General features: G+C 37.9%; 4 protein-coding genes and 2 pseudogenes across 5 annotated transcripts; 3 read left to right on the top strand and 3 right to left on the bottom strand.

Moving 5' to 3' along the window:
- The first annotated feature begins 20,575 nt into the window (after positions 1–20,575).
- On the top strand, positions 20,576–39,174 carry LOC143883752 (Ras-related small GTP-binding family protein). The gene is made up of 7 exons (XM_077387071.1): positions 20,576–21,167; positions 25,417–25,508; positions 25,598–25,739; positions 33,072–33,376; positions 35,165–35,218; positions 35,308–35,438; positions 38,705–39,174. Exons 1-7 carry the CDS (start codon positions 21,077–21,079, stop codon positions 38,895–38,897), a joined length of 1,008 nt encoding a protein of 335 aa, XP_077243186.1. The 5' UTR covers positions 20,576–21,076; the 3' UTR covers positions 38,898–39,174.
- Positions 39,175–43,292: 4,118 nt separating this feature from the next.
- On the top strand, positions 43,293–66,783 carry LOC143885488 (ABC transporter A family member 7-like; annotated as a pseudogene). The gene is made up of 17 exons (XR_013253284.1): positions 43,293–43,641; positions 46,196–46,589; positions 46,679–46,776; positions 46,895–47,039; positions 47,117–47,236; positions 47,330–47,436; positions 49,149–49,310; positions 54,503–54,872; positions 54,960–55,043; positions 55,421–55,764; positions 61,773–61,973; positions 62,480–62,589; positions 62,715–62,799; positions 64,144–64,272; positions 64,426–64,531; positions 65,030–65,118; positions 66,356–66,783. The product of XR_013253284.1 is annotated as an ABC transporter A family member 7-like (transcript).
- Positions 66,784–67,766: 983 nt separating this feature from the next.
- LOC143883221 (uncharacterized) lies at positions 67,767–72,264 on the bottom strand. Its single transcript, XM_077386573.1, has 3 exons — positions 72,185–72,264; positions 71,280–71,823; positions 67,767–68,250 (listed from the first exon to the last, which is right to left on the bottom strand). The coding sequence occupies exons 1-3, from the start codon at positions 72,262–72,264 to the stop codon at positions 68,038–68,040; spliced, it is 837 nt and encodes a 278-aa protein (XP_077242688.1). The 3' UTR covers positions 67,767–68,037.
- A 3,867-nt stretch (positions 72,265–76,131) lies between these two features.
- LOC143885489 (ABC transporter A family member 7-like) lies at positions 76,132–113,159 on the bottom strand. Its single transcript, XM_077389698.1, has 18 exons — positions 112,888–113,159; positions 111,238–111,619; positions 110,958–111,037; positions 110,684–110,828; positions 107,370–107,489; positions 107,159–107,283; positions 87,050–87,208; positions 82,248–82,410; positions 82,040–82,165; positions 81,853–81,936; positions 81,365–81,732; positions 79,924–80,124; positions 79,657–79,766; positions 78,717–78,801; positions 77,677–77,805; positions 77,467–77,572; positions 77,149–77,237; positions 76,132–76,572 (listed from the first exon to the last, which is right to left on the bottom strand). Exons 1-18 carry the CDS (start codon positions 112,966–112,968, stop codon positions 76,273–76,275), a joined length of 2,853 nt encoding a protein of 950 aa, XP_077245813.1. The 5' UTR covers positions 112,969–113,159; the 3' UTR covers positions 76,132–76,272.
- A 3,234-nt stretch (positions 113,160–116,393) lies between these two features.
- LOC143885490 (pentatricopeptide repeat-containing protein At1g08070, chloroplastic pseudogene) lies at positions 116,394–119,109 on the bottom strand (annotated as a pseudogene).
- A 6,981-nt stretch (positions 119,110–126,090) lies between these two features.
- Positions 126,091–140,570, top strand: LOC143885491 (ABC transporter A family member 2-like). Its single transcript, XM_077389700.1, has 16 exons — positions 126,091–126,520; positions 131,966–132,197; positions 134,143–134,312; positions 134,474–134,659; positions 134,885–134,980; positions 135,082–135,282; positions 135,491–135,650; positions 135,749–135,978; positions 136,126–136,243; positions 136,334–136,410; positions 136,518–136,607; positions 136,869–137,012; positions 138,275–138,586; positions 138,667–138,747; positions 138,879–139,055; positions 140,083–140,570. The coding sequence occupies exons 1-16, from the start codon at positions 126,152–126,154 to the stop codon at positions 140,350–140,352; spliced, it is 2,913 nt and encodes a 970-aa protein (XP_077245815.1). The 5' UTR covers positions 126,091–126,151; the 3' UTR covers positions 140,353–140,570.
- The last annotated feature ends 3,609 nt before the right edge of the window (positions 140,571–144,179 follow it).

Here is a 144,179-nt window from a genome sequence, read left to right on the forward strand (position 1 = left end):
TCTCTCCCTCTCTCTCATGTTTCTTATGGAGATTGAGTGAGAAATCCTATGGAAAAATTGGCAGATAAAAACAACAAAGGGTCATTTGTGCTCCTGTCTTCCAAATCCAAGAAAAAACAATGTTTCCTGTCCTTCTTTCTACTAGCTCTCCATGAATGAAAATTTTCATTTAGAAGAAGAAACCCAAGATTCTCTTTTAAATATGTAAAATTATGCTTTATAATACGTTTTTGTGATCAAATCAAAGCACATGATTAAATAAAACAAATACGAACAAAACAAAATCAGATATAAATACCTCTATTTGTACATCTTTAGTCCTTCCAGGCCGTATTCGGATTGCAGGAAAATTTTTCTTGAGAAATCATATGGTTATGGCTTATTTAGAGGGACATCATTATAAAATGTAGGTACATCTAAATAAAACTTGAACGCAACCGTTCAAGTTACTATTTTCATATATAATCAACCGATGGAAAATCAGGTTATGGAAAAGTTCTTCTTTTTCGAACTTTTCCAAAAAATTCATGCAATCCAAACAGGACCCTAGCGAAAATGGCAACGCGCGATTCAGGAGGTGAGTTTTCTACACTTCCCATAATGCCTCGTTTTGAATCCAATGGGTGAATACTAACTCTCTCTAAATACCATGGGAGACTAGGATCAACTCCATATATGTATAATAGAATTCAAGGAAATCCTAGAGATCCCATTATGGACTCTTGCTCCTCAAGTAAGTCCATATCCTCTTGCTATGCCTTATTGTGCAAGAGACCTTGTTCGTATGATCAGGCCACAACTGCAACATAGAAGGCGGACAGCGAATGAGATGGCCGATGGCTTGGCGAAGAGTAGTGTTAATCGACCAGCAGTGAGTATCATTATGGGAGAGCTAGTGGTGTGAACTGAAATTTTGGGTATTTTGGGTTTTGGACTTACATGTATGTCTAGGGTTTCTTAGCCCTCTGACTGGGGACATCTTGTCCCTCTCATGTAATGTCTATATATTAATAAAGTTATTGTTATTACCTGTTAAGAAAAAAAATGCTTCTTATGTCGAAATTTTCTCATTAAGCCATAGAATTCACACGTTTTCTAAGTTTGTTGCTACTCTTGGTTTTGGAGAAGTTCCTGTGATAGCTATGAGATGAAGTATGTCTCAGGCCTTACAAGCTATGAGATGAAGCCAAGATTTATTTTTATTTTTTACAATTCGAAGGGACTTTTAATAACCTGAACACAGAAACGAGATTTCCATACTAGTTTCATGTTGATGTATCTCTGAGCATGGTGACATTTGGAAGTTAGAGCAAAATTTTGCTCACGTGTGTGTGCTCTACCCCTAAATTCGAATCTCCATTCTTTAGAAGTGGAGTTAAAGATATTAAATCTTTACTTTGCTGAGATAAGAGAGTTGAGCTTCCTTTGGTGTTGTTTCTCTGGCTTTTTGGATTTTAACAAGATGTTAATATACAGAACCATTCTCACTCTCGGTATTGGAGAACTGTCATTTTTTTGGACTCCATTTCGATTTGGTGAGTGAATCTCTATTTTATCCATTTGCATTGCAATTGTTGTAAAGAAATTTTATGGTATCAAATGGATTCAAACCAAAGAAGACAGATCTTGTGGTCTTGGTTTTGAGGCAAGTGCGACCACTTGAGTTTGACATTTCAATAGTTATTCTTGACTTGAAGAAGTTTGAAAGAATGCCTTTGAAGGAAGCATGGCAGTTATGCAGACTCATTATAAGAATTTTAGTTGCTTATTATTGAAATAAAAGGTTTCCACACATAGGGCAGCACATGTGATGTTCTGTGCTTGTTGGAATTGGATGTGTACTGATGATACCTTGGGGCTCAATTTGTTGAATAATCCAAGACACTCCACAAACATATTTGATCTAGTTTGAGGCTGTTTCCTATTGAAACATGGAATGCTAATGTGCATGTTGGCTTTGGTTCCTTACATCAATCAATGCATGCAATATGTCTGAGGAAAGAAAAGTATGTGCATCTACACTTGGCATCTGATCCCATGCAGAGCATTTTCTGGTTTGTAGTTGAATTTGGATTGTTTAATAGCAGAAATCCCAAAGCATGGCTGAGAATTGGACTTATTTGCTTCAGTCTTAGTTGAAGCTTTGACTTCTACCTGATTTTTGCATGTGATTTTCTCTTTACTGCATCTGGAGGTTTGCTCTGAGTTTTCTTCATAAAAATTAGTTGAAATTTATATCATTGTTTCACTTGGAATGGGTTTTATGAATGTTCGTGCAAGAGCATAACTTTCATTGTGTGAGCCTCATTGCTGTCACATATGAATGTTGGTCTGCTGTTGAGAAACTCTTTGGCCATAAGGTGTCAGTTTTGAGTATAATTCAGGAAGTGAGCAAGTATCAAAAAAACAAGAAAGCAGTGAATGCCTTTACTCAATACAGGATTTTGTTCCCTTAAGGTGACGGTTTTGAGTGTCAACCTTGCTGGCTACAATTCATTATTGTAGCTGATACATTCGTCGCTTTGGCTCACTCTTCTTTGTCATCCTGTATAGTTTCTGATGCAATGAATGGTGGAAGTTTTTTATTTAAGGATTCATAGAAAATTCAATGCCGTCTTCCGGAGTTTGTCAAAATGTACCATGGCAAAGGAAAAGATGCATTTTGGTGAAATAATTGCATTTTGAGTAACAGTAAGTGACTTGAAGAACTATTTCTATCTACGACGCTTCCTGTAAATATTTTGTTGGTCTGCTTCCGTTTTTGCTACAACATCATTCTGCAAATGTTGACTTTCAGCAATCGAAGAACTTGGTTATAGAGCAGAGCTACCATTGACTCCTACTTGTTTCTTGTTCGTGCAAATAGAGAAAAACTATAAAATGAAAACTGCAATTATATGAACTTAGTGAAAGATGGAAATACCAAACAGAGAATAGATAATCCTCAATATCAGTAGAGTTGTTGTACGTCCTCGAACGCTTCGCGTAAGACGTTATTCGGCCCTATTCCGGTGCAAGGATCTGATAACCGAACCGCCTCCAGGAACAACAACTAAGTGTTGGTGTGCACCTACCAAAACTTTGAAGGCAAAGCTTCGAGTCTCTAGTTAAGCAAATCGGGCTCTGCAAAAACACTAAGAGGCTTCTTGTGTAGATCTTAATCTCACACCAAAATATGGGACACACCCTTGGTTGGCTTTCCTTTCACACACCACAACATTGGTGTAAAACCTTTTCCTTCTCTCTTTTCTCTCTAATAGAAAAGATGTACCTTTTCTCTCTTAATAGAAAATAGCTAAGAGTCTCTTCATCTTATGGAATCACCCTTAATGAGAGCACTCAAGGCATTCAACTAAAATGAGAAAACCAGAGAGTCACCATTAATGAAATACAAAGAGTCACCAAGAAAGACCCACTCTTTTGTCCTTTAGTGAATGACTTTTGGAGTACCAAGGAATATGAAAAGCCACCTTAAAGCCTCAACCCAATTATTGAATATTTGAAACTAAATTTGGATTTAAAAATCCAACAATCCCCCACAAGTTTCAAATCATTCACAAACTCAGAGAGCTCTAGTCATATTGTGCATAATGAAAATGTCCGGAGACTTGAATTTCTTAATAAATTATCTGAATTGTAGTGTAAGTACATGGTGGGCTTAGCCTTGAACCAGCACCTTTCTACTTGTCAGTAATCACACATGACTAGATTCATAGTACAAGTGCATAGTGGACCAAGCCTTGAACTATCACACTACTCACAAGCTTGCCTGAAACAAATAGCACACGCAGTGCTCGTCCTGGTTCTACTAGGGCTCTAGGAGTATGCCAGCTCCATAGAAGACACACAGTCTTCACCCTAACATAGGGGTGTCCTTTAGTGTGTTCCTGTCAAACACCCCGTACCCGTAGTACTTCGGACCACATTAAGGCTTAAAAGCCAACATCTTTATCATGACAGGTTTCTGTGTGGGCTCTAGCAATCTTTCAGATTACATAGGAGATGGAAAATCTCAACCCGCACATAGGTGAGCTCCTCAGAGTATCTACAATACTCAGGACTCATTAAGGCACTAAAGCCAACCTCAACTCATTCATTTTTCTGCATGGGCTCTAGCAGTCTTGCATACGTAGACTACATAAGAGGTGATATGCCTCTACCCATACATAGGTGAGTCCCTCATGACATGCACCTGTCATGCATCTCACACACAAAGTGCTTTGGGCTCATTAAGGCTTACAACCATCCTCTACTCAGACAGGTTAAGTGCACTAACACATGAATGGTCTCAAATAATTTATATTAAAGTGCACCAAAACAAATCCATTCATATTTCATTCTTTAAACCATGAACTATATTTGATGGTAGACTAAGCTTTGAACCACGAATATAGTTTAATGGTAGATACAAATACAAATAGATTATCTAGGCATGAGACCCATTTCAACAAGTAAGATACTTTCCTACAACAAATGCATACAGTCCCTTTGCAACACATGCAATTAGACCCTTGTGCAACACATGCACTTAGTCTTTTATGCAACAAATGCAGGCAATCATGAATCAGTCTACTTGTGTTTTATCCTTTGAACCATGAATGACATAATTTGGTAGACAAGTCTTTGAACCATAATGACATTACAATGGTAGATATAAACACAAAAGACCATTCCCAAATGCAAATGACCATAATTCAAATGCAAATTGTTATACCTCAAATGGATATAAGTCCCTACTGGAGGATGTCTGCAGGACCAATTCTCTTTTTAAACCTTTTGTCATAAGATCAGCAACATTCTCTGATGATCGAACATCGGTCACTGCAATGATTCCTCGACTTATCAGATCAGATAGATAGATGTGCTTCAGACGAAGAGTCCTCTTTTTTCCATTGAAGAGTTTATTTTCTGCAACAGTGCTGGCCGGCTTGATTATCACAAAAGATAGTAATTGCCGACAAACGCAATTTCTTCAACGGAAGATCTAGCAGAAGATCTTTGAGCCACTCAGCCTCATCTCCAACACTTTCCAAAGCAAAAAACTCTAACTCCATAGAAGACTTACCTATCATGGTTTGCTTCTTAGATAATCATGAAATCGCAGCACCTCCCAAGGTGAAAATAAAGCCTCCAGTCGATCTAGACTCGTCTAGCTCTGAACACCAGCTGGCATCTGAGAAACATTCAAGAACTGATGGATAACCAGAGAAGAACAAACAATAGTTGAGAGTACCGAGAAGAACAAATAATAGTTGAGAGTACCCTTTAAGTACCTCATCAGTCTTTGGATTGCATTCTAATGTTCCTTACCTGGATTGCTCGTAAACCTACTGAGCATCCCCACTGCAAATGCAATATCTGGCCTAGTGCAACTCATTGCATACATTAGACTACCAATTACCTTTGAGTACTCCAGTTGCCTTACAGTTCTTCCAGTATTGGCATGGAGTTCTGGTTGTAGTCATATGGAACTGATAACTCGGCCAGATCAAAATATCCATATTTCTTTAGCATGCCCTCAATGTAATGAGATTGAGACAAACCAATTCCAGAATTTGTCTTCAGAACTTTGATCCTGAGGTTAGTATTGGCAGCTCCAAGGTCTTTCATACTAAAATGTGATGAAAGAAAACCTTTCACAGAAGCAACAATCTGTATATCTGTGCCAATAATCAACATGTCATCTACGTAGAGACAGATGATTACTGCCTTATCCCATCAACCTTGTTGTATAGGCACTTACCAGAGTTACTGACACCGAATCCATCACTCCTGAGGACTTTGTCAAATTTCTCATGCCATAGCTTTGGAGCTTGTTTTAGACCATAGAGAGATCTAATCAACCTGCACACTTTGCTCTGTTGACCTTCAACACAGAATCCCTCTGGTTGTTGCATGTACAGTTCTTCAGTCAGATCACCATTCATGAATGCCGTTTTCACATCCATCTAATGCACAATCATTCATTCTATCACTGCTAAAGCAATAAGAACACGAACTGTAGTAATCTGACACAATGGTGCATAAGTGTCAAAGAAGTCTATACCTTCTTTCTGAGTGAAGCCTTTAGCCACCAATCATGCTTTATATTTCTCCACAGAACCGTCTGCACGCAACTTCTTCTTGAAGACCCACTTGCAACCAATGGGCTTAGCACCTTCAAGAAGATCTACTAGCTCCCAAGTATTATTCTGGATCAATGAGTCCATCTCATCATTAATAACTTCTTTCCAGAGTAGAGCATCTCTCGTACTCATTGCTTCTTTGAATGCCTGTGGATCTGCTTCAACACTGTATGTCATAAAGTCATCCCCAAAAGACTTAGCTTTCTTGATTCACTTAAAATGAGGCTCATGAGATTCAAGAATGAGGGAATCACATTCTCATCAACTTCCTTAGACAAGGTTGAATCTCCATTGATAACCTCCTGAGAATCTGGTAGGGAGACTAGTTCCTCTGGTGTAGACTCTCCAACATGAGAGTTTTCTCGCAAATCACTGAGTGTAACATTCTTGTCTTTGATGAACTTGTCTTCAAAGAACTCACCATCTCTCGCCTCAATAATCGAGTTAGTCCCAAGATCCAGAAACCTTCGAGCATCACTGTCTTCAGCGAACCTTAAAAATACACACATATTAGCCCTTGGCCCAATCTTTGGTCTCCTGATATCTGGTATTCTGACATATGAAAGTGTAGACACCCCATTTTGACCGAACCCTTTTACGTTTTGTTTTAAATAATTACCCTAATAAAATAATGTTCCGAGGTCCCAAATTGGGCCCTAGGTTAGCTTAGGGTCCCACCGGGCTCCCTGTAAAATTCCGTCAAAATCCGAGCTAATTTGCCCAGCAATCAAGCCTCAGAAAGTGTCGTGGTACAAGTTTAGAAGGGTGGCGATTTAGCCAGAAGCAGGGGTGCACTGGGACCTGGAAAACCAGTTCAAAATTTCCATAATGGGTTGTCCAGGGAGATACAGGGGGTATAAGGATTAGTGTGTAACAAAATTAGTTAGGGGAGTATCTTAGGTGGTTAGGATTTCTTTGATCTTAACCCTTGAATCAAAAGGTGATTTGAAGGGTTAAGATCAAAGGGAGAGAAGATATTTTTTTGCAAATTTTTCCCCCTATTTTCTACTTGGGCCGCCTCTTATAGAATAATGGTTGTCCTAAATTTGCCAAGGGGGCTGTCCTGGAAGATTTGGGGGTACAAATATATCATTTCTCTTTTTCTTCTTGGGCCACCCCTTTGCAGAATAAAGTTGCAAAAAGGAACACTAAAGGAGGCTGTCCTGGAAAAAATGGGGGGGGGGGGTCGGATTTATCACTTCCCTTGCATTACAAAAGCCAATCGAGCTAGGGTTTTGGAAGAGGAAATTTTTCTTAACCAGAGAACAGAGAGAGGAAAAAGAGAGCGACCCCTAAAATTCAAACCCCATCTTCTTCTTCCCTAAAACCCTTACCGCCACCACAGTCACCACTCGACCAAACCCACTTCATTTTCCTCATCCTCTTCTTCACCCAACCACAAGCTCTCCCCACTCTTCTTCCACCATTAAATCCGGCAAACCCCACCGGAATCCGGCCATCCAAATCCACAACCACCACTTCTCCATCTCCACCTCCATTCTCTTCCTTCCCCTTATACCTCTACCATATCCCTACCTCTATTTCTGAATATCAAAACCCATTTCTCTGCAACCAACCCCAACATCCACCACCGACCTCCCCATTGATTCCGGCAAGCTTGCCGGAATCCGATTACCACCATCTCCAACCACCATCAACCATTCACTCCACCATCTAACCCCTGTTATTATAAACTCCTATTGAAACCCATTTCAACCATCATCTCCCCCTCTACAACCACATCCGAATCACCACCAAACCTCCACCGAGCCATTTTCTTCCTCATCTTCTACCTCCAAACCGTCATCTGCTTTACCATTACATCAACCTCTCTAACCTTCCTCCTCCGGCAAGATCTCATTAAATCCGGCAAACCCACCTCTATCTCTCATTTAGGCAAAACCCATTTCCATCAGAAACAGAGAGAGAGAGAGAGAGAGAGAGAGAGAGAGAGAGGGGGGGGGGCAAGTAGAGGAAGAAGAAGAAGAAAAACCCACTCATTCGGCTCGTTTTCTCACCGGAGCTCCGGCCATCTCCCTCATCTTTCTGGCTGACCACCATCTCCTTTATCTTCTTTTATTTTTTTTCTCAAAAACCCACACCCACCATTATCCCCACCATCTTCTTCTCCGGCCTCATTTTCGGTCGGAATCCGGCAAGCCCTCCTCCATTTTACCACCACCCACCGCCTCCATCTTCTTCTCCACCGGAACTTCTCCACCGGAGCTTCTCCACCCCAGCCACCGTCACTAAGCCCATCTACCCCATCTTCTCCATTTCATACCCAAAACCCCTTTCTCTGCAATTTGCCACCGACCAGCCGCCGCCTCTATAAGCCCACCTCAAACCCATCTCTGTTACCCATCAAACCCATCTCACTCAAGCTTCATTTTCTTCCATCAAATTTGACCAGATTCCGGTCATTTTTTCTAGCTACATATTTGACCACTTGATCCGTCCAGATTCATCATCTTCTTCTTCTAAATGTTTGGTTGGTTGCAATAGATCCATAACGAAAATCCATTGGATCTGGTTATTTTGGCCTCCGTCTCTGCAATTTGAACTGCATTAGAAAGAGAGAATTTCAAGGAAGAGAAGAGCTCTAGTTGTCTCTTCCGATCTTAGATTTGAGAAAATTAAGAAATTCTCAAAGCGAACAAAGAGGATCTAATTGCCATCGTATCATTTATAAAGGGATTTAGTACATGTAACATCTTCCTGTCTTTGCTCATTCAACACTGGTATCTCTATCTTTACTTAATCTTTTCCCTGGTTAGATGATTGTCTGGAGCAGAGATTTGGTTTTTGACTTGAAAATTCATGCATATTGAAATTCAAGCTTTTGGTAATATGTTTTTGATGAGAAGTGAAAGTTTCATGGCTTCCACCAGATCCATTCCCCCCACCTGGATACATCCTCATCTACATCAGCCTATTACCCCTGTTCCTTTTAATGCTATTCTTGGTGGTGTGTTTTGTATGTGCATTTCATGATGCCCATCTTGGTTTCCAGGGCCTCAACTTTACTTTTAACTCTAGTGTGGTTTTCATCATATTTCAATCTCTTTAGGTGATAAAAACTGTCTGTAACAGAATCTTGATCTGAATCTGTCATTGATGTGTTTAAATCCCATTTGCTCGGCTGTGTTTTGGTTTATTATTCCTGTGATCATTTGGTAGTACAGTTTGAGTTGAATTTGAGGCAATTATTAAAATGCGGTAGTAACTATACTTATACTTTGATCGTTAATACTAGTGCTACCATGTTCTAGTCATCACAGCTGCTTTCGGTGATATCCTTTCCCTAATTTGTCTGTGGGAATTGTTTTACCTCTATCAAAGGTAGTGGTAGCGTGTTAGTACCGTCGTGCTCAAGTGACACTTGACTAAGTTTGAGTAGCATCCTGGGTCAATTCTGTAAAATCAGCCGTTGTATTCTGCTTTGGTCGATCTTTGTCTTCAAATCAGGAGTTTAGATAGGTATTTGCATTTTAACAGCCCCAGAAAGATGTGGCTATTTTGATTGCCAGTTTTACACCTGCATGCATCACTTTATCCACTTGCTCATTTAATTGAAATCGTGTGTCAGGATAAGAGTATTGATTCCTCTTTGGAAATTCAGGGTATGTTCATTGTGCGCCATATATTTTGATATCAAGGCGTATGTTTATTCATTTGATCCGAAGAATAGATAATAGTTATCAAAACAGAGAAATGCATACTCCAGCTTTCCTAAAAGTAGTGATGCCATGTCTTGACAATTCCGGGTAACCTGCTCTTTTTCTTAAGACAATTATTCCCAGCTTTGGGTTTCGGCTTGATTTATGAATCTTGCTTCGGTTCTCAAGATTTATTCAAGAAGTCTGCCATTTTTTAGGGTTCCTATTGGTTTTGGCGACGATGGAACATTTCTTGAGCCTCTTCCCTTCCTGCCTTAGAGTTTTCACAGGATAAGGGATTCCCTCCTCTTAGAGTGTTTAACTAGTTAGGACCCTTCCTCAGTGACTGATTGTTTAGTAATTCTTCTTATAGGGTTTTTTTTGTCCCTTTTGTTTAGAAGTCTACCCTTAGGGTTAAAAGTTTTTCATCTCTCGTTTGTTTAGGATTTTCCCTCGCAGATTAGATATCATCTCCTTTGGAGATTGATTAGGGCTCGTTAGTTTTGTTTTTCGTCTCTTCGAGATTGTTCTTTTCTTTGGGATTTTAGTCCCCCCTATTTTGATTTCTTTCCCCTTAGGCTTTAGGGATCCCGTTTCCCTCTAAATTACTCTACCGCGATATGGTGGGTAAGGAGGCTCTTCCTTCGGATCCCTTTTAGCTGAAGGGTGTTAACACACTTTTAATCACCAAAAATTTAAAACATCAAAAATATTTAAAAACATCAAATGCCTTAAATCATTTGGAGTGTTAGGTCTTAATGGTAGTTAGGAGAGTTCGTTTCGAACTACGTTGGCTTGATCCTCTTCCACGAGATACGTAGCGCAGCTCGGAATCCATGTCCCAAGTCCAGCCAAACTTTGTAAATAAATATACTTTAACCCTTTTTTCTTTAAAATCGTGTTTTCAAAAAGCTCTTCCTTTAGAGTTAGGAATTTCCAATAGGTAGAGAGTTTCTTTTAGAGTTAGGGGATTTGTCTTTGATTTGTTGTGTGTTTGTTTGTGTTTGTTTTAGAGTTAGGGGTTTGTCCTAAAGTTATAGGAGCACCTCCATCCGGTCAGTTGGCGATCCACATCGCCGATTGATGACTAGAATAAGATGCGTTAGTGATCCCATTGTTTTTCTTAGGAAACGCAGCCTAGTTACACATAAGTTGTAGGAACCACCTGCATTAGCTTAGGGCTAAACCTGCATTTAGTTAGGGCATATAGGGTGTCCTAAAATCTACAATTCACTGGAATTTAAATAATCGTTCAAGAAGCTTTAATAACTAGTCCGGTCTTTTAGATCGAGTCTAAGATAGAGGTCTAGGTGTCTTAGGCATCATAGCTTAGAATAGGCGCGAAGAACTACGTTGCCTTGATTCTCGTGGAGGCGGGGATACGTAGGCTTCTTTGGATGAATACCAGACCATCCGAGGACTCGGGCTAAATCGTTTAGAGTCTTAGGGTTTGTTATGTTGTGTTTTGTTATGTTCTCTTACTTTCTTGTACTGATCCTATACCTTTAGTTGTAGCTTGTATGTGTTTGTCCATCAGAACTTAGACACCAGTTAGGTATGTCACTCATAACCTAGCAATATTTAGGTGGCACCTCTTTCATTTATTTTTTGTGTGCTTATTATTTCTATTCTCAGGAAATGCATGCTTAGATAGACGACTCCTGAGGATTGTTCCCATTTCACATGATTTTTGCCCAAAACTCTTCGAGGTTAATAATAAATGGCATAAGAGACTAAGTGTTCGCACTCGGGCGAATTGGGGGTGCTCTTCAGACCTTCTCCATTCGTCATCAGGCACGAACCTTTTGTATCTCTGGTTATCCATTGCAAACAGAGCATTTGTTTTGGTTCCATGGCGCATCCATAGATGGCGACTCTGAGTTATTTTTAGATATATCTTGGTTTCGAGCCCTGGCTCCGGATAAGGATGTATCTCTTTCTTTTTATATCGCCACTTATGCTATGCTGTGAGGGTGGCAGCAGTTTCGAGGGTTCCTTGGTAGAGCTCTCCTTCACGTTGTGGAGATCTAGAGGATGTAGGGACTCGTTCCCTCACCGTTCTCGGATCGGGGTCCACAGAAAAACACCCCTACACTTTAAGAATATCCAAACTAGGTGGATAACCATACCAAAGTTCATGTGGCGTGATCTTTGTCTTTGTATACGGAACCCTGTTCAGGATAAAATTGGCAGTCAAGAGAGCTTCTCCCCAATAACATAAAGGAAGTCTAGCGATGATAAGCATTGAATTCACCATCTCAGTGAGCGTGCGATTCTTCCTTTCAACAATTCCATTTGATTGAGGTGAGTAAGGGGCAGTGGTTTCTGCCACAATACCATGCTCCTTGAAATATCTCTTTGCCTCATTGGACTGGTATTCACCTCCTCTGTCATTTCTGAGCTTCTTTACAGGTCTACCCTGTTGCTTCTCAACCCTGACTCTGAATTCTACGAACTTCTCAAAAACTTCATCTTTCGACTTCAACAAGTACACTGACAGAAACAAGTCCGATCATCAATGAAGGTGACGAAGTACTTCATACCTCCTTTTGTAGTGAAGCTTCTGAAGTCACACGTATCAGAGTGAATGAAATCAAAACACTCTATACTCCTTGTAACTTTATGAAAGGGCTTTATGATAATTTTGGCTTGTGCACACGCTTCACACTTTACAGGTTTATCACCCCCACATTTGGGTAATAATCCCAAACTCTTCATGTCTTGTAACTTTCTATAGTTAACATGACCAAGTTTATTGTGCCACAACTCAGAAGAATAATCAGAACCAGTAATTTCATTAACAACTGAAGATACAGTGTTCATTTTGTACATTCCATCAGTGTGGTAGGCATTTTCAAAATACACATTATTATAAGAAAGAATAGCCTTACCACTTGAAAATCAAGACACATACCAGCATCACAGAGAAGGCTGCCAGACACCAAATTCTTAGCTATGGATGGAACATGCTTGACATTCTTCAAAGTTAGAGTATTCCCAGACATGAGTGTTAACACAACAGTCCCAGAACCGAGCACATCAGTAGTAGAACGATCCGCCATAGCCACTTTCTCCTTTGAAGCCAAATAATAAGAAATAGTGACTTGTTGGTGCACACATGACAAGTAGCACCAGTGTCGAGCAACCAATCAGTAGCCTCTGAATTGCCCTCCACATGAGACATTACTACTAGAGAATTTGAAATTTCTTCATTTCCAGTGACAACATTAACCGACTCCTTTAGTTCTTTATCCTTTGGTGGCGCCCTACAATCTCTAGCAAAGTGGCCTTGCTTACCACAATTGAAACATTGACCTTTCTTCTTAAATTTCTTTTTCTGCACATTGAGGTTCTTCTTGCTCCACAATTGAAACATGGAATCACCCTTAATGAGAGCACTCAAGGCATTCAACTAAAATGAGAAAACCAAAGAGTCACCATTAATGAAATACAAAGAGTCACCAAGAAAGACCCACTCTTTTATCCTTTAGTGAATGACTTTTGGAGTACCAAGGAATATGAAAAGCCACCTTAAAGCCTCACCCAATTATTGAATATTTGAAACTAAATTGGGATTCAAAAATCCAACAATTCTTTAGTCACTGTCAAGTGTGGTAGCATTGAATTGGACACCACCTATGGACTTTTTAAGGTTAACTCTAGGTTTTCCTTGAATCTCCATAATAACAGGTTCTGAAATGGAAGCTAAATTATTCAGTTTTTAATAGCCGAGTCCTCTTCTTTTGTCTAAAAATTGATTTCTAGTCATGTTAATTGACAACATGTATTAATTGGATGTTGAATTGCCTTTGTCTTCTAATGTGCAAAGCATTGATAGTGCTAGCAAGCAAGGAAAGTTCGCACTTGAATTTGAGAGCAGCAAGTGCAGAGCGAAGCCACCGTCACATGACAACCACACATGAAACAAAAAACCATACATTGAAAATTTATTTTGATGAGAGGACATTCTGCTCATTTGGTTTCATTAAAATCTTCAAGGAGCCAAGCTATATCTGAAATTAGTGTCAGTGGTCCTGACAAGAGTTCAAACAGTTGAAAAGGCAAAAACTGTAGGTTTTAGAGCTCAAATCTCTTATGTTTTCACAGTGTAATAGATGTTTTGAAAAGGTCAGAACAACAAGGTTCATAGTTTTTGGGAGGACAACAGGGGCTGCTATGATGCAGAGATTCAATAGTTACCTAAATTTCTAAATCAAAGAAGCAAGTGGAAACCTGCAACAAAACATATGGGCTGAACAGCTGAACTGAAGTGATTACAAAACTCATTTATTCACTTCCTCATGTTGAAGAAAGTCTGAGCTTGAGGACAAGCTCTTTCTTAAGACGGGGGGGAGTTGATGCAATATTTTCCCATGACACATCAACCTTATATGTTTGGATCGCATTATCGTAGGGCGTCTTGTAGATGCTTGGCGCTTCTTCTTGTAATTAGGCCATTAAGTGATGACTTTAGTAGTCTTTTGTTCATTAGGGGCAATTTAGGAATTGCATGTTGTATTAGGGGCTACCTATACAAAATCTCTTTCCCTCTCATTTGAAAAAGTTTTTGAATTGAAATTTTTGGAAAGATTCTCTTTGTAGAGATATCTGAGATAGAGCCTGGCTCTTCTCCTCATCCTTCATCTTTTCTCTTGGGATTATGGATCTGAAGATTAGTGTGCTAATCTTTTTTCCATATATCTCATCTTTTATCATTTCTTATTGAATGCAAGAATCATCCAACGATTCCACGCTTGATCAAGCTCGTGAGTCCCCTCGCTCGTGGCATAGATCGAGATCTATCATTCTATACAAAAAAATACAAAAAAGAGAAAAAATTCCAAGTCTATCCGATCTTCGAGATCATCGAATAACGCTTCCAGATCCAACTGCGTCAGAACCCTTGCATCACATATCGCTATGAATTTGTACACCAATAACAAAAGACACCTCACATAGTTCTTTCATCTCATAATGAGTAGATAAAATTTGCTTTCTCTCACACAATAGATAAAATATTATTGCTAGCCAAGAGGATTTCATCTAAGGGTGGTTATTCAGTTATAACCGAACTGAAATAACCGAAATTTGATAACCGAAATAATTTCAGTTATCAAATTTCGGTAACCGAAACCGAACCGAAATTTTGAAAAACCGAACCGAAACCGAACCGATTAAAAATTCGGTTATTCGGTTACGGTTATAACTGAATAACCGAATAGTGGGAGAAAGAGAGGGAAAAAGCAAAATCTTGGTTAGATTGGAGGGCTAGGATCATCCAATCGAAATGATTTTTTGAGCACAACCTAATTAAGTTGTGATCAATCAAATGAACGGTTTGATCATCCTACGGAGTGCCCATATATGACCTTTTTTTTAAAAAAAATAATGGTTTTTATCATAATTTCGGTTATTTCGGTTAACCGATTTTATTTTTTTTATTTTTTTTTTAGATAACCGAAACCGAAACCAAGTAACCAAATTTCCAAAAAAAAAAAAAAACCGAAACCGAACCGATCGGTTCGGTTATTCGGTTTTAACCGAATAATTAACACCCCTAATTTCATCAACACAAAGAACTTGGAAAAATAAACCTAGTCTCACTAATCTTAAGATAAATGCACTAATCAATTGTAAATTTTTATAGACAAAATAAGGGTAAATACCTGGTCAAAATTAAAGTACTACTGCCTAGAAGCCTACTTTAAGCTCATAAATGGACTTCTTAAGTTTTTACACCAAGTAGTCTTTACATCTATCTGATGAAACTCCCAATCAAAATGTGCCATCGAAGCTAGGGGTGTAAATGGATATTCGGAAATTCGATTACGGCGGCATCCGAATCCGTTTAAAGTGAATATTATCCGAATCCGTTTCAAGTGGATATTATCCGAATTCGTTTATGAGATATCCGGCTCTTAGCAGATGCGAATCTGGTAAATGGTATATCCGATCCGTTTAACATCCGAATCCAAGAAGTAAATCATTTTTATTTATTATTAATAATATCATTAATATTTATTTTTAGTAATGACCCATTATCTTTTGTTTCTAAAAGAAAAGTGAATTTTCTTTTTAGAAAAAAAAAACAAAACAAAAAGTGTTTTGGGTAGGAAATGAAGTAATCTCTCATTTTAAGGGAATTCTTGGAGTTTGACTTGGCTTCTTTATGAAGCAACAAATGTGGGTTGTAGGATGAAAGAAACAAATGGATGATGGTGATTGAAAGAAGATGGCAAAGCTTCTAGAGAATTCTAAAGCAAAAAGCCCATTTAGGTCATTAATGGTAAATGGACGGCTCAGATCAATTTTCCAACTTAGGGTTATAAAAAAACCCAAAATGCAATTAAAATAGGGGACTTCTAAGGTTTGCAAAGAGAAGCAAGCAAGAGAGAGGAGAAAGGAGGAGGCTGAGACACCATCTTCGGCATTCCTTGGTGCCTCCAACCCCACCAAAATCCACCGACGCCCATCTCCACCTTTTCACAGCCACCTCCATCACCGCTAGTCACCTCCATCTCTAACCCAATCCCCATCTCCATCCCCATTTCTCTTCATCTTCCACAATCAGCACTCCCACTTCTCTTGTTCAAAATAGCCCAAACCCATTCCATCATATAAGGACACTCCAAAGATCAATGACTACTACCAACACCATCATCCATCCCCACCGCCTCTCTCTCTCTCTCTGACTTTGTTTTAAAAGGAAGAAGAGGATCTCATATATTTTAGGGTTTGAGAGTTAATTTTGTGAAGAGAATGTAGAGGTCTAGTTTTAGGGTTTGGAAAATTCATTCGAGGAGTAAGGAGAAAAAAGATAAAGTGCTGCAGTAAAATGTTCGAATTTACCGGATAAACGGATACGGATAATATCCGAATTCGAACAATATCCGGCGGATACGAATTCGGTAACAGATATTAAATATCCGTCAAATCCGAATTCGGATAGTGTATACTGTAATCGAATTCGGATATAGCCATATCCGCTCCGAATTCGATCCGTTTACACCCCTACTCAAAGCCATAATAACCTTAAAAGTCATTTGAAAAGATATGCGTGAAGGTCTCCTTATAATTAATACCTTCTTTGTCCCATTATAATTAATACCTTCTTTTTTATTGAAGCCTTCGACCACAGTCTTGCCTTATATTTCTCTACATCACCTTTTGAATCGCACGTTTTTGTCTCTTTTGTGTAATAAAACGGAAGAAACGTCATAAGTTATGGGATTCTAATATTTGGTTACACAACTTTCCCTAAATAGTTTAACCCTTTCTCAGTCAAACTGGGCGCACCACTTCATTCATTTGCATTGTGAAATAGAACATGAAACCATGAACTTCCAAATAGTGGGAGGGGACATGGATCTCTAACCCTTAGTGGACTAATTTTTACTTGAATGAGGCTCAGCCAATCTTATTGCCTTGTTTGGTTTTTCCGATATCTTTTCCCTTTAAAACCTCTCTTGACTGAGCCTTATATTAGTGAGCTGCTAGCATCCATCGCAAAAGACATTTCACAGATGGGCTGTTGCATGTGAGAGCAGCCACATGGGCTCACTTTTCACCAGATTTTGTCTTCATTCATGCTGCTCTCACATGCAACAACCCATCCACGAAATGCCTTCTGTGATGGACGCTAGCAAATCCCCTAATATTATATAGACTTTTATGAAGCCTAAGTTTTCAATACTTTATTAAATTTAACCTTTTTACTATAAAACATAAAGAAAGCATATTGCAAAAACACCCTTAGTGGCCCCAAAGGAAAGGACAATTTTGGAAACTCCACTTGTTTTTAACAAATGCAGAAACTCCGCTTGTTTTTAATCGGCTTCCAAGAGCTATTTGGGAACAATGATAACCTTTTAACAGCTGCTTAAATGATAAAAGATGAGTTGGTGCAATTGTTAAAACATGGTAGTGCCAATATCATTAACCTTTTATAAATTGAACCTTCTATCAAATTGAACATCGTAGTTAAGAAGGGCTTAGATCGATTCAAATTGTCTCAATTATGATTCAGATCAGGTCATATATAAATTATTTTAGACACAATACTAATGAAAAATTAGGAAAAATTAACAGAAGGAAAAATATGAGAGAGAGACACGCGTGGCGAAAGATGTGGTGCTAGGCAGCATAGTTTTCTTTAGGAAAATGCATAGGCGTAGAGCCAAGTGGAGACCGATGGGTCTATGAATAAGTAGAGCCTATTGCTATTGATCCCACCCTTGTCGGATAATCCCAGCCGTTGTTTTTTCACATGCCTTGATCTTGTAAATGAGATCTCTATTTGTCATCCGGCCTAGACCCACTAGGTTGTATTGCGATGGACCGTAAGATCAACGGTCCAGATCACCAAGAACATATGCTACGTGTGCAATTGGATCGTTGATTTCGTTTATCAAGATGAGATATTAATCATATTATCATATGGTCAATCTCTTAAATCAAGGTACTGATATTCGCACAACCATGTTTTGATAACTACACTAACTCACATTGTCTTTTATCACTGAAAATTTCTCGGAAGCCAATTAAAAAGAAAATACAATGTGAGTTAGTGCAAGTATCAAATTATCGTAGTGCCAACATCAGTAACCAAATTCATTAAATCATTTACTCTTGCCCCCCCCCCCCCCCCCAAAAAAAAAAGATGATGAGCACGTGTGTAGATTTTGTCAAATATGAGAAATTATATGATGGGGTCATACAAACCCATAATTTTTAAAAGTAGGGAACGGCCCGATACATAGGATGATGATCAGCGGTCTCATTTATGCTATGCCCTGCATCGTGTTCGTGTGTGTTTATTGAGCTTTCTTCACTTCAGCGCCATGCGCTTTGCTTCGCTTTATAGAAGAGAGAGACCGTTGCGTTGTCCTGGGAGTGAGGAGTTAAAAAGCAAGCAGACCATCCATTTGTTGGGCCACAACGTGAATAGGTTGTGCCCCAAAAATCATTTCCGTAGGATGATCTTAACCATCCAATCTATAGATGGACTTCACATTATGAAAACTTCAATAGATCGGAGGGTTTGGATCATACTATTTACGTTGTGGCCCGAAAAATGGACGGTTTAGATCATCCGATGGATTGGGCCATACCATACATTTTGAGAAAATACGGGTTTGTACAACCACCCATCATATAATTTCTCTTTAAAACGTAACCTATATGTGCAGACTCCACATAAAGCGTATTTTTTTAAAAACAAAAATCACGCTTTAGATCATCCTATGGAGTCTATAGATGGACTTCACATTATGAAAACTTCAATAGATCGGAGGGTTTGGATCTACAATGTAAATGATTTTTGGGCACAACCTATTTACGTTGTAGCCCGAAAAAATGGACAGTTTAGATCATCCGATGGAGTGGGCCGTACCATACATTTTGAGAAAATACAGGTTTATCCCATCATATAATTTCTCTTTAAAACGTAACCTATGTGCAGACTCCACATAAAGCGTATTTAAAAAATAAAAAAATAAAAAATCACGCTTCAGATCATCCTATGGAGTGGGCCACCCATCATTTAAGTCGTCCCATGAAGCATATTTATTATTAAATTCTTTGGGACCCACCCTGTTCTAATTAGACCTGGCAAACGGGTAATGCGCGAGTACGGGTACAACTTGCGCAGGTATGGGTACCGGCGGATACGGGTAAGAAATACCGGCGCGGGTACGGGCAGCCTTTCATGAACCCGGAACCCACCCGGGTGAGTACAGGTATACCTGCGGGTAACCCGGCAAATTTAAAGAAAAAATTATATATATATATATATATATATATATATATATATATATATATATATATATATTTACCAGAAGAAATTATATGATGAATGGGTGTATGAACACATAAAGGTGGTACGATGGATGTACAAGCCTTGATATTTAATCCAACAGTAGCTTCTTAACAAGTCGGCTTCTGTTGGATCAAATATCAAGGATGGGATGATGAGTACATGTTTATACACCAATTCATCATATAATTTTTCATTTACTTTAACAAGTGTTTGTTTTAGTACAACCAAAGATACCAGTCACATTGTCTGATTGCTTTGACTTGTTTTGTTGGCCCACCCACGTAGTCTATTTTTTACTGTTTAGTGTTTAGGCCTTAAGAATAAAAAGTTGGAAACCGAATGGCGGGTAACCCGTGGGCACCAACGCCCAACCTAGACCCACCCGCAGGTCACGGGTACGGGTTGGGTGTGGGTATTTTTTTTCGCGGGTAATGAAATTGGTACCCATACCCCTGCAGGCCAGGTGTACCCGTGGGTACAGGTCCCATTTTGCCAGGTCTAGTTCGAGTATCCAAATGTTCATTTCTTGGGCTCGGTGCAAACAGGTCTTTCCGATTAAATCATCCCCATAGGATCAGTAGAGGTTTATATATGGTGTCATCCTTCAATAGATTAATTGGAGGGTTACGATGGTCCTATGGAGAACGTTATTTAGGCAAGGCCAGTTACATTGGGCCCAACTAATGAATGGTTTTGATTCCGAATAAAGTTGGGCCCAAGTGTATGATCTGGGCATGTAGAAGCAAGTATTTTTTTTTTTCAAAACTACTATGTGGCCACCTTTTCAAAGACCCTATTTTACTTGGAACAGCCCCTCTAGTGTATTTATGACTCCTATTTTACACTAAAGGGGCTGTCTAAGCCAAAACAAAAATGAGACAAGTATATCTACCATTTACCAATCTATATTCCCGAGAGAGTTGCGAGAGATGTCAAGTGTCAACGTCTCTAGCAGCGGAGAAAGAGAAAATCTATACCGGCTACACCGGTTGTAAGCTTACAAGCCGGTAAAAAGGGGCGAAGAGGGATTCGCAGGGGGCGAATTTATCAGCGCCCTAAAAAAACCCTTCTGCAATTCTTTGAGGTATTTGCAATCGATCCGAGTTCATATACAAAAGATTGATTATTTCAAATGGGTTTTGTTCATATTTTCGAATTTCATTGAGATTCACAAGGAATTATTTTTCTTCCTATTTTCCCAGATCTAACCTCAGACCAAGACGAACCCATGATATAATTTTCCCAATCTTATGGAAAATTTTTTCAGGGTTTGAAAGAAATGTTGCACCTAAAGGGGGTGATCTAGCTTTTAGATCTTGTTTAAGTGAAAAATCAATGATATAGAGATATGGGTCTTGCCCATGAATTGAAATTGTCTGTGTTTGGCATTCTTTTTGAGTGATATGGATCTGAAATTGGAATTTGGGAGACCCATCTTGATATTATCTTGCTGTTCTTGAAGAGGTTTGGAAAGAATGTTTTGGAGGGAAAGGGAAAGGGAAAATAAAGATCAAAATGGTGGTCCTCCTCGTGGACAGGTCCGCGTTCTCTTTGTTGGAGACTCAGGTATTTTCTTCTGAATTTATGTTGTAAGGATTGTTTCTGAGGTTTTCTTTTATTTAGTAAATGATGAAATCCATTGATTTGATTCGGGTTCGCCTTTAAATGAAGTGTTCTGTGTTTATTATATGCAAATTTCTATTTGGTAAACAGTGGATGTGCAAATACCTAAATGTGAAGTTGTTGAAGTAATGTATAGGAGGGTTAGTTATGTTTCCAATAACAACTTCAGTTTTTCTGTGAGAAAAAAAAAATCAAATTAGACAGGCAGGTCATAAGTTGGTTCTTGAGAGAACCTATGGTTAGCTTGAATGACCCCTTCTCATGTGGACTTTGCCTAATCTGGGATTCGATCTTAAATGGAAAAAAAATTTTTTTGATTGAATGGAGTGTATTTATGGTCCATTTTCCATACTCATTAATATGGTGGTCAGGTGGTATATTCTTATATATCCAAGGTCTTAGGTAGGGCAAACATTGGTTATATAATTTATAAAACAGAAGACTACGGTTTCTTGATTGATCTTGATGCCTATCTCAGTGGTCCTCGCATATACAATCTCTAGTATGTGGCATCGATATTATTTCCTCTGAGGTTGATTACATTGTTGATGTTCTTGGTTTAATGTGGCTTCATTGCTCATGAATATCTGAGAACCTTTGTCCTCATGATGGGGGACACAGTGGTAGAGAATCGAATCGCTTCCTAGTAGGATTACCTCCTCAAGGCCTACCTCTCTAATATTCCAACGTATTTCATGTCCCTTTATAGCCCCCTCCGGTGGCAGATAGAATCCATAAATCTTCCAAATTTGTTGTCTGTAGTTAGTTGGTGCCGGCCACAAAAGTGGTGCTTAGAGAGTATACGTGGGAAGTAGGTGATTGGTGGTGGGAAGGTAAGGTGTGATGGAGGGGTTGTGCGGCTGAATGCTTGAGGGAGAAAAGTTGAGGGAAAGGTGGTGGAGAGATGGGGGTTTTGGCGAGGAAAGGATTAGGAGAGGGCTGGGGCTGTGCGGTTGGGAGAGGAAAGGAAGGTATTGGTGGAGAGAAGGGGGTGGTGGCCGTAGGTTGAGGGAGAAGGGTTAGAGGTGGTGTGCTTGGAGGGTCGAGGGTTGTGGATGAAGACAGGGTATAAGGGAAAGGGTCTCGGGTGAAGGTGTTGAGGTTGTGTGGTCGAGGAGGGGTGATTTTAGGGTCATAAGAGGGGTGACTTGGTTTGCAGGAACCATCCATGGGGCTGGTTTGCTAGATAAAGGGAGAAAAAAATATTGTGTGAGGGATGGAGGGAGCAATTCTTCTTGTTTATATTGTGTTCTCAAAAGCTACATTTATAGACAAAATCAAGGAAGTAGGATTCTTCCCTGGGAACCTTCGATTCCCATTTTCGATTCCAGTTTCGATTCCCGCTCTGGCAACCTTGAGCAGGATTCTTCCCTGGGAGCCTTTGATTCCCGCTTTGGCAACCTTGGACAAAATAGCCCATACTTCTAATAAAACTTGACTTCTAATCTAACTTGACAAGACGTAATCCAATAATTCTAATAGAACCCAAATACCAACTCAAAACAAGTTAGAACTCCTAATTATAACCCAACTAGAACTCCCTACATGGACATCTCCTACCACCAATATACTTCTTGACTTCTTTTAAATTGCAACGCGGGTCCTTGAGGTCACTTACCAATTTAAGTGATTAATTAAAAATGGCGTAATTGTCCTTATCACTTCAGATTTTCCTAATACACTTAGTGGGCTCATTTTAAGTATATACAACTTAAAGAAACCAAGTGATATTGATGGGAAAAGACTATGGTAACCCTACTATAACTTAAAGGACTTAAAAGAAACCTAAATGGCACATGAAAGTTAAAATATGGGTCATAGGCACGGTTATAAATTTCCCAAAACGACCGAAATTTTTCCGTTTCCAACCCCATTGAAACGAAATCTCAATGAATTCCTTCCATGTCATTATTTTTCCGAAATTTTGACTGAAATTTTCGAAATTCAAACGAAATTCGACCAAAATGGTTGAAACGGCAAAAAAATAAATAAATTGGAAAGATGATGTGATTTGCATTTCATTTATTTTCTTATTAATGTAGATAATGGTATTTGGTAGGAAACATCATTGAACCGCACATCAAAGTAACCGTATCTTATGCACGAGATGTCAGATCACCATGGAAAATAATACCTTGTAACTCTATGTGGTATTGACATAGAGTTGGGATCCTTGGAGGGGAGACTGGTCATTGTACTTTCTTATCCTTCATTACATTCTATTTTATTGGATTTACTGTTCTAGACATGTGCGACAACATATGTCACAAGGTCTTCGATGTGATCAAGCCATTAGGGATGACTTTCTTGCTTATGTGATGATTTCTAAGTATGTATTTGTGCTTATTCTAGCATTTTCCAAAGTTTCATCCTAAAATTTCATCATTTGCATATGTTTCCATACGTTTCCGTAATTTTATAAGATTTTCACCGAAACCAAAATGTTTCTGTTTCCTTGCCGACTGAAACCGAAACTGAAATTTAGAACCTTGGCCCTAGGATGGTCCCCATCTGTATCACGTGGTATTAGAGCTTTTCCTGTGTCAGATCATACTGCATCACTTCTCTATTAGTAAGGATCTAACTCTTGCAGTAATTAATCATAGCTTAATTACTGCAAGAACTGATCGACCTAGTATCTCCATCTTATGCTGGTTGCTAGTAGCAATGTCTTGGAACAGGGAATTGGTGTGGCAACGATACATGTTGTAGCAAGACTCCAGTTTCTTATTGATTATTCTTTTGAGCAAGTTTGGTATGTAGGAGTCACCTTGGAATAATTAAGACTTTCCTTCAAATCATTCAAAATCGGTTTAGTAAAGTTTTTTTTTTTTTGGGTAGGCAGGTTTAAGAAAGTTCCTTTTCTTTACCTATGGGGAACTTTTTGGTTTTCTTTCTTCCTTTAATTTAACAGCGGGAGATGTACTTCCTATTTGATAAGGAATATTTACTCATACATGGTGTGACTTTTTAGATCCATTGAGCATATATTCTAGAACAACATGCAGTTTTTCAGTTAAAGAATGGTCTCCCACTTGTTTTTATCTGTCACTTCAACACATTTTGCAGTTCATTAATATAGCCTAAACGAATATTAAAGTTTTATAAGTAAAAGTAATTTAATGCTCCGCTTGCTACCTACATAACACTTATTTCTAGAATTGGTGTCTAAAACGTGATGCATGCACCAATTTCATTAAAGATGAAGTATTCTTTGCTACTAGTTTCTAGTGCATGAAACAAATGATCTACTGAGGAGTGGAATTCCTTCATCTCTTACTAAACCTTAATAAGATGCACATGTGACTGTTCTGATGTTCAGTTCCAATCTGCCGCTAGGTACTGTGCCTTTACGTAGAAAACCCTTGCTATAAATCTTTTTTTCTTTCTTTTTCTGCACTATAAAACCATTCATAAAAGATCTATTGAGCATCTTCATCTGAATCTATCCCCTATTAACATGGAAGAGTTAATGTAGAGGGTTCTTCAATTTGATTTGTGGTCTGTGTTACATGGATTCTTTGCCCCCTATTCTACACGAATCGGACATGGATTCGTGTCGGACACAATCGGATTCTTGTCATAGCCGTGTCCCACATGAATTTTTTGGGCGAATCCGACACATCGTTGTCTCTTTTAAAATGTGAATCATGTATATTTTCCCTTTAAACACATTTTCTTCTCATCTTTTTTTATATAAAAGCACCACCTATCCTCTCTTAATAAAAAACCTAGCGCCTCGACCCTCCACCCTCGACCCCCCCTTCTCACTTCTTCTTCGACTTTCTTAATTAAAACTCTAATGGCTCTACCCCCCCACCTTCAAATTTTTCTTGAATCCACACACACACACATTGAAAATTAAAATTTTTATTTTATTTAATAAAAATTATTGATTCCACTAATCCTACTTTTCTGGGTTTTGCCGAATCCGATGCCTCGAATCCATGTCAGATCTTGACACGTGAATGCAAATCCATGCAACGCAGTTTGTGGTGCTAACAAATGCTATTCATTTATGTTAATGCTTCTAAGATGCAAGTAAGGCCTTTTTCAGGTCTATGGTTTAATAATAGTGAAATAATTGGTTCCTCTCCATTCCTCATTCCATTGTGGTTTTTTGACTTGGTTCAGAGGCTTATATTTATCGTAATGTTAATTGAAATTGAACTTGTTCTTTATCTGCTGGCAGGTGTAGGCAAAACATCCCTGGTTCATCTGATTGCCAAGGGTTCTGCTATTGCTCGTCCACCTCAAACTGTTGGGTGTACTGTTAGTGTAAAGGTGATGATCGTTGTTTGTAATTGGTGGTCCTGATTTGTCACTTGAGTTTAAAACTCTTTCACCAGCTTTTTTGTGTTTTTCTTATCCAGCTCACTACCTATGGAAGTTCTGGCAGCTCTTCTAATAGCATCAAAGGTGATGCAGAAAGGGACTTCTTTGTTGAACTTTGGGATGTGTCAGGACATGAACGATACAAAGACTGCAGATCTCTTTTCTATTCGCAAATCAACGGTGAGGATTGGGCCGCCATGCCTTCCCTCTTCTGTTTAAGTCACCCCATCCTTTTTCATGCTTGCTTTAGCTTTATGCTTAGACATGTTATCTGCCTCAAATAATTTACTTTTTTTGGTCTGTCCACTCCTTTAGTGATACTTTAGAGTTGAATAGGAATCAATGACGAGATTGAATTCTGAAGATCAATTTCTTTAGTATTCCATAAGTCTCACGTTGTTCCATAGTTACAAGTGGGACTAAACAGATGTTAAATGATGCTGCAAATACTCTATTATTCGAGGAAAAATAACATAACATAAATATCCCAAAGTGTGATAAATAACTGTCGAAGACCCAGAAATGAAGAAAATATTCACTATAATGAGGAGATAATCCACGAACAACTCAAAATTGATGAAGAAATATAAAACATCTGCTGCCAATCTTCCCATACGAAGATGATGATTGGATCTCACAAACACAGGGATGCCAACCAACAATAAACCGAGTGTTTAGGATCTCACTCGTGCCGGAATGTCAACCAGTGAAAAAATAGATTTACCTTCACACACTATTGAGATGATGAACAGGTCTCATGTCCACTGCACCAAGATTCAAACCAATGGGAAATACACTACTGCCCAATGGATGGTCTATTGCACTAGCTGGTCCAAAACTCTGTGAAGAAACGGAATACACCTAATCTAAATCTCGTTTTTGAGAGTTCCCCTATGTAACACATAGCAAAAACAACCTTAACAACCTATATTTTACCTCTTAAACACCCTAACTTGACTTCTAACCAATTAGAAAACAAATAATGAATGGGAAGCAACCCTACTAATGCCAAATCAACCATCAAAATAAAAGAAATAAAACTTCTAGCTGGGTGAGGTGGCCCACTAATCACCACGATCAAAATAGAGACATAAGAACCATTCCCCCCGCAGGGTGTACCTTAGTGAACTGAATTGGATCACACAGGTGCTCTGCTCCCACAGACCTCAACATACTAAACATCTTCACCTGTAGCATGGCGGTCCTGGAGACATTATTTGGTATTCGGTTGCCTGTGGTAGTGTTGTGGTTCGTGAGATTAAAACATATAGGTGCTATGGTCAATGTGGTTAAAAACAATAAATAAGGGAAGAAGAAGAGGAGGAGGAGAAGAAAGTCATGAGAATAGATTGTCTCCATCGTGTGGCATGCCCTATCTTTTATTCACTTAATTCGTAACATACAAAAGGGCAAAAAAGGCCCTTAAGTAATTTCAAATAACTTGAAATAAACTTAGGCCACATTTGGATACCCACAAGATTTAGATTTGGATTTCTCACATGTCGCAGTTGAAATTTGGATCTGGATCAAATCCTTAAATTTCCAAATCAGCTACAACAGTGAAAAAATATATGATTTTCAAATCTGTTCTGCAAGACATTGTTTGGAAATCCATATTTGTGGCAAGTACCTTCACCCAAGGTTATCAAAATCGTACGATTTACGATTCAAATCGTACGATTTGAATCGGATCGTATGGCAAACGATTTAAATCGCAACAGTGAATCGTTTTCTGAAAGAATCGTACGATTCGATCTTGAATCGTACGATTCACTTGAATCGTACGATTCATTTACAAAGTGTATTTTACCTTATTTTATATGCCTTTTTTAATGTTATGATTCCAGTGGGCCCCACAACTTACGTTAAAGGTTTTAATATGCCTTTTTTAATCCATACGAAGTCTTATTCCATCGAGTTAGGGTTCTGTGAGACGAAAGAAAAACCTCCGTATTCCATACGCCTCCCCCACTCGTTTCTCCTCCACTGGTCCAAGAAGAAGAAGAAGAAGAAGAAGATATCAGGTATGCCTCAACCCCCTGTTTTATTTTCTTTTTTTGTATTTTTTGTATTTCTTTGCCTCAACCCCCTGTTTTTTTCGGATTTTGAGAACCGATTGGAGTTGGTTCTCAAAATCCAAAACAAACAGTACCTTCTCAAAACAAATCAATTTGGATTTTGAAAGCCTGATTTTTTCTAATGTTCAGGCCATGTTTATTTTCGATTTTGAGTACTGATTTGGAGTTAGGCTCTGTTTGTTTTGGATTTTGAGAACCGATTGGACTCCAATCAGTTCTTAAAATCCAAAATAAATAGGCCGTGTGATTGTTCAAAAATCATTTCTTGTGAATTTTTTTTTCCAATCTAGTGGCAAATGATAAATTTTAGGGATACGATTCTAAATTAAAAGTCCCCCTGTAATTCTGTAAATAATACTTGAACTGTGAGTGATTCAATTCTCTTTTTTTCCCCCATATGTAATCAACAATGTAGAAGCTTCAAATTATGAAAGAAAAAAATCTTTTCCAACCGTTTCTAAAAAGCTTCAAATTGATAATTACTCTTTTTATTCTTATTTATAATTTTTCCTATTTTTTATTATTTTTTTCTGATTTTTATATATAAATTTGAAAAATCTTACGATTTACGATTCGATACGATTCGACCCCTCTTACGATTTACGATACGATTCCGATTTTCAGAACATTGCCTTCACCCTTGCTGCTCCTCGACCTTCCTGCAGCAGTAGCAAGACGTCCCTCCCTCCCTCCTTCTCTCTCGTACAACATGAGCATGAAGATGATTGATGTATTTTGTATCCAAAACTCAAATCCAAATCCAAATACAAAAACATGAGGTATCCAAATGTGGCCTTATATATTTCAACAGCCCCCCTCAAGCTGGACCGTGAATGTTAAACATGTCTAGCTTTCCAAGATTCCTTTGTATCTGAGAACAACTTTTTGAGAATGTCAGGGAGACGGGGAGTTGATCCTATGATCTGACTTATGAAATGGTAATGATATTGCCATCTACTTTCCTTCACAAAGTGACAGCCAACATCTATATGTTTTGTTTCTTTCACGAAATACCAAATCAAAGATGGTGTTGATGGCTGTGTAATTATCATAATAGAATTTCATGTGACTGTCCACTCGTACTCACATTTATGTGACTAGAATCTTAATCCACAAAATTTCATGGGTTGCATGTCCAATAGTTTTGTATTTTGCCTCCACACTAGATCTTGCAGCTTGTTTCTTACTTTTCCACATGACTAGATTAACCTCAACAAGGGTTCAATAGTCACTAGTAGTTTTTCTATCATTGTGTGTGAGTCTTCCCTATCTACAACGGCATATGCCTCTATAGTTAAATGACCTCTCCTGGCATATTAAACACCTTTGCCTAGTGCTCCCTTGAGGCACCGTAGGATCATCTAAACAACTCTAGGTGTGTGGTCCTAGGAGAGTACACACACACGCACGCATATATATATTAGATATATGATGAGGGGTCGTGTAAACACGTACAGGTGGTATGATACAAGTACCATCCTTGATATTTGATCCAACAGCAGCTCCTCAAAAAGTGATCTTCTGTTCGATCAAATATCAAGGATTGGATGATGAGTACGTGTTTATACGGCCCTTCATCGTATAAATTCTCTATCTATCTATATGTGTGTGTGTGTGTGCGCACGTGCCTGCGCGGGCGTATGCGGGCGGGCTTGCTAATTATGCAGCAAAAGCATTGTCTGGGTGAGTGATGGTGTGATAAACAAGTTTTCCAACAAGTCTAAGATAGACTCTTGGGTCGATGAGAACCTCTCCTTGTTGATCCTCCAATCTTTGGTTCTGTTCCATGGGGCAATCCGCTGGAGTTGTTCTCATTTCTCAACTTACCAGTCTCTTGCAGTAGATCTATAACGTATCTCCTTTGAGTAATGAAGATGCCACACTTAGATACAACCACTTCAATTCCAAGAAAATATTTGAGAGGACCAAGATCTTTGATGTCAAACTTCTTCACAAAAGAACTCTGATAGTGTTCATCTTTGAAATAGGAGCAAAGTTTTCTTTGTAATAGAGTCCATACTTCTTTGTGAACCCTTTTGCAACCATTCGGGCCTTTTTATCTTTCAACTGAACCATCAATCTTGTGTTTAACAGTGTACACCCATTTACACTACACAAGCTTCTTTCCATGATGCAAGCATACGATACAAAATTAGAAATTGGATGCACAGTACGTTGACGCTTAGGTTTCCGAAGAGCAATGGGCATATCAAGATTGTCAAAATTACCTAGTGTCGTGGATCCTGATTGGATTGTTTGCTCAGCTGAAGGATCTCCACTTAGATGTGGCCTTCTTGAGTAGACTAGTAATTCCTTCTCCCTATGCTCCTTCGAACTAGTATGAAGAGTAATAGTGGGTTCAATTGGAACCGGGATAGCATTCTCTTCAACCAAGAACCCTCCCAACTCCCCTTGAAGAGATGACTGAGGACTAGAGAAGTAAGGAACATACTCAAACAAGGAAACATCCATGATGAAGAAGTTTTGCCCATACAACGGATCCGAATAGATGTACCCCTTTTGCGTAGGAGCTATGATTTGTGGACATGGACACAAGTGTCGCATTTCGACACGGACACAGCAAACTCCCAAAATTTAAAAACAGGGATACGGCTAAAATAGAAAGTACATATAATCATGACTTGTGGACACAGATTCGTGTGCCAAGTTTTGACATGGATACACGGTATCTGACATGGAATCCCTTAAAAATCTAGAAATAGTGGCACACTCATACACATACATACATATAAAGTTACTGACACTTCTACTAATACACTTAAAAGTGTCTAAACGAGTGTCGACACGTGTGGACACGAGTGTCGTGTCGGACACGACACGACACGTGTGTTGGCAATAAATTCAAAGTGTCAACCAAATCATAGCATAGGCGAATAACCTACAAACATTTCCTTAACACCTTTAGGATCCAGCTTGCCCCTTGAAGGACCTAACAAATGAATAAAAGAGACACCCAAAGACACACAAGGAAATGGAAAGTAATGGTTTTTTCAACTGGAGTATTTGGGAGGGCATTTGGTTGATCAGATATGCTGCAGCCAACATTGCATATGAAAAATACTTCTTGGCACCTCAGTACTTAATAACAATCCTCGAGTGACTTTAAGGAGATGACAACTCTTCTTTTCTGCCACGCCATTTTGTTGAGTTGTATATAGGCACGTACGCTGATGAATAGCACCATGTGCTTCCTAGTATCGCCACAGTTCCCCCTCAAAATATTCATGTGCATTGTCAGAATGAAGGACTTCAATTTTCTTTCAAACTGAGTGGAAACCTTTTGATGAAAGTGCGTAATAATATGAGGTACTTCATCCCTAGTCTTCATCTGATACAACCATGTACAAGTATAATCATCAACCACATACACAATCGAGGAGACTCCCACACATTAGAATGCATAACATCAAAAGGATATGGACTTTTATTCATACTTGTAGGGTAAGTTGTTCTACAATATTTAGCCAATTGACAAACTTCACATTGTAACAACTCTGGAGACAAAGACTAAAAGAATTCTTGAAATAAAACACATGAAGATAAAAAAGAAACTATGCACCAACCTTACATGCTATAACTTAATTTCTGCAACACTTTTATTACTATTACTACTGTTAACTTACCAACTTCTCCAAAAGCTTAAGCTGTTAGAGAAAGGCGTTATTTATCTTTTATATTTTAACACTCCCCTGCACGTGTGGCCCACTTGGCAAACACGTGGCACATGTGGTCCCACTTTGGGCCGACCATCGCATGTGGATTTTTTGCTATCCGGGAGGTTTGAACTCGAGACCTTTTGGCTCTGATACCATGTTAACTTACCAACTTCTCCAAAAGCTTAAGCTGTTAGAGAAAGGTGTTATTTATCTTTTATACTTTAACAACTACTACTAATCTGAAAACGGGACGATCATTCTCAATTGTCTGTCTCAACACTTGATCCTGAAAAACACAGTTGGTAGGAAAAAAAGTCACAATGCAATTAAGAGCCTTGGTTAGGCTACTGACATACAAGAGATTAGTAGATAATTGTAATAAAAACTGATTGCAGGGATAAGCTATTGTTAATAGTGATGTCTCCTTTACCCGAAATATTGGATAAAAAGCCATCGACAATTCTCACTTTATCCCTACCAGATAATAGACTATATGAATTAAATAGGGAGGATATACCAGTCATGTAATATGAGGTTCTAGAGTCAATCCAGGGTGGACTGACTGGTACTGGAAAGACACACATGGTGAGCTGAGGCTATACCTAACTACCCAAATGACGAAGAGGCTTGGCTGTCCGTCTTTTTCAGCCTAGGATTTGACCTCTCGTTATGCCAAATTCAGGATTCAGATCTGCTAGAAACTTAAAAATACTATTTTTCCACACCAATAACCTAAATTGAGGGATGAGCCCCCCAAAAGAAATCCATGAAAAATTGGGGTAACTCTGTCAAGTGTGCGGATGGAAAAGAGGGCACCACCAAAGTATCCCTCCCCCCAAAAGGATCCAAACAGGTTAGATTATCCTTCCTAAAAACATCCTAGGCCGAGAATTTCATCGTACCAACCCAAAATAGGATTTTTCTTTATTTTTCCAAGGAAAATAAAATAAACCAGCACGGAGGCCCCAAAAAATTTCAAAAAATTCACCATAATCGAGGGAGAAGAATGAGAATCTGATCCCGGGTTTTCAAGCCCATGCCTTGGCCTTACAACTGCTGACATCTTTCATACTACTTGGTGATGTCACCAAGAGGGGCGGCAACTTGAGATGTGTGTACTTTTGCTGGAAAAGTTCAAGAAATGAAGGATATCTCAATATTTCACGTCAATACCAATAGAGATCCCCTGAAAGATCCTTCTGTTATATTAATTCCTAACATGAACCTGGCCCTTTGACTTCTTATTCTCTTCTTTTATTATATTCTAAAGAAATATCTCTATGGTGATGATCCTTCTGAAATTTGTGAGATTATTATCCTGTTTGATATTTTGTTAATGTATAAATTCTTTGTTTCTTGGCGACATTTTGGCCTAGTGGTTATGTAGGTTTATTGCCTTTGTTTCTCAGATTGAAATACCAATAGAGAAAGGATTGATGGTGTTTTTTGGATAATTTGTAATTCATTTACCACTAAAAAAAAGTAATTCATTTGTAATGAAGTTCCTCTATAGTAGTTTTCTAAATTCTAAACTGAGGCACTGCATGAAATGTATTTAATCATGCCCTTTTGCAATAGTTTATCTTATACGTTTCCTTGGACCACATGTTTAATTGCAGATCTTATTTTTCTTAATATGTATGCCATGTTGTGGACATTTAGGCATGTTCTATCCAGTGGAGATTAATACATTGAGCTATTTTTATTTGACATTATTTCTTTTTGAAGAGCTGTTTTTATTTGACATTATTGTCCAGGTGTTATTTTTGTTCACGATCTGTCTCAAAGAAGGACAAAAACAAACTTGCAAAAGTGGGCAGCAGAAGTTTCGGCGACTGGAACATTTTCAGCTCCTTTAGGATCTGGTGGGCCCGGAGGCCTTCCTGTTCCATACCTTGTTATCGGCAACAAAACAGATATTGCTTCCAAGGAAGGCATGAGGGTAAGCAGCGGCAATCTTGTTGACGTTGCTCGTCAGTGGGTCGAGAAACAGGGCTTGCTTCCATCTAGTGAAGAACTTCCTTTGACAGAGAGCTTTCCTGGCAGTGGAGGGCTTCGTGCAGTAAGAGCTCTATCTTCTAGATAGTCTCTCTAGTCTTTTTTTTTATTACTTCCTTTTTTGGAATGGTAGTCTCTCTAGTCTGATTGAGCTTCCCATGCCCACTTCTTTTTGGTTTCATTATAGTGTATATTTTCTTTCGCAAGTAGAAATTGTTCTTTCTTGCGACAACTTTAAATTTCATTAATGTTCTCTAATTATGGATGGTCGGAATATTTAATCTCAGCCTTCCTTCAATTAGGGTCACAATATCAGCGGGGTTATCTTCTATTGTGTTCATATTTTTTTATTTATTAAACTACTGATATTCATTTTCCAAAGAGGAATAATCCAATTCTTTTTAGATGCTTCTTGTTACCATGATTCCTACCTATATCATGCACATGGGGCCCACATTGACTGATAGGAACTACACGCATAGTGTGGTTCACCTTAGCTATGCCATAGACTAGAAAGCAACCACTTTAACCATGTCTTCAATGGATTTTTTGGCCGCTACATCTAGATCTTTGTTTGTTTGTATTCTATACTGTCTTTTTTACGGACCGTGATTGGATAATTACAATCAACTCATCAAAACAATTTTTGGGTGTTGAACAATTGAAGGTGATCGCTTAAGATGGTTTGGACATATCCAACGTAGGCCTTGGATGCTCCGGTGAGAAGAGGCGACTCATGCCAAATTGATGGAGTAAAAAGAGGTAGGGGCAGACCGAAAACAACTTTGGTAGAAACAGTGAGGAAAGACTTGATAGCTAGGAACATAACAGAGAACATGACCTTGGATAGGATAGAATGGAAGAAAATGATCCACGTAGAAGAACCCAACTAGAGCCAGGATTAGAGCTGGATAGATTCCTTTCACCTTCTTCATGAAATTTTTCTAAAGGATTCATTTAGCTGACCCCAACTAGTTTGGGACAAAGGCTTTGTTGAGTTGAGTTGAGTTGAACAATTGAAGGTCATGTTTACCACATAATGGCTTAGAAAAATCCAGGATGCATGCGATCATTCCCATTTTCTAATCAATCATTTTTATGGGCTTCTAGGAAACATAGTTTTAAATTTCGGCCAAAATCCAAAATCTTGGCCGAAATATTTCGGTGTCGGGTTGGACGGATGCCGTAAGTATATTGAATCGGAAAAATACAGGATTTCACCGAAATTTTGTTTTCACCTTTTTTTTTACAAAATTTCCAGCGAAATGTTATAGATTTCCAATGAAATTTTAAAAGTTACCACCGAAATTTAAAGATTTCCTGCAAAATTACCGAAATTTTATACAGTTCGGTGGAAATTTTTTTTAAAAAATGAAATTTTTATCAAGGTTTTACACATGGTTTCGGCCGAAATTTCCACCGAAACCGAAATATCGTTTCGGTGGTGGCTGAAACCGACATTTATATCCTTGCTAGGAAATGACCTTTAGCGTTATTAACAACCTTTGTTACATTGATTCTTCTGAAACAGTGGAGTACCATTATCGGGTTCCAATTCTTTAGGATTCACTGTGATAATTCTAGATCTCTTTAATATATATTTTTCCAAATACACACAACAGATTTACAATTATCACATGTTTCGAGTTTTATCTATCCTAATAAAGAAAAATTCTATTTAGATAACATCAGCATTGATACAGCTTTTGTCAGAAAATTGGGTTAAGAGCTATCCCATTGGAAAGTTTTCTCTATTTAGATGACATCAGCATTGATTTATCTCTATATTCTATGCTTTTGAGATCAGTTGATAACGCATTTATGTTTTCTTTTTCCTATGCGACATTTACAGGCTGCAAGAGAAGCACGTTTTGACAAGGAAGCCTTGATAAAATTCTTCCGTATGGTATGTGTTTCTTTTACTGGCTGATTATTGTCAATTGTTTGCGAAGAGTTACCGTTGGTATCTTACATTAGTGTAACATGGTTTGCCAGTTGATCAGGAGAAGATATTTCTCAGACGAATTACCTGTACCAAATTCATGGTCTTTAGCACCAATTCAGAGACCCATCCACCGTTCTAATGAGAATTTAATTGAGGATGATAATTTCCACAATAATGCCAGGTTTGTTCCTCTACTAAATCTTCAAATTTTGTATTACTTTCTTGCTACCAATTTGCTGTTTCTGTTGAGTGGTTTTGTAGTTGTCCCTGCATGCCCTCACAATGACCGAAAAATTCCCACCATTGGATCTAAACAATTTCAGTACCCTTTTTTTTTTTTTTTTTTTAAAATGACCCATTTATTGTTTTTTGCTTCATCCTATTGATCGTTGATGGTATGTGCGTAGTAACGAAGTATTTTAGGGAATTTGAGCAAGCAATACTGGTAGCTTGGTTTTATGGCCAGCATTTTCTCTGTGATCAGTTCCGATGTTGTAAACGGACTTTTCATGGAAATTAATTCATTCGGTGGAATTAAATACTTCTAGAAATTGAGTTTAGTAGGTACCATAGATTTTCTACCGAGGGTAAAAACCTGGAAGTGGTTAAATAATGCATTTGGTTTAAAATTTGGTAATTAGCTTTTCTTATAGCTAGATGAATGCTTGGGTTTTCCTGAATATTCTATCAATCTGTGCTAGGATTGGCCCTGCGCTCGGAGATAATTTTCATCTGGGAGTTCACTAACTCTTTCCAGAAGTGAAAAGTAGGCTCCTAGGAACATGCTTCTTGCTTTTAGAGTCCTCCATACGGAGCACTTTAGCACTTTACGATTTTCTTATGGTTAGATGGATTCTTGAGTTGCCATCATTGTTCAATCAATCTATGCTTTTTATGTTTGTGTCTGGGATCGGTCTTGTGCTTGGAGATATTTTTAGGGAAGTGATATTTACGCCCCTTTTGATCACCAGGGACACCTAGCGGCAGTGTACGGGGCAATCAAACCCACTGGATTTTTCTGACATCAAGTACATGAGCCCCCCCTTTAGTCATTGATACACTGGCGCTGGGTGTCCCTAGTGATCAAAAGGGGTGTAAATATCACTTCCCTATTTTTATCTTGATGCTTTTTTTTTTTTGAAGTGGCAGAATGATAGCATTAAAAAAGGAAGCAGGCCGAGGAGGACCACTCCCGGAAGTACAATAGAAAAAACAACAATACAACATTAAAAAAGCAGAAAACCTCTCAAAGAGGGAGGAAGTCAAACCACTCCAAATCCAAACGACTAACCCCACCCCTAGCCAAATAATTTGCCTCCCCATTAGCAGATCTCCGCGCATGATTGAAAACAATCGCAGAGCCCGATGTTAGATCATCAATTTCATCAAAAATAGCAGAAAATCTCTAAGTAGGCACCGCCACCCCCCTCAACCAACAAATCACATTGAGAGAATCACCGCCCACAATAAAGCGATCCATGCTATTTCTATCAATTCTTTTAATGCCATGATATACCGCCTTCACTTCGGCCTCCAAGACATCACAAACCCCAAGAGGACCAGAATAAGCCCACACAATTTCGCTACAATCATCTCGACACAATCTTGATGCTCATTGACTCCTTCCAGAAGATGAAAGTACGGCTCATTTTGGAGGAATATATTGCAAGTAAATTTGTTTTGTATATTGTTTGATGATTTTTCGGGTACTTCTAAAAATAACATTAAACTTCAGCCTTATTTAGCTCTTATGTACACTATATATTTCTTTCACAATGTATTCTACTCCATGACTTCTAGCCACCATTGATAAATAAGGTTGCCTTCCACAATATATATCGTCTGATGTGAGGGAGTAATGGATGTTTATTCAGTATGATCTCATCCATCCAAAAAAAAATGCAGTATGATCTCATAATCTGCTTGTTTCCCGGATTATTGATAGCAGTTGCTCTGCTATTGAATGCCATATATTTGTATCTCTGCCATTTTTCAATTTCCGGATTATTGATAGCAGTAATGGATGTTTATGCAGTATGATCTCATCCATTCAAAAAAAATGCAGTATGATCTCATAATCTGCTTGTTTCCCGGATTATTGATAGCAGTTGCTCTGCCATTGAATGCCTTATATTTATATCTCTGCCATTTTTCAACTCTCCTGCATGTGTATTCTTTTGTGGCTGTGTTTCATGTGCAAAGGTCTATATTTTAGATAGTGAAAATTCTTTTAATCGAAATTTGCATGAACTTATTTTTTTATGATTAATGAAAATAATGCTCACACACAAGGTTTTAAATTTCGGATAAAGGTTGGGACCGAAACCGAAATCACAAGAACCTGAAATTTCAGCCAATTTTTTTTTTCACAAATTTATTATTTTTCCCAAATTTCGGGATTTTGGCCGAAACCAAAACCGAAACCGAAATTTAAAACCTTGCTTACACACATGTTTACAAGATCCATGAATAGCTGTATGCTTGAATTCTGGATTTTGGGTTTCCCTGGACCCTATTGGCTCTTCCTTTCATGTACCTTGCGGCTTTGTAACTGTAGTTAAAAGCCATTGAATAAGGAACAAGAGGAAAGAGGAGGAGACATACCCTCTCTTTTATTGCCCGAGTACAAGTTTTTAAACACTGATTGCAATAAGCCAAGTGCATTCAACCTATTTTAAAAGCTGGTATTTCATGCTCAGACAAAACATCTTGAGATTGATTATCACTTCATTATGAAAACATTTGAGGTTGAAGTGTTGACACCCATATACATTCCTACACATGATCAAGTGGCCAGCATTTTTACAAAAGGTGTTATGGAAGATTGACATCAATTTTCGATTAGCAAGCTACCTATATGTCCTTGAATGTGGAGTACTAGAAAACAGTAATATTTTACTCTCTTTAGTATCAAGGGCACTGACTTGTACCATCTTCTATAAATTGTATTTAATGGGTTTCGACTTTCGACCTACATGATTGGATAAGGCATATGAACCACTTTTCTCGCTCTGCATTCTTTTCTCCCCGTTCCCCTATTTCTGACTAGCACAAGATGAAAAAAAATTGCATGGTATTCTAGTTACTGTTTCTCTTTTGAAATATTTGTATACGTCTTTTTAAGTGCTAGGATTAAATTAAAACCAAGGACGGGAATTGGAGCTAGGGTTTTAGAGTGTTTGGGAAGTGTATTACTTAAATTTATGTGTTTTGTCATCCTATGGAATGTTTTTCAGTTCAATGCAGAAATATGCAGAAATTGAGCTCTTGCTCCATAGATTAATTGTGTGATCACTTGTTTGATTGCTCTCTTTATTTCACCATATTTTGATTCCTAGTCATTCCAATTGCATCATATTATATTACTGATCTGTTTTCACCATGTGTATATCTAGTTTTAGCTTCCAATCAAATTTTGTACCTGATTTGTTTTACTATGTCGGGCAGTTCAAGCAGCGACACTTATAAGTACAATGCACTCCCTCCGCTTCCTGCTCAACGCAATCTCCCACCGCCACCCACGCTCTATCCTCAACAACCAATGTCTGTATCTGAAGGCTATAGTATTCCGAGATTTTCTGTCACTGGGTCACTAGAAATCGGGAATGCAAAATCAAGACGTGGCGACATTAATGTCTGATTATTTGGGGGCACCATGGAATCTGAAAATTCAGTCAGGAGATTACAGCAACAGTTGCACAGAAACTTGGTATGTATAGGTGATTTTTTGCCTGTAATCTGTTCTTGTATGCCAAAAGCTTGACTGTGTCTCGTGATTTTTAGCTTGTATTGTGCTCTCTACTCCTCTCATACTCGGTAATCTCTGTAGGTCTCTGCCTATTTGGTTGATTGTATATTGATTGATTTTACTGAAACAAATTGTGAAGCAATTTTTTTATGACTACTTTTGATGGAAATCTGAGTTCCTTATCATAGACAAACTTTAAGGCCATGAAATTTTTTTTCCATGTAATCTTAGTTTATCAAGGGCATGTTTGGCTACCATGAAAAATTATTTCATGGAATATTCGTTGGCTCAATTGTGAAAAGGGAGCTGAGAAAGAGCCAGGATGGAGGAGGAGAAAAAAAATACACTACTTCAAATTGGGTTTTTTTCCCTGTTTTTTCCGGTGGCTATTCATGCCCCCCCCCCCCCCCCCCCCCAACCCCACCACCCCCCCAATACACACACAAAAAAAGAAAAATCAAGTACTTTCAACTTCCAAATCCAAATCAAGTATTGCCCATTTCTTTCACAATTTATTCTCACAAGCAATTTAACAATAACCTTGTGCACAATAGCTCCAAAGCCGTGATACCACTTGTTGGGACAAGGCCTATCTCTTTAAATCTGGGTATTAAAAATCTAATGCTCCAATCAAGTAAATTGACTACGGAAGCCCCAGAATAAACCCACAAAATTATGAGTAAGAATAAAGAAAAATAAGCAGATATAAACCAACTGTTACAATTTCCAAAGCTGTTAGTAGCCTTTGACAGCTGGTTAAAGCACTACAAGAAAGTCAGGTTTTACCGGCATACATTTACCTACAACTTTTCATAAGACTCATGTCTAACATACATAACCTATCATCTTCTATCATTCTTCCCCCCATACTTCCTAGTCTGACAACTTATGTTTTGAATGTATAAACTTTCTAGTTCAGCCCACTGTATTAAACAAAATACCATGCACTAGGCACAAGCAAATAGTAGACAATGCCTCCATATCTCTTTGTTATGGAGTTTGCTTGCCAATGAACAACGTACCTAATTCTTTTCTTTGTGATTTCCTTTCTCTTTTTCCAAACACTTTCTTTTCGAACTATGAAGGGAGAGATTGTTGGTTTTAGTGACTTAAAATTAAAATCACATTTTTTGGGGCATATATTCTGTTAATTTTGTAAAATCCAAAAGATAGTTTTGGGACGGTAATGTGTAGTCCACTAAAGAAGGTGAGTGCTACTCCCCTTTGTTGTATCTTTCATTTTGATTAATGGATTTCGCCTTGTGTACCAAAATAACTTTTGGTTATCTTATAAAAATATACGGGCAATCTTGTCATAATTATTGATGTAGGGTAAACATGTGGTGCAATGACGAGGGTTGTTTGGAAATCCGTGACTAAACTAGTCTTCCAAACAACTCTCAATTAATAATAGGAAAAATGACGGATGGGGGACATACTTTCTATTGAATTTTCAATAGGTCCGAGCAATTTAAAAGGTTACCGACGAGGGACAATTTACAGATTCTAACAGAAAACATTACCAAAATACACTTTTGCAAAAGTAGCACGTTATTTCTCTTTTACTTTTCACTTTTCACCTTTTTTTCAAACCCTTTTTCTGGAATTGAAAACCGCTGCTTAGATAACCCTCTTTATAGACTCGATAACCCCTTTTTAGAGACTTCAAAAACCATATTATAGGAATTGATAACCCCCATTTAGGTACTACATAAGCCCTTCTTGTGTACTTGAGAACTCTCTTAGATAACACTGTTTAGATACTTGTTACCTCCCTTCAAAACCCTGTTATAGGAATTGATAACCCCACTCGATATGAATTGATAACCCCCATTTAGGTACTGCATAAGCCTTTCTTGTGGACTTGAGAACCCTCTTAGATAACCCTGTTTAGATACTTGTTACCTCCCTTCAAAACCACCTCTTCACAGATAGATAACCTCCATTTAGTTATTTAACGAGCCCTTTTTTTAGAGTTGAGTAATCCTGCTTAGATCACCCTCTTTAGAGACTCGATAACCCCTTTCTAGAGTCTCGATAACTCCTTTCTAGTTATCAAGTCTCTAAAGTGGGTTTTTGAAGTCTCAATAAGGAGGGATTATCCCCCTTGAGAACCCTCTTAGATAACACTGTTTAGATACTTGTTACCCCCCTTCAAAACCCTGTTATAGGAATTGATAACCCCCATTTAGGTACTGTATAAGCCCTTCTTGTGGACTTGAGAACCCTCTTAGATAACCTGTTTAGATACTTGTTACCTCCCTTCAAAACCACCTCTTCACAAATAGATATCCTCCATTTAGCTATTTAATAAGCCCTTTTTTTGGAGTTGAGTAATCCTGCTTAGATAACCCTCTCTAGAGACTCGATAACTCCTTTCTAGTTATCAAGTCTCTAAAGTGGGTTTTTGAATTCTCAATAAGAAAGGGTTATCAAGTAGCTAGATGGGGTGCGAGGGGGTTGAAGCCTATATAAGTGGGTTATCAAGTCTCTAAATGGGAGTTAGTTTGAAAGGGGTTTTTTGGAAGTCTCTACAAGGGGTTATCAAGTCTCTAAAGAGTGGTTCTCAAGTCGAAGAAGGGCTTATCAAGTAGCTAAATGGGGTTATCAACTCACTAAAAGTGGTTTTCTTTGACGTCTCTACAAGGGGGTTATCAACTCTCTAGGGCGGGGGGGCGCGGGCGGGCGGGGGGAGGCTTCTATCGGGGGTTATCAATTCTTTGAATGGGGGTTATAGGCAGACATTAACAAGTGAAAAAAGGAGTTATCAACTCTATTGGGGGGGGGGGGGGGGGGGGGTTGTAGTTGAATCCTCTATAAGCGTCTCTAAAGGTGGTTATCAATTCTCTAAAGGGGGTTATAAGCAAACATCTCTAAAGGGGTTTATCAGGTAGCTAAATGGGGTCATCAATTCATAAAGAGGGGTTCTCATGGGTTTATCAACTCCAAAACAATCTATTTCAAAAAAAAAAATCAACTCCAAAACAAGAGTTATGTAGTCTCTAAAGGGGGTTTTGAAATCACTCCGAACAGGGTTACTACCGAAAACCCTATTCATTCTCTTCTTCTTCCTCCCACATACACCAGACAAACCATAAATAATATGAAAAAACATGTTCTCATTACCAAATGAAAGAAAAGCTTAAAAACATATTAACAAAAGAGAGCAAAACCCTAAAAAACTTTAAAAAATCTCAAATAATAGAGTTCCCGTGAGGAGGACTGTTACCTTTCGACGGGAAAACTTCTCGGGAGGTAGCACACGCCTGCGAAAGTCGTAATTCCGGAGGGAAGAAGGTGAAAAAGCAAGGAAAAATGGTGAAATGAGAAGAGAGAAGGGGCGGGAACGTGTATAACGTACTACTTTTGCAAAAGGGCATTTTGGTAATCAGAATCCGTAGATCGTTCCTCGTCGGTAATCTTTAAATTGATGGTACCCATTGAAAATTCAATAGAAAGTATGTCCCCCGTCCGTCATTTTTCCAACAGTAAAAGAGTAGGGAAAGTAACATGTTATTAACATGTTATTATGTTTTCTATCAGAATCCATAAATCGTCCGTCATTTTTCCATAGGAATTTGCAGGGGACCATCGCAGAAGGCATTTTGCGGACCGATTGTTGCATGAGAGAGCAGCCACATAGGCTCATTTTTTGTCTTATTATTTCATTTAAATGCCTTCTGCGATGGTCCCTAGCAAATCCCTTAATAATAATTGTGCAAAAGGGCAATTAATTTTTGGTCCCAAGGGGAAGATGTATGTGAAATCAAGACCGCTGATCTTGTAGAACATGACGAGGCGATCCAAATGATCTTGGCCCCATCCCAAAGTAACATCCTACACGTAAGATGCTGGGCTACAAAAATCAACGGTTTAGATTTTTCCCAGCGGAACCTTAAATGAGGCTTTTATCAAAATCTAAAACGAAGAGGGCCATAGGAAGGAGAGAAACGACCCCTTAACTATTTAGATTTTCCTGCTAATAATAGAAAGATGAAATGCTAAAAAACTAGTGGTTGTTAGGCTCATTCTTTTTTTGATTTTCCTAATAATAAGTTCATGTGGGCCACCTAATGAGCTCAACAAGATCAAAGGTCCTGATTCGACAGGACACCACAACTAATGCCCATTTCTATTGACCCCACCTTGATCTGATAATCCTAACCCTTGATCAATATCCCATGTTAACAACCACTCTCTTCTTCTTCTTCATCCAATTAATTCGCAAAATGAATGCTCTCTTAACTCCCTTTTTCTGAAACATCCTCCAGAAAACGCTTAAACAAACGGTTAAGAAAAACTAATAGAGCCAAAAGATTAATTTCCATGCAGCTCTCTCATTCATATTCATGGCTTCACACGGTTAAGAAAAACTAATAGAGCCAAAAGATTAATTTCCAGGCAGCTCTCTCATTCATATTCATGGCTTGACAATGCTGCACGTTATTTTTCTCTGTTTGTTCATAAGAAAAGTGAGATTTGGGTTTTTTGGAATCTAAAATTCTCTTGATCTTGATCAATTGAAAAAGAAGAAGAGCAAGAAATCTGATCAAACATGGAGGCTTCATCACAACGAGGACCTCCCACTTTTCTAACTCAGGCCAATGCTTTGCTAAGGAAGAACATCACCTTTCAGGTCAGAACCCATAATGCTATTAACTCAATTTTTTGGTTTTTCTTTCTTATTCTAAACCAAAATCATGTCTATACTCCAATCCAATCCAATCTAATATGTGGGCCACAGCCCAAATTTATCTTCTTCGAGTGATCCCAGCCGTCCGATCCATTGTATTTTCTCATCTATACCCAAAAGTAGACTCTCGATCCGACGGCTGGGATTATATAATCAGTGCCATCTATGGCTCAATGGGTTGGATAATCTGAATCGATAGATTGTAGAGAAGGATTAAAGAGATTCATTCCCGTGATGGGGTATAATAGGGACTGGACCCAAATAAATATAATTGTATATAAATCTAGTTTATATTATGAGGAATATGAAGGTTGGTGGGCTCAATCTTTGTCAACACAATGTTCAAGTAACTGCATATTGAATTCAATTAATTGATTTTGGAATTAGATAATGCATGCATGAAAGTGACAGATCAATGTGTACAGGTATTTTTAAAAAAATATATACAGTGATCAACTCCACAGGATGATTCTTAACCGTCCGATCAACGTAAATTGGTTGGGTCCCATTGAAGGTTGAAGAATCATGCTGTGGAGTTGATTTTCGGGGCACAACCTATATACGTTCGGGCCAACAAATGAATGGTTTGGATATTCGAACAAGGTAGGACCCACAAGTTCTAACAGCCTACAAAGTGGAACTTCTACACATTGGAGTGTTAGGAGCATCCTATGGAGTTGATTTTCGGGCACAGCCTATTTACGCTGGGACCCAACAAATGAATGGTTTGGATCTTCAAGGAAATATAGTAGCTGTAGTGGAAGTGTTGGTCACTGGTAATATCATTATTTTTATGGACCTCCAAGGTTATTTTAACGAATCACTTTATGATACTAACTGTATGTAGTTTTAATAGGATTGTACCTATTATGAAGGAATACAATTGACATCTTTTCACCATCTCTTGCTCGTCTTTACTTTTTTTTTTTAAAACCCGTAATTGAGAACTAAGGCCCCAGGACGGACCTGGAGATTTTATTAAAGGAGATGATACCCCACTGCCAAACATTCACGCTCCCCTTATAACGTGATTTCACCTGAAAAGTGGGCAACTTTATGTCAAATCACGTTATAAGGAGAGCGTGCAAGTAATGCAGGGGGTGAAAATATCATCACCCTTTATTAATACTCAAAAGAATGATACGGTGGTTTTGAGGAGCCCAATACGGGACCCAAAACTAAACTAAAACAGATCTACACTAGACATACTTCAATACATAATTAAGGAAAAACTATCATCCTCGTATGAGGTAAGGCCAATTTATCACGTCTGCTTGCTCGTCTCACTTCTCTGGGAAGATCCCTCCATTTGTAGTGCTACCTGTTATCTTGAGTAAAAGTACCCCTAGTTGGCTAAAGCGTCAGCCGCTCCGTTCGCCTCCCGATAAATAAGAGATATGGTTGGAGAAAGATCCTGCATTAGCTCCTTAATCTCATCCCAAAAGTATTTTATTCTCCACAGTATCTGAAACTTTGATTGGGCCATTTCCACTATAGTTATGATACAAATTTAGTTTTTTACATAATCTGAAGCCATCTAGAAGGGCCCTGCACTCTGCCTGAATACTCGATCCAATCCCATAGTAGTGGGAAAATGCCACAACCAAATTAGCACCTTCATCTCTGATAATCCTGAGCCATGACTACAAAAGTGATTTGGTAGAATAAGCATCTAAAATTAGGAGGTAATATGATTACGAGCGAGTAAAAGTACAAGTGGGGACCACTTGTTCTTTGATCCTAAACATTCATCTGTTAGGCCTTGGCTATGGACGGGCCATCCATCAACATTCACTCCCTTCGATTCCAACGCTCCAATTTGTGGCCGCTTTGATTTTCTAACCATCCATTCAGTGGCTACAATCCGAGGGTTAGAATCATCCAATGAGAATAGATTTTGATGCATGGACCATCCATAAAAATGGCTAACAGATGAATAGTTTGGATCATAGAACAAGTCGGCCCCACTTTTACTTTTACGCGTTCATAATTTTCCTTGGAAAAAAATGAATATCCATCATATAACCTCCCTTTAAAATTTACCGAGATAATGTATACTTATCATTTCATAGCTCCTATGTCATTCCCTGCTTCTAGTTAAGGAGGTCAAGGAACTGATATCATAACATTAGAATAATTTCAAACAGAAATCTAATTGAAAATACATAGAAACTGTAATTCCATATTTAATTGTATCTTCAAGTAATAGGAAATATATGAAATTGTTTCTGAAGCTCTATACAGCAACAATTATCTAAAATATTTCAAAGTAGTGCAATCTTTCCAACAATGCGACGAGTATTTTGATGAAAAAACAAGCATTCAACTTATAGTTTTTCATAATTGTTTCAGAAATTAATCAATTCACATAACAAAAACAAGCATTCTACTTGATAGTTTTTCACAAAAGTTTCAGAAATCAATCAATTCATGTAACTTTATCCTACACTTAATGGCTGTATCTAATGCTCTTTTCATCTGTTGCACAATTTCACAGAAGCGCAATTTGCGGACGAATATTGGGCTTGTTGTGTTCCCCGCTCTACTATGTCTTTTGCTTCTAGGCATTCAGGAGCTAGTTAATATTGTCATGGTGAAGCCTAAAAATAACTGTGAGTGCAATTGTTCTGCCACAATGGAAGATGAGTCATGTGGATTTGGATGCATTAAAAAGTACTTTGATCAAATGACTGGCCAATTTTCTTCTTGTCCAATTCCTAGCCCCAAACAATGGCCAGCTCTCTTACAGATACCAAGGTCTAATTTTCGTGCCACGAGAACCAAGTTGGAAACAAGTTCATTCATGGATTTTCCAGATGAATCATGCAAGAAAAAAGGCTCATGTCCTGTTACTATACTTCTGACTGGCAGTAACCAATCCCTAGCAGAAAGTAAGCAACTCATTATGCATTTAGTTTTTATAATTAAGATGTTTTCATTATGTTTTATCTCAAAATCCTAATTTTTTATATCGTGTTAGGCTTGGGGAAGAATATGTTTGAATCTGCTACATATTTACCTGCTTCGGACGGTTTCTCTTCCACTGATGCTGTGGGTATTTCAGCGAAGTATCTCCTAGTAAGATTTTATCAGTCAACTTATGCAATATGTACTTATATTTTTCTTAGTATATAGATAAAATGAATAGTTAAGGTTTTGAAACTGATCCATGGTTTATTATGAATATTTTTTCCAGGGTACAGATACAGATCCTGAATCAACGTATTATTTCGAATCTTCTTTTCTCTCAGCCAGGCCCTTCTACATTATCCAACCCCATTGCGAACCAGATTTCAGCCTCGTAGTTACCATGGACTTGGATGGCTTTCCACTTGCGCAAGGTATAAGGCTTACTATATACAAGGACCCCTAGTGTGTATATGTTTTGATTATTCTAATTTTAGGGGTCCGAATTTAGGTGTGCAATGCGTTCAAGGTTTACATTTGTGGCGCAACAGCTCTTCAGAAGTAAATAGCAATTTATTCAGAGGTTACAGAAATGGAAATTCAGAGAAAAAGATTAATGAAATCCTTGCAGGTCAGTCTGAGAAATGTGCACCAAGGAGTACTAAACCTCATTTCTTTGTAGTTTTGGATGCAAAAAACTACTTGCTAAAATCATTTTTGACAGGTTATGATTTCTTAAACACCAACAAGAATAACTTCAACATGACTGTTTGGTATAATGGGACCTATAAGGATATCGGATTGATGCGAATTCCACGCTCACTGACTATGGTATGTATTTTAAAAGATACTGATGTTCACTTATTTTCTAAATTTATCATTTTTGTTAATAATTTATTAGAATGCATGCAATAAATAATGCCTATCAAGAGCTTTCTGTTAGGGGCTAAAAGTGTAAAACAAGACCTCCACTTTCTTAAATGTCTGATGATATGAAATAAATAATTGCCAACATATGACAGGGGTAAGAATAGAACTTATGTTCTCCCACAAGGCAATATTATAAATATATAAGCACTGAGAAATTAAAATTTGATCTGTTTTAGGAATCTGTATAACAGTTGGGAGATGGGAAAAATGAAATTCTTAATCTTATTAGCACTCACAATGTTGTTGGGTTTAAAGTTTAAACAACTCTAAGCAGGAATAAAATGGGACCTCACTACTGAAATTTGTATATAAGATCTCTAAGAAAGTTTAACAAAAGCGTGTGGAAAGCACCAATGTGATCAATGCATGAATTTCAAAGTATGGTATGTGCAGGAAAAATAGTCCTAATGAGCAACTCAGTAAAGGCTTCTAGTGTGCGCGTATCATGGTTGCAACTTTTATATATTTTATTTCTATTGGAGAGAAATAACTGATAGTTTCAATCATGATTTTGTCCAAAGTCTTCACTGTCAAAGCACAAACGGCACTCCATTTACGAGCAGAATAAAATTCATAACAAAACGTGTTTTCAAATAAATGATATTTCGATGTATCAACATGCTGAGAATTATTTGGTTTCTTTTCTTTGAAAGGTATTAATAACTTGTTACAGATAACCATAATTGTCTTCACCCCCTATCACCCTTTATCAGAAAAAATGATCTCAACACAACGGGGGTACAGCTCGGGTTGATTTTTGGGAATTCAGGTTTGATTCTTCGGAGATTTCGAGATTTGGCTTTGGAACTTTATTTGATTTTGAGATTCTTATTCGATTTTTCGGGTTTTAGGGCCCGATCAAAATGGGGTGTCTACATTATCATTTTTCGATACTTCAAAATTTGAGGAAGAGTTTTTCATAATAATGGGAAAATGATGCTCCGGTGACTTGATTTCTTAATTTTATGACTCGTGACTCGTAAGAGTTTTTGTTAAGAATAGAAATTTAGTTGAAAAAAATATAATTATATATCAAAAGATGAAGTACGTAAAAAAAAAGACCAATAGCATATACATAAAGTACTAAGCCAAAAATATAAATAACTATATGCTTCTAACTTGCATGCACAAAAATAATTAAGTTCTAAGTTCCAACTTCCAAGTTTTCAACCATCAAAACAAGAAAGCCTAGGCCTAGCAACTCGACTTGACTCGTAAGAGTGTTATTTTTTCGAGTCGACTCCCAGCGACTCGTTCGAGTCACCAGACGACTCGGGCGAGTCTTCAACAGAGGCGAGTAACCCATGCGACTCGACTCGACTCGACTCAACTCGGGAGTTGACTCATACGAGTTGTAAGAGTTTGGCAACTATGTAGATAACACTGACAACTAAAACTGCTGTTAATATTTCTTATATGATATTCTAAGGTGCATTTACTCATCTTGAAATCCATGCCAAATTGGTCTTTGGAAAATACATTTTCTAATATGTGGGTTGCACACATATAAAAGAAAATGCCTTCAGTTTTCAAGATTATCTTTTATTCGTTCAGGCATTGGATAACATCCTCCTTCACTGTTGATGTGCCCATAACTACTAAATGATATACAGGCATCAAATTCCTACCTCCAATTCCTGAAAGGTGCTCATGTGAAGGTGATGTTTGACTTTGTCAAGGAAATGCCTAAACCTCTAACTGTGCCACGTAGGCTGGATCCATCGTCTATTATTGGTCCTCTTTTCTTCACATGGGTCATTGAGTTACTTTTCCCGGTAAGATGTTGTATCTTCTAAACAATTTGTTTCTCATTTCTAATCTTGTTTGGCATATGTGCAAATGGATTATGCACTAATTGGGAAAAGTTCATATCAGTTCATTGTTACATATAAAACCTTGTCTGTTCCCATGGTAATACTTGTTACATAATTACCTGCCTCAACAAACCATTCAAATTTCTATTTGTTTTTACAGGCCAATATAGTACGGATTAATGATAGTTTATATGAGAAATAGATGAATTCTTTTTTCATCCATATGCTATCATGACTACATATTATTGTATAAGGATCTGATAGGTTTAATCATTCAAAAAAAAAAGACGATCTGATAGGTTTATTATATGATAGTAAGTTCCAATTTATTTGTAGTTTGGCACCCATAAAAAAGTCTACATTTGGATAAAATAATGTATGTCAATATTTTCTCTAGTTCCACATTGGCAATTGTTCATATAGTACTAATTGATTCTAACTAGCTTAAAATTTAAACAGGTACACCAAACATTGGTGATTTTCTGATTATAATCAACAATCTCAGTGGTGGAATTAAAAAACCTTGCAAATTAACGTGGGTTACATCTGTGTTTGTAATTGTATTGAATGAATCTTTTGGTGATCGGGAAGCGAGAAAGCACTAAAGTTCGCACATCGATTAGTAAGAGCTTGGGCTCACTAAAAGCTGACTGTATTTTTCTTTTTGTTTTACTCTCTTGGTCTCAGGCACAAAGGGGTCTCAGTCTATCTCGCTAATTGGGGGCTTGACTTGCCAACTTCAGTTCATAATAGGGATAATCAAATTGTGTGTGCGTGCGTGCGGAGAAGAGGCGTGGGGGGGGGGGTGTTACAATTACCAGAATCCAACACATTTGTGGAGTCAAACTCTGAAATGCCCAAAATATTAGGAATTGTGGAATTAGTAATGTATTATGTCTTCTTCTTTTTGAAATGGAGAGAATCATATTAAAAGGAAGGGGGAAACACCAAGACCGAGGAGGTCAACAACAACAAAGAAAAGAAAAAAGCAATGAACAATAACAAGAATATTAAAAGCACTATAATGGGTTAAACAACGGGAATATCAATACATGGATAAAATATAATATTTCAGTTTTTCTATATATGTTGAATAAGTGGAGCTTTAGATGTATGGTTCAAATTTCTTTTTCCTCTATAAGATCCCTCCTCTATGGAACAATGACACTAGTTTTAGGGAAGTTTATTTAATTAACTGGGAGACTCTATGCATTCCAAAAGATTATAGGCTGGCTTGGAGTTAAAAATGTTAGAATTCAAAAGAATGCACTTTTGGCCAAATGGTGGTGGAGATTATTCAATACCAAAGGAGAATTATGAACTAGAGTAATCTACTCTAAATATCAAAAGACTAGTTTGTGCCTTTGGTTAGGAGGATGGTAGGCTTTGGATCTCCAATTATAAAAAATGGAAGTAGTTTTTCATTCATTCTCCTCCCATCCATCTTTCTACATTGGAAATGGAGCAAAAACTTTCTTTTAGTTGTATGATTGGTTTGGTAACCCATTGCCCTCCTCCTTTCCCAATTTTTTTGCCCTGGAAGTTAAACCTATAGCGTTGATTGCATATTACTTTGAGGGATCAAGAAAATCACAGGGTAATTACTCCGCTTCTTCATGAAGGCAACTCCCTCAAAATTGTGGACAAATTCTCTCTGTTCTACACATTGATTAGATCTCACTATTTCACAATTGAAGATTATAATGATGATCTGATTTGGATCCCTGAAAATGATGAAGATTAATCTATATTCTTATATGTCAGTACAATCAGGTCCCGCACTGGTCCAAAATTCCCAAATGTATGGAACTCCCAAGCCTCCTCCCCAAGTGCCATTTCCTTTCTTTGGTGTGTCCAAGCTAAAATACTCACTAGAGACCAACTTATCGCTAGGTAAATTTTTGAGGTTAGAGACTCTGTACATTGCAGTTTCTCACTTGAGACTCCATCTCATCTATTTATTCATTGCTCTAGAGCGATTCAAATTTGGAGTTTTTCCTTGATACTATTTAATATTACTGTCATGATTCATGAAGAATGTTCTAACAATCACATATAAATATACAAGATGAAAACCTATTGCAAATTTAAAGGTATTCATCTAGTACACTTAAGAACTGGATGAAACAATAAGAAATCCACTACACTAAGTCATGATTGATTGTTAGATCAATGATATTCGCTGACTTTCACAAGGATTTAAGAATTACTTTAACAAAAATGACAACAGACAAGAAATTCCAATCCTCCAAAAGCATGTTACAAGATGAGGTTGCGTATTTCAATTAGGAAAACCAACTAAACTTAATAAATATAATCCCCCCAAGAGGTGTTACCATCAAGGTTTTAAATTTCGATCGAAATCAGAAATTTCGGACCGAAATTTAGGGTTTCGGTGGAGAACGAAATCGAAATTGGGTAAAATCGAAACGTTACAAAAATTTCGGTCAAATTTTGTTTTCCCCGAAATTTCGGGCCGAAATTAAGGGATTAGACCAAAAAATCTGTTTTTATTCATTATTTAATATTATCCCGAAATTTCGGTAATTTCGCCAAAATTTTAGACGGGATAAAATATTACGTTATATGATTTCGATAGATTTCGTCCGAAATTTCGGTTTCGGTGAGGACCGAACCGCATTCTGAAACCGAGATTTAAAACCTTGGTTACCATATTGCTTGTATAGAAAGTCGATTCTCAACCCGTCATGATGATCAATTAATGCTGTCATAAATGTCAGTAACCAACTCATTGAGATTCTTTACTTACACTACAATTTCTACTAGATTTCATACCCAAAATAAATTCTAGAAAAAATTATTTATGGGCTCAATTGTATTGGATGGGTGTAGGAGGGAGAGGAGGGGTGGGAGGACGAGATTTGAGCAGCCAGGGTAGAGTGATAGAACACCGTTCTATCAGAAAAGAAAATAGGGAAGCAGAAGATAGAGAAAAGGGAAAGAATGAGTTAATTCGAGGAAACTCAGGCCTCCAATGAGTTAATTCGAGGAAACTCGACCTCCAAGATGCAAACTGCACTTAATTTGATTATTCCTTGCTCAAAAGCCATACGGCATCTACATTATATAGAAATCAGGGAAAGCAAAATATGGAAATAGAAATCAATAGAATAGGAAAAAGGAAATAAGGAAACCTAATATAAGATAGCAATGACATAAATAAGGAAATCATCTAAATAAGAAAATATATTCCTAGCATTCCCTCGCCCTTAATTTCAACCTTGTCCTCAAGGTTGATCATCCTCCTCATCGTCGTCGGAATAGCTAGCTAGCTCGATCATCAACAACCGTTTTTGTCCGCAACGATGACCCTTATGCCATTTCTCATCACAGTGCCAACATAGCCCCTTAGTCGTTAGGTCCTTCCTCTTCCGTCAATCGCGTCACATGCACATGTTACGACCCGTGGATTCTATGGGACCTTCTCGAAGAAGATCAGGGGGTCAGCCAGTAAAGCCATCATACGAACGTCGACTATCTTCATTTAGTCTTTCCTCCTGCAATCGCGCATAAGAGATAGCCGCTGTCATTGTGCGAAGACGATACATCTTGACTTCCCGCCGAATTTCCGGGTGAAGTCCTTCAATAAATGTTCCCACTAACTGAGGTTCCAACCAATCTTGTGCACAATTGGCGAGTCGTTAGAAACGGCTTTGATACTCTAAGACTGTCGTACTTTGTCGTATCTTTGCTAACTCGCGGTGAACGTTCTCATACTGGGAGAGGCCGAAACGTACTAACAACCCATCTACAAACTCTCTCCAGTTTGGTGATCCGTGATAGATCCCCTCAAACCTTGAACCATTGGATGGCATCACCTTCTAAATTAATGGAGGCGATGGTAACCCGTTGGTCGATGGGAGTTTGATAGAATCGGAAAAAACGTTCCGCTCGTGTCACCCATCCCTCTGGATCACTACCATCCCATCGTGGGAAGTCTATCTTCATACGGGGACAGTATTGCTCTCGTTCAACACCGAAGCCGCCTTTCTGACGAACAAGATCTTCGCCCCGTCGATTCGGTGTGTTGACAGATCTAAGCCCTGCCCCCAATTGTCACGAGTAACGGTTGGCTCAGGTGACAGACGAGTTTGGAGAAGAAGATCCGTGATCTTTTGTAACTGTGTCTCAATGTTGTTGAATCTTGCCTGATAAACCGCATCGAGTTCTTTTCTGATTTCAGCTTTCAACTTCGCTTCCAAGGCTTGTTCTTCTGATGACGAACCATTCTTGTTCCCGACAGCCATGGAATAAGCCTTCAAATCTCTGATACCGAGCTCGTTCTTTTGAAGGCCCGTTAGAGGCATCCACCAGGAAGTGCTCTGATACCAACTTGATAGAACACCGTTCTATCAGAAAAAGAAATAGGGAAGAAGGTAGAAAAAAGGGAAAGAATGAGTTAATTCGAGGAAACTCAGGCCTCCAATGAGTTAATTCGAGGAAACTCAGGCCTCCAATGAGTTAATTCGAGGAAACTCGACCTCCAAGATGCAAACTGCACTTAATTTGATTCTTCCTTGCTCAAAAGCCATACGGCATCTACATTATATAGAAATTAGGGAAAGCAAAATATGGAAATAGAAATCAACAGAATAGGAAAAAGGAAATAAGGAAACCTAATATAAGATGCAATAACATAAATAAGGAAATATATTCCTAACATAGAGATAACATAAAAACCACTACAACTAGTAAAAAAAATAACTATTGAAAATTGGTTTTTTGTTTTCCAGGTTTTTAGGAGCTTTTCATGCCTCTTTCACTCTCACCCTCTCAAGTTGCCCACCCCCCCCCCCCCCCCCCCCCCCCAAATCTCCCTGCCATCTCTCACAACTGGTCCCACATATATTCCATCGAATATTTTTTCTTGGTGGCCAAACATGGCCTAATTAATTTGTAAGGCCACAATCCTAACAATAACAATACTATTTTGTCCATCTTGTGATCATTGACTATGCATGGTGTCTTGGTTTTTCATAGTATATTATCTGGTTTAAGCTACATCAAGCACCGTTGATACCATATGAGTTCAAATCTGCAATCACATCTAATATTTGATCTTCTAGAGAATTTTTTTCTTAATTTGCTCTGAAATCCTCCTTAACTTTCTTGCTTTTGTCTGTATGATGTAGGTTATGTTGACATACTTGGTCTATGAAAAGCAACAAAAGCTACGGACCTTTATGACAATGCATGGGCTAAAGAATGGTCCTTATTGGATAATTTCTTATGCATATTTTCTTCTCATATCATCTATCTACATGTTATGTTTAGTGATATTTGGCTCAGTTATAGGTAATTAATATCAGAAGTAGATCGAAATAAGAACTCCTTATAGTTACTCTATTTTCTAAGCCAAATGGATCCTTTCTACAGGGCTGAGAACCTTCACATTGAATGACTACAGCATACAGTTTGTGTTCTATTTCGTTTACATAAACTTGCAAATTGCACTAGCCTTTCTCGTGGCAGTGTTCTTTTCAGATGTTAAGACTGCCACAGGTTTGAACGGATCAGAGAACTTTTACCCAACTCTTCCATATCAAATCCATCATGCCTTTTTGTCTTGATTGAAATTTCCCTTGGCAGTAATGGGTTACTTGTACGTGGTTGGGTCGGGGCTTCTGGGATCCACCCTTTTCCAGCACTTTGTTGAGGATACATCCTTTCCAAGTAACTCCCAAGTGCAATTGATTTTTCAAACTTTTGAACCATGTTTGGCAACCATGATTTTTTTTTTCAGGGAATATTAGTCCACCAAGTGGTGAGAGAAGGGTAGAAAGAGTGAGAGAGGGAGAGGATTTGAAAGGGCGGGATTGAGGAGATTGTGCTAAGTGGCTGAAAAAAAGGAAACTCTTATCTGTTTTTCAGACTTCACACCCTCTCTTCACTCATGCCCTCTCAATTCTCTCCCTCTCCCACCTTCCATGTCCCTCTCCCACCACCGGATAAACTAATATTCCATGGAAAAAAAATTCATGGCTGCCAAACATGTTGTGTTACATACTATTCTGTTATGAAAATTGTTTTGTTTTCTAACTGATTTTCAGGTAGTTGGGTCCTAATCATGGAGATTTTTCCTGCTTTTTCTCTATATCGAGGGCTATATGAGTTCGCACAGTATTCATTTTCAGGACAGTTTTTGGAAACTTCTGGAATGAGTTGGAAGGATATAATCGGAGACATGTATGGAATGAGAGCTGTTCTGATTATCATGGTAGCAGAATGGTTGGTACTGCTGCCAGTTTCATATTACTTGGATGAAGTTTTCTCATTAAGTAGTGGGATCGGAAAGTGTCCATTTAAGAGGTCTTCCTGTTCTTTAAAGAGCGATATAGAAAGACAAGGATATGATGTTCTTGTCAATGTGGAAAAACCTGATGTTTCTCAGGAGGTATGCTTGGATTCTTGTGACATTTTCATTATAATAGTATTGATCTTCAGCAAATATCAAAGTCATGTACATCCGTAGGGAATAGTCTCGCCCTAAAAATTAGGGTGGGGATACCCTATGTCATCAAAATATATATATATATATATATATATATATATATATATATATATATAGAGAGAGAGAGAGAGAGAGCGGTTTCTACACACATGCCCTCCACTGTATTTTAAGCTAGTGTGTAGATAACTTATCTACACATGTGTGTAGAAACCGTTATATATATATGAGAGAGCGGTTTCTACACACATGTGTAGATAAGTTATCTACACACTAGCTTAAAATACAGTGGAGGCCCACATTGTTTGGGTGATCCAAACCATTCATTTGATTGGCCCTCACATAGATAGGGTGTCCACAAAAAACAGCTCCATTAGATCATCCTAACCCTTTGAACAGTGGAGGCAAAAAATGGATAGATTTGTGAAGGTTTATACACGTCCATTTTACCTCCACAAATCGTAGGGTTGGGATGATCCTATGGAGCTGATTTTTTAATGGACACCCTATCTATGTGAGGGCCAATCAAATGAATGGTTTGGATCACCCAAACAATATGGCCTCCACTGTATTTTAAGCTAGTGTGTAGATAACTTATTTACACATGTGTGTAAAAACCGTTATAAATAAATAAATAAATAAATATATATATATATATATATATATAGGAAAAGGAGTGTGCGGTCGAGCACACCTAAGCTTAGGTGCGGTCAAGGGCCCAAACACATGGGTCCCACATTTTTTGTGCTGATCAAAACCATGCATTTGCAAGGCCCCATCATAGATAGGGTGTTTACAAAAATTCAGGTCCATTGGATCATCCTAACCCCTCCAAAAGTGGAGGGCAAAAATGGACAGATTTGTGGCAAACGGTGTCTATCCATTTTGACATCCACAAATGGATGGGTTAGGATGATCCTATGGAGCTGGTTTTTTGTACATACCCCATCTATGTAAGGGCCTTTCAAATGAATGCTTTGGATCATCCTATCAAAGTGGGCCCACATGAGTTTGGGGCCCTCGACCGCACCTAAGCTTGGTGCAGTCAACCGCACAATCTTATTCCTCATATATATATATATATAGAGGAAACTGTTGGTGAGCTTAAGCTCACCAAACTTATGGTGAGCTATCACATGGGGGCCCACTTTGTTAGGATGATCCAAACCATTCATTTGAAAGTCCCTTACATAGATGGGGGGTGTACCAAAAATCAGCCCATAGGATCATCCTAACCCCTCCATTTGTGGAGGACAAAAATGGACAGACACAAATCTGCCCCATTTTTGTCCTCCACAAATGGAGGGGTTAGGATGATCCTATGGAGCTGATTTTTGGTACACCCCCTATCTATGATAAGGCCTTGCAAATGAATGGTTTGGATCACTCCCCAAAATGTGGGACCCATGTGATTGGGCAAGCTAGCTCACCAACAGTTTCCTCATATATATATATATATATATATATATATATATATATATATATATATATATATATATATATATATCAAGGTCATGTAGCTTCTTAAAACATAGAGAAAAACTTGTGGCTTACCTTTTCAGCATGGAGGAACTGCATTCCTTTACTACCGTGCCCATGTAGCAGCATGGAAGTTTGGAAGAAAATCATAATCTACCAGCTTATGAGTTAAGATAAACATCTGACAGATGAAAAAGAACAACTTATTTCAAGTTCCATGTATGAAAATATCAAGTAACTTCAATGGCATCCAATCAGAAATCATTTAAGAAACACATGACCTTTCATCTATCTATGTTACAGAATGTTTCAGTTGGACGCTCTTACCTTTATCACCTACATCTCATTATCAGTATGGGTTTCACATTTTTTTTATATTCCCATGTGCATACGATTATTTTTTGGGATATGTAACCTGTACACTTGTTTATTTTTTACACAAACACTTGGAGAAGTTTCTTGGGGCTCCCTTTCTTCAGGCCTTCTTTTTGTACCAAAACAAAAGTGAGAGAGAGAGAGAGAGAGAGAGAGAGAGAGAGAGAGAGAGAGCGCAACAGTCATATTTTCTGCTTATCAGCAAGTGCCTTGTAAAAACCATCGCTGATAGATAACAATCTTTTGTCGCCCATCTTCATTCCTTAAAATGGAGAGAAACACACTTTGGCACCATCACTTTCCCTAACTTTATAGGTAATGGAACCAAATCAATTGATCGACTTTGGCTGAATTCTCAACACAATCTCAAGTGGACTACAACCATCCTATTGTACAATTAACCAAATTGTTGCAGGCAAACTCAGCAATAGATAGAATCAAGGTTTTAAATTTCGGTTTCGCTCATCACGGAAAGGGAAACATTTCGGTTTCAGCGGATACTTCGGTGGAAATGTTGTAAAATCACGGAAACGCATGGAAACATATGCAAATGGTGAACATTTTTAACCTTTAAAAAAAACATATGCAAATGATGAAATTTTGAGATGAAACTTTGGGAAATGCTAGAAAAAGCACAGATACATTCTTAGAAACCATCACATAAGCAACAAAACCATCCATTATGGCTTAATCATATCGAACCCCTAGTGGCATGCATTGTCACGCATGTCTAGAATAGTAAATTCGATAAAGAAGTTCAATGCAAAAAAGTATAAGAAAGTACAATGATAATTCTTGCCTCTAAGGACCCCAACTCTATGTCATTACCACAGTTACGAGATATTATTGGTCCCATGCTTATCTGACATCCCATGCATAAGATACAGTTCCTTTGTTGTGCTGTTAAATGATGTTGCCTACCAAATATCATTATCTGAATTAATGAAATGAAAATAATAATATCTTGCTTTTTTTTTGTCGTTCCGACCATTTTGGTCGAATTTCGAGAATTTCGGGAAACTAATGACGTAAAAGGAAATCATGAATTTCAGAAACACCTTGTAAATTTTGTTTCATGAGATCTATGTAGTCAATAGGCAATTTTGACATCTCAATGCAGCTGCTGGCTTGTTCTCCACTCGTGCCCTATGCTTCAATAGAAATGTTCCTAGAGAAGAGAAAGCTGCTCCATTTTGCACGACAAGTTCCCAATTTCTTTTGTGACTTAAGATACCTTAATTCCTTGGTCTGAATAAAGAAAAACTCCTAACTGACCAACCAGTGTCGAAGAACATAAACGCTGCATAAAATTCCAGGTCATAAGTAGAGTATTGCTACTTGGCTTCGTTTTGTTTCTCATTGTAGGACACTGGATGTCCATCATGACTTAAAACACCTCCAATCATCCCCCCCCCAATCATGTGAAGCATCAAATGCAACTTCAAACAACTTGTTGAAATATGGCAATTGTTGTACAAGTGTTTCTGTCATCCGCTTCTTAATTTCTTCAAATGATTTAATAGCTGATTTGATTCATGCAAATTATATTTTCTTCATACAAGCCGTAATAGTAACCATAATAATAAAGTTCCAGATAAACCTTCTATATGCTAATCCATGGAAATTCTAATCTGGACCTTATGGATGGTAATAGAAAGTGGCCAATCTAGTATGGCTTTAACTTTTTCTGGATTGGCTCAATGCTATGTGAAGTAACCACAAACTCAAGCTAGAACTCATGAATGAACACTTGTTCAGGTTGATGTACAGTTTCTAATGTCTTAAGACTCATCACTGGACGAATATGATCAAGGTGTTCTTATCTTCGCCATATATAAGACTATCATCGAAATAAACAATGAATGGATGAATGAAAGGAGAAAGTACCTATGTCATCACATGCATGAATGTTCTTAGAGAATTGGTAAGGTCAAATGACATAACCAACCACTCACAAATCAATCTTAGGTCGAATGACAACCAACCACTCACAAGTCTTGAAAGTTGTCTTCCACTCATCACCAGGTCATATTCTAATTAGATGGTACCCACTCCACAAATCAATCTTAGAGAAGATAAGAGACTCTGAAAGCATGTAAACGCACACATCATCCATGATCCCTCCTCCGGCATGAGCAACGCTAGCATTGCGCATGGATTAAGACCCTTATAGATGAAACCAATATCAAACAAGTCTTTCACTTGCCTCTTTAAATACGCATATTCAACTGGATTCATCTTATAGGCAAGTAAGTTAGGCAATACGAATCATGGCACAAGAGAAATTATATGTTGTATATCAAACACACATAATGGTAGATCATCAGGCACTAAATCTGAAAATTCTAAAAGAACATTTTAGCATCTCACGAGGAAGAGTTAGTTTCTCTTCAATGATCGTATATCTACCTCTCGTTGCACTAGTGCAAGAACCTCACCCTGTTCCATGCATTCATCTTCAAGTTGCTTCACGATAAGCATATTGCAAAGCTTCTTGGATTCAACCTTCTTCTAACTCTCACGCTTCTTGACCTTTTCAACTCCCACATGCAAGGAATTAAGAGTGATCTTTGACCTATTGAACGTGAAATCATAAGTATTACTCTTACCTCGAAGAGTAGCATCTCAGTTATATAACACCAGTCTGCCCAAAAGAACATGTGTGATTCTCATCAGAATGACATCACACCAAATTGAATCCATATAGGAGCAGGTCTAAATAGGAATCAAGCTTCGCATTTCCACGGTCATAACAACATCATTAATCAATGGCGTTGTAAGGTCATTGATGCTTCTCCGTTGATAGTTGTAACCTCTCAACAAAGGCCACGGATACAATATTAGAACTACTCACGTTATGAACTATCATCTAGACACTTTCTCCCTACCCTTGACCTGTGCTTGGAAAATGCTAGGGTGCAACCAATCTTCCCCATATTCAGTAACAGGAAAAACGAGTAAGAGGAAGAATATGCTTCCTCTTCGTGCTCATTAGCATCATCCTACAGATCAATTGCCTCAGCATCAGAATTTTCATCTTCTTCAATGAAGACATTCAACTTACTGTTAGACTTGCATCACCATTCCTTACATCTTTAACATTGAAAATTACTAGGGTTGTTGCTACCTTTCTTGGATGCCTAGCACATTAGTGCCTTACCCTTATTACCGGTTGCCAGTGTGGGGCCCAATAAGAAAGTCAAATATAAACCTCAGGATTCAAGCCCCAAGTCCCGACAGAATGGGCCTGTCAAAAAAATATGATTGTTGGAAATTGAGTTCCAGTAGAGTAAAGATATGAGAACTGAAGATAAAGGTTAGGAACCAAAAAGATTATAGGAACTGGCTTTAGGAACAATTAAAGTTACATTTTTATGAAGAAATATTGAGCACGAGAAGAAGTTGAATTTAAAAGTTACTGGTATAATGGATGATAGAATTTAGATTTCAGAAACCAAAAAAGAATAACAGGAACTAGATGTAAAAGTATTTGGTTGGACATAATTTGATAGATAGACGAAAATAATTAAGAAAAGTGAAGAATTAGGATTAGGCTTGAAGAGAATAAAGAGAAAAAGATTTGTGAACTAGGTTGCAGACTGAAAATAGTAAGAGTACATTCAGACTTAGACTTATGAAAGTCAAAGTTTTCTAATCGAATCTAACAACACTTCTAACTCTTTTCATACAAAATTAGGAACTTGTTTTTTTCTTAATGGCAACTAACAACTTACTCTAATTGCTAAAAATCCCCCTCAAATTGCCAATTACGATAAAAGAAACCCCAAGGCACCCTCATTGGGCGACAAAAGAAAAGACCCTCTTTTCTATGGTATTTAAATGCATATCACTACATACTTGTATTATGGTAGGAAGTGTGAGAACTCTTCTACAGTGATCTCTCTACAAGAAGGCTCTTTCAGCGACTTCACTTAAATCTTATTCCATGCTATCAAAGCACACTAACCCCTGGTTCTACGTGTTTTGCAAGATGCACTCGCCCCCACAAATAAAGTTATTTTCTGCAAAGATTTCATGAGTTCAGAAAGTATCTCCTTTTTCTATAACAAAACGCTTATTCTACATTCCATTGATTGCAGAGGGAAGTGGTAGAAAAGTTACTACGGCAACCTAGTAAGAGCCATGCCATCATTTGTGATAACCTCAAAAAGGTATACCCAAGGCGGGATGGAAACCCTGAGAAATATGCAGTAAGAGGTTTATCTCTTGCCGTGCCTCGAGGAGAATGCTTTGGTATTCTTGGTCCAAATGGTGCAGGGAAAACCACTTTTATCAATATGGTTAGTAGAGAGCACTCTCATTTGACTATTCCCTGTGCAAGTTTTTGTCAAGATAAAGGTTGAGGCCATTATAGTTGTCTGGTTTAAATTAATATAACAGGAAAAAAGCTAATGATCCAACTTGGATATTTATGCTAAGATTTGGCAACAAAATTGGAAAATTTTGTGTCATCCATAAAATCATTGCAGAAAGTTATGGCACTGTAATGCATCTTTATGAACTTGCATAGTCATAGAAATCTCTGACTTTTTCAAAATATCGCAACTTTATTATGACATTTTGATAAAACTATAAAAAACTGAACTAATCCTGAGATTTTAAAAAGTTGTGAAAAAAATAACACAATAAATTTTATATATTTATATATTTTTAATAATTTGTTTCTTTCTAGGTTTTTCCCTATATAAACCCAAAAAGAACAAAAACAATTAAATTCTCCCGATATACACTTCCCAAGAAATTCCCGAGGCAAATATTTGTGACTGAGAACTTGATATGTTTGCAGATGACTGGGCTTACAACTCCCACTTCGGGGACTGCATTTGTTCAAGGATTGGACATAACGACTGATATGGATAAAGTGTACTCCAGCATGGGTGTATGTCCACAGCATGAGTAAGCACCAGTTCTAATTTTTGTGATAAATACACTATCAATGATATTATATCCAGACTAAGTGTGTATTGCTTGACTAATTCAGCAAGTTTATGTGTGCTTTTAATGCCTACACTTCAAGACAGCTTGATTTGGGAAATGCTTACCGGTAGAGAGCATCTGCTGTTTTATGGTAGACTAAAGAATCTCAAAGGGGTTCCTTTGACGCAAGTAAGATCATCTCTCTGTCCCTCATGCTTTTCACTCCCACAACTAGGACCCTTTTAGTTTTTTTTTCATGAATAGTACCAAGACCCTTTTGTCTGTAAAGGATTGTGAGCACATGATCAAATTCAGGAAGATGAAATAAAGAGCCAAAAATAATTACAGCACCATCACACATACATTAAACTGTTGGACACCTTATGCTTGTGTTTACCACAGTCAAAACACTAGTGAACATTGAATACGCATATGGTTTGATAATGTTAAAGTATAAAAGATAAATAGCGCATTTCTCCAACATCTTAAGCTTTTGGAGAAGTTGGTAAGTTAACATGGTATCAGAGCCAAAGGTCTCGAGTTCAAACCTCCCGGATAGCAAAAAATCCACATGCGATGGTCGGCCCAAAGTGGGACCACATGTGCCACGTGTTCGCCAAGTGGGCCACACGTGCGGGGGAGTGTTAAAGTATAAAAGATAAATAACGCCTTTCTCCAACAGCTTAAGCTTTTGGAGAAGTTGGTAAGTTAACAGATAATAACCGGAAATATAATTCAGTACTGAAGATATAATTTTTTTTCCTTTCCTTCTTATTTTTCTTTCTCAGCTTAGCTGGTTCTGTACTTGACCACCTTGGCCATTGGGATTTGTCCTTCTCATCAATAAAACTTCACCATTCAAAAGAAAATATGAATTTTTTCCTAGATGAAGTTATCAATTACCTTTATTGGTTACCCTGTGGAAAACCAAACTATAAACAACTTGACTAAAATATGCTTGGCATAAAATGATGGTGAAGGAGGAATATCTAGATACTAGCCTATATATTGCTAGAAATTGATGGAGAAGGAAAAACAATTAAGAGTTATGTAGCAGATTACTGTAGATTTGTGGGGTGAAACATATAGTCCTATACCCTGCTTCTACACTAGATTTGAAAGCATAGTTTGCTTCTTGGTCCATGAAAATGAAATAGCAGAATTGCCTTAGCAGGCAGAATCAAAAGCAAAATGCACCTCGTCTAAGGCCCGATCCAAGCAATACCGGATCAGCTAGTGAGTTTAAAAGACAAGAGAAACTATTAAAAGACAATAGCAAAAAGTAAGTTTCAATATATTAAATAATACAATCCCATGGAAAATATGACTTTTGGGAAAATCTTTCACAAAGTGGTGAGCTAATAATATAAAAAATAAGTGACATCAAAAGCTTGTAATATGATACCGTTTGATTTTTACTAATAAAACTGTTATCTTTCCATAAAAAGCTTGTTAGCGTGTAATCTGATACCGTTTGATTTTTACTAATAAACTTGACATAAAAAGCCTTAGCCTTTTCTTTTGTTCTTCCAGGCAGTGGAAGAATCATTGAAGAGTGTAAACCTGCTTGATAGAGGCGTTGCTGATAAATTATCTGGCACATACAGTGGTGGCATGAAGAGGAGGCTTAGTGTTGCTATTTCACTCATTGGCAACCCTCGAGTAAGTCAAAACAGGAAAAAAATCAACAAAGATTTAGTTGATTTTATTTTTATTTTTATTTTCCATTCTTTTTGTGTGTGTGATAGGCAAGTATGAATCTTGAACCCCTGAAATTTGAAATTCACGCCCTTGTATGACTTTGCTTCATTATAGGTTGTCTATATGGATGAACCTAGTAGCGGACTAGATCCAGCTTCCAAACACAACATGTGGAATTTCCTAAAGCATGTAAAGCAAGACAAGGGAATTCTTCTCACAAGTACGGTGTTTTTTTTTTTTTTTTGAATGATAAGTAAGGTGCTTTTTGTTCTCTCTTTGCTTTCTGTTTTGATCAATAATAATTCCATTTTTTCCATAATTCAGAGGGTCAGTTCAAATAAAAAAGCAGAAAATGCTTCCATCTTTTGTTAGCAACTTCTAGGTTTATATCTTAGATGTATCAGGTAACAAACATGTATTTGGAACTTCTATGAAGCATATAAAAAGGAAAAATTCGGGAAACTATGCTGAATATAATTCTTCTAAAGATATCACAGCAATCCTTGATTTCTCAGTTCCATTTTTAAATTCTCAAGTTCATGGAAGAGTTAGTCCTTTTCTCTCTTTGTGTTTCTCTTTTCTTCCTATTTTGGGTCTTCGTCAAATTAGTTATAAATTTTAAGATTATAGGAGAATATTTCATACTAATACAGTTCTTGACTGTAACAATGAGAAATTTTCTATATCTTGATCAAATAGCTTGAATAAATTATTACAGCACATTCAATGGAAGAAGCGGAGATTCTATGTGACCGGATTGGAATATTTGTAGACGGGCACCTACAGTGCCTTGGAAACCCAAAAGAGGTAAACCTACTCATTCTTCTCATCTTGAAACACTACCACTATCCAGTGATTGATCATTATCTCAAATTTCTACAATCAAGGACTTGTAACAATAAGGTCAAAAGACAATAACTAACGAAGGCACAAGGCATGGACTGACAAATGAAATTAGAAAATAAGCATCAAAAAACAGTTTTGGGAAGTGTTATCTAGATTCTTTTTTTTTCGTGTTTCCAACATGCTGACACCGAACACTCTTTTAAAGTGACACTGGCACATATAACTAAAGAGTCTTAACGTTAAAAAAAAATTACAACTAAAGAGTCTCTACAGTGCCATCAAAAAGCTTTCCGTGTCAAACATTTCAACAAAGTGTCATTATACTCTATAAGTCTTTAGCTTCTCTTTCTTTTCTCTTTTTTTTTTCTGGTTGTTAGGGCCTTTTGCAAAATTAAAGATTCCTTAAGGTCAAGCCTCTTGGTGTGGACCATTCAAAAAAAAAAAAACCTCTTGGTATGGAAGGAAAAGTTCATAGGTTGGTCGCTCTCATGCTCTGGTGTTGACTTAAACTTTTGTTCCTTTTTTTCTTAAGAGGAAAGTCAATATTTACACCCCTTTGCTTAAGTAGATACTCACCCTTCTTTAATTTTAAGTATTTCCATAGGCTGGTGCAGCTTCTTGGGAATTGTAACATCCAATGGAAGGTTCCAAATAAAAAGAAAGGAAAAAGACAGCGTGATATCTACATAAAACAATGGGTTGTCAATATCAGTTTCCTTTATAATCGGTATTATATGTAATATCGTCATTCAAAAAATTATATATGTAAAATCAGTTAATAAACAGAAAGTCAGAAACTGATTACATACATTACCGGACAACTTGATATTATCTTCTCTGGTTTTTTATTTATTCAACCATTAATGTCTTTCTATGGAAGTCTCCCCACATGAGACTTTTGAAGATTGCGTGAGTGAGGACACACACTTGGCACCCATGCCAAGGGTCAAAAACATTGGTTCCAAATACGTATAACAATACCTGAGTGTGTTTCGATTTAAGTAAATGTTTAAAAAAGTTATTAATGAGGATAGCCCTTCTCATGGAAATTTGGCAGGATTAGTAAGATGAAAGTAATGGTAACTTTCTACTTACCCCAAAAAAAAAAAATTAATAGTACAATTTTTTAGAATTAATATGAAATAGAATATGAATAGTAATTTTTCCTTTGGTGAATATGCATAAATTGTGATAACAGCTAAAAGCTAGATATGGCGGGCATTATGTGTTTACAATTACAACATCTCCTAACCATGAAGAAGAGGTGGAGAACTTAGTACGACGACTATCCCCAAGTGCAAAAAAGATATACCACATATCTGGAACGCAGAAGTTCGAGTTATCAAAGGAAGAAGTTAGATATGCTGACGTTTTCCAAGCAGTTGAAAATGCAAAGACGAAGTTCACAATACATGCATGGGGTTTGGTTGATACCACCTTGGAGGATGTCTTTATTAAAGTTGCAAAAGGCATTTCATAATTGATAAATCCATTACCTGTAATTATTTAGTTACAGCTTCTATCGTACAGCTTCAAGTGAGTGCATCTTGTACCTTGTATCAAATAAGAAAACAACAGAAGTTTTCCATGCTATCACGGTCATTCTATGTGTGTATATGGCCCTTTCGATTATTTCAAATCTCCCCACCACCAAGGTTTTAAATTTCGGGCTCAAACACCACAAGAACATGAATGTTTTGGTTTTAATTGGAAATTTTGGTTGAAACATTGTAAAATCACACAAATGCATCGAAACATATGCAAATGATACCATTTCAAAAAAAAACATATGCAAATGATAAAACTTTTAAATGAAACTTTAGGAAATGCTAGAATAGGTACAAACACACACTTAGGAATCATTATATAAGCAAGACAACCATTCATAATAGTTTACAAACAGAACGCCTAGTGACATGTGTTGTTGTACATGTCTGATAATTCAGTACATACCGCATTTCACATGCCATTCATGTAAATATTGATACATAATACATATAGCACATTTCACATGCAATTCATATAAATATAATAATGCATGTTGATATAATATACCACTAATATACAACCGATTTTAGTTTCGGTATATATTTCGGTTTCAGTATGCATTTGCTCGGGATGGAAACGGAAACATTTTGGTTGTTTCGTGTCAGTTTCGATGAAATTTTAAAACCATGCCCACCACTCATTAACCTTAAGAGACTCAAAAATCACACATTTCTGTAGGTAAATGGATTCAATACCTTTGCAAATATCTTAAAATTCTTTTAACGCAGAAAGTTCCTCTTAAATAGGAGCATTGGTGTTATGAAGTTAGGATGTGCTTATTGGATCCCAACTGGTGTTATGGACTTGAGTGAGGCCAAAGCCTCAATGCATTACATTTCTTAGGTTTAGCTGAGATCAAAAGGGACTCTCCTAATGTCAATAGATGGATGAGCAAACAGAAGAAGTTCCCTTGGATATTGCTAAGAACAACAGGAGAGATCTTGGACGCGTGTCACAAGTAGCATCTTGTAATGTTAATTGTGAGGAAACTCTAATAGCAGAAAGTTTATCAAAGAGAGGAGGTGGCAAAGTGGTTCATTTTATCAGGTCTCAATTCCATCTTCCTTAATCCATGTGTTTTATAGACTCTTTTACTTTCATTTAACAAATGTTCTTGTTAACAATCAAATACAATAAGAAGTACAATAACTAAATGTTTTATGTTCTTTCTTAGTACAGTTCTAGATGTACACCCGCCAACTATAGAAGGATTAAGTACGTCTCCTGCAAGTATTTATAACCAGTCAAGCCAAAAACTTCCACAACAGTAATATTGCATGACAATGTCAGCAGGTAATATTGCATACCCTTCAAATTAGACATGGCATCTATTCACCAACCGTACTTTTTCAAAATATCCCTAGTTCTCTTCCTCAGGCGAGTGAAAACTATAACCATACAAGCAAGAACCCAAGGAGGGAAGGTACCACCAAAGAAGTTTGACTTCTTGATCCAATCTGGAGTTTCCCTCAGAAGCAATGTTATTAGAAGGACCAACACAGCTACACTGGGCAAGATCTTTGATATAGGCTTTACCAAGGAATCCTGCAATCAGCATCAGTGTTTAAAAAAGCGGATTTGACGCGGAACGCGGCCAAGAAAAATCCTTGTTGACTCGGCGCGGACGCGGCCAAGAACGCGGTTAACACGGTTGACAAGGTCATAACTCGGGAGAGTCAAAGGAGTTTATTGACTCTGTAAGGCAAAACGCGGAACGCGGATGTGGTGAAAAGCGGAATGCGGCCGAGGTAAAAAGGAGTCGACTCGGGGGAGTTCCTTGCCGAGTCAAGGAGTTTTTAAACACTGATCAGCATAATGAGAGAGGGAGAGAGATCAATTAACATAATACTTTCTTCAGATAGGGACACTTCAAAAAAAAAAAACAATGAACCTCTGACCAGTACAGAATATTTCCAATATAATTGCAAATTAGAACTGAATAAAACAAAATAGAAAGAACCTGACATTTCTGTAATGGATAAACGAATATGGAATTCAAAATCTGGCAGTCGATGAAAATAGGAAGCCTAATTCTAGACTCAGCGGTGATCATCTTTGGACGCTGAAAGAAAGTGATTCAGGTCTCTCATGCTTGAAGTATTCACTCATTATGAGCATTACAGGGTGTGTGACCCCACTTAATGTGCTTATCATGAAATTTATCGATTGTTTCTATTTTAAGGATGAGATTGGTCTCTCACATACCTTGGTACAACTGGGTCTCAATAAAGGATCAGCAAAAATATACCTTTAGTTCTACGGTATGGAAAAGATAGCTAATCTCAGTAACAAATACCATAAATGTTTATAAAGTTTTCATTTATCTGACCAGCTCATTAGACAAGATTGATTGAAGTTTGAGTCAGTTTATTTGTCAGAAAGGCATGTGACTAGTAAGACAAAACTCATTTCATTCATCTAAGGAAAATAAAAAGGAAACAAAGGAGGGAAAACATCTTAAACCTAATTAAAGTAATACTTATTATAAGGAACAACAGGGAGGGTCATTCAGTGACCCCCCATATCCTCCCCTCTCCCCCCTCTCTGTTTCTGATATATCAGCATTGTAGCCATGCTGAAAGCAGGTACATTCATAACCAGTGGAAGGGCATTTTCCTCGCTTAACTGTATTGAAGATAGAAGCATACTACAGTTGGGGCCTTAGTTGTGAATTTCGTTTCATTTGCCATTTCGCTTTGGCGATCGGAAAAAAATGTTTCGGTATTTGGGTCATTTCGTTCAAAACTTTTTGTTCCCGCTACAACGACTGCAATTTTTTTTAAGAGCTAAAAATATGAAAAAAAATCCAAAATTTCAGAAATTGTTAAAAAAAAAAAAAAACACAACTAAATGAACCAAATAGTAAAAGATCCAATACTTAAAGGAAAATCACTATCAGTTGAACTGCCTATGTTGACCCGTGTTGACTAGTGCACGAAAAGATGAAAAAATTTTAGAGACCAAATTATGAGATATTTTTTTACCGGACTTTTGAGATTTAATAATGTTTGGACATGATAGAATTTAAGAAATTTTAAAATTGGAAAAATACCACATTGAGATGAAAAACAAAATTTTGGACGAATTTCGGACAAAATTGGGCATTTCGCCCATTTCATACAAAATTCCAAATTTCGCCCATTTCGTACAAAATTCCGAATTTCGGGTGAACGAAATGGACCGAAATCCAAAAGGAAATATAATATATGGCCATTCCGTTCCGGAACGAAAGTTTTCGTCCATTCCAGACAAGACGAAACGAAAATGAAAACTTTGGTTGGGGCTCTAATAATTAATGTTCCACAAATTTAAAATCTCTTATATTTTATTGCTTAAATCAGAACCAGCATTGTTACTGTGCTGGTAATTTATACTCTTATTTCCAATAATGAATACAAAAATCCAATGACATTAGAGACCGCCTTCTTAGGAAACATTGTTTAAAGTGCATACAGGTCAACATTAATGTTGGTCAATATGCATAATATATGTAAGTACGTACTATAGGTAGGTACATAGAAAACATTTTTCAATGGAATTCATTGTGGTGGTTGCAGCAGCCATTGACTCTGACGTGGCAGTTGCAGCAGCACCAATCAGGGGCAAAGCCATGAATTTACACTTGGGGGAGACATCTGTGAGGCCAGCCATGCTGTACAGCTCAGAATGTTGGGCCACCAAGAAGCAGCATGTGCATAAGATTAGTGTAGCGGAGATGCGAATGCTTAGATGGAAGTGCGGCCACACAAGGTTAGATAGAATTAAAAATGAAGACATTCTTAAAAACGTGGGGGTGCCACCAATTGAGGAGAAGATGAGAGAGCAACGCTTAAGATGGTTTGGACATATCCAACGTAGGCCTTTGGATGCTCTGGTGAGAAGAGGCGACTTGTGCCAAATTGATAGAGTAAAAAGAGGCAGGGGCAGACCAAAAACAACTTGGCTAGAAACAGTGAGGAAAGACTGGATAGCTAGGAACATAACAGAGAACATGGCCTTGGATAGGAGAGAATGGAAGAAAATGATCCACGTAGAAGAACCCAACTAGAGCCGGGATTAGAGCCGGGTAGATTCCTTTCACCTTCCTCATTAAATTTTTCTAAAGGATTCATTTTCAGCCGACCCCAACTAGTTTGGGACAAAGGCTTTGTTGAATTGAGTTGAGTTGAGTTTTTTGCCACTCAGATAGGTATAAAAGCTGCTGCACACACGAAACATGAGCAGGGAAAGTACAAAGAGTTGGACTGAGGAAGTGCCACATAGTTGGGGGTAGGGTGGATGGACAATCAAACAACCTGTCTATGATAATGCTAACAATGTGTGTATAAAATAATAAGCATTTGTCTGCACTCTGCAGCAACATTGAATTTTCCTAAATTTTCAAGTTATCGTCCCAATTCCAAGCTCAATGACTCTTACCAATAAATTTACATCGAAAGGTAGCATTATGTTTTCATCTAATAATAATATTTCAAAATAATCAAATTAAACAATCAGACCATATGTTGAATTATTTCCAAATAAAGATGAACACCAAGATCAAAGAAATAAACAAATGAAGATAAAATCAATACCTTGGGCTTTCCATCAATGAAAATCACGGATCCATCAGCGTAAGGGCGCAATGACTTTCCATTTCTAGGGTTAAAACGGATGGGAACGCCTCTACCCGAGGCAGGATTGAATGCGAAGAGAGATTTGAGATTGTACTTGTCGAGAATCTCCATAATTTCCAACTGATCTCGATCCCATCCTCCTAAACTCGATTTGAAGACCTCAATTGGGCCTTTTCCACGCCGGAAGAGGTGGATCTCCACCTCTGGAACTTGCGTCTTCACGGATCTAGGGTTAGGGTTAGGGTTAGGGTTTGGTCGAGGAGATTGGTCACTGCTCGTCTCCTCAATCTTCTTTCTCGCTCTCTTTCTCCATTTCAACGGAATCTCGCGAGAAAAACATTTCTGGAAAACTATTTCTTGGGAAAAAATAATTCTTTTCACTTGGGCTCTGTTCACTTGTTTTCCCGGGAAAGGAAAATAAAATGTTTCCCGGTAATCTGACTTGGCATTAGGAAAAGAAATCCAGGGAATATGTGCAGGAAAAGGTTTCCTTGGACTGTTTCTAGACTATTCACTTGCGCAGGAAAAGGTTTCTAGGGAAACTGCTTGCCCTTCTTTTTGCACTAATTTTTCAGGGGAACGAAATCCATGTATTTTTTGTAGGAAATGAAATCCCTAAAGGGGGGATGGGCTTTTCCATGTTATTTTTGACTTATTGGAGAAATTTCACATGTGTAATTCTATTTTCACTAGAAAGCCAGTGAACACCAGAATTCTGTCTTGTCAAGAAAAAAAAGAGGTTGTTTTCCAGGCTTTCCAGGGAACGCAAGTGAACAAAGCTTTGGGAAAAAGTTTTATTTCCACAATTTAGGGGGAAATGAGAGTGTAAGGTGTTAACAAGGAGGAGACAAGCATTGGATTACCTAGAACTTATCTTGTAGGATGGTATTAAGTAGTGTTTGGTTGTCATCCTCGTAGAAGAGTAGCGGTAGGGGGGTGTCATTGCCAATATTAAGAGAGAAGAAAGGATGAGGGAAGAGTGAAAGTGAGAAAAGCATTATTCCCAAGAAACTCAAGCAAAATTCTGCCTTTTTTGTGGTTTTAGCTTGAAGATTACAGGGATGAGAATTGGGTGACACATGAGCAAACAAGCAATGATTAACCACGAGACATCCCTGGGTAGTCAGTGTGCACTAATAGCCACTCAGTTCAAAAGATAGAGGCCACAATTAATTTTGGGAACTGTTATCAGCACTACTGTAGTTTGATGAGGGCACTCCTCATTTTATTAAAAGTAAGGTATGGCCCGTACCATAGGATGATCCAAACCGTCTATTAAATGGGCCACAACCTAAATAGGTTGTGCCCAAAAATCATTTCCATGGGCTGATCGTATCCCTCCAATCTGAATGTTTCATAGGGTTGATCCTAACCCGGTATAGATCGAGGGTTAGAATCAACCAATGGAAATAATTTTTGGGGGACAACCTATTCAGGCTATGGCCCATCTAATGGACGGTTTGGATCATCCTATGGTGCGGTCCGTACTATACTTTTAATAAAGTGAGGAGTGCACTCATCAAAATACAGTAGTGCTGATAACATTTCCCTTAATTTTAAAGCATTTCAAGTTTAAAAATAAAAAATGAAAGTTAGCAGTAAATTCCCTCTCAAGGGCGTGGGGCAGTTGTGAACAGTTACAGAGTGATTGGTGCTGTTGGTCTAAACAGTAACCATAAAGCCGGCCAATTGAGGTTCAGATAATCTCGACAAGAGAGATCTATGAAATCTCATTTAGGGTTCCACCAAGACAAGAGAAACTATTAATTTTAGGGCAGTGATAAATCGACCCCCAGAGGAGAGAGAGATAGACATAGGGGGTCGATTTAAGATATATGGGGGTCGATTTATCACTCCCCTAATTTTAATTTTAATAGTCGTTTATTTGGAAGTGCAGTCAGAACTCAAGTACAGGCCCCTATACATACTACCTTGTAGGAATAAAAATTACAATTTTACCATTGCTTTTAAAATTGACCTTCTGCATAGGTATTATAGCGATGTAGCAGAAGCTTAGGTATATGGGGTCTGTTTAAGGTAATGGGATTAGTTGAAGGAAAAGGGATGTGAAAAGTTGAAAATGGTTGTTGGAATTATTTGAAAAAGTATAATTATTTAAGGAATGATAGAATGAAGGGCACCTTTGCAAAAATCAGCTCCAAGGGCACCCCTATTGGTTACTTTATGAAAAGTGCAGCCCTGAAAAAAGAGGGAATGCGCCTAAAAAGTGGAAACCACGTTGACTTTGTAAAAAGCAACCAGGTGCCCTTGGAGCTGATTTTTGCAAGAGCGCCCTTCATTCTATCATTCCTCTAATTAGAATTTTCTTATAAACTATCATAAGAGAATTCTATCATAATTATAATATGGGCAGTGATAAATCGACTCCCAAATATCTTAAATCGACTCCCCATGTGTCTATCTCTCTCCTCTTTCTCTCTCTAACCCAGAGGAAAGAGAAAGACACATGGGGAGTCGATTTGAGATATATGGGGGGTCATGGACCATCCTAGTTCAGCAAAAGAAAACTTTCCAACCACAACCTCCTGTTATCTCAGTGAGCTACCCGTGATTCCTCCACACTAGGACTAGGTCTTGCATTTCTCCAATTTTGAAGGAAAAAAATGGTCATCCTTTGCCTAGTCTTGTAATTAACCAATTCAGCCATCATCAATTGATAATTACAATAAAGCCATTATATCCACAATGCCCTATGTTATGTATGCGACCTGACCTATGCTTTTCAGTGAGAACGCCTGGTAGGTTCCAGCAAAATCTAGGATCATTATACTAGAAAGTTGTAATTAGGGTACTTAGATACCTCAATGGTACCGAGGAATATGCACTGATTTATGAAAGTGCGGAACTAATACAATAAGGTTGAAAATGTTGTCGGGGAAAGGGTAATGAAATCAATAATGGAATCCATTGCGCATTGTGATAATCATTCAAGAATGACAATTACTAAGACCTAAAAGAGGGTAAACAGAGATCCAAAATTAGACCTGAAGGCACCCAAAACATCATGTGAACATTGATAATAGGTCTTATAGAGTTTTGTTCATTATAGAAATTGGTAGGTTGGGTTATTATTGTTTATAGAGATTTTTATTCTTAATTTTTAGGCAAGGTTTAACTATGTTTTGAGGGGTAATGGATAATAAAATTATGAATATAAAGTAAAATACTTAGTATTTCTTTATCTTAGATTGCTCTAAAATAAAAATTAAGGTTTATTTAAGATGATTTAAGGACAAAAATTGATTACATATGTATGGTTAGGATTAAACTAGGATTTTAAGGCGTTTTAGGCCTATACATGTATGTAATTTTGATATAATATTTAGGAGGAAAATGAGTAGTTATGAGTTTTCATTTTTATGTTTTGGATTTTACCTTTTACTTTGGTCATATTTTGACAGCACAGAGTATAATTTTATCTCCCAAGATTGGATTTGTGAGATTGTTCAATTCTTTAGTAAATTTTCTACTTTTGGTGGATTAATAGTAGTTTGCTTGCACCACTTTCACTTTGAATATTTTCATTCTTCAATAAGCATTCTAGTATAATCTGCACAAGATAATCGATTTCTTAAGAAATTTTTTTCCTTCAGGCTCTATATGGTTATAAGTAAATTGAGCTTGAAACAAATCTTACGTCCGAAAGAAATGGATCATAGAAAACAATTTCTTTAAAAGGTTTGTTAATGTCAATTTTTAGGTTAAATTTATTTCAGGGGATAGCATAACCTCAACAAAATCATTAGACAAGGAAAAAAATTCCAGGAAATTTTGCCAGTCTTGCACTACAGGATTATGTTTAACCTTATCGTTGATCCATGCAATGGTATGTGTTTTTCTTCTTATGTTTATGGCATATGCTTGAATAATGTATTTTCAAATTTCAAACATGATATAGCTGTACACTATATAGCTGAAGATTAATCAGGTTCCCATTGGAAATGGAGTTTCTTTTGCTATATCCCACAAATTTTGAATGTTCATATTTATATGTTCAGGGCTTGATAAAAGAGATCACATATCTGTTCAGTATGAGCCAGTCTTGGCCTGTGTTAGCTACCTAACCAATTCCTCGGAAGCCTCAGGACTGATGGAATGTGTTGCGTTAGGCTCTTAAACTACTCGGGATCATAACATTCTACTGCGGAGTCTTTGAAGGCTTTCACTCTGGTTGTTCTCAAGGGCCCCTACCACCACCAGCCCGCAGCCCGCTCTGTGCCGGCTTTCATTCTAGTTGTTTTTCATCCGGTGGCCTACTCTATGGCGGCTTTCACTTTAGTTGCTCTATATAGCAGTTTTCACATGTCGCCCCTTCCGTTAGTCAAGCACAAGCACGAGCTCTAGATACCAAATGTTGGATACCTCAATACATCAAAAAGCCCCAAGAGATGGAACATGTTAGGATAGGGCCTTAAACCATTTAGGATCATAACCGTGTGGGTGGGGGTGCAACCAGGGTCAATTTTTAGGAATTCGGGTTGTGCGGGTCGATTTTTAGGAATTCGGGTTGAGCTTTTACCATAAAATCGAGCCGGTTCAGGTTTATTCCAATTCTTTTTTTTAGCGAACCATGTTGCACTTCTATTTCTATTGTCTGCTTCTGGCCCAGCAAGTCTTGTAAGCTAGTAAGCCTCTACTGCCTAGAAGATTTTGCTCTTTTGGAATTCAAACTAATATTTGGGGATTCAAAGTCTCTCTCATTAGGAGTCACTTGCTCCCCACCACTAGAAGCTTCTGCTGATGGAGGGCTGGCAGTCAGTACATCCCACAAGTTCAAAGACAAAACTAGTTAAACTAATTCAACAGTTATTTTATGGTTACAAAAATATTACAACATAGAACAACTAGTTCCTCACATATACACAACAGTATCAAGAAGAAGAAGAAGAAGAAAAAGTAATTACCTAGTGGGATTTTGATTTTCTACTAATCACGCAAGAATGTCAGATGAATCAGCTCCTCGAGCAACTTTGATGAAGACATCCTCCAAGGTAGTATCAGCCAAACCCCATGCATAAATAGTGAACTTGGTCCTTGCATTCTCAACTGCTTGGAAAACATCAGAAATTCTAATTTCTTGCTTTGGCAATTCAAACTTTTGGGTTCCTGATATATGATATATCTTGTTTGCACTTGGAGAAAGTTGGTGCACTAGGTTCTCCACTTCGTCTTCTTGATTCGAAGATGTCGTCATTGTAAACACATAAGATCCTCCATATCTAGCCTTTAGCTGAAACACAACCAATTTAGAAGTAATTTGTTTATCATGTTGCTTGTTGTTGGTTTGTATTTGGATTTGTGTCATTAGAGTTCGAGGCAAGAATCTCCCATGAACATATTAATGTCACTTCAATTGGTTAACATAAAGGACATGGTTGGCAACCATGAAAAAATACTCCATGGAATATTAGTGGGGCCAGTTGTTCCATATGGACAGAGAGGGAGAGATTTGAGAGGGTGAGAGTGAGGGGAGCATGAAACAGGGAAAATACTCAACTTGAAATAGAGCATGAAACAGGGAAAATACTCAATTTGAAATAGCAATTTTTTTCACTATTTTTAGGGATTTCTCATACTTTCTCCATGCTCTCTCCCATCATGCCTCTCCACAGTCTATGCCCCTCCCTCAGCTTCTCTTTCACAATTGGGCCCATAAATATTCCATGAAATAATTTTTCATGGTTGCCAAACATGGCCTAAGATCACGGGTTCGATGCTAGCTTAACTACTTAAAGAAAGTAGGAGACGATGTTCTCTCAAAACAATACTAATAACACTTTAATTTCAGTAAATTAAGTACATTTACCTCTTTTGGGTTTCCTATGCACTGCAAGCTGCCGCCCACAAAGATTCCCAACCGGTCGCAAAGAACCTCTGCCTCTTCCATTGAATGTGCTGTCATAAGCAGGTAAGCTTTTAATTAAGAAATCTAATATAGCATCAATGGAAGAACTAAATTACGGGTTACTTTGATGTCGACACACAAGTATTTACATAGAAAGTCACATTTATTGGCTAAAAAAGCTTGCTTTTGTTGAAACTGACGATCAATCCAACCAAAGGAACCCAGTTAAAATGGACACACTTGGAGAAATTCATAATGACAAGGAATATTATGTATTACTAGTGAGTATAATTGCACGGTCTTTCTTTGCGCGCTTCACAACATCCCATAAGTTCTTTCTGGAAGCTGGATCTAATCCGGTACTAGGCTCATCCATATAGACAACCTATCAAGATTTTTGAGGAATAGATTGTCAGTTAGTTTTGCAATGTCAGTATATTTGAACACTATGACTAATATGGAAGTTAATGGAATACAGGCTAAACATACTTTAGGATCCCCAATCAAAGAAATAGCAACACTAAGCCTCCTTTTCATACCACCACTATATTTGCCAGCATGTTTATCACCAACACCTCCATGGAAGAGATTTACACTTTTCAAAGATTCTTCCACTGCCTGCAACAACACAACAAAAAAGGATTGAAAGAACTACGATATGGGCCTGTAAAGACATATGTTGGTGAAAAATATATTTGAGACATTTTTTCAGTTCATACAAAGGCCATTTCAGTGGGTTTGTCTACTAGTGCACTCACAATTTGAGGTACAATTATTATATGATGAATGACCAAGGATCCCTCTTTAAATAACCATTCTCATAGTAAAAAAGAAATAGAGATGTGGACTCGTCTCTTCTTGCTCTTGGTAAGGAAGCTACCTCTTGGTTGTGGTGGTTATAGTTATGGTTTTTAATTTCGGCGAAATCCGCGGTTGGGACCGAACCGAAATTTCGGAAATTTCCGACAAAATGAATTTTTTTTCAAAAATATATTATTTTTTATTTTTCCGAAATTTTGGCCAATATGCAAAATTTCGGTAAATTAATACTTTTTTACTGGCGAAATTTCAGTTCCGGCCAAGGCCGAAACTGAAACTGAAATTTAAATCCATGGCCATAGTTTCATTCCGATTCTTGCTAATCCAGTTTCCATAGAAAGAAATAAGCACATTAGAACACAATCCGCTTTTTTGAGGCGAGGCTACATTAAGGTATTTTTCAGCTTGGGGTGGGTAATGATTGGAAAATAAACTATTTATTTAATTTTCACTTTGGTAATGTACTAAAGATTGTCATCATTACCTGGTTGCGAAACTAGGGCATGATTACCTAATATGCACTTGTGTTTGAGATGCGCCAATGGACTCTCTTTGTATCATTAATCAGGTAATGGTGCATACCTCATGAATTAAGTATATACAAGTGTTCTTTCTAATAGTAAACGACTAATTCTACACGTCAGTTTTAAATGAAACTCAAATTAAATTGAAAGAATTATATGAAAAGCAAGCCAGTTACTTGTACTTACATGTGTTAAGGCAGCACCTTTGAGGTTCTTCAATCTACCATAAAATAGAAGGTGCTCTCGACCTGTTAGAGCCTCCCAAAGCAAGCTGTATTGCAGTTCAGTTATTAGAAGGCAAAAAAACCACACACACACACACACACACACACACACATATATATATATATATATATATATATATATGTATGTATGAGAGAACATTTCCTACACACTTGCAGTTCAGTTATTAGAAGGCAAAAAAACCACACACACACACACACACACACTTACCTACACAAGTGTGTAGGAAATGTTCTCTCTCTCTCTCTCTCTCTCTCTCTCTCTCTCTCTCTCTCTATATATATATATATATATATATATATATATATATATATATATACATACAGAGAAAACGGTTCCTACACATATGTGTAGAGAGTTCTCTACACACTAGCTTAAAATACAGTGGGGGCCCACATTGTTTGGGTGATCCAAGCCATCCATTTTAAAGGCCCTCACATAGATAGGGTGTCTACAAAAAATCAGATCCATAGGATCATCCCAACCCTACGATTTGTGGAGGTAAAATGGATGTCTTTAAACCTTCACAAATTAGTCCATTTTTTGCCTCCACAGTTCAAATGGTTAGGATGATCCTATGGATCTGATTTTTTATGGACACCCTATCTATGTGAGGGCCTTAAAAATGAATGGTTTGGATCACCCAAATAATGTGGCCCCCACTGTATTTTAAGCTAGTGTGTAGATAACTTATCTACACATATGTGTAGGAACCGTTTTCTCATATATATATATATATATATATATATATATATATATATATATATGAATTAATTAAGAAGGCAAGAAAACTGATATAACTTCCCCAATCGGTTATTATCATACTACATCAAATAATGCTACATTTTATTCCATTTCAACCATGAATGTGAATATTGCTTACTCGTGTTGTGGACATACACCCATGCTAGTGTATATTTTGTCCATATCAGTTCGAATGTCCAATCCCTGAACGAATGCAGCACCAGAGGTTGGAGTGATGAGCCCAATCATCTGTGAATATATTAAAAGAAAAGAAATAAAATGAGATTTTGATCCTATCTCTTACTTAAGTTTACGTAATGAAATTCTAAACATTAAACAAAATAGTTATAGACATTTAACCATCATATTAACAAAATCTTCTGAGTTTAGAGAAATATCTGCTAACCATGTTGATAAAAGAGGTTTTTCCAGCACCATTGGGGCCAAGCATACCAAAGCATTCCCCTCGAGGCAGAGCAAGAGATAACCCACGAACTGCGAATTTCTCAGGGTTTCCATCCCTTCCTGGATACACCTTTTTGAGGTTGTCACAGATGATGGCGTGACTCGTAGCAGGCTCCAGTAGTAACTGTCTAACCTTCTCACTCTGAAATATATTAAGAAAAGGATAAGATATTAAATTTAAGAAATATTTGAAAGTAAATAGTTTAAATAAACATGGAACACCCAAGACTATCCAAGACATATTATAATACCAGTAGGGGCTGAATCTATGCTTTATAAAAGTTTCTCTAATAAACTATAAATGAATATTATAATTTTTATGCAATGAAAACAACACAAAATTTATAATTTTTAGTTCTTATTCAAGATCTAAAGATAAAAGGACAAGTGCTTCGGAGTTCAGTTAAAAAGGGTTCCCATCAGAAACAAAATTCCTGAACAATTATATCAGAACAACATTATGATTCTGATAGCATCCAGAGTCCTGCATTAAAAATGCTGACAATAGAATGTGGAAAGCGGTATGGAGTTAAATGTAAAAATTATGAATTTTAATGGCCGACCCCAACGAGTTTGGGACAAAGGCTTAATTGAGTTGAGTTAAGAATGTCACAGCATCCAATTTGAACCCTCATAATGATAACTGAGCTTCTAATAGATCCATATGTACTGCCAAATAGCCAACGAGAAATCTTTCAGATTCTAAAGAGGAAAAAGCGAGATGGTTATACCGTGAAGATCCTTTATGACACTGAATTTTAAGTTGGGCATGTTTATCAAAAACGAATACATACCGGTTTTTGTTGGAAATTTCGATGAAATCCTACAAAATCATGGAAATGTATGGAAACATATGCAAATGATAGAATTTTAAGATGAAACTTCAGGAAATCCTCGAATAAGCACAAACACACAAACACACAAATACTTCAGGAAATGCTAGAATAAGCACAAATACACACTTACAAACTATCTTATAAGCAAGATAACAATCCAAAATAGTTTAACAATTTCTAACACCTAGTGGCATTCACAAAATGCATATCTGATAATTCAGTAGATACCACATTTCACATGTCATTTACACACTCACACACAAAAATAATATATAAATTATATTTCACAGAGTTCATATAAATAAAATATATAACATACTGATATAGTATACCACTAATACACTTAAAATTTGGTTTTGGTATGCGTTTCAATTCTAAAAGCAGTTTCAGTGTGGAGGGAAACGGAAACATTTTAGTCATTTCGTAAACTTATGGTAGCAACGAAAGACCTTTATAGATGCTAAAAAATAGCTGCAAAGAGAAACACACAATACTAAAAGATGTATTTAACAGTGTAGTAAAATAAATGATGCATAAAGACCATACCTCTTGGGCAACATCAGGTTTCTCCATTTCTATAGATACTTTTGATCCCTGCCTTTTCAAGCTTGGCTTCCAAAGTGATGGCAAAGGCTTTTTCTTAAAGTATTCCAGAAAAAATAGAGGATGTTTTCTGATTCCACTACCTAAGGAGGCAACTTGATCTAAATAATATGCAATTGGAACCAATACTATCCATTCTACAATCATGATGACTAAGACAGCTCGCATTCCATTTTCACTATCATTCAAATTTCTCCAACGCATCCCCGAATTTCCCGTATAATATCCAGTGAAGGAATATTGTGCAAGCTCATATAGCCCTCGATATAGAGAAAATCCAGGAATAATCTCCATAACTAAAACCCAACCTCCTGCAATATTAATAATGCAAACGGTTGGATAAAATGAAGAATATCAAATAATTATGAATAAAAAAAAAAATAAAGATAATGGGAACTAGTTTTAATATTCTTTTTCATTTGTGCACTTACTTGAAAAGGATCTATCTTCAACGAAAAACTGGAAAAGATAGGCCCCTAGGAGCCCCGATCCGAACACGTATATGTACCCAATAACTGAGGTCAACAAATTCAATAATAAAAATGTGTCACTTAAGGTTGTGAATAAATATAGGCTTTACTCTTTATTTATGATAGATTCATTCTAATGGAGTCAGACCTGTAGCAGTCTTGACGTCTGAAAAAATTGTTGCCGCCAGAAAAGCCAGTGCAATCTGTAAGTTTATATAAATGAAAAAGAACACGAACTGTATGCTATAGTCGTTCAGTGTGAAGAATTTTAAACCTGAAAATAAGGAACTGATTGAATTGAAGTGCTCGATCTGAAATAACTCTAAACCAAAATATTTCTATAAATATTATCTTACCTATAAGAGATCCAAATATCACAAAGCATAACATATAGAATGAAGATATAAAAAGAAAATAAGCATAAGATATCATCCAATAAGGGCCATCCCCAAGTCCATGCATTTTCATCATGATTCGTAGATTCCGTTGCTTCTCATAAACCAGATTTGTCAATATAACCTACATTGTAAGGCAGAAAAGTAGAAAACTAGTCAGATCAGTATAGCCAACTCAATCGCAGAAATAAGTAAGTTAAACAAATATTAAGAGAATGGAAAATAAAAATACCGCGTGTAAACAATATTTCATTACTATATTTGATTGTTGACCTAAATTCTGAAGAAAGAAGGCATTTTATTAAAGCCTAGAAAGATAAGATCCAATACAACATTAAAAAAGAAGAAGAAGCCTTCTAATTTCTGTTGTTTGGTTTTCTGTTTTACACTTTACACACCTGGCCTTGGACACATTTATTTTCTAGATAATCTAAGCAAATAGGAATAAGTTTGGTGGGAAGTGTCTTAAGAGTGGCTTTTGAAGGAAATGTGGTGTAGGCTACAAGGAGTTTTTGTCAATGGATGTTGCTCTCAAAGGCTTTCCCTTCTTCTTTTTTTAATGGTTCAAGGCCTTCCCTTATCTAAAAAGGGAAATCTCTTTCCGATTAGTATTTCTTAGTTGGAATTAGCTTGTAACGAGGTGAATAGTAACAGCAGTGGCGCCTTCTTTCTTCCATGTTGTTCACGTACCCAAAAGAATAAAAGTGGTAAACCAAACAATGATAAGGAAAAATTTATGAGGAGAAAGATGTTACAATTTCTCACACTAAAATCATTAACCATGATTCATCTAAGGTGACCTTTATCTATAAATTCAGATATTATTCTAATATTGCTAAAATCTGTAATATGTCCCCTACAATTGTACTGAATTTGATCTTCCCAATGTGTTAAGGAAAAGTAAATACTACGATTAGGAAAAAAATGGAGGATATACTAACATCTAAGCCAATTTGTTTCTTATCATTCCCACATAGCTTGTTTGCCAAAAATCTCCTCAACCATGGGTTATAATGTTGTCATATGGACATAATGACTCCTAAACCCATGGCCAAAATGAATTCTATTAGAGTAGCTGTTGAGTTGCAGTGAACAAAGGAAGGAAACTATCCCAGCTGTCTCTTCCATGGTGATTCTAAGAGGAGGTGAAAAAGGATGGAAACTATCCCAGCTATCTCCTCCATGATGATTGAAATACCCCAGTATTGCAATTTCTGAATTTCGTAGGTTTTTTTTTGTTCAATTCACCCTAAAACCTGGATTAGGGCTTCTAATTACACTATAAATACTAGTGTTTAGGTCATTTTTCTCAAAAGAAAAACCTAGATCTAAGAGAGGGAGAGAAAAATAGAGAAAGAGAACGGGAGAGAGAAGGAAGAAAGAAAGAAAGAGAGAAGAAGAAAAAAGAGAAGAGTTCCTAGGGAGATTCGACTCATTCGAGAGTACCTGGAGATCGTTTCATCCCCGGATATATTTAATCAAGGTAAGAGGGGTTTTGGTTTTAAATTTTGTACGAGATCATCCCTACATTGTGATTAGAGATTAGGGTTAAGAAAGTAGGATTTTTCCCTATTTCTTTTTTCCGACAAGTTCCGATGGGATTCCGGCGAGCTTTCGGCCTCTTTCGAAGCTCCTCGTTCTAAGCTTTCCAATGAGCCCAGCCACTCCCAATTCCGATGTAAAATGAATGAGTTATAGCTGTTTCAGTGCCAAAATGAGGGAAAAATCGTGTTTTGGGAAAAACCCAGTCCGTGAGGGGGTGGACGTCCGTCTGATATTCGGTTTGGTTCGGGCCGGACGTCTGCGCACTGGTTTTCCCAACGGCAGCTCAAACTTCGGAAAATCGTAACTTGCTCGTTCTCGTCTGATTTCGACGCTCTTGTACTATGCGGATATGCTGAGAATGAGTACTTTCTATTAAAAATAATTCCAAAAATGTTTGAGGACTTTCTAATGGGATTAATTTCATGACACTAAGTGGAACCCTAGTTCAACCTAGCGTTCTTTTCCCGATTAAACACCAAAGAGTGTTCCGTGCCTCTATGATGTTCCATATACCGATCTTAGATACTTATATGATTGTTGAATGATTTATTGATAATAGTTTATTGAAGATCCGAAGTTTGAAAAGTATTGGTTCTTCACACGAGGTAAGTAATACTATATTACTTTAGTTTCGATTATTCCTTCGCCGCTCCTTTCGATTTATGACCTTGCATAAGAATTTGATCAATGTGAAATCCTATGATTAACTCGTCTTCGATTTGAATTGGGTCTATCATGCTTTTGTGTTTTGGTCCATTTGTTTTCCTGTCCCATGATTCTTGTTCCTGTGAATTGTGTATATGATCTTTTGATTACGGATATCCTGTGTTCCTAAAGAATTTTGTTAAGACATGATGAATTACTATACATTTTGTTCTTTGAGCTATGTTTTGACCTATGAATTATCTATTATTATTCCTTTGATGAATTACTAGTTCCCACACCGTGTGCCGTTGTTGTTGTTATTATGTGATCTATTGGATTTTGTCACCTTTGAACTATGGTATACGAACCTTTGGATATCTACTTATATTTAGTGACTCATATGACTTTGGTACCATATTGATTTAGTTAAACATGTGAAAGCTCTGATCTAAGATATACTCCGGTACCTATTGTTCAGTATGTGATTCTTCTTGGAAACCTCTGATCTTTGACCCATGGTGATATGTGAATCCTTTGAATATCTCAATTATGTCCATTGACTTTTTTTGGTTTCAGTTATTTGTGTTTCAACCATATTTCAGTTTCAGTCTCGATATGTGAATTCTATAGGATTTTGTGTGATTCTTGTTATGGTAAAATGATTTATCTCAAGTTGGTTGCATTAGACCTCATATTGAAATTTGTGCCCACTTCACACTCTAGTTTTGTTCTGACTTCTTATTATGTTCTGACCGATTATTCCTATGGCATGCTTAGACCCAGCTAGAGTAGTGCTTTATTACTTATCCGAGCATTAGCTCACCCGTGGTTTATATTTTTCAGATATTGAGGTTTGAATCTTGCAAGAATTTGGAGCCGGAGCGTAGTCTCGCATTGTATTACATTAGTTTTACACTCGCGAGTGAGTATGCATCCTTAGACAACATTGATAGACATTGATATTCTAGTTTTATATTGACTGTCGCTCTGATAGTTGCCTGGGTTTATTTTGGATACGTGATTGTATTGCTTTTGATATCGAAATGCCTTGCATGCTTGTAGGGTTCGCCGTGCAGATTTGCGGCGTTGTCTCGTGCCCAGCCTGGATCTCGGGTCGGGGGTGTGAAAATGATTCTAAGGGGGAGGTGTACAAGGACATGCCACCAGGTTATTCAGTTTACGGGGAGAAGGATAAATTTTGCAAGATAAAAGAATCCGTCTACAGTCTTAAGCAACCGCGTAGGGTATCAATCAACAAGTTTGGAAAGGCCATGATGGAGATAGAGTTTGAGTAAGGTTGAAAAGTCAGTCTTCCTAAGATTAGGTATATCATTATTATTTTAGTGTACAGTCTCAAGCAACCGCGTAGGGTATGGATCAACAAGTTTGGAAAGGCCATGATGGAGATAGAGTTTGAGTAAGGTTGAAAAGTCAGTCTTCCTAAGATAAGGTATATCATTATTGTTTTAGTGTATATTGACGGTGACTCTTATAGCAAGGAAGATACAAACTCGAGGTTGAGTTTCCACACTTGGGGTACTGATGCAATACACATAGAGGATCAATTCTGGTTTGAGTTTGAGAATCCAAAGAAGGGTGGAATCAAGCAACATGGCAGCATGTTAGAGGGGATGTCTTTTTTAACTTAAATGCTATTCTTATCTTTTGTTTTATTTTCTGGTCATGTGACTTTTTAAGTGACGATATGACTTCATCAAGGGTAGCCTAGCCAGTTCTAGTCATTTTGTTTTAGGTCTAATTTGTAGGCCTTGGATTAGAATTAAAATGAGGGTCGAGATCTATTTTTGTTGAGCAACCCTAATTCTCTTATATTAAAATCATTTAGCCATGTATGTAGCAGATCTGATATAAAATATGAAGCCTTAGCTTGTTCTTGCAGCCTGCTTTTCTATCCTTTGTCACTTGGGATTGTGGTGTTAGATAATCTTTTAGCTTAACTCCGGTTCTCTAATTTTTTCCTGCTGAGATTTTGTTTATTTCATCCCATCTGATTGAATAAATCTAAAAGGATAACTTCTAACAACTGTGAGAGGATAAGTTAGATGAATGAATTAAAATTTTGATAAGTACTACAATTAATTGAAGTTCATTCTTATACTAGAAAACCTAAAACGACAAGATTGCATCCAGAAATAATACACTTAAATTTTTTTATATTTTGTCGTAGGTACATTGGGTTTAGTCAAGACACCTACCTAATTTATTTCAGAAAGAACTAAAATCAAGCGTATTCTAGCCCCTATAATCATCAGATATAATCTCTAAAATGTCACTGATAATGGATATGTGTGTGTGTGTGTGTGTGTGTGTGTGTGTGAGAGAGAGAGAGAGAGAGAGAGAGAGAGAGAGAGAGAGAGTTCTGATGCTCAATTCATGTAAATTGCAGTGCAGATAAGGAATGAAATATAAATTGGATAAAATATATTGAAAATAGATACAGACCACATCTATGTTAGAACCTTGCTTGCAGTGCAGATAAGGAATGAAATATAAATTGGATAAAATATATTGAAAATAGATACAGACCACATCTATGTTAGAACCTTGCTTACCGGGAAGAGTTGCAAAACAACCCATGAAAAGAAAAGTGCACCAAGAAGAGAAGAAAAATCCAGTCTAAGCTTAGTTGCAGGTTTCGGCATTTCCTTAACAAAATCAAATACCATCTTTACACCACTACCTCTAAAGAATTGAAGGTAGGCATTTGAGGCCTGCATATATAAGAAAAAGCACGCCGTCACTGTAGACTTTTAAAAGCAGCAAAAAAACAAAATACATCCATGCAAAATAAAATAAAATGATCATATGTAACTTAGGGAAGCCTAACTCCGCAGTAGAAAGACTGACTTTTAATTTGAAAAAGAAAATCTGTCGTATGGAAATCAAGTCTAGCTGTGTGGACTGCAGCATAGTTAAAATAAATTATGGTTTAAGTGAGATCGTAAATGTTGAATAACATGTAAGGGTAGATTAGGCATTAGACATAGATTAGAGGGTATTATTGTCTTTGTACTCATGTTGCCCTAGATGGGATATACATCATATTCATGAGAAGCTCCCTAGTGGAGAGTCTCCATCCTTCATTACTCTTCTTCTTCCTCTCTTCTAACCCTAGACTTTATTTTTAACAGTAAAGAATGTTCAAATTACCAATAAAGTTAAATCTTATCTACATAGTCGAAATGGTAAGCAAAAAGATATCTACCGTGTCAAAGCCAAGCAGTAAGGCAAAGTATAAGGTATTGACTGGAAGGAATTACAAGCATATTTGGATAAAATTCCCCATGAGCAAAACTATAGTGCACCAAGGGTGGGCTAGAAAAAAATATTGTCAAGAAAGAAGTGTAACTAATTTTATTGCTAATCATGTTTCTTAAGAATGAATGAAACAAATTGAGTTAATTATAACTTCTGAAGGAAAAAATATTAGGATATATTGTCATGCCTCATCTAGAAAGAATCTAATTGCTGACAGCAGAGCAAAGAAAATTCCTGATTGAGATACAAAGCCTCAACCAATTGAGCTATAGGCCCAACCCCTAAGAGACAGGGTTGCAACACGAGGACTTCCCAAGAGGTCACCCATCATCGTACTACTCTCACCCTGAATAAGGTTTGCTATATCTTGATGAAACTGGTAAACCAAAGCAATATCATTCAAGAGAGAATATGTTTTGAATGCAGTGTCCCAATCATCAATTATTGTCCATAGAAATAACAACCCTCTAATGATACTAGGCTGCATCGAATGCAATAACCCCTACATAACGGTGAGGTTTTCTAATTCCCATTTTTCATAACTGGGTGTCTTTCTTTGATCTAACTATTAATGCATCCTAATTTGGATTTTCTATGAATTACATGTGAAATGTAGTATGTGCTAAGTTATTAGACAAGCACGACAACATGTCACAAAGTGTTCGATATTGTCAAACCATTATAGGTGGTTTTTTTGCTTTGTGATGTTTTTTAGTGTGTATTTGTGCTTATTCTAGCACTTCATGAAGCTTCATCTTAAATGTCTGTTAGAAGGTGTATTGCATACCCTAAGGGCATAGTGGTCTTTGTATGTTCTCTTTATATATAAATACTAACGTAAGGGGGAGAAAACCCTAACTTCCTCCTTTTCTCTCTAATCTCTTCTCCTCTCAACATGGTATCAGAGCCCTAGGGGTTTTTGTGCCCTAGGGACCAATGGAGAAGCTCCCCCTCTCCTTCTCTCCTCCCTCCCTCCATCACGCTCCTCCTTCTTCTCCTTCTTCTCGCCCACCCTTCCCACTCGCCCCAGCCAATTTTATTTTATTTTATTTTTTTTCCGCCCCTGCTCCTCGTCCTCCTCCCTCGCTCTCTCTCTCTTCCACCCCAATCTCTTCCTCTTTCTTCCCATTTTCACCCTTCCCTTCCTTTCCCTCATTAAAACCCTCATTTTTCCCTACTAATCCCATTTCCTATCCCTCATGAAACCTTAAATCCCAAACCCTCCCAACCTAAGTTCTAACCCTCTTTCTCTCTATGGTCTAAATTTCTTCCGCCCGCAGCGGGAGGAGGAGCCTCAGTAGCCTCAGGAGCCTGTAGTGAAGATGAGGGATCACAAACAGGAATAGTCTCAGGAACTAATACAGGAGGGGAGAGGAGAGGAGCCGGAAGGGTGGGGAGGGGAAGAGGAAGGTCCGAGTCAGGAACTGTGGAAGGATTCTCATGAGAAGATACAAAGTAGGACTCGGACTCGAAGAATGTGACATTGGCAGACACAAAGGACCGACGCAGGCGAGGACTGTAATAGTGATAATCTTTCTGGGTACGGGAGTACCCAAGAAAGATGCATCGTTCAGCCCGAGGGTCTAGCTTATCAAAGCCAGGACCAAGGTGGTGAACAAAACACACACACCCAAAGACCCTAGGGGTGATAGGAAAGGGGTCATGACCAGGGTAAAACACATCAAAGGGGGAAGAGCCACCAAGAACCGAGGATGGAAGCCGGTTGGCAAGGTGGCATGCAGTAAGAACAGCATCACCCCAATAGCTCTTGGGAACTCGCATCTGAAAAAGAAGAGAACGAGCCCCATCAAGTAAAGAGCGCATCTTCCTTTCAGCCACACCATTCTGCTGAGAGGTGTGAGCACAGGAAGACTGGTGGAGAATACCCCGACTGGAAAGAAAATCCTGGAACCCATGGGTAGTGGAGAAATATTCTCTAGCATTATCCGTGCGCAAGCATTTGAGGGTACAATCAAACTGATTTGTAACCTCAGAATGAAAAGTACGAAAAGCAGAGAAAACCTCAGAACGATCGTGAAGCAAATACATCCAAGTCATGCGAGAATAGTCATCAATGAAAACAACAAAATATCTATATCCAAAAATAAAGGAGTTCTCAGGGGACCCCATACATTAGAGTGCACTAAAGCAAAAGGGTGCGAGGCCCGACTAACAAGCCTAGAGGGAAAAGACACACGATGGTGTTTTCCAAGTTCACAGGCCTCGCACTGAAAAGACTGAATAGGAACAGAAACTATAGAGGTGCGCCGTAAGCGCTCAATGCATGGATGACCAAGGCGGCAGTGCCACTGGTAGGCATCGACAGAACTGTGTAAAATGGTGTACGGGGGGGACCTCCATCCAGACGATACAACCTACCTCACGTCATTTACCAATCGTCCTCCCAGTCGCAAGATCCTGTAATAAGCAATAAGATGGATAAAATGAGACATAGCAGTTAAGATATTTAGTGAGCTGACTGACTGAAAGTAAGTTAAAGGGAGACTGGGGAACACAAATCACAGAGGAGAGGGTAAGACCAGGGTAGGGAAAGGTACTCCCTGTACCATAAATGGGAGTAGTACGACCATCAGTGAGGGTCATAGACTGAGAGGAAAGAGGGTGAAAAGACCTGAGTGATGATAGAGTACCTGTCACATGGTTTGAGGCTCCCGAATCAATGATCCAGGAGCTCGAGCTACTGAGAAGAGAGGCAGGAGTGCTACCTGGCTGTGCAAAGCCAGCACTGGGAGGATGGGCGGCCAAGCGTAGGCGCTGGAGCTCATCATAGTCGGCCTGAGTGAAAGACGGTACAGCTGGGCTGGAGCCGGAGGAAGATGCTCGAGGATCAGAGTCTTCCAGAGTAGAAAGGTGCGCTGATCGCCCGAACTGAGATGACGGCGGGGGACGACGCTCAGGATGTAGCACATAACAGGTCTCATCACGGTGGCCCTCGCGCCGGCAATGTGTACAATATGGACGAGGTCGACCACCATATCCCCTGCCACTAGAGAAATCAGTACCCATGGTACGCCCGCCACGGCTAGAGTCACGGCCACGGCCTCGGCCAAACATCCCACCACCACGGACAGGACGATCTCCTACTGCATATGCCGCGGTAGCATGACCATCAAAAACAGCAGGAGTAAGAGAGGATCCACCTAGACACTGTTGTGCCCGCTGATAGACCGCCTCGAGGGAAGGCATAGTGCCAGAACCATAAATCTGCTCACCCTATTTCCTCTGTTATTTCATATGATTCTCTCACCCCGATGTTTCGGAGTTTTGTTTCCTCTTTGTCCTTTGTTTCTTTGCCACAGTCTTTACCAGCTGCACTTGATCATTCGAGATGGCGTGCGGCCATGGATCTTGAGATGGAGGCCCTCCAGGCCAATAAGACATGGGAGTTAGTTCCTCTTCCTCCTGGGGCTCGACCAGTTGGTTGTCGCTGGGTTTATGCCGTCAAACACTTACTTGACGGTACTATTGAGCGCCTTAAGGCGCGGTTGGTGGCAAAAGGCTATACTCAGACCTTTGGTGTTGATTATTTAGAGACTTTTTCGCCGGTCGCTAAGATTCCGTCTGTTCGTGTTCTTCTATCTCTTGCAGTTACACATGACTGGCCTCTGCATCAGTTAGATGTCAAGAATGCCTTTTTACATGGTGAGCTTACTGAGGAGGTGTATATGGAGCAACCTCCTGGGTATGTTGCTCAGGGGGCGATGTCCTCCTCAGTATGTCGGTTGCGGAAGTCTATATACGGTCTCAAGCAGTCTCCTAGAGCCTGGTTTGGACGATTCAGTGATGCTATCATGCACTATGGCATGAAGCAATGTGCAGTTGATCACTCCGTCTTCAGTTCTCATTCCACTACTGGTTGTGTGCTATTGATAGTATATGTCGATGACATCATCATTACAGGCAGTGATTCAGAGGGGATACGCAGGTTGAAAACCTTCTTGCAGAACGAGTTTTCAACCAAAGATTTGGGTCGTCTCAGATACTTTCTTAGCATTGAGGTTGCATATTCTACTAGAGGTCTCTCCCTCTCACAGACGAAATATGTACTAGATCTTCTTGAGGAGACAGGTCACCTTGGAGTGAAACCTGTGTCTGCTCCCATGGACCCAAATGGGAAACTTCTTCCAGAAGAAGGAGATTTATTAGATGACCCTGGCAGATATAGGGGGCTGGTGGGTAAGCTCATATATCTTACAGTCACTCGTCCAGATATATCATTTGCTGTTGGCTCAGTCAGCCAACATATGAGCTCACCCCGTACTTCTCACTGGGCAGCAGTGATTCAGATTCTTCGCTACTTGAAAGAAGCACCAGGGAAATGACTCTTATTCAAGAAGCATGGTCATACCCGGGTAGAAGGCTTCTGTGATGCAGACTGGGCAGGATCTCCAGCAGATAGGAGATCTACCACTGGATATTGCACCTTTGTTGGTGGCAATCTAGTGTCGTGGAAAAGTAAGAAGCAAGACATAGTCTCCAAGTCGAGTGCCGAATTAGAGTATCGTGCTATGTCTCATATCAGCGAGGAGCTTATTTGGTTACGTTCTCTCCTTTCAGAGATTGGTTTCTCTTCATCTGCTCCAGCTCAGCTGTATTGTGACAATCAAGCTGCATTTCATATAGCTACCAATCCGGTCTTTCATGAGAGAACCAAGCATATAGAGGTTGATTGCCACTTCATTCGCCATAGGATACAAAGAGGCGAGATTCATGTTTCTTTCACGAGATCTACTGATCAATTAGCAGATGTGTTCACAAAGTCCTTAAGCTATACAAAATTGAGTGACATATGTAACAAGCTTGGAATGTACAATATATACATTCCAGCTTGAGGGGGAGTGTTAGAAGGTGTATTGCATAGCCTAAGGGCATAGTGGTCTTTGTATGTTCTCTTTATATATAAATACTAACGTAAGGGGGAGAAAACCCTAACTTCTTCCTTTTCTCTCTAATCTCTTCTCCTCTCAACAATGTCCATTATTTGCATATGTTTTCACATATTTCCGTGATTTTATATGATTTCCACCAAATTTTTCATCTGAAATCGACATGTTTCTCTTTTCGTCACAGCCGAAACACATACCGAAATCGAAACCTGAAACTGTGGTGGGTACTTCCATGGGTCTGATGTTGACTCGAACCAATCGCAAAACAGTTGGATGATTGATTCTCAATCATGATCCTGTACATAACATATAGATAGAGCCCAAGAAAATTCATAGAATTTTTCTGAAGTTGTTCTCCATGAATTTTCATAGAAACAATGAAAATAGGGCTACTGCACAATTAGAATAGTCTCAAAAAATTGATCAGGTCCATCATAACTCATTGAACTCCTATAAGATCACTCACAAGTCACACCTTTTTTTATAGGTAAGCTTTGATTGAACCTCTGACCTCAGGGTTAAAGAACATGGTCTTTACCAATTGAACTAGAGGCTCAACCACTTCTTGACAAATTTATCTACAGGTTAATTTTACATATTTGGAGAGAGAGAGGTTTGAAATTTTGGTTTTGGTTTTGGTTTTGGCCACAGCCAAATGAAATTTTGGTGGAAATTTCGGTGTAAATCTTAAATTTTTGGCCGAAAATTTTAAAATTTCAGTATAAATTTCGGTTTTGGATTTCGGCCGAAATTTCAAACCATAGGAGAGAGACAAACATGGCAGCAGAAGCTCTTTCAAAAAACTCATTTCCTATACATCATAGTTGTAATTCTCAACCTTCTCTTCAATGTGAGCTTAAGATGATTACCATTTATGATTTCAATGGGGTCTGCTCCATGACGTCATTCTTATCCTTTTTTCCCAATAAATCTGGTAGGGGTGCACCTGAACCCATATTGCCTACCAAAAATAACTAGTGCCATTAGGGCCATCTATGATGGGTCCTGTCTTAATAACATGAAGTATAGACAACTTAAATAAAGGAATTGCATTGAAACTATGGTATAAATCTAACTTGAACTCTTTAACACAAACCATTATGTTTCAACATGTTCCAGATTGCTGACATCAACCGCACAGAAAATAAACAGTTCTGTGAAACAACCAATTACTCCAAAAGCTTAAGCTGTTGGAGATAGAGTTATTTAATCTTGTATACTTTAACAAGTTCTGGAGGTGAATCCTTTCAAAATGCAGAGGTAAGATAGTCTTTCAATACATATCAGTTGCATATGACTGATTATCTTTGAAATTGATCGATGAAAGAACTTATTTGTGGACACTGATAGCATGAAAGCTCTGAATAGAGAATAATTGAAATTGTGTTTATTAGTTTAAATTCTAGAAAGAGAACTGCAATATCTTTGCATTCTGCCACCAACCTTGACCCTACAACTCTGAGACTATGGCAATTATTGTCTCAAAACAAGAGAACTGCAATATCTGTTTTCTTTTTTGGCTCTACGATGATACAAAGACAAGGACAGAGAAAGGAGAGAGAATGACTTTAAGAGAGAAGAATATGAGAAGTATTTTCGTATGGGTTAGGTTGCACCTCACGAAAATTATTCTATATTAATAAATCTCCTTATTTCTCAAGCAAATCTCCAAGGATGAGGGCAGAAACAAGATGAAAGTCACTGAAATCTGAGCGGACAGCTTCTAGCCATTTGGGAAAATATGACGATCAGGGACGTCTTTAAAAGCCGTCGGCCTCCTCCTGCGGCGGCAGTTGTGTCTAGGTTCCCAGGGGATTCCCTTATTTGCTCCTGCGGCTTTTACCTGGACCTCACAGTGGTTCACTTCCAAAATTTCCTTGAAGTAGGATATCCTGCTCTGGAAGTATTTGAATCCTTGGGGATCCTTAATCTCTGCTGTCGGAAAACTCTCAGTTTGTTTGGGCAAGTTGTCGACCTGAATAGGTCTCAGTGGGCTCCTCCCAAAATCCATTCAGGGTCCTTGGGTAGCATTGAGGGCATGGAGACTAGAGCGAGACGACTGGATTTCGGGGCCGGAAGAATCCCTGGCCGAAGAGCCTCTAAATTTAACTGTCGATTACCTTCTAATGGCAGTGACTGGATGTGTCTGAAATGCCAATACAGAAACTTTGGATCGAGAAATGCATGTAGAAAATGTTCAGATCTCAAACCCAAATTGGCCCCAGCCATGGTTTGGAGGCCTAAAGTCGGATCTTCTCAGGCTGATATTCATGCTGACCCTTTAGCCCTTGAGACCCCAATTACATTGGTAGAGGAATGAAAGAAATATTTAAAGAGATGCCTCATTGGGAGCTTGAAATCTGTATCCTGGTCGCTGGAAGATGTGTGGGAATGGGCTGAAAGATGCTGGGGCTTGCTGGAGCTACAGAAGCCTTTCTCTATTAACTCAGTAGATATCATTTTTTGTTTTAAGTCAGAAGCCCAGGCGACTGCAATCCTCAGGCGTGGAGGTGACCTTTTGGGAGGACTTCTCTCTTCCCTTCAGCCTTGGTTCCCGGCTTATAATACGGGAGCTAGAACCATTAGGATCAGATTTTATGATAGCCCTCTTCACGCCTGGTCAACGTCAACTGTGGAGTATCATGGGCAACATCTGGGCCAGGTGATCCAGACCCAGCTCTTTGGTAATCACGACCACTGCATGTCTTTCGCATCAGCATTGGTCTTAACTCCCTTGTGGAAAACTATCCCCTCATCCACTAATCTAAGAGTGGAGTCCAGCATTTATTCTGTTGGAGTTAAGATGATTTCTGATGATAGCATTAATAGTTCGGAAGTATCAGCTATACGGGAATCAAGCAGTAAAGATAATTTGGACGTTTGTGAGGGCCCTGAACAGGCTTCCGATGTCCAGTTGCCGGCGATGGATGCCTCACCGGAAAAGGTGACAAGCACTAATCTCGATACCTGTGACTCTTCCAAGGAGCCGTTGGTGGATCCCGATTTGAATTTTGAATATCCCAAGCTTACCGCCACCAACTCGCCTAGAATGTCAGAGAGCATGAAAGCTGCTGTGATGGGAAAGTGGGATCAGGCCGAAAGTGGATCGGCACGGAAAACATTAAATGTAATACCTCGTGGCGAGAAAGGAAAAGCTTCTCGAAAAGATGTTGCTAACAGTTGTATATTGATTTCGGCAAAGGAGAAAAAGGCCCTAAAGATAAAAACTAGATTTAATAGTGATAATAAAAACTCTAAGGATAAGCGTCTATGTACAGGAAAAGTTAGCGCACATCGTAGAAGTACTAACCCGAAAATACATATACTAGCTACTCGAGGTGGTCTTTCAGTGTTTACAAGAAAATTGAAAGGTATTGTTAGGAAAGAAAATCATAGGAGACTAGTTGTTGAATCTCATAAGCTCCTTCAAAATTTCACCACTTCACCAGCTATGTCAGGAAAGAAATTAGCTCAGGGTGGAAATTCTCTGCCTGCCCAGGGCTTTTCGTATGAGGATGGAGATATTGAATTGTTGAAAAATCTCCGCTATAACGAAAAGCTTGCTAGGAAGGAATCATCCACTCCTTGTGAGACTTCTCTTAGCCCGCTAAAAAAGCGTTGGGCCCAGCTAAAGAAAAACTCATCCACCATCAACATTCTTTATCTTAATTCTGAATCGACTAGCGATAAGGAATTGCACTTACCCCTTCTTGATCTCCCCATGTTGAGTAAAGTTCTAGAAAAGGAAAGGCGTACCCGGTGGCGCCTTTGGGAGGAGTAAAGAAAAATTGTTATCAGTAACCCGGAAATCAATCAATCCAACTTGAATCCTGAGGTAGCCGTTGCCTCAGCCATCTCAGGACGGATTGAAGATTTGCGAGCTAAGGGGATCCAAACTTCTAAGGACCCTAAAGGTAAGGCAAAACAGGTTAATGATAGCTCTGAAGATTCAAGGAGTAGGGGATCGTGCTTGGAAGAATTCAATGACTTGTTGTCGATGGGGGATGTATTTGGGATTACATAAGAGGAAGACTTTGGGGCAACCAAAAACATGTTTCTCACAATGAAAGCAAGAGATAAGGAAGAAAAGAAGGCAAAAGAAAAAGAAATTGAAAAGAAGTGTTAGAAATGAGATTAGGGTTAGAGAAGAGAGGAAGAAGAAGAGGAGTGAAGGATGGAGAGACTCCACTAGGGAGCTCTACACACATACAATGTATATATAGGCCCAAATAGGGCAAGTGAGTACAAAGACTACAATACCCTCTATACTAGAGGTAATGACTAAACTACCCTACAACATGTTATTCAACACTCCCCCTCAAGCTGGAGTGTATATACTTGGGAACTCCGGCTTGGTACAAAGGAGATTACAACCACAACTAAAAATAACAAAAAGTACAATAAGCCCATACACACATCCAGCTTGGTATAACACTCCTCAAGCTGGTGTGGTATATACATAATGAAAAGCATAAACAAAAGATAAAGGCCACCATGAACAATATCGAGATCTACAGAGTACGGCCATCAAAAAGAGCAGCTCCCCCTGAGGTAGCACAACGGCGAGAGTAGTCATAACCGGGTCTCCCCCTGAATGAGAACCCAGCAATAAGTCTAGAACCATGAAGGATCGAACTGTGCACCTCGGCAGGGGAATAACAACAATCCATCGATGGGGAAACCAACCAACCATGAAGTATCGAATTGTGCACCTCGCCTGAAGATAAGAAGAAGAGAACCAACCAACGATGGGGAAACCATCGTCTGGTGACAAGGTCGACGGCATGAACATCGTCGCCTGAAGATAAGAAGAAAAGGAATGAGAAGATAACTAACCAACGATGGGGACACCATCGTCTGGAGACAAGGTTGACGGCATGAACATCGTCGCCTGAAAAGGAGCCGACCAACAATGGAGACATCATCGCCCAGAAAAAGAGAGGTCGACGGAAAAATACCGTCGCTTGTAAGAGAGCCGACCAACGATGGATATGGAAACCATCGTCCGGAAAAGAGAGGATAAGATATAAAGCCGAGAAGACATCAAGACTGACTAGGGAGAACACTAAACAAGAACATAAAAGAAGCACAACAATGCTCCCCCTCGGGTGAGAACCATGAGCCCAAAGATAACAACAAGACATGAGAAGAAAAGAAAACAACAAGGCAAGAAAGCAAAATTCCTTAAAGAAAAGACAACATAAAGATGATACACCACGAAAAGGACAACCCGAAAACAATACGAAGGAAAAGACAATGACAACAATAACAACACTCTCCCTCAAGAAAAGACAATAAAGTGGACAACACTCCTAAAGAAAAGACACAAAGAACTATATGACAACACTCCCCCTCAAGTTGAAGGTCAAATACTTTCAACTTGCAACTAAAAAAAACGAAGCCAAACAAGGCAACACTCTTCTCTCGGACATTTCATCGAACACTTGATGTGCGCTTTGAAGAAGACAAAGAAACAAAGAGAAGAAAGGCACAACACCTCTGTTAGACATTTGAGCAAACACTTGGTGTGCGCCTTGAAGAACTACATAAAAGACATAAAAAACAATACAAGATAATGCTCCTCCTCAAGTTGAGGCCTTCAACTTGAAATGAAAAGAAGACTTTCAAGGCACAAAACCCCTTTGAGAGATTTTATCAAACACTTGGTGGGCACCTTGGAGAGGAAGACAAAAGACATGAAACACAACAAATATAGACGGAGAAAAACAAAGATGAGAATGAAGGACAAGAAGACAATACTCCATATGAAAACCCAAATGAGAGAGAGTAAATACGGCAGAGGAAAATGGGTTTACCGAGAGAGAAATGACGACACACACACACAAAAATACCGAGAGAGATTTTAAGGGTTTGAAACAAAAAATAGAGAAATACGAGAGAGACAATAGGGAAGAGAGTTCTTAGGGAAGATTTGAGGAGAAACTATAGGGAGATAAAGAGAGGCAAACGAGATACGAGAGAGATACGAGAGAAAGAGATGAACGGCGTGGACGGAGATAGACTCTTCTTCTTTCCTTCTTGAAGGATCAGCCCATTGGCTCTGATACCATGTTAGAAATGAGATTAGGGTTAGAGAAGAGAGGAAGAAGAAGAGGAGTGAAGGATGGAGAGACTCCACTAGGGAGCTCTACACACATACAATGTATATATAGGCCCAAATAGGGCAAGTGAGTACAAAGACTACAACACCCTCTATACTAGAGGTAATGACTAAACTACCCTACAACATGTTATTCAACAAGAAGATTGGAGGATGTTTAAATAATTTAGCTTCAGAGGTGAGTATTGACGTTCCCCTCAATAAAGTGCTTGAGGGGGAATTCAGTATTGATTTAGATGGTGGCTCTGGTTGAAACTATAGGACTTGGGTTGTAGGATGGTAGTGAGTAAATTCCCTTCAGAATCTTTCAAGATTTATATTGTTTAAAAGCAGTGTGTTTGCTGGTCGTTATCCAGAAGTTTTTGATTTCCAATAGCCATAGCTTGAGAGATTCGTTCTTTCGCTTAGGTTTCTAATCTGGATTCTCTAGTTCTGCTATTTTTCTTGAAATTCTGGGTTAGATATAGAGTCTTAGATCTTTAGGATGCAAGTCTTGTAGGCTTAGAAACTTGAAGCATTGGTAGTCTTCAGAAATTTCGGTTTACCGACAATCTCAAGAAGTATTTACTTAGGAAAATTAGATTTATGTGCAATCCAAAAAGGTACAGGTGAAAGGTTTGAGGAAAGGAATAGAGGAAAGGATAATGTACAGATTAGAATTATGTGCAGTTTAAGAAATATGTGCAGTATAATAGAGGAAAGGAATAGTTGGTCTTTTTGTAATTTATTCTGGCTACTTTTGAATTGGCTTCGCGTATGCCCGTGCCAATTCACCTTAATATTTTGTATTGCAGGATGGGACTTCTGGTCCCTAATGCTATTTGAATATTAATGAAATTTGTCATCTTTCAAAAAAAAGAGAACTGCAATATCTAAACTACAATGGGCTATATTTATACTGTTGGGGAGAAGAAAGAGGAGAAAAGAGTGAGTTGGGGTATGCTCCCCCTCACTTATGTATTTATATAAAGAGCAACGTTTTAAATTTCGGTCTCGGCCACCAGTCGAAATCATGTAAAAATTATGATAATGGTTTCTTTTCTTTTTTTAATTACGACCGAAATGTCTAAAATTTCGGTGTGAATTTCGGCGATTTCAGTTGAAATTTCGGCTATTTCGGTGGAAATTTCATAAATTTCGGTCGACATTTTTAAAATTTTGGTGGAAATTTTGTAAAAATGGCTAAAAATGAAATTTCAACCGAAATTTTACTGACCTTTCCTCAAAATTTGGAATTTCGGTGAAATTTCTTCACCGAAATCTTGTAAAGAAACGACTTCATGTAAATTTTGTTTTGGTCGTGGCCGAAATAGAAATATTTCGGCCATTTTGTTTCATTTCGGCCAAGATTTAAAACCATGATAAAGAGAGAACATAACAATGACCACTATGCCCTTCGGCATCTACATTGCACACACATACATCTGACACTCCCCCTCAAGTTGGAATGTATATATCAAACATTCCTAGATTGTTACAAATGTCATTCAACTTCCCTTCGCATAATGGCTTGGTCAACATATCCGCCAGTTGATCCATAGATCTAGTAAACACTGTGCATTTCTCTCCCTTTTGAATTCTATGGCAGATGAAGTGGTAATCTACCTCAATGTGATTAGTCCTTTCATGGAAGAGCGGACTTGTGGCAATATGGATTGCAGCCTTATTCTCACAATATAACTGAGAAGGAGAGGAAGGAGGAAAGCCGATCTATGATAAAAGGGAGCGTAACCAAATGAGTTCTCCACTTGTGTGTGCCATGGATCTATATTCGGCTTCTGCACTGGATTTAGCTATAATCTTGTTTCTTACTTCGCCATCACACCAGGTTACCTCCTGTAAAGGTGCAATATCACGTGGTAGATCTCCTATCAGCTGGAGACATAGTTGTCAACCCGTGATTTCACTCGTGACTCGATTTCTTAATTTTATGACTCGTAACTCAACTCGGCTCGTGACTCGTAAGAGTTTTCGACAAGAACAAAAATTTAGTTGAAAAATATAATTATATATCAAAAGATGAAGCATGTAAAAAATATAGATATAGCACTAAAACAAAAATAAAAATAACTATATGATTGTAAGTTGCATGCACAAAAATAAGTAAGTTCTGGTTGGAACTTAATCTTGCGTGAAAAGCCTTTCTTGCTTCAAAATTGTATCCACCCATGATTTATGGTATGGTTGGAGGGAGATTTGTGGTGGTTCAGGCCAGGAAACCAAGATTGTCCAAGACTAGGAGCCCTATTCTTGAAGCTAAAGTTTGACAGGTCTAGCATAGGGAACCCTACTGTTGCCGGAATTGGGGCAGTCTTGAGGGATGAATTTGGAGCTATGAATTGGGCTTTTGCGGATCCCATTGGAGTCACAGACACTAATGAAGCCGAAGTGCATGCTATCTACCAAGGAATAAGGTATCTTGAGAATGGAGATTTGAACAAGTTAGTAGTAGAAGGAGACTCGATCAATGTGATAATGTAGCTTAGTGGCTCTCATTCCTTCCCATGGAGAAGTGTCTCTTTCTTCATTGAGATCCAAGACAAGGTGGGGGACGCATCGATTTCTTTTCATCATGTCAGGCAGTCAGCTAATGATGTGGCCAACAGTTTAGCTAGAGATGGTGTCTCTAGGGAGAGAGTTGAGCTATTTGACTTGATTCCTCCTTGACCCTTGTAGTGGGGCTTGTTCCTGTCTTTCTTTTTCTGTCTCTTTATTTGTATAGACCTCCTCGATCTTTTTTTTTTCCAATTTAATGCAATTGCCTACCATTCAAAAAAATAATAATAATTAAGTTCTAAGTTCCAACTTCCAAGTTTTCAACCATCAAAACAAGAAAGCCCAGGCCCAGCGACTCAACTTGACTCGTAAGAGTCTTAGTTTTTTTACTCGACTCGGAGCTACTCGTAAGAGTCACCAGACGACTCATAAGAGTCTTCAACAGAGGCGAGTTGCCCATGCGACTCGACTCGAGAGTTGACTCGTACGACTCGTAAGAGTTTGACAACTATGGCTGGAGATCCTGCCCAATCGGCATCTGTGAACCCTTCTATTTTATGGTGACCATACTTCTTAAACAACAAGCCTCTTCCTAGAGCCCCTTTTAAGTACCTAACAATTTGAAGCACTGCAGCCCAATGTGAAGTACGAGGTGAGCTCATATATAGGCTGACAACTCCAACAACAAATGATATGTCTGGACGAGTAACTGTGAGATATATGAGCTTACCAACTAACCTCATGTACCTGCCAGGGTCATCTAATAGGTCTCCTTCTTCTGAACAGAGTTTCACATTTGGATCCATGGGTACAGGGGCAGGTTTCACTCCAAGATAACATATCTCTTCAAGCAAGTCTAATAAGTATTTCCTCTAGGAGAGAGATTCCTCTGGTGGACTAGGCTACCTCAATGTCAAGAAAGTACCTAAGATGGCCCAGATCTTTGGTGGAAAAATCTTTCTACAAGGTCTTTAGTTGTTTCTATATCCCCACTGAATCACTCCCAATAATGATAATATCATCAACATACACTATCAATAGAACACAACCAGTCGCAAACTGATCATTGAAGACAGAGAGATCAACTACACATTGCTTCATGCCAAAACGCACGACAGCATCACTAAATCTCCCAAACCATGCTCTAGAAAACTGCTTTAAGCCATAGATAGATCTCTTCAAGCGACACACTGAGGAGGACATATCCCCCTGAGCAACATACCTACGTGGTTGCTTCATATAAACCTCCTCAGTAAGCTCACCATGAAGAAAGGCATTCTTAACATCTAACTGGTGCAGGGGCCACCATCGGTCGACAGCGGAGGAGATGAGAACTTGAACAGCAGGGATCATTGCTACAGGAGAGAACGTCTCTGTGTAATCAATGCCAAATGTTTAAGGATAACCTTTGACAACCAAGCGCTCCTTAAGGTGCTCAACAGTCCCATCAGGTAAGTGTTGGACTGCATAAACCCAACGACAGCCGACGGGCCAAGCACCAACAGGAAGAGGGACCAAATCCCAAGTATGAAGGACCTGAAGGGCCTCCATCTCAAGATCCATAGCCACACGCCAACCTGGATGATCAAGAGCCTTTGACACTAACTATGGCACAGAGATAGAAGACAAAGAAGACACAAAACTATGGAACATAGGAGTGAGAGAATCATATGAAACAACAGAGGAAATAGGATGAACAATATTATGAGAGCGAGTGCGAGAAGCAATGGGAGAATCTATAGTAACACCTGGAGAGAGAGAAGTAGGTACCTGAGAAGTGGTGGTCATGATCTCCGGCTGGGATGGTGACGACGCAGGCGAAGGGTGATGGGCTGCAGATTTCAGTCGTCGCTGATATGTCTTTGTAGGACCTGGAGGAGGAGCCTCAGGTACCTGTAATGAAGAAGAGGGCTCACAAACAAAAAGAATCTCATGTACATGTAAAGGATGAGGCGGGAGAGGGAGATACTACAGGATCGGGAAGAAGGAACAGGGGGCAGGATATCCGAGTCAAGAACTGCGAGACTACCCTCCTCAAGAGTGATAAAGTAAGACTTGGACTCAAAAAAGATGACATCAGCAGAGACAAAGGACCTACGGAAGCGAGGACTGTAACACCGATAACCTTTCTAGGTCCTAGAATAGCCAAGAAAGACACATTGTTCAGCTCGAGGGTCCAATTTATCTAGGTCAGGACCAAGGTTATGGACAAAGCACACACAACCAAAGACCTGAGGCGTGAGAGGAAAAGGGTCATGCTAGGGATGTAACACAGCGAGGAAGGGAGCCGATTGGAGAGGAAGCATATGGTGAGGATGGCATCACCCCAATAGATCTTAGGGAACTGCATTGGAATGAGAAGAGTGCGGACTCCATCGAGTAAAGATCTCAACTTCTGCTCAGCTACACCACTTTGTTGGGAGGTGTGAGCACAGGAAGATTGGTGCAGGATGCCGATGCCATGAGTAGAGAGAAAATCATGAAAGCCATTAGAATTTGAAAACTACTCTGGGGCTTTATCAGAGCGCAAACATTTTATGGTGCAAGCAAATTGATTTGTAACTTCGGCATGAAAGGTGCGAAAAGCAGAGAAAACCATAGAGCGGTCTTGAAGTAAATAAAGCCAAGTCATGCGAGAAAAATCATCAATGAAGACAATGAAATTTCTGTATAAAAAAAGAGAGGTAGTCCGCGTTGGAGCCCATACATCCGAGTGCACTAAATCAGAATGGTGTGAGGCCCGACTAATAATCCTAGAAGGAAATGACACATGATGGTATTTTCCAAATTTACAGGCCTCACACTGAAAAGGCATAAGAGGGGAAGACAATGGATGTCCGCCGCAGGCGCTTGAGACAAGGATGACCAAGGTGGTAGTGCCAGTGATACGGTCAATGGAGCTGTGCAAAATGGCACTAGAAGGGCCACAATCTAGACGATAAAGCCCATCCACCTCACGGCCAGAGCCAATCATCCTCTAAGTCGAGAGATCCTGAAACAAATAATAAGACGAATAAAACAAGACAGAGTGGTGAAGATGTTTAGTAAAATGACTAACAGAAAGTAAGCTAAATGGGGACTTGGGAACACATAGGACAGAGGATAAGGCAAGGCCAGGGTGGGGTGAGATGCTCCTAATACCAAAGATGGGAGTAGTACTCCCACCAGCAAGAGTAATAGACTAAGAGGAAAGGGGGCGAAGCGAACTAAGGAGTCAAGAGGTACCTGTCATATGGTTCGATGCTCCAAAATCAATAATAAAGAAACCATCAGCAGGGGTGGCTGCGCTGTGCTGGGAAGAAGATGCCGAGGGATCTGAAATGTCAGGAGCAGAAAGATGTGTTGATCGGCCAAAGTGAGTCTTAGGAGGCAGACACAGCTCGAGATGCAGAGCCCAACAGGTGTCAAGATGATGTCCCTCCCGCCGACAATGAGAACAATAGGGGCAGGGATGGCCACCTTTACCACGGCCTCCAGCAAAATCCCGGCGAGCACCACGTCCACTACTTCCAAAATCACACCTACGACCACGACCAAAGGAACCACCACCACAGGTAGCACGCTCACCAGTACCATAGGCCGCTTTAGCAGAGCCATCAACATGGACAACATGCAGAGAATCAGCAACAAGGCACTGTTGGTCTCGTAAATATACCTCCTAGAGGGAAAGCATAGAACCAGAACCAAAGATCTACTATCAGAGATGCAGGAACTCAGGGCCCAATGTCTCGAGAAAGTGAACGATGCGAAGCTGATCCCGCTATTGTGCGGCAATCGGCAAATTAGTCTTGTGGGGTATGAAGACATCCAACTGCTAATAGTGTGAGACAAACTGACTGTAGTATATGGAAAGAGGAGTGTCACCACACTGGAGATGCATCCGTTGTGAATATGTGACACAAATGCGAGCGAGGTTGCCAACTCCAGAATAGAGAACAATTGTATGGTCCCAAATCCGTTTGGAGGTCGGAAGGTGCATCATGGTGCCTGTAATCTGAGTGGTCATGAGAATAAGAGCATCATCTTGTTCCCACTTCCCATAAGTGGGATCAGCGGCAGAGGGAGGATCATGACGGATGAGATAGACCCGACCCTTAGCAATGAGGTAGGTCTCCACAGCTACCTTCCAATTCAGGTAATTGGACCCATCTAGTTTTAGATGAAGAGGGGGCGTCGTAGGGGGTAGAGGGACAAAGGCCTCAGAAGCCGGCCTGAGAGAGTGATCCTCAATGATGGGAGAATCCATGGAGAGAAAAAGAGAATAATAACCTCAACAACAACTACGGCAAGGAGGAAGAGCCACTAGAGGGGCCCAAGAAAGAGAGTGTGGCACTGATGAAGAGCAAGATACTAATGAGACATGGGAAGGCCTCAAAGGCACAAATAGAATCGGAGCCGCGGATAAAGTAAAGAACAACCAAAGAGGATCTAGACCATGAGAAATAAAGTGAACTAGATTAGGGTTTTTACCCAAGGAGAGGGATAGAGAAGGGAAAGTAGAAGAGAGAGAGAGAGAGAGAGAGAGAGAGAGAGAGAGAGAGATGGAGTGGGGGTCTAGGATTGCCGGAAAGGAAAGGGAGGAGAGGCGAGGGTGAGGGGTTGTCGGAAGTGTGTGTGTGTGTGTGGGGGGGGGGGGGGGGGGGGGGGGTCTCGCGGGTGGAGGGAGTCGCGAGAGGGTACGATGGGAGTGGGGGGGTCTCGCCCGCGGGAGGTCGGGGTGGGGAGTGGGGGGCGGCGGGAGAAGAAGAAGAAGAGAGAGAAAAAAAGAGGAAAAAAATGGAGGGTTTGAAGAGGAAGAAAAAGAAGATGGTCTTCTACGGTGTTCTCTAGGTGATGCACTCCAAATCGTAGAAGAAAGAGGAGAAAAGAGTGAGTTGGGGTATGCTCGCCCTCACTTATGTATTTATATAAAGAGAGAACATAACAATGACCACTAAGCCCTTAGGCATCTACATTGCGCACACACACATACATCTAACATATACAAAAAATTAATCAAAGGATTACAAGCTACCCTTGACTAGGCAAATATCCAGTATGAAAATATATCTAATGTGCCCTTAATTACAACAAGACTAAAATGGAAAAAAAAAAACCTGATTCTATACTATAGGATTATACAGGTTGATCTTGACACTAGCTTGGGAGGAGAGCCGGTGAAATAAGATAGTCTCTTGTTGTTTCTCACTTTCAAAGTTAAGTATAGTTTTTTCTTCTATACAGTGCTACTATTGTTAATAGGGATTTGCGAGCGTCCATCGCCGAAGGCATGAAGGCATTTCACAGATGGGCTGTTGCATGTGAGAGCAGCCACACAGGCTCACTTTTCAGCAGATTTTGTCTTCATTCACAAAGTGGCTGCTCTCACATGCAACAGCCCATCCGTGAAATGCCTTCTGCGATGGACGCTAGCAAATCCCTTGTTAATAAGGGCATTATTCTTTTTGCAAGATAATGAGTATATGTTATACTCGGTTTTCTTTTCAATTGGTATGCATTCAAAAATCAATTAATAGTATGAATAATTCATCTTCGTGGAACTGAATTTGAATATCGACAATTATGAAACCAAAATTTTCCAATAGAACAACTAATTCGTCATGCAAGTGCTGAAACCCACGTTCAATTAAATGTTAATTGAATTCCATATTCTGCTCAGGAGGATTCCCATCTCTTTAACAGAAACAATATGTAAATATTAAAAAATGACAACGCAAGTGCAGCAAAACCAAAGACGAAGGCCAATAAATCCGGCCAATTATGGCATCATTACAACTTCAATAAAGATCTACATTCGGAAAATAATTAAGGGTAAATAGTTTACAAGCTTGGGTGAATAAATTTAATACATGGAGATTATAATATTTGAGAATACGTACCACATTCACTGAGCGTGGGAGACGCACCAAAGCCAGAGGAAGACTCCCAGTGTCATTCTTATAGGTTGCATTATACCAAATGCTAACATTGAAATTATTTCCGTTCGTGTTTAAGAGATCATAAGCTGCAAAAAAATGACTTTTGCATCTGATCCACACATGATAAATGATCGCAGAAAATATGTGAAGAATCAAAGCAAATCTGACCAACCTGCAATAATTTCATTAATCTTCCTCTCTCGATTCCCTCCACGGTAACCCTTAAACAGCTCATCATTTACCACTGAAGAACTATCACGCCATAAATGTACACCTTGCACACATGTTACCTCTGAGAACAAGATAAAATAAGTAAAGATTCAGATTGAGCCAACTGAGTGGGGAACTGTGTTGTGCAAGACACACAACAAGGTTATGTGATTGGTTTGGTCAGGTACAAAAGGGGTGTACGGATGACTCTTTTTTTTATGACATATGGTATCCCCACCCCATTTTAGGGCGGGACTAATCCCTATGGATGCATGTGTATGGATGACTATGTCAACCTGAAAAGAGACAGGTGGATACTGGTAAAACATTGATGCATCTGATTGCGAAAAAAGCACAAGTGTACTGTTGAACTCAAAAGCTTTTATCAAATGAAAGGGGTAACAGAAAAATGCCCTGGTAACAAAAAAGAAAAGAAAAGTGGTTATTATTCCTAAAATTAAAAGGGGTCAAAAAGAGGAAAAATTGTGACTAAGGGGAAGGAATACCTAAATTTAAGGAAAGAAAAATTTCCACAGGAGAATAAATGAGTCATCCATGTTTAAAAATAAAAAAAGAAGTTACATAACTCCCCATAAAAGGGGAAGTTGTGATTGTGGATTCAAAGATAAGGTGTGAGTTGACAGTTGCCAACAGCTCGAAGAACAGAAAATTAAGATCGTGAAGTCAAAGATAAGAGATGAGTGGTAGTTGCCAATGACTCAAAGAAAATTCTATAAATAGAGGGAGGATCCTTTTGAAAGAGATCTGATCTTTTGGAGAAAAGAGCGACGCAAAGGATAAGAAGAACCAAAAAAGAAGAGGGAAAAAAGAGAAGGAGAAAAAAGCTCTTGAACTGATTGCTTTCTTTTGCTTTTTGCTAACTCCCACTCTAAGGAAAAAGTTGGTTCTTTTGAGTTTCTTCTAGGAGACTCAAAACGAGGGTTCCTCAAAAGAGAAGGTGTAGATCCTTTTGAATCTCTTCTGGGAGACTCAAAAGGAAAATTCATCAAAAAAAAAAAAAAAAGACAGTCTCTTCAAGGCATAGTTGTAAATTTCATCTCGGTGGCCACCGAAACGAAATTTCAAAAAATTTAGGACAATTTCGTTCGAAACTTTTCCGTAAATTTCGTCAAATTTCTGTAAATTTCGTCAAATTTCTGTAAATTTCAGTCAATTCCGGTCAATTTCGGTCAATTTCGGCCGAAATCCGGAACGAAAAGAAATTTTCGTCATTTGGTTCCAGTTTTCGGCCGAAACCGAAATGTTTCGTCCATTTCGGACGAAACGAAACAAAATTTACAATTGTGCTTCAAGGAGACTCAAGTCTCTTCCGGTCTGTGTTACATGGATTCTTTGCCTCGTATGCCGCAATTGGTGACACATTTCGACATGTGAATTGGACATGTCGTGGGACATGTCCGGATTCTTGCATGTCTGCATGAATCCTATTTTTTCAGATGAATATGACACATTGTTGTCTCTTTTAAAATGTAAAATTTGCATATTTTCCCTTTAAATACATTTTCTTTCTAACTTTTTTTAATGAAAAAAAACCAGTCTTCTCTTAATAAAAACCTTAATGCGTTGACCCTCCACCCTTGAACATAAATCCCCTTCCCCTTTCTTTGACTCTTTTAAAATAAACCCTAATGCCTCGACCCTCCATCCTCAAATTCTTCATATATATATATATATATATATATATATGAGGAAAGTGTTGGTGAGCTTAAGCGCCCAATCACATTGGGGCCTACTTTGTTAGGATGATCCAAAGCATTCATTTGAAAGGCCCTTACATAGATGGGGTGTGTACCAAAAATCAGCTCCATAGGATCATCCTAACCCATCCATTTGTGGAGGTCAAAATGGACAGACATAATTTGTCCACAAATCTGCCCATTTTTGTCCTCCACAAATGGAGGGGTTAGGATGATCTTATGGAGCTGATTTTTGGTACACCCCATATCTACGATAGGTCCTTGCAAATGAATGGTTTGGATCACCACAGAAAATGTGGGACCCATGTGATTGGGGCGCTTAAGCTCACCATAAGTTTGGTGAGCTTAAGCTCACCAACACTTTCCTCATATATATATATATATATATATATATATATATATATATATATATATAGAGAGAGAGAGAGAGAGAGAGAGAGACCGAGATGGTCAAATACAACAAAAAAGGCAATACAACAACAATAAAAGCAAAGGAAGAGGAAAATCAAGGTGGCAAGAAATCAAAAAGCTCCAAATCGTCTTTACCTACGCCTTCCCCAGCAAGAGCGTAGGCCACCCGATTAGCAGAATGACGCACATGCTTATAAACAATAGACGTAGACCCCACTTAATCTTGAATCTCATCAAAGAATGTAGCAAATCTCCAAGGATAAGGGTGAAGTCCTTTGAGCCATCGTATCACATTCAAGGAATCTCCTTCAATCACCGCTTTATCAAGTTTATTTTTATCAAGCAATTTGAAGCCTTGATACACCACCCTAACCTTAGCTTCATTGGAATCCACTATACCAATGGGGCACGTGAAAGCCCAAATCACCTCCCCACTATCAACTCTAAGCACACCCCCACTCCTGCAGGACCAGTTCCCCAAACTGAACCCATCAAAATTGAATTTCAGAAATCCTAGAATCGGAGGCTCCCAGTCCTACATTACCTACCGCTTCACCTCCTTACTTTGACACACCTCTCGCCACCCAAACCATAAATCATAGGCTGACACAAATTTGTATGAGTAATTTTCTTTCTTTTATTGATGAATTGCAATAAAGTTAAAGTTTTAAGTAATAAAATGTGGTTTTTTATTAAATTTTGTTCATATAATGATTTTTATATTTTTCTAGGAATATTTTATTTTTTGAATTTTTGAAATTTTCAACTATAAAAAAATTCCTGGTCGTAGCGTCTTTTTCCGAAATGAAAAGCCGAAACAACGAAACATTTTGTTCCACTAACCAAAACAAAACAGCGAACGTAACAGAATTGGCAACTATGATTAGTTGCATGGATGTTGCCTTATATATGATGTAAAGGATCTTTTGTTTTTCTGTCTTGGGGTCACAGAACCATGGACAGCCCTTGATTTTAATGTTATAATTATCTCTCGAAAACATACCTTTACAAAAACCAAATACCAGAAAACAAGATACAAAAAAGTTTTCTTCCCTACTAGCTGTTTCCATGTGTGTCAAGCAGGTATGTCCAACTTGCAAATTTGAAAAAATGAAGACTTCTTGTTAAATAAGTAAGAAATCTATACCTTGTTGGAGCGGAACATTGGCTATCTGGACAGGAATTGAAATTGTAAAATTTGGCAGACATTGAGGTTGAACTATATATAAGGGTCTATCAGAGAGGAAAGCAGGTTCAATAAAATTTACAAATTGAGGGTATGTGTCTGTCCCCTGTGAATATTTTAATACCCAAATTAGCCTCAAACCCCAATTCTTGAAGTCAACTCAAGAATAATTAAAGTAGAAAAAAACATATTATATCCATAAACTTAGATTAGTAAGAAAAATGAAAGAACTCACCGGGAGGAGATCGGATAAAATACTCAAATAATCCGAGAAATTTATAGGGCCAGAACTCGAGAATAAATTCCCCGCCAAGCCTACCAAAAGCTTGTAGATTAATATTCACATGAAAAAAAATGCATACGACAAAGTGAAGAAATCTTAAATTATAGGATCTAATCAATGAGAACTTAAAAAGGATACTACAATCTTGAACCATTGAGAAATGTAACAGGGAACGACCCACCAAAAAGAAAGACAAGATAATGTTTAAAACAAACAAATCTCACATTCTTACTTTCTGCAAGTGATCGATTACCCCCGGTGAGAAGTATAGTTGCAGGGCAGGACCCTGTTCTTTTGCATGATTCATCCGGCAAGTCCGTATATGGGATAAAGTCAGTTCTGACCGCACGATATTCAGGGCGTGGGACTTGGAAAAAAGCTGGCCATTCTGGAGGGCTAGGTATAGGACAAGTGGCCACTTGATCTAGGGTAGAGTACTGAATTCCGCATACAGTCTCACATGAACCATCTCCATTTGTATCAATACAGGTGCAACCACAATTGTTCTTAGGCTTATCCAATTCATTATTGACCACATTTTGGATGACAACAATTAGCAAACAGAGGAGAATTGGATATGCAATAAGGCCAATATTTGTCCTCAGATTACGTTTCTGAAAAATGACAAATAATCAATATAATCATTAGATATACTAGTAAAACGTTAATAATTGTTTGTTAAATTAATCATTTGGTTGTTGCAGAGAAATGAAAAAAACAGGTCATTAAAAAAGAATACCCCATAACTAACTTAGAAAATTGCATAGCTAAAAGATATCATGGTTAGGAAATAATATTCACTTTAAAGATGCTGAACAGAGATTACAAAAAAAAGCTCCATTGAAAGCAAGCCCAATTCATAATCTTCCACCTTGAATGATTAATGATATGATATAAAAATAATTATTAGACTTTCTGTAAGCAATATAAAAATCCTTCATCTGGATGGGTGACGAATAACAAAATAAAGAATGTGTTTCAGTGTCTTCTAGAATTCGGAGAGAGAATAAGTCAAGGAAATGTTCTACGTTTTGTTCTTCAGAAACCATAAATTAGCACTTTCCAGTCCCCTATGTTTCAATCCAAACGCAGTCATTTAAATTAGGTTGCTACCGACAATAAATCACTTATTTATCAAGTTCCTTTACAATATAATTCCTACAGAAAACCAAAAAGTAGAGTAAGAAAAATGTTTATCAATGAGCTGTCAACTACGGACTCAAGCGGTTTGAGTTGACTCAAGTTTCCAAAATTGCAACCAACATCATGACTTCATGTCAATTTTCAGAAGCAAAAACCTAGAAATTCTAACTTCTCTCATGATCCTACCTACATAACTTTCCACGAAACTTAAAATATTGCAGTAAATTTCTAGAAAATACAATAAGAAAATGTCGACCAACGAACGAAATAATCAATTCAAGGATAAGTAATCAACTTCACCAAGAAGCATCCTAATCTAGAAACCTTCACAAGTACTGTGTGTATGTATATATCTATGTTTATATAATTAACAACAATAAACCCACAAAAGTTCAAGCAGTAACTTAATCCAATCCATCCTCCACCTACAAAATAAAGAGCTAATCAGAACATCCATTTTTTTAATAGCAATCAGAACATCCATAAATCCCTTACAAGTTTAATAAAAAAATGTTCCTAATAAAGGGGGAAAAAAGAAAACCTTAATTTCATTACCAAAACTCTAATTTACAAAGAATAAAGTAAAGAATCACCCATAATTTCCATTAGTCCCATAAGAATAAAACAGGAAAACAAACTCAAAACCACTCAAAACCAAAAACCCAGAAGTAAAAAGGGGAAAAACAAAGAAATCAAATCATAATATAATAAAATGAGAAGCCAATTAACTAGGCCAGACCTGGAAAGTAATGTTCTTCCTTAGTAGAGCATTGGCCTGAGTCAAGAAACTCGCAGACCCACGTGATGAAGCCTCCTCCATTGCCAAATTCCTTATATTTCTTGTTTCTTCTCAAAACCCAATTGATATTTCAAGACAAGTATACAAAAAAACATTCAAATTCCAGACAGAATTCCCGTTAATGGCACGAATTTAGCCTCTTTGCAAATGCGTTGCAGAGAAAAACAAAGCCAACGTTCTCCTAAATTCTATCGCCAATCGTTTAGTTTTACATAAAAATATTCTTCGTCAACTTGACCGTTCTACTTTTTAAAATGACTAAAAAGGCCTTCTCCACGCGCTTTAGTAAATGACCAAAATGTCCTTATTCCTTACTTCCGGAATGGAACCGCCAACCGCGTGGCCATGTTTTGACTTTTGATAATGGCACTACTCACGTTGTAGTCCACTTATTAAATATAATTTTTACTAGGTTGCTGATATTGGCATTACCATGTTTTGATAATTGCACTCTCTCTCTCTCTCTCTCAATTTTGTTGAAAACGATTCCCATCTTCCTAGGGTCTTCTTAGCAGCTCTATATATTTTACTACAATTTTCTAAGTATAATGGCAAAGGCCACTGTCCTAACAAAAAAGTCTTCCATGAGCCTAGTCAAAACAATGGTGAAAATTGCCTATGAAATGCATCAAAAGTTTCTCTCAAGGTAAGACTGGCTAACTATGTCAAATGAATAAAATACCTTAATTCAAAGTTCTCCTTGTTTCCTCAAAACTTGCTTAGGAAGCAAAAGCAACAATAAGAAATTGTTTATTGAGATTTGCTAGGGAACATCCTAGAAGGCATTTCGCGGGTTGGTTGTTGCTTGACAAGAGCAGCCAAAATGGCTTGTGTGATAGTCCCTAGCAAATCCCTTGTTTATTTTAGGTTTTGTAATAAAACCTCGGTCTAAAAGCTCTCTTTATATGGCCAAGGGAGTGTGGCGGCTAGGGCTTTGGGCAAGTGGGAAAACAAAGAGTCGAAGACAGTCAGTACATTTCGACTGTGTCTGGTAGATAACATCAGGTTTTAACATTATGGAAGAAGAATCAACGCCTAAGTTATGTCAGAAGTCAGAAAAGCTTTACATGTTAAAAGGCTTGGTCAACTGATTATATCTAAAGCAACAATTGTACAGGGTTGAAGATGTAAGAAGGTGGAGATCTTCTGAAACACATGAGTCTGTACAATGAGCTTTTGGATGAACTCCGCAAGGTTGAAGAAAAGATGAAGGAAGAAGACAAGGCCCTTTAACTTCTTACTTCTGTTTCTGATTCGTATGTCAATTTGATGACTAAGTCATTATTCGGTAAGGATACCGTAGAGATGGAAGAAGTCGTGATAGCACTCTTATCAAATGAGACAAGGATGAGGCTCAATCAAAATGTTGGTCAAAAGCACTAGTTGATTGTTCTTGGGGAGAATCAAATAAGAAAGCCATCTGACAAGGGATCAAGAAAAGACAAGATCTAGGGTCAGCGGAAAGGACGTGCAATGTTATCACTGTAAGGAATACTGCCACATCCTGCGGGATTGTCGAAAGCAATGTAATACATCGGACAATAGTGCTACGAATACAGTGGTGGCCGTATTGGTTGAGCAGAGTAAAACAGTTGGAGGTGCTTTTCACAGTCTCCACATTAATCACACTTCTTCTCATAACGAGTGGAATTTAGATTCGGGATGCTCTCTTCATGTATGCTCTATGAGAGAATATTTTGATACTTTACAGGAAATAAGGGCAGGTGTAGTATCCTTGGGTGACGGGTCTATTTTGGGAATTATATAGCTTTTTGATGGCCAATTACAAAAGCGCATAATGAGGGGAGAAGTATCATTTCCAAACAATGGAGTGCAGCAAAAAAACTTTTCTTGATGAAATTTTTTCTTAAGATTTTTTTCCACAATGTAGAGGGAAGTGATAAATTGTAGGAATATCATTATAAATTAAAGGTACCTCCAAATAAAACATTAACTGTGGTGGTTCAAGTTACCTTTGTCATGTGTAATCAAGCAATGGAAAAGGTATGATATCATTATAGACCCTGAAAGCCGTTTGCATTCTACGTGCATCGACGGCGTCGTTTGCGTTCTACACACATCGATGTTTTGATCAATTGCGTTTGCATTCTACATGCATCAACGGCGTCGTCTTCGTTCTACACACATCGATGTTTTGATCAATTGCGATTCATTCGCATTGTGCATGTGTCGTCATGTCGTCCACATTCTGGTGCGTCGACATCCCCTATTTGGCTTCGCGTCTGTACTTAAAAAGTCCTTTCCATCTGTGTAAAGGCAGAGGAGTGCTTATTTAAAACACTCATAACTCAAAAGAAACCAAGTGATATTGGTGGAAAATGATTGTGGTACCCCTATAAGGGAACATATTAAAATTTAGACGTTAGGATGATCCTCATCATCTAGACTGAAACTAGCATTTTCCTTAATTTTGGCCAATAGGTCAAAGCAAAGGATATTTCCAAAAGATTAATATTCTCTACATTTACAAATTGGTCATAAACTGAATATTTTCCATTCAAATAGAAGAGGATGCACTCCAATCACTGGAGGATTATTGGCAATTTTCCCCTATTTCACTACTAGAGCCTTCAATGCAGAACAGATTGGCATTCAATCCAACTCAAGTGAACTTCATAAGCACCTTTTGAGAATAAGAAACTACATTCATGAAAAGGGAGAAATTATATGATGAAGGGCCGTACCCATGAAATGGTACACATGCAAAACTTCATACGCTCATGCCTGAATACATAATGGGGATAAGAGACTGTCTCAATCTCTTCCAATTCAAATGCAGACATGCTCATGTAATTGACACACACACAAGACCCCTCTTCCTGCTTATTCATTCTTAATAAATTGTTTTTTCATCTTTCACCCAAAGGAAAAAAAATCATGTATATGTGTATATTTGTAACTTCTTAAATGCAAACATTGAATATGTAGGGGTGTAAACGAGCCGAACCGAGCCGAGCCGAGCTTGGCCAGGCTCGGCTCAGTCAGGCTCGCGAGCCTTACCGAGCTCGGGTTATATTAAGTTTACACCCCTCATCTTCCCTGGACAGCCCTATCTAGTGTAATTTGACTACTTTTTTTACACTATGGGGGGTAGTCCAAGTAACAAATGGGGTTCCAAAAATGAAGTGACATATTTGCCTCCCCATTTCACTCCCTGGATAACCCTTTTAGTGTATATATTAATATATAATATATATATTTAAATATATTAAATTCTTAACGAGCCTTAACGAGCCGAGCCGAGCCGAGCCTAAATCGGGCTCGGCTCGGCTCGTTAAGGATTCTAGCCGAGCTCGAGCGAGCTTCCGAGCCCGAGCCAAAATTGACACCCTTAAATATGCAGAACATAAATTTACAAAAGATTTCTAATATCATCTACAAAATTTCTGTTGCTAACTATAAAAGAGAGGACTTTGCTAAAAAGGTAAATTGAAGATGAAATTATTCTATTATAAATCGAATCAGCTAGTTTTTCTCAGAAAACTAGATAAGCAATACAATCTCTGCCATTTCATTCAGTTTGTACATGCTGAACAAATAAATAGCATGCAATGTTTAACTCCTACCATGCAACACTTGCAACAAAGTCCATCTCCGTCTTCTTGTTTGAGCCGTCATTTTCGGAGGAAATGGATTGGTTATCTGGCCCATGAGAACTGAATTTGAGAAGATTGGTTATAAAGAAAATTTCAATACTGTCATGCTTAAAATAAACTACATATGCAGGATTGAGCTCTTATTATGTTCTTGCAGTTGGGCAGAAGGTGTCTCAAGTCTCAACAAGCACAAATGGATTCACTGCTGACTTCTCCCATTACAAGACCCCGAATTTAGAATCATCGCCTACTTTGGATTGGTGAGCAGTCAAAGTAGGCAAAAACTGAACTTAGCACTCGAGAAGAATGCAGTCCAATGTTATGGTGGACTAACGAAAGGGATATGGGAATATCCTCACTACACTATCTTATGCAGATCTCCAGAACTCAAATATAAACAATCTGGTAAACAAAGTAAATGCAAGACTTGTAGTTCAAATGTCAAGAAAACTCAAATCCTAAATCTGGGGCATAACCAGCCCATTCCAACTGCAGGCTTAACCCATCAACAACACGATAGATTTCATCAGACCTTGGATGAGATGTGTCGCCAACTAGAAACTTATGTACCACGTCCTCCCCTTCTATCCAACTATATGCAGCTGTCTTTTTAACTCTTTTGTCCTTCATCGAGTTCCTCACCTTCAAGGCCTCCTCCCATCTCCCTACACTAGCATACATATTGGAAAGAAGAACGTAATTCCCCGAATTCTCTGGTTCTAACACTATTAGCTTCTCCATGGCGAGCTCAGCCAAATGTAAATTTGAGTGAATTCTACAAGCACTCAATAAGGTCCCCCAGATAACAACATTCGGCTCCACTTCCATCTTACAAATGAACTCATACGCTTCTTCTAATTGTCCGGATTTACATAGTAGGTCAACAATACATGCACAATGCTCGACCTTTGGTACTATTTTATGATTTAATTTCATCCTTTCCAAGAATCTATATCCCAATTCAACAAGTCCGGCATGGGTACAGGCTGTTAGCAATCCAATAAACGTTATATCATTGGGTTCCACATCACTTTCCCTCATCTTTAGAAAAAGATCAATTGCTTCATCTGCAAGGCCATTAATTGCTAGGCCTGAAATCATTGAATTCCAAGAAACAACATCTCTTCGAGGCATCTCATCAAAGACTTGACGAGCTTTTCGAATGTTTCCGCATTTAGCATACATGTCAAGCAGTGAAGAACCCACATAAACACTTGAAACCAAGCCTTGACTCTCTATATAGCGGCCTATACGCTCGCCGGTTTCTATTGAACCGGATTGAGCACAAGCAGACAAAACGCTCACAAGCGTGACATCATTTGGCTTAAGACTCTCCATTTTCATTTGCTCAAAGAGCTCTAGAGCCTCATTCGATCTCCCATTTTGAGCATAACCGGCAATCATGGCACTCCATGCGACTACATCTCTTCGGGCCATTCTGTCAAATTCTCGACGTGCGTCATCCACATGCCCACATTTGACATACATTTCTAATATAGCAGTTGAGACAATCAAATTCCTACACAAATTATAGTCATCGATGAATTTCTTAACCTTCAAGCCCATTTCCAAGTCACCCAATTTCGCGCACATGGATAGTACTGTCACCAGGGTAATCTCATTTGGCTGAGCCTTCTCAACTTGCATCCATTCAAATACTCTCAAACCTTCCATCAGATCACCATTATGCGCGTAGCACGAAATCATCGAATTCCATGAAACAATTGTCCTTTGGGACATTTCATCGAACAGCTGACGTGCTTCTAAAACCATGCCAGATTTGGAATAGCCAGATATCAAACAATTATAAGAAACAGGATCCTTGATCAAAATACCATCAAAAACAAGTTTAGCCGACTCCAAATCACCACATTTTGAATAAAAATCAATCAGACCGGTTTGAATAAAAACATTAGAATCGAACCCGTAACTTATAACAAGAGAATGTACTTGTTTCCCTTCATTGGTCGCCAATAAGGAAGCACATGATCTTAGAACGGGCGGAAAAGCAAAATAAATGATCTGGGTTCTTTTGTGGTGCATTAGAAAGAAGGTTTCTACAGCTTCCTTGTTCAAAGAGAGTCTGGAATACGTAGAGATGAGGGAATTATAAAGGCTTTGGTCTGTTTGAGGAATTTTATCGAACACTTGGCGTGCGTAGTTTATGAAGGAGAGATTTAAGAGCCTTTTGACGAAGAATGTGGTGAAGTTGAGGTTTTTTGTGATGATGAGGGCGTGGATTTGCTTGAATTGGTTGAGGTGTAGAGAAGATTGAAGTAGATATATGAGATTGTGCTCCATTTTTACTAGGGAATGAAGCAAAATGGGAAACTTTCAGAGAAAATCCGTCTTGCATTTCTTTGGCTATGGGGTGAAAGCTGCTAGCCGTTGAGAAACGAGATATTTGAACCGTGGGAAGGCGCGGCCTCAAAACTCACTATTACAATGGTGGGTCCCACCCTTTTTTAGTTGTTCATTCATCCAAAGTGATATCGACACTCCCTTATTTTTCATTCTAAGACATGGACACTATTTTTCTTCTTTTTATTAGGGAGCTTGTTAGTCTCACTAAACCTTTTTGTGTGCTAAGAACTAACAATCATAGGATACTTATACGCTGAGGCTATGGCCAAACAAAGTGTTTGGATGTACAAAAGCCAGGGGAGGCATAGGGATTCTGCTTGGCATTTGAGTGCCACGTCAGCAAAATTTCCATTTGTTTTCCACTATAGCATTAAACTCTTTAGAATGTCTAATGGGTAATTATTGTATATCTGGTGATGTGGCTTTATTGTTCTCCCCTTGTAAAATCGAAGACATTTCTAAAAGAGGTAAATTTTGCTTGAAATTTCTTGAGAATTGTGCTTTATCTCTTTCTCCCTTTCTTACCTCTCTACATTGGTAATGACACCCCCTACTTATTCCTCTACTCTCTAAGTCGGGCATCCAAACACTACTCACTGCAATTCTCCAAGGTAATTCCAGGCAAATCCAATTCTTGTCTCCATCCTGTCGACTGCTTATTCAACTACTCGTCGATCTATGCCGTGCAACCAAACATAAGGAAAGCAACTAGATTTGTGCAGCCCTGGCAAACGTTTGGAGTGTAATTCCACCAAATATTTATATGCCCAATCTTCCTAATGAAACTAGAGAAATGCTAGTGTTGGCAAAAAATAGAATAAAGAAACTGATTTTGAAGAATCAAAGAAAGATAAAGGAAGAAAAGAAAGTAGGTAAGGCAAGCAAAAAGCTTTCTTAACGACTTTAATTTCCCCACTTATGGAGGTGGCTACCAGAAAATAAGTCCCGAGGATACAATGCCTACACTAACAACAAGGGCTGCACCCCAAATTCCAAGCAACCAGTATGCCCTTTAGAAAAAACGAAAATTGCAGAAAGAGTATCAATATCAAGAATCCAGTAAAACAGAAGAGGGGAGTGTTATTGCAGGGAAAAACCAAAAGAGTCTCTTAAGGCACCCCTCCCAACGACAGTAACGACCGTTAGTCAAAGACCGTTAACCCAAAATTTAAACTTGTGTTTTAAGCCGTTATATAAATTTTATATATAAGAAATAAAGAAAGCGGGACTCTTGCAGTCCAAACAGGGCCTCACCAACATAAAAGGTGCTTCAATGCCCATTGGTTGAGAGCCGGAGTTGTTGGCACGATGGAATTTCAATGCCATCGTAAGGGCCCAAGCACACAATATTAAGTTTTTTTTATGGAAATAAAACATTATATTTACGTATGCTACCAAAATTCTTAATATATTATCTTTAATAACCATATTAACATGTAAAATAATTACAGTTAGCATTGATTAAAATACATTGATGAATCCATAAATCTTTTTTTCCTGAGATTAGCTGATTCCGATACTCATTAGACTTGTTAACCACGTTGGATTATGACACTCGTACACGTAGCCATGCAACATAGCTGCCCATAAATCCTTGAGCAAGCATTTAGGCCACGTTTGGATACCTCATGCTTTTTTATTTGGCTTTGGATTTGAGTTTTGGATACAAAATACATCAACATCCTCATGCACATTTTCTCTGTGTGTGTGTGTGTGTGTGAGAGAGAGAGAGAGAGAGAGAGAGAGAGAGAGAGAGAGGCGTCTCTCTACTGCAGCAGCAAGTTCGAGGAGCCGCGAGGGTGAAGGTAATTGCCACAAATATTGATTTCCAAATAATGTCTTGCTGAATATATTTGAAAATCGGATTTTTTTTTCACTGTTGTAGCTGATTTGGAAATCTAAGGATTTGATCCAGCTCCAAATCTCAACCGCAAATGTGAGAAATCCAAATCTAAATCCTGTGGGTATCCAAATGCGGCCTTAATGTCATTCACTTACTCCGTACATGCTCGAGTAAATGCCGAATATCATTCACATTCGAAAAACTGTGACTATCCATATATTTTTTGAATAATTAAATTACCAAGACAGTACAATCAAGCATTTATAATCGTATTTTCTCCAATGTGCATGCTTTAAATTTTACAGTTTTCACTGTGCATTACTTAACATGATCATGTTGGGGATTCATATGAGGTTGAAATTTGAACGTTTTTGCTTATCGCCCTCTGCTTCTTCTACAAATTTCTTTTCTTTTTTTAATATTTTAATGCCTTTTTATCCTTCTTGTCTCGAAAATAATTAGCAATATTAGTTTTTTCAATGACTCATTTACATAGTTGCATGTAAAAATAAAGAGTATACGGATCTCTACACTTCCTTTTTAAATTAATTAGTTACTCAGTTAGTTTAATTGCAGTCTTTAAACAATTAATTTCCAATCCGTGTAATGCAAGCAAAGATGCTAATGATAGAGAAAAGAAAAAGTCCTCGTACAATTTCCAATCCTTAAACAATTTCCCTTGCGACCCAATGCAAGGAAAGTTCTTACAGATCTTTAGTAATCCACGAAAAAATTCAGTTGGGTTTTTAATAGGATTTTACCAATCTCAATGCCATTCAACATTCCTCAATGATTCTATATACCATGTGTTGTTTTATTAGCTAGTCAAAGTCTAAGACCGAATACTTTACATGCAGTCAACTAAGGGGAGAACATATCCACACTTCATGTGCCTTTGGGCTTATTTGGTTTCGTGAGATTATCAATAGGCTAACGATAGTTGCACTACCATGTTTTGATAATAACATAGACTCACCTTGTCTCGTCCTTTTTAATTGACTGTTGAGAGCTTTTTGGGAATTGTAATAGTCTTCGACAGCTGGTTAACTAATACAAGACAAGGTGAGTTTGTGTCATTATAAAAACATGCAGTGCAAATATCAGTAGCATGCTTGTGTGTATGGGATTTGCTAGGGGCCATCGCAGAAGGCATTTCGCGGAACCGCTGTTGAATGAGAGAGACGATAGAGCAGCAAACTAGGCTCAGATGCTGTCTTATTCACTCAACTCATCTGAGTTGGGTACTCTCTCATGATAAAATGACACTGACCCAATGCTTTAAAAATCCACAAAACAATTGCAGATTGAAGCAAGCTACTATGAGACAAAAATCTTCTTTCTTGAGAGTTACAATTAGAAATTATTATATGTAGTCCGAGGAGATTCAATATTGAAATCATTTCAGAGGTCGGCATCAAGAAATAATTTAAAATACCTTTATATTTTCAGAAGTTAATCGGTTATAGGTTATACATGAAACCATAATCAATTAGAGCTGCTCGAGATGGCAACCAATCCACATATTGCCTAGAAAGAGATATAATGAAATTTGGTGAGGAATATATTATTGAAACAGTGATCATGACAATTTTTAGAATAATAAAAGAGGGTAATATGTTATGGAAGTTTACTATTTGTTTTAGGATTTCGATAACCTGAAAGAGAGAAAGACATATGTTATGCACGGCCGGCATAATTAAAAACTGTGTCCCTGCCAATCGGGTCCGAGTCAGTAGACCTCCGCTTAATGGATGAACTCTCTTGTCTTACTAATGGCACTTCTCTTTTTGGTTTACACTTTTAATTGAGTCATTAAAGATTTAAAGGCCCCAAAATTTATTAAGGGTTTTGCTAACGAGTGCCCGAAGGGCACCTGTTAAGGTGCATTGGGAATGATATTTTACAATGAACAAAACTTGGCTCCGCAACATTGCAGAGGACTTCTTCTGCAAGCCTCTAATAGCAAGAGGTGTAGAAATATCAATTCCATACCCCTTGATATTTTCACTCCTTGTTCCCCTTGATATTAGAGCATTGCGGAGGAATTTCCTAAAATGTTGCGGAGCCAAGTTCTGTTCTCGTTCTACAATATGTTTGGATCCAGGTCAGGTCTAAATGTCATATCATTTATTTGGAACTTGACTTAGTCTTACCTAAATTTTTATTTCTAATTTTATTTTGAATGGTAAAAGACTATTGTTGAGAAAAGAAAGAAAAATCTGTTTGTTTTGGATTTTGGGAACCAACTGGTAGTCCAAAACTGATTAATTGACCCAAAATTATGTTTAGGCGCTGTTTGTTTAGCTTTTGGAGAACCGATTGTGAATCCAAAACTAATTATTGGACTCAAAACTAAATGTAAATTTGAGTTCAATTAATCAATTTTGGACTCACAATGTTGTCAAAATCCAAAACAAAGATGGCCTTAATATTGGGTCCAATAATCAATGTTAGACACAATCGGTTCTCAAAATCCAATACAAACATGGCCTTAATTTTGAGTCCAATAATCAATTTGGGACACACAATATGTTCTCAAAATCCAAAATAAATAGGCCAAGCTACTAAAGAAGCAAAATATAAAATACAAAAGATAGTCTATTTCAGTGCAAATACACTGCCCAAAAAATAGAAAAGTGGTGCCTCAAAAATCTTCTCCATAAAGATACATTCACCCCATTTTCTTTCCCGGGCCACCTCTTGTAGTGTATAAAGAGTAGTCATAATTCATAAATACAATAGAGGGTAGCCCGGGAAGAAAAGGGGGCAAATATATCACTTCCCTTTGTAGATACGTATTTACATTAAAATGCCCACTTAATCACTTATCCACACGATGTATAATGGGAAAACATGGGTGGCCCGTGGCCCTCAAACTCATTTAACATAATAAATGTAAATTTTCATTAACTACTAAATACCTTATACATGTAAATTTATGTATAGCCCTTAAATATCTTCTACATAAAATTTCTCTATATATTCTTGGGAAATGTTATCAGCACTACTGTATTTTGATGAGGGCACTCCTCATTTTATTAAAAGTATGGTATAGCCCGCACCATAGGATGATCCAAACCGTCCATTAGATGCGCCACAACCTAAATAGGTTATGCCCCAAAAATCATTTCCATAGGTTGATCCTAACCCTCCGATCTGAAGGTTAGAGGGTTGACCCTAACCTTCTAGAGATCGGAGGGTTAGGATCAACCTATGAAAATAATTTTTGCTGTGGCCCATCTAATGGACCGTTTGGATCATCCTATGGGGTGGGCCATACCATACTTTTAATAAAGTGAGGAGTGCCCTCTACAGTAGTGCTGATAACATTTCCCTATATCTATATTATCTAATATAGGAGCGGAGCCAGGAATTTACCCGGTTGTGTGTGTGTGTGTGGGCGGAGTAGGGGGCGGGGTGGGGTGGGGTGGGGTGAGCTTACAAAATCTCTGTAATAATTTCTGCACATATTACTTGATTTTGCAAGCCATTGGGGGAATGGAAAATGACTCGTGAGGTTATTTTATAAACATAATGTTTTAATTAACTCTAAAATCACTTATAAATATAGATTTCGTTGTAGCCATTAACTATCTTATACAAATTTCTCTACAATATTCTTACAGATGTAAATATATACTAATAAATTTCTCTACATATATTAAATAAGTTATAAGGGATATGCTAGAGTCCATTGCAGAGGGCATTTCGCACATGGTCTGTTGCATCCGACAGCATCCACCTCGTGAATGAAGACAGACAAAATCTGCTGAAAAGTGAGCCTTTGTAGCTGCTTTCAGGTGCAACAATGTTAGTGTCTCCAAAAAACACCCTATTCCACTTGTAACAGAGTATGTGTGTACTTACCATTTTATCACACACACACACAAAAAGAATGGTAATCTTATTATGAAAAAAGAAGTGATATACTCACCCTCTTTTCTTCCCAAGCAACCTTTTCTGTACTGTTTTCTAGGGTTGCAATTTGGGTCGGGCGGGTCGGGTTTTCCAAAACCCTACCCTACCCAAGAATTATCTCAGGTTGGGTCGGGTCTAACTTTTTACCGGAAAACTTGAGATTCGTAAACCCAACCCTACCCTAGGTAGTTTCTCGGGTTGGGTCGGGTCGGGTCAGGTTTTCATTTTTTAGCGTGAGATAGTGACTAATTTTAAAGATTGTAGAGAAAAAAACAAATCTTCACATCAAAAATCTATAAATTTATGTTGTCAAGTGTATAAACATAGGATGGACACTATATTTTCACATAACAGACATGATCACCTCAATGAAAAACAATTGTATCAATATATTGAAAAATAATTTTATATGTTATCCAAGAGATATTTAAGAAAGTCACAATACACCCATATGAGTCCGGTCGGGTTTCATGTTTTTTTCTTTAAACCCAGCCCTACCCAAGATTGAATCGGGTTTTACCCGACCCTACTCAAGACCCATGATTTCTAAACCCGACCCATGTTATTTTCGGGTTGGGTCGATGCGGGTCGGGTTTTACCCGACCCAAGTTGCACCCCTACTTTTTTCACACTACAATGGGGTGGCCAGACGAAGAAAAGGAGGTGAATATATCACTTCCCCATGAAAAAAGGCTACTGATATTGACACTATTAATTGCATTAACTCACCTTGCCTTTTATTAATTCCCTTCTGAGAGTTTTTTTTTTGAGAATCATAATAACTTTTGACTAGTCAAATAATAAAAGAAGTATTGATATTGGCGTCACCATGTTTTGATAATTGCACTAACACATCCTCGTTTTGTATTAAAACAGTTGGCAAAGGTTATTACAGTTCCCAAAATGTTCTTAGAAGTCAATTAAGAAAGAAAAAACAAGCTGAGCTTGTGCAATTATCAAAACATGGTAGTGCCAATATCACTAGTCAAAAAGAAAAGTGATTTCGTGCAATTATTGTTTATTAGTACGTCTATCAACGAAAAACATGGTTTATTAACGTGATGTTGACGACTTGACGCGTCTTCGCAGAAGCCTCTAAATCTTCCAATCAACTTTGCGTAGACTTCCACCGTGGCAATCCTCGTAAATTCCCCCAAAAATCAGGGACATATTCGTTCAAACCCACCTTCAAAGTAACCGCGGGTATTTTTAAGCTGTCGACAAATAAGAGAGATGCTTTTTTCACCCCCAGTGTACGATAATACGCCCCACTTATAACCAGACACTCTTTTTTACTTCGTTAAAAGGGGGGCGAATCATCGTACAACTAGAGTGAATTTATCATCACCCAAAATAAACCTCAACAAACGAAACTTCAAACGGTCATCCCAAAAAGCGTTAGATATATCCTTCACCTCTTTTTATTCTCCTTCCTCCAAAGAAAAAGAGTTGGAAAAAAAAAATGGAATTACAGAGTGGTTTTTCCCTCTTTCTTCAACAATTTAGGGCACTATTCAAGAAAAATCTACTCCTTTCATGGCGTCACAAAAGATCCACAACTCTACAACTATTCTCCTCTCTATTCTTCATATTCCTCATTTTCTGTATCGAAAAAGCTGTTAATTCTCGATTATCTTCCACAACTTCTTACGACAATATTTTTGATCCAGAAGCTTTAATCTCTCCTCCGATCCCTCCTTGTGAAGATAAGTTCTTAATTAGGGTTCCTTGTTTTGATTTTGTATGGAGCGGGAATTCGAATGCGAGGATTGGAACCATTGTGAGGAGAATTATGGCGAATAATCCTGGAAGAGCAATTCCTTCGAGCAAGGTAATGATGATGATGATGTCCTGTTGTGGTTTTTTTTTTTTTTTTTTTTGATGAATTTTGAGCTTGTATTTGGGAATTATAGACAAGAGATGGAAATATGGTTAAGGAAAGTTTGTAGATTTTGTTTGTTTATTTATTGTATGAGTTGAAAATTAGGGTTTCTGAGATCAAAATAGGGAGTGATAGTATAGTTTAATTGATTTGATGCTGTCCTCTTGTGGTTTTCTGATATTTTTTAGCTTGCATTTGGGAATTGTAGACAAGAAATGGAAATATGGTTAAGTTTGTAGATTTTGTTTGTTTAGTGTATGAGTTGAAAATTAGGGTTTCTGCGATCAAAATAGGTGGTTTTAGTGTAGTTTAATTGTCTCATTTTAGTGAATTTCGTGGTTGTTCTGGAAATTAATGGCTAGGGGCATTTTGTTTTACAGCTCCAGTAGGGTTTTTGGTTTTTCCATTGTCGCAAAAGTTCGTTCTCAATTTTGTTCAGTGTAAATTGGAAGTAAATCATGAATTTTTTATTGGAATTCTTATTTTTTGAGGGATAAATGAAGGTGGATTTCTTGGTGATTTTTGAAGAACAAAACTTCTGACTAATTACAAGTTTCAAATATTAAATGTGGGCTGAGGCTTTAAGGTGGCTTTTCATATTCCTTGAAACTCCAAGGGACCGTTTGGATACGTGGATTTTAGAATCTAGGTTTTAGTTTGGAAACAGTGTAAAAGAGGCTTCATGATCAAGCTGTTGTATGCTGTCCTAGACGCGTTTCTTGGATTTTAAGTAAGAAATCCAGGTTTTAGAAAAGTCAGGATGATCTGCGTATCCAAATGGCCCCCAAAGGTCATTATTTGGATAAGTGAATGAGTTAGACTAATGAATCTATTTAATGGTTTACATTAATAGATTCATGATAAGCTTTGACTCCTTGTGAGACTCTTCATATTCCATTTAATGTGACTCTTTGGTTTTCTCATTTAATGGTGTGACCTGAGTGCTCTCATTAAGGGTGATTCCAGAAAATGAATTGACTCTTGGCTAGCTTCTATAAAGAGAGAAAAGGTACAACTTTTCTAATATAGACAAAAGAGAGAAGAGAAAAGTTCTCTACCATTGTTGTGGTGTGAGAAAGGAAAAGCCAACCAAGGGTGTGTCCCATAATTTTAGTGTGATTTGTTCCACTAATTCTATGTGAGATTAAGGTCCATATAAGAAGCCTCAAAATGCTGTGTGATATTGGTCCACAGTTCGATCTTGTGAGATTACGTTACACGAGGATTGTAGAGCCCGATTTGCTTAGCCAGAGAGACTCGAAGCTTTGCCTTCAAAGTGTTTGGTAAAGGGGCACACCAACACTAAGTTGTTGTTCCTGGAGACGGTTCGATCGTCAGATCCTTGCACCAAAATAGGGCCGAATAACGTCTTAAGCGAAGCGTTTGAGGACGTACAACAGCTCTACAGATATTGAGGATTATCTATACTCGGTTTGGTCTTTTCACTTTTCTCAAAGTTCATATTATTGCAGTTTTCATGTTATAATTTTTCTTTATTTGCACCAACAATCTTAAGACGTTATCCGTATAAGATGGATACTACAAAAGCAATCGGTATTGATGGTTGCATTTGGGAATTATAGATAAGGAAGGGGAATATGGTTAAGGAAAATTTGTAGATTTTGTTTGTTTATTGTTTGAGTTGAAAATTAGGGTTTCTGCGATCAAGATAGGGGATTTTAGTGTAGTTTAATTCGCCTATTTTTCTGAATTTCGTGGTTGTACTCAAAATAGGAAATTGAAGATAAGGAATGGGAATATGGTTAATGAAAATTTGTAGATTTTGTTTGTTTATTGTAAGAGTTGAAAATTAGGGTTTCTGCGATCAAAATAGGCAGTGATAGTATAGTTTAATTGCGATGATGCTATCCTCTTGTGGTTTTCTGATATTTTTTAGCTTGCATTTGGGAATTGTAGACAAGAAATGGAAATATGGTTAAGTTTGTAGATTTTGTTTGTTTACCGTATGAGTTTGAAAATAGGGTTTCTGTGATCAAAATAGGTGGTTTTAGTGTAGTTTAATTGTCTCATTTTAGTAAATTTCGTGGTTGTTCTGGAAATTAATGGCTAGGGGCATATTGTTTTATAGTTCCAATAGGGTTTTTTGTTTTTCCGTTGTTGCAAAAGTTTGTTCTCATTTTTTTTCAGTGTAAATTGGAAGTAAATCATAATTTTTTTATTGGAATTTTTATTTTTTGAGGGATAAATGAAGGTGGATTTCTTGGTGATTTTTGAAGAACAAAACTTCTGACTAATTACTGTTGGATTTTGAATCCAAATTAAGTTTCCAATATTAAATGTGGACTGAGTCTTTAAGGTGGCTTTTATTATTCCTTGAAACTCCAAGGGGCCGTTTGGATACTCGGATTTTAGAATCCAGGTTTTAGTTTGAAAATAGTGTAAAAGAGGCCTCATGATCAAGACCTAGATGCTTTTCTTGGATTTTAAGTAATAAATCCAGGTTTTAGAAATCTCTCCCTCATCGTGAGATTTCTAAAACCTGGAAACATGGGATGATCTGCTGCTCTCTTGTTGACGGAAAGAAGGGTGAGAAATTAGAAAACGACGGCCGGTCTGCTTCTTCTCTTGTCTCTCATCTACAATTTTGAAGAAATCCCGGATTCTAAAATCCGCATATCCAAACGGCCCCCAAAGGTTATTACTTGGATAAGTGAACGAGTTAGACTAATGAATCTATTTAATGGTTTACATTAATAGATTCATGATAAGCTTTGACTCCTTGTGAGATTCTTCATATTCCATTTAATGTGACTCTTCGGTTTTCTCATTTAGTGGTGTGACCTGAGTGTTCTCATTAAGGATGATTCCAGAAAATGAAGAGACTCTTGGCTAGCTTCTATAAAGAGAGAAAAGGTACAACTTTTCTAATATAGACAAAAGAGAGAAGAGAAAAGTTCTCTACCATTGTTGTGGTGTGAGAAAGGAAAAGCCAACAAAGGGTGTGTCCCATAATTTTGGTGTGATTTGTTCCACTAATTCTGTGTGAGATTAAGGTCCATATAAGAAGCCTCAAAATGCTGTGTGATATTGGTCCACAGTTCGATCTTGTGAGATTACGTTACACAAGAGGATTGTAGAGCCCGATTTGCTTAGCCAGAGAGACTCGAAGCTTTGCCTTTAAAGTGTTTGGTAAGGTGCACACTAACACTAAGTTGATGTTCCTGGAGACGGTTCGGTCATCAGATCCTTGCACCAGAATAGGGCCGAATAACGTCTTAAGCGAAGCGTTCAAGGACGTACAACAGCTCTACAGATATTGAGGATTATCTATACTCAGTTTGGTCTTTTCACTTTTCTCAAAGTTCATATTATTGCAGTTTTCATTTTATAATTTTTCCCTATTAGCACCAACAATCTTAAGACGTTATCCGTATAAGATGGATACTGCAAAAGCAATGGGTATTGATGGTCTAAAACTTGAGAACTTTGACGGTTCTAATTTTAACGCTTGGCGTCGAAAAGTGATTTTTGGAATGCAACTTTTGAGAATCTACTACATTGCTCAAGATGAGAAACCCGTTTTTGAATAGGATAACACCAAGGAAGTGGCTGATTGGGATCGTGATGATGATTTTTGTAGAAGTTATTTGCTCAACTGTCTGTCAGACCATCTTGCAGATGTTTATGGTCAAAACAAAACAGCTAAGGCAGTTTAGGACAATATAGAGCAGCAATATAAAGATGAAGATTAATTCTCATAGACTCATCTTATTGACAAGTTTCTGATATGAAATTTGAAGACGGAAAAGAATTTTGCCCCAAGTGAAAAAACTTGGAAAATTGGTGTTGAAGCTTGTACATAAATCGATAAAGCTCAATAATGTTTTCATTGCTGGGGATATTGTAAACAAGCTCCCTCCTTCCTGGTTATCTTTCTCTATGGAGATGATGCATAGAAGAAAGAAACAAGTTTCTCTTGATGATTTGAAGCGGTTCATTCGTATTGAAGATGAAGCCCGAAGCCGTTCTCAAATTGAGTTGCTTGAGAAGCAGAACGTTACTACTACCAACATGATAGAGGCAAAGCCAGAAAATAATAAAGGAAAGTATGATGAGAAAAAGAAGTACAAACCAAAGAAGAAGTGGAACCAGAAGAACCTTAATGTGCAGAAAAAGGAATTTAAGAAGAAAGGCCGATGCTTCAATTGTGGTAAGCATGGCCACTACGCTAAGGATTGTAGGGAACCACCAAAGGACAAAGAACTAAAGGAGTCAGTTAATGTTGTCACCGGAAATGAAAAGATTTCAGATTTTGTGGCAGTAATCTCTCGTGTGGAGGGTTCTTCAATTGCTACTGATTGGTGGCTCGACACTGGTGCTACTTGTCATGTGTGCACCAACAAATCATTCTTCTCTTCTTATGAAGTTTAGAAGGAGAAAGTGGCTATGACGGATCGTTCTACTACTTATGTGCTTGGGGCTGGAACAATTGTCCTGACACTCACGTCTGGGAAGACTCTTACTCTGAAGAATGCCAAGCATGCTCCATCCATAGCTAAGAATTTGTTGTCTGACAACCTTCTATGTGATGCTGGTATGCGTCTTGATTTCCAAGGTGCTAAGGCTGTTCTTTCTTATAACAATATATATTTTGGAAATGCCTACCGCACTGATGGGATGTACAAAATGAGCATTGTATCTTCAGTTGTTAATGAAATTACTGGTTCTGATTATTCTTTTGAGTTGTGGCACAATAGACTTGGTCATGCTAACTATAGGAAGTTGCACGACATGAAGAATTTGGGATTATTACCAAAATGTGGGGGTGATAAACCTGGAAAGTGTGAAGTGTGTGCACAAGCCAAAATTATTAGAAAGCCCTTTTCCTAAGGTTACAAGGAGTATAGAGTGTCTCGATTTGATTCACCGTGATACGTGTAATTTCAGAAGCTTCACTACAAGAGGAGGTATGAAGTACTTCGTCACCTTCATCGATGATCGCACTCGATTCATATGTACTTGTTGAAGTCAAAAGATGAAGCTTTTGGGAAGTTTGTGGAATTCCGAGTCAAGTTGAGAAGCAACAGAGTCAACCTGTAACAAATTTCACCAGAGAATGTCAGATTTCGCTTATGTGTAACAAATTTTCACATTAGGATGGAAAATGACAGTTCACGTCCTAATGTTTAGCCCAGCCACCTCGTTTTGGTTAGCTTTCAGTTTTTGGAAAATTAATATATCCCCAAGCATATTGTTCATATTTGAAAGATCCGATTTGCATTTTTCATTTCATGAGAAACCATCTAGCTTTCTTAATGTATTATTTAGTACACTGAATTAGAATATTGAACTGCATGATCTTTATCCATAACATTCTTCTTCATTAAATAGTGTGACAGATGCAATTCATATTCGTCATCTGAACATATGCAGGTGAAATCATTTAGCTCACCTAATGAAGTAGATGCTTGGCTCTCAAGTGATCCGATGCGCTGCCCTGGAGCTCTCCATTTTGTAGAAAGAAATTCTACGGTCATAAGCTATGGGATTCAAACTAACTCTACACCTATAGCCAGACGAGGGAAGTACGAGGATCCCACTTTTAAGTTTCAAATTCCTCTTCAGGTTGCTGCGGAGCGTGAGATCGCCAGGTCTCTGATTGGAGGTACCATCTCCATGCCAGTCTAGTTTTATTTTGTGGTTGGAATTCTTTTTTATAGAAAATTGTCTGGTAAAGCTATATGTACTCTTGTTTTGATGTGACCAGTTTTATACTTGCAAAAAAAAGTGATATGACCAGTTCTATAAGCATGCAGAAGCAGAGGAGATGTCTAGCAATTATCTGGTTTGGTTAAATGAATATATCAGGCCATAAAAATGGAACTTTGGATAGGAATTTCCATTTCTGATTTGCTAATTCTAAAGGAACAAGTAATTTATATTTTTATTTCGGGTCTAATAGTTTTTTATATATTTAAAATTATTAATCACCTTAGAGAGTTAGAGGCTTCAACTTAATTTGTATTTTTCTATTACAGTTCCATGGATTTATGCATCTATTTGGTTATGTTTTCTTTTGCAATTTTTCTTTCTCTGTTTTCATGTTGTTCTTACATTCTCATCTAATATATTTTGATGTATAACTTCCATTGAGCTAGATCTGTATGTCCTAGGGCTTGAGCCATTTAGATACCGGTCTATCTGACCATTGTTTTTTTTTTCCCTCTCATTGCTTCAGTTCTTTGCTTCTTTTTGGACTTGCGGATGTAGTAGTAGGGAGAAAAATTGAGCTAAACATACAGGACAGGCCCGACTGTCTCACCAACACAACAAAATAGTATCAATTACATGAATATTATCAAAACATAGATTGTTCTGAAACAAAATATAAAAGTGAACAGAAATCTATGGTGGAAATTATATTTATCAGTGAGTCCATAAAAAAAAAAAAAAACCTATTTATCAGTCTATTTTTGGGACCATGTGAAGAAAAGAAGTATAGTCTTGTTGACCAATACACAATCCATATTGCCCAATACGCATCGGTTTGGCCACTGGCTGAAATGCCAACCTATACCAATACCTTAAACTTAGTAGGATGTGCCACAAGAAATCTATTATAGCATCATCAACCAGTTTGTTGGTTGATGATATGCCACAAAAAATTGTGGGATCCTCGTACTTCCCTCATCTATAAAAACGCACCAATCCATGTCCATGCCAGTCTAGTTTTCCTTTGTATATTTAAAAAACTCAAGAAATATATTATGCTGTTAACGAAAATCATTTTGGAAAAAAAACACCAAAAAACTGTGGAATAGATAATAAAAAGGAAAAATATAGCGCATTTTGTAATAAAAAAATATTCAAATAGAATTTTGAAATTAATAAATTTTAAATCTACAAGCAGGTGTGCAAATTTTGAAATTTACAAATTTTAAATCTCACCACGACCCGATATGGTGTGAGGGAGATATGCTAGTTGATGATACACACCTCATATACTTCTTCCGCCGATGTCCTGTAACAAAGGCCCTTTGCGTCTTAGAATTTTACATGTTGATACTTCCCAAAACGTTTCACAAAAATTCCAACTCTAGAAACCCTTGAAAGATCAAGGATTCATGAACTTTGTACAATTTTACACATTGATACTTCCCAAAACATTTCACAAAAATTCCAAGTCTATATTATTTAAACTAGAAACCTGTGAAAGATTAAGGATTCATGAACTTCGTACACCCGCTTGTAAGGGATGTACTTTTTTGGAGGTGAGATTTGTTAACTATATAACCAAAATGACTAACAATCAACAAAAATGTGCAGGGTATAGGATGCTTAATAACTCTTATCTTGACAGAAGATTAACATTGTACTTTGTATCTACAGAAGTACCATTTATTTGTGACCATCACTTAAATTTCCTATTCTCCTCAGATCCATATAACAATTTTACTTCGTAGAACATTTTGTAAATACTCTCGAATGATTTGATTCATAGCCCAATATGGATGATAGAAATAATATGGACCCTTTCTTGTAGTTAATACTTTTGTAGTCATCTATTTTTATTAATTTTATTACTTATTTGGATTTCTATGCATCGACAGATCCAAATTTTAGCTGGATTGTTGGATTTAAGGAATTCGCACATCCGGCTGTAGAAACTTTCTCTGCTGTTGGGACTGCAGGACCAACCTTTTTCCTTGCAATAGCCATGTTTGGCTTTGTGTTTCAAGTTAGTTCTTTGATAACTGAGAAAGAACTCAAACTTCGTCAGGTAATGAGTTTCTTAAATTGTTTGGACTTATTCAAGCATATAATTTTTTATTTAATGCTAATCATTGTTTCTATTGGTTCATCAGCAACTGGTTCTCCTTAAATACTCTCTTCTTGTTTTATAAGTGCTAAATGACAACATGTTTTTGTTGAATTTTTCAGGCAATGACTATAATGGGACTTTATGAATCTGCCTATTGGTTGTCTTGGCTTACATGGGAGGCTTTTCTGACACTTTTTTCATCACTTTTCTCGGTCCTCTTTGGAATGATGTTCCAGTTCGACTTTTTCCGGCATAACAGTTTTGCAATCCTTTTCCTTGTATTCTTCCTTTTCCAATTCAATATGGTAAGTTTCTTTGTGCAACTTTCTCTATGGTCATTGGATATTTGTTTTGATGATGGAAGTGTTCACCGTATTTAATCAATAAAATTAGGTTAACTCATGTGAGGCTTTTGCTGGAAGTAATACTATTTCCTGGTTCTTGGTGATAAAGTTATACTGGCCACTGAAATGACTATGTTAAGTGCTTTCTTTGGGATATGCTACTAGTGTTTACACAATCTTTTGCAGATTGGTTTTGCATTCATGATATCGGCTTTCATTAGCAAGTCTTCATCAGCCACAACTGTTGGGTTTTCAATCTTTATTATCGGCTTCTTGACTCAGGCGAGTTTTTTTTTTTTTTTACTCAGGCTAGTTTTTTAGTATATTTCCTAGACCAGCACTATATGTGCAGCCATAATAACAGTTTTCTTTTCCTATTGCAGCTTGTTACAACATTTGGTTTCCCATACGGTGTTGACTATTCTAGTACATATCGTACAATCTGGTCTTTATTTCCACCTAATCTTCTTGCCGAAGCTCTTAAGTTGCTTGGGGATGCAACAGCCACTCCTGAAGACCCTGGGATTAGTTGGAGTAGACGGAAAAAGTGTCCGGCAAATCAAATTGACTGCGTGATAACCATTGTATGTTTGAAGTTTAGACACCTAATGATGAATTCGTGTTGATTTATATGATAACGTTTTTGAAAACTCTTGACCGAAGAGCATTAGATAGTATGCTTACTATGTATACATATATCTTTTTCTTTTTCTTCAAAGAAGTATAAATATATGTCTTGTCAGACTCCTGTTGAATTTTAGCTCTTGACATAATACTATATGTTCATAACAGGATGACATTTATAGGTGGCTGGTGTCAACATTTTTTGTGTGGTTTCTTTTGGCCATCTACTTTGACAATATAATCCCAAATTCAAACGGCGTGAGGAAACCATTGCTTTACTTTTTGAAGCCTTCATACTGGATGGGCAAAGGTGGAAACAAGGTGGAAGGTAATTGAGTCTAAGGAATTTCAAGCTTTAGCTACCATTAGTTGTCCACTTGTCCTATTTGGCAGGAATTTATGTGCACTCTTATATTGTTATTTCAGAAGGAAGCCTTTGTAGCTGTACAAGTTCGATTCCACCGTTAGAAGATGTCACTCCAGATGATGAAGACGTCCTTGCAGAGGAAACAATTGTAAAAGAGCAAGCGAAGGAAAGTGCACTTGATCCAAATGTTGCAGTTCAAATACGTGGTCTTACAAAGACCTTCCCTGGCACCACAAAGATGACCGGTTGTTGTAAATGCCAGAAGTCTTCACCTTACCATGCCGTTAAGGTAAATAACTACTTTACACCTTAAAATAATCCCTTTGTTTGCTTAACAGCCACTTTATGTCAAGTTTAGCCACTTGATAGGTGGTAGAGAGACCTATGAATGAATACTCTTCAATATGATTGTTCATCATATATTATTTATCTTCAGAGAATATGGGTGAACTTTGCAAAAGATCAGCTATTTTGTCTTCTTGGACCCAATGGAGCTGGAAAAACTACCGTAATTAACTGTTTGACTGGTATTACACCAGTGACTGGTGGAGATGGTAATGGCCTATATTCTTTTCTGTTGGTATCATTTTATGTTAGATATAGAGTAAGTCTTAGAATTATCTGATATACCAGTTCGTGAACAGCATTGATTTACGGATATTCCATTCGAAGCTCTGTCGGTATGTCAAACATTCGAAGAATGATTGGAGTTTGTCCTCAGGTACTTTGCTTTCTTTCCCTTCTATGAATTGAGAAGGTCTTCAATCATCATTATTCATTTGGAAATAAGAGACTAATTATTGGTTGGCATTTTTTTGTTTATTCAAGTTCGATATTTTATGGGATGCTTTATCAGCACAAGAGCACCTGCATCTCTTTGCTACTATTAAAGGCTTACCCCCCGCTTCAATCAAATCAGTAAGTGTTAGATAGCATTTAACAATTACTTCCTTACAATTTCCCATCTTTTTCTGAACAATAGTTTAAAACCCAGGCGTCGGGAAAACTTGCTATTGATCAGAGTTGGTCAATTGTTATTTCTATTAATTTATTTTAAGCGGCAGGGGACTTGGGTCATTGACCGCCCCAAGAGAAGTCATTGGTCAATAGCTATATCCTGAGCTTATCCTGAACCTTTATATTTAATATGAGCAGTGCTTCTTTTTTTCTGAAATGTAGGTGGCTGAAAACTCATTAGCAGAAGTAAAACTGACAGATGCGGCCAAAATTAGAGCTGGGAGCTACAGTGGAGGGATGAAGCGCCGTCTCAGTGTTGCAATAGCCCTTATCGGTGATCCAAGATTAGTCATTTTGGATGAGCCGGTATGTAGTTGGGATAATAGATATTCACACATGGTTCTCCTTTTTTAGACTTATATGCAGTTTTCTCTTTGAATTCAAAACAATATAAAGAGGTTACCTTTCAAAAGAAAGCAGTATGTCACTAAAAAAGGAAAATAGTATGCAAAGGTCTCAAGCATTCAAGTTACTCAACGACTTTTCTTTGATACTCTATTCATAGATTAAATAAGTGAAAGTTCTATTTCTACCATGAAAATGCTTTATTTAGACCCTGTTCGTTTAAGATTATGACTACCGATTGTGAGTCAAAAAACAATTAATGTAATTTTGAGCCCAATAATTGGTTTTGAACTCACAATCTGTTGTTATAATCTTAAACAAACAGGGCCTTAGTGTTCTGCAAATAGATTATAGATGCTTGCATCCGGTTGACAGAATCTAGAAGTAAAAGTTTAGCTGAGAATCAAGGTGTGGTTGAAACCAAATGCAAGTATGCAAATTCTGGTTTTTATACATTCTTAAACAAACAGGGCCTTAGTGTTCTGCAAATAGATTATAGATGCTTGCATCCGGTTGACAGAATCTAGAAGTAAAAGTTTAGCTGAGAATCAAGGTGTGGTTGAAACCAAATGCAAGCATGCAATTTCTGGTTTTTATACATTCTTGCATTCTAGCATTACATACATGAAGCATTGACGTATGTGCATTGATGTATATAAATGCTCATATCGATACTAAATTAGCATGGAGATCCATGCAGCATAAATAAATTTTATGACTTAGTCAATATAGTCTTACTGTGGCTTCATAGGTCACACATGGCCGTGGATTACCTACCAATAGAAGTGATTTAATGTTCCTGAGTTCTATACTTAAATCATATTACTTTAGTAATTTCTCCGTGTCAAACGGCCAATTACTCCAAAAGCTTATGCTGTTGGAGATGGCATTATTTAATCTTTTATACTTTAACACCCCCTTGCCCCACGCCCACCTTGGCCCCTCTTTTTAGGGTTGGCCTACACGTGGCACACGTGAGTCCGTGACCCCTCTTTTGGGTTGGCCATTACATGTGGATTTTTAATATAAACGAGTTTTGAACCCAAGCCAATTGCTCTGATACCATGTCAAACAACCAATTACTTTTTTTCTTTTGAAAAGCAACAACCAATTACTTTAAAAGCTTAAGCCGTTGGAGATGGCGTTATTTAATCTTTTATACTTTTAACATTCCTCAATGACATGGCAGCTGTTTAAGATGTGAAATCTTCTTTGATCTGCAGACTACCGGTATGGATCCCATAACTCGGAGGCATGTATGGGACATCATAGAGAATGCGAAAAAGGGACGGGCTATTGTTTTAACTACTCATTCAATGGAGGAAGCTGACATTTTAAGTGACCGCATTGCAATCATGGCAAAGGGAAGGCTCCGTTGCATCGGAACTTCTATCCGGTTGAAGTCACAGTTCGGGACAGGTTATATTGCTAACGTGAGTTTCCTGGGAAGTGCTACTGGACAGACTCCTGACAATTTCAACAATGCAATTGCAAGCGAACCTCAGCATGAACCCGTGAAGCAATTCTTCAAATATGTATGTTGGACAATCAAACTTCATTAAAACTTTCATTTGCCCACAATAGATTGTGTCTGACTAGGAGATTAATGTGACAGCATTTGGGCATAGTTCCCAAAGAGGAGAACAAGGCCTTCCTGACTTTCGTTATCCCTAAAGAAAAAGAGGGACTCTTGACAGTAAATGCCTCTATCGCCTTTATTTCCATATTGTTGTTTATATTCATGTTGCTAAGATTATAATTGTTGGCAAACAATGAATTAAAATGTTAAAGTCTCTTAATCACCCATCCTATTGATTTCTGTTACAGAAATTTTTTGCGGAGCTACAAGATAGAGAAAGAGAGCTTGGGATCACGGACATCCAACTTGGTCTGACAACTCTTGAAGAAGTTTTCTTGAATATTGCTCAGAAAGCAGAGCTGGAAGATGCTATTGTTGAAGGAAGTTTGGTAACTCTCAGCTTAGAATCTGGAACCTTGCTTCAGGTATGGTCAGTTAACTTATTAACTGGCAATAGCAACTCATTGTATCTTGTAATTAGAGGGAATGCATCAGTGATTTTCCATCTGCTTATGTTTGCTTCTACAAACACCTTTGATTATTGTTTTGTAGATTCATTCTATTTCTTCATTTTCTAGCATACTTTACGATTACTTTAAAGATGCAATTTTGGTCTCCTAATCATCTCTAACAAGTACTCTCTCATGCACAAAAAAGGCTACATTATTGTTCAATACTATTATTTGTGTCACCAGAATTGCTTGGGCTCCGTTTCTTTCGACTTACAAATGACATATAACTAATTTTACGCCCATTTTCCAAGAAATTTTTCCCAAGGTTCCGTTTCTTTCGACTTACAAAGGGCATATAACTGATTTTACACCCATTTTACATCGAGAAAAAACATAGCCTTGGGAAAAATATCTTGGCTTTCGTCTGAATTTATTTTCTTTAAGATACAGCTTCTTATAAACGAGAAGACTTCATGTCAACAAATTTGGACATCTTGCATTATTTTTTATGGAATAGTTTTATGCTTGTTTAAGGTTATTCGTAGTTCAGTTGACGTAGATCAATATGAGAAGAACTCTATTTTTGCTTCTCTTCAACCTAATGCATATGTAGATAGTAGATACATCCCAGAATCCAAATAACATTTATCATATTATGTCATTTCCCAACAAGCATTTAAAAAGATACAATATTTGGAAAAAATAAAAATCTTTTCTTGATAATTCCTTAAAAGTATTTTTCATTTTTTTTTTTTTTGGGTATGTAAGCTGGGATTGAATCCACTACCTCGTGGGTTGGTTTTGGAGGATAAATGTAGAATATTTTGTTATAAATTCCTTTAAAATGGTTTGGTTTTGGAGAGTATTTACAACAAAATAGTAAAATTCAACTTAATAAATCAGTTGCAATAATTTTTTTATTTAAAAAAAAATGAAATTAATGGTTAGCTGTTTTATAATGATGGATATGTTGAATTTACTTGTTCTAGTAATTGTGCAGATACCTAGAGGGGCAAAGTTTATTGGGATTCCAGGAACAGAGTCTTCAGAGAATCCAAGAGGTCTTATGGTTGAAGTATACTGGGAACAAGACGATGCCGGTGCCCTCTGCATTTCCGGCCAGTCATCTGAAATTCCGATACCCCCAAATGTTCAACTGAGGACTGTTTCTTCCAACTCTCGGAGATCTTTCTTCGGCCGGACTGGACCCATACACGGATTGGTGATTGATCCTAATCAAATTCAAACTCCAAGTAGGGGGCATCTATAACATGTAAAATTACAGATTTTCACAAACCAGATTTCGTGCTACTTAACTCTGTTTCTTTCGACCTAAAATGGGCGTAAAACAAATTTTATGATCATTTTTTAGTGTAAAAATGGGCGTAAAATTTGTTTTTACGGCCATTTCACGTCGAAAGAAATAGAGGAAATTCTGGTACAGGCATGCTCATTTGAATTTATATGATTTTCATTTTAGGGGGCTTATATGATATTTTTTATTCAATATTATTTTGCGTGACTAATAAAAATATCGTATAACAAAAAAGGTTTATTGTGCATCCAGTTACTAACTTCCATGGCCAGTACCCTCGGAGCACCCATTTCTGAATTCGGAAAAGACAGTTTCTTAATTTTAAAAATATCTGGATACGAGGATTTTACAATCCAGGTTTTAGTTTGAAAACAGTGTAAAAGAGGGTTCATGATCAAGCTGTTGTATGTTGTCCTGACATTATTTCTTGGATTTTAAGTAAGAAATCCAGGTTTTAGAAATCTCTCCTGCATCCTGAGATTTCTAAAACCTGGAAACTTTAGACGATCTGCTTCTCTCTTGCTGTCGGAAAGAAGGGCGAGAAATTAGAAAATGATGGCTGGTCTCTTTCTTCTCTTGTCTCCCATCTACAATTTTGAAGAAATCAAGGATTCTAAAATCTGCATATCCAAACGGCCCCTAAAAGTCAGAATCCTTTTCCAAGAACATTCATCAAAGAACATTAATGTCTTATGTGACTTTTGACCTATATATAAAAAGGAATAAGAAATAACCACTATTTTTTAGCAGCTACTAAAATATGGTAAATTAGTATAGTCAGTTGCAGTTCATCCTCATTATGATGCCTAAAGAATGAAAACAGCCTTTTGATCTTTTTAATCCAATAAAGCAAATGTCCTTTGATGATATTTTGATTAGTTGATCTACACTTTGATCAAAGTAAGTCTAGGTTTATAAATCTAACCATGCAAATTACTTGAATACAAAGACGGCATGGCAGAGGATAGATCAAGGGTGGATCTTCTACTGTCTCTCTGGATGACTTGATCTCTGATGTGGAAGATCTCCTTATAGTTAGATATATGGGAGCAGAGACCAACTCTCATATTTATAGAAAGTAGTTTATATGCTCTACCCATGATAAAACTCTAACAATTTAATTAACTACTAATTCTGATGTATTTAAACTTAGGGCTACACTAAACATCCATGTCTTAATATGATAAGATGGAAGTGACTACCTTCCTCTTATCGATCACTTCGGTCAATGGGTAAATCCAATGATTTTAGACCGTTGATCTAAGATCAATGATTGCCCGCGTAAGGTCTTATAAAGAGTTAATTTTTATGGTCTTCAATGGGATTTTAAAAATGTTGAACTCTCTTGGCTTCCAACACTAAGCACTATGACCATAGTAATTTTGCAATCTCTAATCCTAATTTTGCTAGTTTAGAATGACTTGCGCATGAAACTAATTCGAAACAATTGTCATTTTGATTAAAAATGAGCTTGGCCAAAAACATGGATATTTCGAGTTAACAGACGTGTAGAAGAAAATATTTACAGTACCAAGCAACGTAAGCAAAGACTATCTACTGCCTCTTGAAAGAAAACTCCCGCTTCCATTCTCCGAAAGTATGTAACTGTAAGCTGTAACCCCAAGAAAATCAAAATCCATAAATATGACGAGTACTATTACTAATGGTAAATATATCCCTTAATTACCAAGTTCTTTAGTTATGACATTGGTTTTAAATTTTGATTTCAGAGGTAATTTCGGTCTTATCCGAAACCATAATCTTAGCCGAAATTCAGTAACGGGTGCTAGAAATGCCGTTTTTTGGGCCGAAATTTTAGCTGAAATTCTGTAAAGAAATAAAAAAAATTAATATTTTATCTTAAATTTCGCCAATCTTTGCCTCCTATACTGTCCCCATCCCCTCTTCTTACTTCTGGTTTTAAACTTATTTTTCTATTTATTTAAATTTCTTTTATCCACTTCTTTTTAAACTTATTTGGACCATTTAGATAGATGGATTTTATAATCCCAGATTGAAAAGCTAAAACTTAGATTATATAACCTAAAACTTGGATTTTACAATCCTGGATTTTATAAGCTAGAACCTGGATTGCTTTATAAATTGTAGACTTCTCCTTAGCTATTAAATTTGTTTGTCAGCTTATATGTATCCATATAAATGCTAGTCAACAAATGAATGGCTATAGCCATAATAGACATTGGCTCACATTGAATGGGCATAAAACTCCATCTCTCATTAGAATGATATGAGCAATCCATACTTTATAGCATAACTTATCTATACATGGGCCCCATCCAAAAAAAGTTCTTGAAGAAAGGAATGTAGACAGATAAAAAGACACCATAGTGGCCCACATATTCTAGATCTAGTCTCCATTGTAGCATAGTAAAGATAGCTATTGGAGCATAGATACCTCATTTTGTTCCCACCTGACCTGACACTAGTCATTCTGAGATTGATGATGAGTGTACCAAGCATCTCTTAAATTGAATTAAGGATGAAAGGATTGCCTTTATTTTCAAAATTAACTTTTTAAAGTTATTCAAAACTATTCTTACAAACTAATTATAGTTCAATTTAGCCCAAATTTGGAACATGAGTGATGCACACTTTTAAAAGACTTTAAACCCTTTCAAATTATGTAATTTTCTTTGAAAATAGGTTTGGTTTGAAAAGACATCTGAATTGAGCCTAATTCAGTACAAACCTTCAGTCCCTAACTATAGAAAATGTTTACACTTTAGAACGGCAATTGCTAAGCCTCTATAGATTGAGATAAGCTTTGATGCATTAAGGGAACGATGACTCCTCTCTAGAGGAAGAGCTCTAAGAGGACTCTTGACAAAACATGGCAATCTTAGCCGAATTACAGAGCCTCTAACGATACTTGTTTGTTTTGCTTGAAATGAGGCTTATGGGTGTTTTGAAAACTATCTTTTGAGCTATTTTCTTAGGTGTTTCGAAAATTCGATGACTTTTAAAAATTCAATCTCTATTGATCTTTTAGGGGCCGTTTGGATATGCAGATTTTAGAATCCAGGTTTTTAGTTTGAAAATTGTTAAAGTATAATAGATAAATAACGCCTTTCTCCAACAGCTTAAGCTATTGGAGAAGTTGCTAAGTTAACATGGTATCAAAGCCAAAGGTCTCGAGTTCAAACCTCCCAGATAGCAAATATCCACATGCGATGGTCGGCCCAAAGTGGGACCACATGTGCCACGTGTTTGCCAAGTGGGCCACACATGTGGGGGAGTGTTAAAGTATAAAAGATAAATAACGCCTTTCTCCAACAGCTTAAGCTATTGGAGAAGTTGGTAAGTTAACAAAAACAGTGTAAGATGGTTCATGATCAAGCTGCTACATGCTGTCCTGGCAGCGTTTCTCGGATTCTACTGTTTTCAAATTAAAAACTTGGATTCTAAAATTTGGATATCCAAACGGTCCCTTAGGGTTTCATCATTAGGCGTTGCTCTACAGCAACTAGTGTTAGGTCAATCAGAGATAAAATAAGGCATCATACAAGTAGCGCCCACGAGGACTGCTTGTTTGTTTGTTGATGGTTCTTTTCCTCCTTTTTCTTTGGCTCCATTTCTTTCGACGTAAAATTTGTTTCATGTTCATTTTAATAACATAAAACAAATTTTACATCGAAAGAAACAGAGCCTAAGGGGCCTTTGGATGCGCGGATTTTAGAATCTAGGTTTTAGTTTGAAAGTGGTGTAAAAGAGGGTTAATGATCAAGCTGCCGTATGCTGTCCTAACAGCATTTCTTGGATTT

Source organism: Tasmannia lanceolata, unplaced genomic scaffold, assembly GCF_043159265.1.
Source record: "Tasmannia lanceolata isolate RefF3 unplaced genomic scaffold, GAP_Taslan_0.1 ptg000008l, whole genome shotgun sequence".
NCBI classification, from domain to species: domain Eukaryota; kingdom Viridiplantae; phylum Streptophyta; class Magnoliopsida; order Canellales; family Winteraceae; genus Tasmannia; species Tasmannia lanceolata.

Coding starts and splice junctions, on each gene's coding strand:
- LOC143883221 (XM_077386573.1), bottom strand. CDS start 72,264: ATGACACCCCCCTACCGCTACTCTTCTACGAGGATGACAACCAAACAC. Junction 71,824..72,184: donor TCCTACAAGATAAGTTCTAG/GTAATCCAATGC, acceptor TGAATAGTCTAG/AAACAGTCCAAGGAAACCTT. Junction 68,251..71,279: donor TCATTGATGGAAAGCCCAAG/GTATTGATTTTA, acceptor TGCTGATTGCAG/GATTCCTTGGTAAAGCCTAT.
- LOC143883752 (XM_077387071.1), top strand. CDS start 21,077: ATGTTTTGGAGGGAAAGGGAAAGGGAAAATAAAGATCAAAATGGTGGT. Junction 33,377..35,164: donor GCAGTGGAGGGCTTCGTGCA/GTAAGAGCTCTA, acceptor CGACATTTACAG/GCTGCAAGAGAAGCACGTTT. Junction 35,439..38,704: donor AATTTCCACAATAATGCCAG/GTTTGTTCCTCT, acceptor TATGTCGGGCAG/TTCAAGCAGCGACACTTATA.
- LOC143885491 (XM_077389700.1), top strand. CDS start 126,152: ATGGAATTACAGAGTGGTTTTTCCCTCTTTCTTCAACAATTTAGGGCA. Junction 132,198..134,142: donor CGCCAGGTCTCTGATTGGAG/GTACCATCTCCA, acceptor ATGCATCGACAG/ATCCAAATTTTAGCTGGATT. Junction 138,587..138,666: donor TGAAGCAATTCTTCAAATAT/GTATGTTGGACA, acceptor TTAATGTGACAG/CATTTGGGCATAGTTCCCAA.
- LOC143885489 (XM_077389698.1), bottom strand. CDS start 112,968: ATGGAGGAGGCTTCATCACGTGGGTCTGCGAGTTTCTTGACTCAGGCC. Junction 107,284..107,369: donor GATTAATGAAATTATTGCAG/GTTGGTCAGATT, acceptor ATTTTTTTGCAG/CTTATGATCTCTTAAACACG. Junction 77,573..77,676: donor CTTTGATTGGGGATCCTAAA/GTATGTTTAGCC, acceptor AAATCTTGATAG/GTTGTCTATATGGATGAGCC.